The sequence below is a fragment of the Mya arenaria genome, chromosome 15 (assembly GCF_026914265.1).
Source record: "Mya arenaria isolate MELC-2E11 chromosome 15, ASM2691426v1".
In the NCBI taxonomy this organism is placed as follows: Eukaryota; Metazoa; Mollusca; class Bivalvia; order Myida; family Myidae; genus Mya; species Mya arenaria.
Window position 1 is genome coordinate 41,780,691 of NC_069136.1, and position 131,305 is coordinate 41,911,995.

Consider the following 131,305-nt stretch of genomic DNA (forward strand, 5'->3'; position numbering starts at 1 on the left):
TGTTCAGTTGTAATCATTAACAATATGGCTAAAGCAACAACATTAATAGTTTTTTTGGTGAAATTTTCTGCCTTACTGCCTTCTTCCGTAGTGAATACTTGTCCATTTTTCACCATATTTTATGTTTTCCAAATTTGATAAGTGGACATTTAATAACATTACTGAAATTTTTATTTGACAAGACTTACTATTTAACAAAATAATGTATGCATAAAAATCTTTAAAACATGTAGTATATCGGTGGTCCAAATTAGCACAAGCCCACAACCCTGCACTGGTGAAAATTATGTCATCCGGGCTTGCTCTAATTCTGAATTTAATATAGCAGGGCTTGATAAAAAAACATGCCAATCAATAGAGTAATAGTTCAGGCTTGTTCATCCCGAACTCTAATTTCGATGATATATTTTGCCATTAAAATCTAAATTAGATATTTAAGCCTGATTTTGTATTTTTCCCAATGTCAACTTTTTTTCCCAATTTGCATTGTACAGGTGGTAAAAATAATTCCATAAAAAACACTGACTAGTTATTTTCAATCCTCTACCTAACATAAGTAGAGTAAAGAATGATGAGTTTTTGAACTAGAATAAAATTACAAGTACGGTACCAGGTATTGTCAAAAAACATTTCTTCTATTAATAAACTGCAAGGTGAGTGGAACCGATTACCAACAGTCAAACAGGAACTGATTCCCAACACTTTAGTTCTTTAAGCATTCTGTGTAACTCTCCAAACGTTCCCCAGGGTCTGAAGTAAAAAAAATGACCTAATAAATATTCTGCTTTGTGGCATGTTATTAAATGCTTGATCAACACATATCCACTGAATATTATATATCTTAAAATGTCTGACCTCATCAAATGCAAAAAAATCAATTACTACAGTTCAAAAAAAATTATTAATTTTCTGTCACATAGCTTAGACTTTAAAATTCTATTCAGCTCTTAAAACATGATTTAACATGCGTCATATATGCACTTGCTACTAGACCATTACAAGTTAAAAGACCATAAATCACTGATTGTGTAAATCACTGATGGTGCAATCAATTGGAAACAAATAGAAATATTACTAGATTTTGATTGGATGCCTCCATTCAGAGTTTATTATAATGGTCAGGATTTTGATCCAATCAGATTGTTTGTTTTACCTAATCTGATGACAAAACAATTTGTAGGCGGAGCTAAATTAGTCTCACCCAATCAACAAAGGAACACTACTTTAAATTTGTGTCATTAAGAAACAAAATTATCTTCCATATTTCTGTATATTTTCTAAGCATTCCCGTTCATTTAGGATGTCAAGTTTCATCTTTGATCCCATTTCTAAATGTGAATAAAATCCCATATTGCTGTTAGCATTTCTTATTACATCATCATATTATTTTAAAATTTAAATAATTGCTTTGCTTATTTATTAGACGTGTTTAGTGAAACAGACAGTGTTTCTGTAATGAATATGGAATTCTTAATAATTGGAGATATTACTTAATCAGGCTATCATTGAAAAGATTGGAAATGATTATTAAAGGGGCTTGCTTTCAGAATAAAGGTAATGAAAAATAATAGATTTTACATAAAAAAGTTGTTAAAACTCAAATCTAAATCAAACTCTTTACATGAAAAAGTTTTTTTTTAATTATTTTTTTATTCTTGAAGTAGAGATATATAGGTCATATTTTCCTTTTTAGAATTTTTAAAGAAAGTTGAATAACTTGAGAAAAATAAATTTTAGAAAGACAATTTTCAGTCATATGATTAATTGAATGTATCAGTTAGTCAGATACCTAATGTTCTTGCTTTGCAAATGCTTTGTCTTTTTAATTGTAGTGCAATAAAAGTTGTATTTCTTTTGTGAATATATATGGTACACTTTTTTAAAAAGAAATTTTACTAAATCATACCCTCATTGAACAATTTGTCATAAAATGAGGGAATAGTTTTGGGAGGAAAAATAATTAAAATAATAGATTTTATAGTATCAAAAAGGCTATTGATTGAAATTAATAAATTGAATCTTTATCAAACTCTTCACTTTGATAATAATTTAAAAATTGAATGATTCTAAAAATATCGAGCTATATGTAATAATTTAAACAAATATGAAGAGTTTGAGAACCAGAAATCTTACAACTTTTAATATTTAGTGTAGCATATTTTCTGTACTAGGTAGTGTAAAGGTTTTTCATGCAGTCCTTCTGTGGGGACACTTAAGTGTCTGACAAGTGTTTGATATACACAGAATGTTGTCACTGTTTCCCACAAGGATCATAAAACAATGAAAAGCACTTTTTCAAAGAACGAAGTCATTCAATACATAGGAAAAGCAATAAATAAGGCCATTACATAGTAACATAAATTTAGACTTAGAAAAAGAAAACTTACAAGTATGGTGGTGCCTAGAATTATACTATTAATGACTTATTAGTATGTCGTAAATGCAGCTATATTTCACCAACTTTAAGGTTTAAATGACAGTATATTAATTATAAATTATTATTCACAAGTAGTTTTAAGGCCAATATGTTTTAAATTTTATTGTGGCTTTCCTTAGGGGCGGTGGGGGACAATATTGTGCGAGTGTTCTTCAGGGTTGGAGCTGTGGAGGATGGTTAATGATTAATGGCTTAAGCCTTACTAATAATATAATAAAATTTCATTAAACATTAATACATGTGTAGCATGTTAGTATTAATAGTTTAGCAATTAAAAAAGAACACAAGTCATGCATTCAGTGACATAAAACAATAAAATTGTATTGTTCAGAATTTAAGATATAAAGAAGAATATAGTAAAATAAATTTACATTTTTATTTATTTTTAATTCAATATACATAAATCACGGACTATAAACCATAGTTTATAGGTCCATGACATAAACATATCATTGAAGGCTACTGACCCTGGTCATATTTTGATAAGAAATTTTTCAGTAGCAACTCTCTCTCTGTTATCTTTGCCTTCATCTAAAAGCACCAAGTATTGTCATGGTAACTGTCTTTACTGTGTATAATTAAGATCTTAGTTGGTTATTTTCCTACTGATATTTATTAAATATAGTCAACAAAAGGGTGGTTATTGCCTGCTTATAGTTTAAATGATCTTATTGACAAAATAAATTGGAATGGTGGAAAAAAGCATATCATTAAAATTTGCTGTGGGAATATATTCTGTGGAATAAATAATAGAATTATATAGAGATATATAGTTAACTTAAATAGATATTGTTTTTTAACGAAATTACATAAAAAATTGAATTGAACTGTTGTTTTTTCACAGAAAATATATTTGTTCATTCCTGGATCTTTTGATGAAAAAAATATGTTTTAGATCACCTGCCTCATTGTCATAAAAACATAGGCCTATTCAAATCACTAAAACTCAAAACATGTTCAAGAAGTGAAAGCCCAAAATTGGCAAATACTGAGATAAATTAATTTGGTTTTGTTATATATCAGTGTGTGTATACCACATGATATGTGGGGTCATAAATGCTGCAACAGTAGGCAATATTCCTTTGAATGACTTAAAAGTTAAAACAGAAGACAACTTTTATTTTTCTTCACCATTTTGAATTAACTAAAGGACAGACTAAACAGCTGCAAAGAGCCCTGTATTTGTTTTCTTACCGGTGTTGATAAGGTGATTACTTTTCTAAACCACTTGAAAGCTGCACTCTCACAGATTTACCATTTTGACAAATCTTTTATTTTTTGTCTTTGAATGAGCCAATTTTTGCCAAAATATCTGCAAAGTAGTGATATAAGACTGCTGACATAAGATCTAAATAAACTAATTTTAATGGCATAGAGCTTTACTAACAGTTTAAGAAAAATGCACAAGTATCCATTTTTAAAATTCAAAATTAAAATCTGTGATCTGATTTTTTGTCAGCACTCTTATATCACTGGTTTCCATTTTCACATAAATTGGCTCATTCAAAGATATAACAATAAACTTTTGCTAAACGATCAATCTGTGAGAGTGCAGCTTTAATAGACCTGTAAAGACTTGTCATAGTGTGCCAAGAAACTAAACTCTCAATCAAACTTTGGTAAAAGATCAAATGCGGGGCTCTGTGTGCGACATAGGCTGTGCTAATTTATATTTAATATGATGAAGAGCTAGTTAAGTTATCTTTGTTAAAAGTCTTCATGTGAAGCAAAAAAATGTTTCAATACCCTGTATGAATTTTCTTGACCGGATATTGATTAAAAAAATAACTTGCCGTAGGGTGCGGAGCTACTTTTCGCTATATGTCTAAATGGAAATATCTTTTCCTCAGATCCTGCTGGCCTGTTTTCAAAATAATGTCACAGAAATGTTCCTATATTTCCTTATATTATTTTTTATGAAATATCATTGATAATATAATTATGTAGGATTTGAAAAAAACAACTGCATACTGTTATAAATAACATATATATATTTTACCAATATATTATCAATGTTGGCCTGAATTTGTAATTTTTTGAAAGTCCAATGTGCAAGGCACAAGCGGTGAAAATAATTTCAATAAAAGTCACTAATTATTATTGTTATTATTATTAATAAACTATTACTGTTTCAGGAGACCAACAGAAACACAGAGGTGCTGTACATTCTGATGGAAAAGACAACAAAAGCATCTCCCATCATTTTGGCGTGGCTCAGATCAAGAGGAGAAATTTAAAAAAGGTAATAACTGAGCAACTAAGAACATTCAAGTTGCACTGGTTAGAGTTTAGGACCCATCTTGCTTAATAAGAATTGATAATCATCAATGTATTAAATCAAGAAATTGAAATGTAAGTGTCTTGTCTTTTGCAGTGTTTTTGAAATAGAATATATAAAAAATAAATTTTTTAATATGATTGTGAATGTGTGGTGTTTTCTTCTGATCATTCTCTCTCAATACCAGATATACCAAACATATTTTAAGTTGTAGATTTTTTTGTTTTACTTGTGAATATAGTTCTGAGGTTGTATTTTAGGCAAAGCCTTTTTTATTCTGCTCAATACAAACTTATATTGTAAGAATTATGGCCCTTTGTAACTTTTAAGCAAATACATTTTTTTCATGTTTTTGTAAGCCCATTATAAAGGGACATTTAATATTTTCACCAGCTGCATTATAAAGTCAGAACAAAAATGTCCAGTAAGTGTTCAAACATAACTAATTTAGAATCCTTTCTCAAATCAGGTGGGCAATATATAGGTCCATCTGACAAAAAAAACAATAATCTATATTTGAGTTAAATTGACAAATATTGTTGTAAAATGTTTTGTGAAGACATACAATTATATTACTTTTGTGTTAATAGGATTAAGGTTTCTTGACATAAAAATATTTAGAATAGCAATTGGGTCAGTCGGTTCATGTTCAATATAACTGATAGTATCAGTGGAAGCAGTGACTTAAAATAAATTACAAACAGTTTATGGTCAATTGCTTTGAGTTAACATACAAGATATGAAACTTGGAATACTAGATCTTGGTGGCATAAATAAAAGACCTTGTTTGGTCACATTAACTTGTAATCAAGCACTAACTTCCTCTAAATTCTCTTCAGGTGATGGTTGGGCACACACAAGAAGACATAGATCACAGGCGTCTAGCCATATGAGTAGACAGGAGTCTCACACTCTGCCAGACTTACTTCATCAGACGAGCAGAAGGTTTCTCAAGATCCCGCACTGCACACTAAGACATAGTCTTTGACTACAAAAAGGGGATGAAAGTACAGAGAGGTCCAATTGAAATCAATTCTGTGCTGCGTCATTTTTTTTCATTCTGGAGGTTAATGTACATGATTTATGGCATCAAGTGTGCAGTTTGTCAACTAACTATCAACACAGCAGTCTTGTTCACCAGCTGTGTAACTTTAGCTTTGCGCTGTACTTTATTGCTTGAAGCCACTGCATAAGAGGAGGGAAGGTGCAGGCTCATCAAAAAATCTCAAAGTTAAAACTAGGAAAAGAAGTTTGTCAAGAGTGTGAATATTTGCTTTGAAAACAATTGTTACAACGATTTGGTTTCCTTTGAAACTTGATACATACTATGTGTATGTTGAATGGAATGAGATGCTTAAATAAAGAACTGCTATTCAAATATCAGGAAACTGTATTTTTCATACTAAAGGGTAAATGATGTCGCCATTTCCTGTATGTATTTAAATAAGATATGTTTCCACAATAAATATTTTGGGGGAGTATTTCTCAACCTAATGAATGAGATTAAATTTGTACAGCGTTATATGAGCTTAATATGTGTTTTCTGTTTCCTTAAAATTGATGAAAAAATTGTCAGAAGGTAATTAGACGAGTATCTATTACTGCTATCATACAATAAAAAATACAGGGACAAGCCCACTGCTCATATAATATGATTAAACCCTGTTTAGGGGCATGAGGCAAACAGAGTTACTTTTAAATGTTAAAGCTGCACTCTCACACTTTGGACGTTTTGACAATTTTTTTTTTCATTTTTAGCTCTACTGGCCAAAGGCCAGAAGAGCTTATGCGATGGTAATGTGTGTCTGTAAACCGTGCGTCTGTAAACAATCCTTGTTAACATGATACAACCTTCAGTTTTGATTGTATCTTGATGAAACTTTAACAGTATCTACAAATCCATTAGAGCTCGGTTCCTTTCGAAAACCAGCCAGATTAAGACCACTGTAAAATTTCAATGGTTTGCCTCAATCGTGCGCCGCTGGGACCGATCCCCCCCCCGAACCTGCAATTGAATTCATGCATTAATACCGTCTCCGTAGCCTATTGGTTAAGGCGTTTGCCTATATGGAAGTCGTAGTCGTGGGTTCATTCCATGGTACCTTTAGCTCGATCCCTTTTCCGCGTGATGCCTGCCTCTCAGTACTTTAAGGATGAAAGTGGCTTAGTGGTGTAGGTTTCTGCTTCTAACCCACGACAATGTGGGTTCGATCCCCACAAGGGGTACTATCTCATGGATGGCCTCTCAAAAATGACACAGTTACAGTTTCTAGCCAGGAAACGGACTCGAGAGTTATTTTATCACCTATTCACCTTTAGCAAAATCGAGCTTGTTTATTTCAGTTAGATTTAACCAATGAAAGTTGTACCCGTTCATCGGTGCTTTGAAAAATAATAAAAGGACCCTGTGCTTGCGCTTTCACGGGTAATCCTTGACTGAGTGGTCTAAAGGAATACATCCAGTGTTCTTTAACCTTTAAGTCGATTAAAAATTACCAGGAAGTATCTTTGCAAAATTAAGCAAACAGTTTGATTGTTTAGATTTATTAGTGAAATATGCAATTTGATAAAACAGTTTTCTGAAAAGGAATAATAAAACTACCTATCTGACGCAGTTGTATAAAATAAAACTGCTTTAGATTGCACACAAGTTGAAAATGCCGATGGTACAGTATACGCGATATGAGGTAACAACTAACATCTTGCATTGTTATTTTCTTGAATATTCTATCAATATTAAATTAATTAGCAATTATATGATGACATGTATATATCCCAACTTTATTTTTCACCAGCAGCTGTAATACTGTGGAAATCTCCAACTGGTGATTTCTCCAACTTCTGTGTTCTCCAACTTCTGTATTCTCCAATTGGTGAATTTTATCAATAGAAACTGACTGTGGAATTCTCCAATTGGAAATTTCCCCAATTGGAGAGCCGTTTTCACAAAATAATAATTTTTGATTTTTTTTTAGATTTTAATAAAGTTAATAACTCCCTTACTCAAAACATAAATAAAAATGTAATTTTCTGTTCCAAATTGTAATATTTTTTTTTTCAAATTGCTGATTTTTCCCCCGTTTCGGCTCATATGGAAAATTCTCCAATTGGAGTTTGCCAAAACCCCGCGGGAGACCTAAAATCCAATTGGTGGCCAACGGGAGAAATCAATTTTGGAATTAATTTTATCATATTTCTTAAAAAAAAAAATTAATTTTACTTAAAATGTTTCTTATTTAATGGGCAAACTTTCTATGTGTCCCTTTTCAAGTTGATATCTAAGATAATAAAAAAAACTAAGTTTGCAAGTAAACCGGATTTGCAAACTTATACCGGATGCTGTTCAGTCTTAAATTATTTGACAAAAGTTTATCATTTGAATCTGTATTATAACTTACTTACTGACAAGTATTATCTAGATGTAAATTCAATCTACGAATATTTACTACAGGTAACTTTTCAAACAGTTCAGGGAAATAATGTTGATTAAAAGTAAACGATGCCTGCCTCCTAGGTATAGGGTTTTGGGTTCTATTTGTAGGTACTGTATTCGTAATGTTTTGTAAGAATAGCCACCTAGTTCATAGAAATCGTGTAGAACATTGCCAAAAAGCTATTTTAGGACAACCAAAAATTAACGCAAAAACTTGAGAGTAGGATCATGGCATATTAAATGCCGTCTAAGAACTCATAAATGATTAATAATTCAGTTATATAAATTGTGTGAATAAAATCAACACTGAGCGACTAAAAAAATGTACTACAACCTCTGAAAAAAGAAATGTTTGGAAAACACGAAAAATCCTGAGCACTTATTTAAAATAAATAACAACATTTTAAACAATATCTGAAATATTAAGTTTTAGGAAACACTTCTAATTTTTAGCAGATATAAATGGTCGACATCAATCTATTTCATTATAAAATCGCAGTGTCTAATATTAAAAAAAAGTTGTCAATAGCTATTACAGTTATAAGTTTCCCTAGATATTGCCTGGACTGTTTTATTAAGTTAGCAAGTTAGTTATTAAGTTAGAATCCCGATATGCCTTCCATTCTAATTTATTTAAATAGTTGTACTTTTTAACAATATATGTTTGCTATCTCATATTATTGTGATGTAGTCCACGTTATTTACAACATCAGCATCACGTTACGTTACCTTGCATAGTGCCTTTCCATTAAGACCTTCAATTTACCTTATTGCATTAGGGATATTGGAAAACGTTTGAGACACATAGTACAATATAATATGTAGCATTATACCCATGCGCCTGTATTTCTGTTCTCAAAATCTGACATGGTCGCCTATACAGTTATGCAATACAAAATCTTAAACGGTTTAGATAGTACCCGAAAGGAAACCAATACCGCAGGTAAGTCACTGTTCCTATCCAAACCCTTTAATATGTCGCTATCCTTTTTACCATCTCCATAATTAACCGATTGTGTTTGTCAGATACAAATATTTGGTCAAATTAAATATATTTATGATCATAAGAAGCATATTAATGAGCGGAAAAATATAATGTGTCAAACTCTGTTAAATGTTTCAAGCAACACATTTCAATTCCGAAAGCTATTAACTATCGTTCATATCACGTGATATTATATAACGTCGAATACAAGCCAACAAAGAGTACTTCAATCAGGAAACTTATTCACTTCAAGTTATTTTGATAGTTGCTTTAGTGTATTCACTTATTGTATAAGACTGTTATTGGATTTTGCAATATACTATAAAGAGTTTCTGATAGGAACTTATTAGTTTGAATGTTCAAAAAGTAGACACTGTCAAACTGTAAAGTTAATTGTGAAATAACACTAAGCTACGCTTGTTAGGCTCTAGGTTTGAACTCTTTGGCGTGTTAGGTTTTAGGTAGCCATCATGAGTGAAAATAATAAGTAAGATACTGTGAGAGGACTTCAGTACACTTGTAAACGTAATCAACTTCAAGGATTTAGTAGAAAAAAATGCAAGTGATGCTGATAACAGGAACACGTATCTGACATGAACTTGGCAATGAACAATACATTTACTCTCCCTATAGACTTAGCAAAGAGGTAAATCAAAGAGGATTTCGTGAGTACGATTCTTAAATGTCATAACAGTCATGTTTATCAGAAATTATCACCCATGTCTAACTTGATATAATTCTAATGTCAGAACATTTCTGTTTCAGTTTTTATTCAAATACATACATTAAAAATGTGCCTAATTACGCAGTATTGATACGTGTGCATAGTTTCCTTTTATTAATTTCTGAAATCCAGCAACGTTAAATAAATGTTCATCTTAAATGCCTTGTTTATTAAAAGAGGTAATTAAGGAGAAACAAATACATGTCATCTACAAACCTACATACTACAAGTAAAAGTTGTCTTAATCCTAGACATCAGAAACTGAGTTGAATTAAGTTATGACAGTCAATTATTTTTAAATGGCAAATCCTTGACGTACGAACTGTTTTGTACCTAAATTGGGTAGTTTCTCCAATCCCGGGTTGAAACATATTGATAAGCGTCTATAAGATAGCATAAAAATAAGAAATATTTCCAGATTGTGTTATTTTATATAAGGTCCGTTAACACAAAAATAATCAATATCCAAATAATAATTATGAGTTTGATATGTTTTTTTTTTATTTTATACTGTCAAAACGATATATACATGAAGGGCACCTGCAAGACTGCGGTTCACAGTTTTACAACAGTGATTAACGTGTTTATATTTTGGGTCCTCCGGTACATAAATACTTTTGATCTAAATGACGAGACTTAAACACCGACATGTATATGTTTTGTTACACACTTATCTCGTCTTATTTAACCGAATAAGAAACGCCTTTAATTAAATATTCGGTTTGTCATATATTTTGGAAATTTCTTCGATTGTTTAGTAATAAACATTGATCAAACCCAGTCAAGAATACGAGATTTCACACCGTATTTTAATAATATAATTTGCAAATCAACACATAATTATCTTGATAGAATATTTGTTCTCTTCTTCATATTTGTCTTCTTCTATTTGCAGATAAACAGTCTTAGTTTAATTGTTTAGTGCTATGACAGCATTTGTAATGACTTATGTTTATATGCCGATGAAGTGGCTAGCGAATACGAAATTAAGAAACATTTTGAATATGTTCTTAAGTTAATACACCATGTCAACTATTTTAAGCGGTTGTTGCCCCTATTTTAAATTATATGCTTCCGAAATATGAGGTTGTGTTTTTAGCATTTCATATAAATATTGAATTGAAATAATTCAAGTACAAGTATGAAAATGTGTGTAAAGTTTTAGAAAAATACATGCACAGCATATGTTTATGGAGAGCTTGGAAGACTCCTTATGTTAATGTATCTATTATAATAGTATTATAATGTCAACAGTGTTAACATTATAATACGCACTGTAGGCATCACCTGAACGTATTAAATCATGCAAACCTTATGTCATACATCTTTCCTCTGCCACAACAACTGCATATTAGTTGTTTCCTTTAACAACTGCATATCAGCTGTTTGATCAGGATGAACGATGCAACATGATAGCCCCCATGTTAAGGTCACTCAATCTTTCTTGTCACTGCAAACTCGACAATAAATGTTGATTTGTTTTCTGTTTTCAGGTATACAGAAAAAAGATTGATACCGATATCGTAAGTGTTATTTTTGATCGTTAATTTAAACTTGGAATATATAGTAGCGTATTTTTGACCGGCTATTATAAAGGATCACAAACACGATGTTTAAACACCTGGATTCGCTTTGATCCTAATTGTTTAATTGCAAGTTTTGTTCACTTATTGAATTAGATAAAAAATGGTAAAATGTAGGCAAAGTATTATATGACATGTACAATATAAACAAATCCATATCATCCGTCGTTCGGTAAGATGATATGAAATAAGGCACTGCCTTAGACGGGCTCTAGGTATGTTATCAACTGCAGAAACTGCTAATGCAGTACATTTTTTCTTAGGTAAACAAGTGTCAAAGGCAAAATTCATTTTATATGACATACTATGACTTTGACTACACCAATTATATTATTAAGGTGCCAAACAAGTAAGGCTAAGGCAATGCAAAGCAAATTCAATATTTTGATGTTTGAACAAACCCATAATAACAAACACATGTACATTTGTATATTAATTTACCTAATACTGAATATCATACAAGCATTTACAGTACAAATTAATGATTCCTACTTTAAACATAAGTAGGTAAACGAAACAGATTGAATTTTGACTTAAAACTAATTATTACAGTTATCTGAAAATTAACCTGTACTAAACTATTTTAATATATAAAACATCGTTGTGTATATTTTATATTTTTAAGGGCTCTGCAAATAACCACGAAAAATGGTTTGACCACCTCAGCAGTTTGAAATGAATATAAATTCCCTGTAGTGGATGTTGTTAGCACCCTTCAATCATTGAATATAACAATGTATGCAATAAGTATGAAAATATTTAATTATTTAAAGTATGAGTCTTTAAACAAAGTTATACATCTATAACAGTTAAAAAAAACAAGAATAACACTCTGATCAAGTTCCTTGAACATATGTTCATAAATGTGGCCTCTAGAGTGTTAACATGCTTTTCCTATTACTTGACCTGGTGACCTAGTTTTCACTGCACCTGACCCAGATTCGGACTTGGCCTATAGCTAATCAATATAAACATTCTGACAAAGTATAATGGACATACAGTTATAAATTTGACTTCTAGAGAGGTAACAAGCTTTTTACTATGATTTGACCTAATGACCTAGTTTTTGACCGCACATGACCAAGATCGAACTTGGCCTAGAGCTAATCAATATTAACATTCTGACCAACTTTCAGGAAGATACAGTCGAAGATGAGACCTCAGGCCTCAATTTCTCGAAACTTCTTAAATTCCTTAAAACAGGTTTAAGCTAATCTCACTATTTTTGGTTTTCAATAATTTGGATAATATTTACTTCTTTAAGAGTTTTTATGCTTTAGATAGGAATTATCTATATGTTAGTTATATTAAACCATTTTTCATTTATCAAAATTCCATTCAAGTATGTATTTTGAGTAATTGAAATATTAAAAGCTACTTAAGCCTGTTAAGCTTAAGAAGTTTCGAGAAATTGGGGCTTAAAGTATTAACAAGCTTTTCCTTCAATTTGACCAGGTGACCTAGTTTTTAACCACACTATACCCAGATTCGAACTTGACCTAGAGATTATCAATATTAACATTCTGACAAAGTTTCGTGAAGATACAGTCATAAATGTGACTTCTATAGTGTTAACAAGCTTTTCCTTTAATTTGACCGGGTGACCTAGTTTTTAACCCAAGCTGACCCAATATCGAACTCGCCCAAGATTTTATTGAGAGTAACATTCTGACCATGTTTCATTAAGATAGTGCCCAAACTGTGACCACTAGAGTGTTAACAGTCAAATTGTTGACGACCGACGACTACGGACGACTACGACGAATGACGGACACAGGGCGATCACAATAGCTCAACTTGAGCACTTTGTGCTAAGGTGAGCTAAAAACGAGCACAAAGATTATTCAACAAAACATAAGTTATTGTTATTGATTCATATAACATTTATGTTGTAAACTTGTAATTTGTGCACAATAAAGCAATTTAACTGTTCACAACATTATCAGAACAAAAATGTACTAAAATTATGCTTACATTAGCTCATTCATAAGCTCATTCAGTTTAAAACTACAAAAAGTATATACTTTGCCAATACACTTAATTGTTCAGAACGTATTAGGCTTTTTTTAATCTTAACAATGTCACTGTATTTTAGACATAGTAAATTGCCCCCACCCACCCCCAGCAAGAGTTTAGCAGCCTACTGACAAGATGACTGTAATAAACTATGATGTATTGATCTATTGCTAGGGGAATACTCTCCAAGAAAATTGACACATTTGTCTGCATTTGATACATATGCAATTCTTGTCTCTTATTTCAATTGTTCATGATGATTACAGTACTGAAGTCATTGATCCAAGATACATAATGCACTCTGGTATAGGGTACTGAAGTGATCGTCCCATATACCAACTCTGGTGTCCTGTATAAAATGTTACTCGTGAATACAGTACTGAAGTGAACAAATCCTGATGCCACTCTGGTGTCCTGGATAAAACGTTACTGGTGAATCCAACTTACTGAAGAGATCAATCCCAGATGCCACTCTGGTATCCTGGATAAAACCTTACTGGTGAATACGGTACTATTGTGTTGAATTCCGATCTGAAACAGATAAACACCTATTTAAACTCAGAATATAATAAACAAGGGTCAATTTGTTTACATTAACGCAGATGAAGTGACTATCACACTAACAATTGAAGTCACCGTTGTTAAAAATATGTAAATATGGCCTAACATCACAGTTATTGTAACTATATGTTTCATATAGACACTAACCAAGCTTACAATGTATCTCTTCAAACAGTATTTTCATATAATATTTTTGCAATTTAAACAGACTTCAAAATCCTATAGTTCAATTTCAGGCTGTATGCAACACATACTGAAAGTTTGGCAATAATATATTTAACACTTTTAGAATGAGTATAAGCACCTGTGGTGTTTACATAAAAAGCAGAAATAGCCATTTCCATCAATCGGTAAGTGAACTTTTAAAGACCCATTATTTCCTCATGCATTTGATTAATTTGACCAAGTAAAGTTTATATATATATATATAACAGCACCATAAAAATGGCATGCCTACTCTATTCAAAGCAAAATAAGATTTTTTCCACTTTATCAGCTTAGCGTTTATTTATAAAATGACATAGAGCCAAACTGAAATGCTTCCAGGGACAAATAGCGCAGCAAAGGAAATGGCAAAAAAACACCAAAACTGAAAGATTCATGACAACTGCTAGTGTTGATGTAGAAAATGCAGTGATAGCATAATTATGCTAAAATTAAAAAAAAATGCTTAAAGTATCTGTTTTGAAGGCTAGATTTGCATTAAAATTAAGATTACAGCTCTTAACTTATGTCTATAAGTTGCTTATTTACACCTGATTAGTATAAATCTCACTCTTTGGAATCATTTACACACAAATAAGTACTACAAAGTTAACTTACATCTTCATTCTGAAATATATTAGATTCAGAGCTGCAACTCCTGGATCTAGATTGCAGGACCACTGCCATGGGCTAAAAGCCGCAGCAAACAGGGGCATATTGGCACATCAACTTCTGCAAGCAAGACCCAAAATCAATGTTTGACACAGAATAAGACTCTTCTTCTTCTGTAAAAGTATGAAAAATGCCTGTAAACACTCATTTGAGACATACATTTTATGTAGGAATTATGCTCTAGTCAGTTGTAAACACCACCCAAGCCCGGGAAATAGCGGGGACTTTGACTTTCAGTCCATCCAACCAAGGGTAAAATCCCCGCCCTGCAGGGAAAAAAAAGATGTTAAAATACCCACCGAATGCCCCCGCACTGCTATATTTTGCACCAAGACAAAACCACCGCATTCATCCGGCACTGCAGGGACACCCGATTAGTAAAAACACAGCCCTTTTCCTCGGCTATCCCCGGTTTACCACTGGACCTGGATGGTCCAAGTTTACAAGTGACTGGTGCATTAATGCGTTAAATGTGCAGAAAAGTTCATTAATTACAATACATTTATGACAAAATTTTTTGAATATATAGTCTTTTGGACGATTTGCAATATATTTTTTAACTACTCTAAGGTTAATCTTTACTAATCGAGTACCCAGATGCATTTTGAAAGCCTTCAAACCAGACTTTCTTAGAAATCTTTCTTACTTGCAGACAATATTCCTTTCTAAAAAATCCTTACCAAGAACGGGTATGGAATCATCACTAGACCATGTTTTGATCAGCATTGGCTCTTGTCTTTGAAAATACCCCTGTGGCTTCAGCAACCAGGATGGCTATATTATGTAAACAGTAAATTAGTGTTTTAATTTACTAAAGCTGCACTCTCACAGATTGAACGTTTTGATCAAATTTTATGAAACAATTGTACCGAGATTCGCTACAGAAAATAATATTTTTGGTGCCAATCTGGTGTACCCTTTAAGGCTTTTGAGTGTATTTAGGTTTTTCCTTTAATGCATATAGGGAAAAGATACTTATCTCGATCCTCCTGCTCTCTTTTTATTGCTTTTGCGATTAGAGATGATATTTTTTTCAATGTATTTACTTCAAGTCAAAGATTATATTCATGAATGATTGACAGTATGAATGAATGAAAAGTAGCAATATTTCTTTAGATAGGGATCTCATTGTGTTGCTGTGATTGTTTAAGTAAATGTTTGTCATGTTCATAAGCTTAAAATCATATGCACACTAAGTGAAACATAATTCTGCATCATGTGTAGTAAGTTGTGATACGTTTTTGCAATTAAAACAGCAAACAGAATGTGCGAATAGATGCACAATACAGTCCAAAGACCAATACATGTCAGCAGTTTTATTAGAAAATGATATTATCTCAAAGCCGCAACAAAAACAGCATGAAAGAAACTCAATTCGGAAAGAAATAGTTCATCAATGAGATATTGAAATAAACACTGATCTTGATGTCATAACAAGCGAATCTTAATAACAAAGAGCAAGAAACATACTGACAATTTATTTCAGGAAAACCTTGACAAAAGTCTGGTTTATATCCAAACTTCTTGCCTCCAGTAATACATAACATCGCAAAAAAGTCTGTAAATTGTGCTTATCTTACATATCCCATTTACAAGTGATTTACACTAAAATCTAAACTATAGTAACACAACTTCTTTATGACCAAACATATTGCTATTGAGCATTAGTACACTGTATGTACATGACTTTTTTATTTTGCATGTCATGTTTCTTTGCCCCAATTTATGGCAATATTCTATAACAGGTTCAAGCTTTTTAAGTACATTACGCTTAAGATTTATCGAGAAGCTGGGGTCTAATGCACCAGTCAATTGTTACCACGCCCCCCCTCCCCCAGGTCCGGGGGTATACAGGGGATAGACGGGGAAATTGGCCTGGTGTTTACCTTTCAGGTGGCCCCCAGTGCCGGGTGAATGCGGTGGTTTTGTCTTCGCTTTAAATATAGCGGGAAATGGGCCTGACCTAGGGTTCCTGGGGTGCAGGGGCATTTGACCGGTATCTTACCATCAGTTCATCCCCACAGGGCGGGGATTTTAGCCAGGGTTGGCTGGACCAAATGTCAAAGACCCACTATTCCCCGGACCTGGGTGGGGGTGGTGGTTACAATTGACTGGTGCATTATCGCATGCAGATTTGAGTGAATCGCAGAGAGTGTTTACAGTATTTACTGTCAACAACACAAACTTATTTAGGCATCTCATTTAGACTTTACTTATTAACAAGCAGAAATTATAACACAATGGCAATTTTATAACAAACCTGACCATGAAATTGAGTGTGAGCAAGCCAGTACAACTTGACTTACCATTTTAGTGAACAATTACTAAACGGCGATGTAAAATAAAAAACAAATGGAGTTGCACCTAATTGGTTAAGGTGCAGGTCTAAGAAAAGGCATGACGGTCTAAATATAGAGGTGCATTTGTATTTATGTAAGAGGTGCACCTCCATTTTAAAGTTTTAATATATATATAAAACAGAATGTATAAATAAAGAATTGCACAGCTTGATAATATACAGGTGCACCAGTAAAGTAAGTGCATTTTAGTAACATTGATGATTCTCTCACAAATCCATGTTGTTTCATTGTAAGGGTATGATGGCACAACTCACTCGGTCATGGGGGTTGTTTGGCAGGATGTTTTGCCTTCTCCACACCCTGGAGTGACTATTTAGTTACAATATTTCACACGATCTGTGGCCCACAGCAAAAAACCATCAACCCGCATTTGCCGATATGTCTTTCAATCACAATCTTGCACTCTTATGGTGTCAGCCTTCCTCTCAACATATTCAGTCACAATCTCTCATCATAGTGTTGCTTGAGGGGTCACTCGGCACTATTTATTTGCAATCTTTCACACAATCTGTGGATCAAAGCAAAACCATTCATCTTTACAGTCACAATAGCTCACAAAGCCATGGTGTTGGACCTCAACCGTCCATTTATCTTTTCAGTAATAATCTTGCGCTCCGCCATGTTTTTTTTGGCAGGAGGGGAAACCCTTCCGGCACCCTCCCCTTCCAAATTCTTATTTTAATGACATCTGTCACAAAAAAGTGGTGTTGCATTTCAGTTACCTGGTATTTGGACTGCAGTTGTGGCCAGTCGAGCTATCTGATTGGGGCGATTTGGTCCCTTGGATGATCTCTTGGTCTGAGAATTATAAAAAAAATGTGTTTGTCACTGTGTACTCTTTGATACATATAATAAACAAATAATCCACTTTTGGTCGAATATTTTTACATATTAAATATTTTAATATTACATACAATCTTTATCATTCACATGGTGTCCGTTGATCTTTTCAGTCATAATCTTGCGCTCCGCCATGGTTTCACTTGGCAGGAGGGTATACCCCTCCCGCACCCTCCCCGTCAAACTTCTTAATTTACACAATAGTTGTGTTGCATAGCACAAGAGTTCACCTGTCACACAATTCCTGTATATCTTTTTAGTTTCAATCTCTCAACCAGCGTGTTGGTAATTGAAAGGTTTTCCCATCTTTGATCACATTCAAAACATCTGACTCATCCATTGTTGAGGTTCACAGACGGTACACCCCATCCATCATTTCAGTGACAATATCTCGCTTAGCCATAGCGATTTTCTGAACTGGTCAACTGCATGTCATAAGATTATGAAATTGATATTTTCATTGTATGATTTATTGAAAAGTGTTTTTACAAAATAATCATACTGTACCTGGCTGACGCGACAAGCTCTGCTATGTTTACCGGTATAATCCATGGTCGTAATTTGATCGGTAATTCAACAGGAATTAATTCTTCGCAATGTCTATCCGATCAACAACTGTCAAACATCTAAATGGTATTGATATTGTAAAGCCTAAAATGACAACTACTAACTGTAAAGTGTGACCTTCGAATAGAATGGTAAACAATGCGTATGATTATCTTTAATGAACAAGTGAAAACAATCTATAGAAAAATGTTTTATTTGTCTGTTTGAGTTTACCAAAAGTATTCATAGTTATAGTTTATCAGCATATTTTGAATAATTTTAATAACTAGTGGAGCGCTATTTCGCCGCATCTCATAGTTTAAATTTCATGTGCCTGTTTTCTTCCGTGTCTTCACGCTCTGATGACGTTGGTGTCCGGCATGCACGCGCTCAATATAGTTTATGAACAGCAAAAATGCTGGTTCCATCACCTTTACGTCGTTTTTTTCAGGCTGATAGTATGTGCAACTTTTGAACGAAAGTAGTGCTATGTGTGACCGTAATATGGCTCTGCCGAGCTTCGCTCGGTTTAGAGCCCGTATTAACCACTTTATGTCATTGCCTTATCATCGTATGAGTTATGTCATTGCCTTATCATCGTATGAGTTAACGTTCCCTTAAATTTCAAAAGATTTAACAAAAAAAGTATTATTTTATTCCATGTTTTTTTAATTACAATTTGAATGAGAGCATTTATTTACACTTTTGTGCAGCTATAAAACATGTTAACATGTTTTGTTTAAGGTTTGAACATGCATTTTCAAACTAGAAAACAAATACTGTCCGATTAGTAGATCAGCACTTGCAACGGAAACTTGTTTGGTGAAAACGTACACTATCAAAATTTTAAACCCAGCCACATTAATCCATCTATGGACGATTGTCTTTTCCTGAATTACAAGCTGTGTACTTTAAAGTTAATAAATACAAATAGAAATGTCCGTTTTCTTAATTGTGTAATAACACTCCCTTCTATTCAAAGCAAATCTCTGAGAAAACATGTAATAATGTATAGGATTATCAAACAATGTTTGAAAAACCAAGAAGAGGTCCTGAGCACTTATTAAAGAAAGAACAACATTTTAAACACTATCTGATATATTACATTTTAGGCAACACTCATTGTTCAGTTTTGACGTCAATCTGTATAACGTTATAAAAGCTTAGTGTCTGGTAGTTAAAGAAACATTTGTCAATATATATAGCATTTATATTTTCATTTTTGAATATACATTAAATGATCGCAACAATGTTTTATACAGCTTTAATTGTATGCATGTTCACAAGGCAGCAGGCAAAAGAGTTGTCAAATGCTTGTAAAATAAGTAAATACATGTAGAAGGTCCGAAGTTTGATAAAAACACTTCTCGGGGTTCTGGTTTATTTCTTGTGGTTATTTAAATCTATTAACATAACATTTATTATAGAAAACTAAAGACATAATATATTTGAATAGAACACAAAACCAATGTTAAAAATACATAATACAAGTTACAATGAAAAGACCACGCCCGTTTAATAGAACATATTAGAAATACAAATGTGTTTAATAATTATTTAGATATCTACTAATCTATATCTGTGTAATAAAACAAAATAACTGACCAGGATATGATACGATATACTTATAATATAGAAGAATAAACAGTTTTGCGATAAACTGACTAATACTGTAGTAAAATGCCTTCAAACTTTACAGTTTGAAGTTCAGATCAGGAGTAGTTAGAGGAAAGGAGAAAGTTAGCGTGGTGCCGTGAAGATATAAATATCGTCCAATGAAATTTTGAATTAAATATATAAAACCCGTTTAAAACCCCATACAGGACATTGATGATGGCGGGCATTGTCGTCAGATTCGTCATGCTTCTGAGTAGCATTGACGAACTCGCGCATAGAAACACCTTGTCTGGCTGGATCTGCAAAGTTGACTTCAAGTTTTCTGAAAATAGAATCTATTGTGGCATAATTGCCAAGAGAAACAAGAAGACGTCTAGCAGTACCACGTCTGATGGACTGTAGGACCTGAGTCTCTGTCAAAGTAATATCTTTACGAAGACAACGGACTTCATGCTGCCACTCATAATAACTAATCTCGTTCTTTAGTATGGGTTCATCGCCAGAAAAGAATGGAATTTTCGGAGGTCTAGATCTACTAGCTGTACTAGGGTGGTATGTGAAATGAGATTGTGTGGAAGCACTAGCAGTATTCACAATGAAAGGTGTGATAGGTTTATGGTCGGCCTGTGATGTAGGTTTTTTTTAGGAATAGCATCTACTCTGGGGAAAAGGTGTATTTCTGAGATAACAACTGCAACATTGCCTCTTCTGACAGTTGTTGTTGTGATTTATCTTCACCAGAAGCCTGCAGACCTGGATCTGGGTCTTCTGGGTCAGACATGGTTGTAAAAAAAAATCAAAGAAACAAAAAAAATACAAGAAGAGACTTTCAAAGGGAATATTGTGTCAAACAGTGAACCCTAAATTATGTAGTGTGTATGAACACATCAATGAAAACCAAGAATTCATTGTAGTGTTGTGTGTAACACCACGTATGTATAAATGAATGTGTAAAATAATCAACGATAGTTAAGAACCGTATGCAATAAAGTACAATACTAAACTCTACTAGCTATGAATGAGAATTCAAGTTTCTTTAACTCATTCAACCTTAATGAAAAAAAATTGAATTCAATTGAACTGAATTATCTAAGATCAAAATATACACTGAAAAAAATTTAAATATAAAAAGGCTAATTGAATTAAATTAAATTAATTTTAAGTTATTTGTATGGAACTAATAAAGTGTTGTTGTTGTTTTTGTTGTTGTTGTATTATATAATGTTTTTTATGTGACCTTATATCAATAAAGGTTAAGATACGAGTTGAATAAATTATGTAAATACAACGTAAATGAATACCAGCATGAAAGAAAAATACTATTTTTTATTTTTTTTTGTAAAAAACTAAATAAATTTCAGAAGTGAAATAAGCTATGTAACTAAGTATAAATACCAAAATAATAGATTATTTTAAATAAGTTTAACTATTTAAGTAAAACTCGATTATATTATATTCAAAATTAATTGCAAGAAATACACTACTATAAAGAGTTGGTCAAATGATCCGAAATGTAAACAAACTAATGTGTCAACACACGATATTCAATAAAATTCCAACGTAGTAAACAGCTGATGAAGTGTCAACTAAGTAGGTCACTAACTGTAGTTTGTTTTGATCAATACACAATATTCTGAACCAATAAATTGTTAATGTACAAAATATACAATACACAAGATGACAGAGAATATGAATGATATGGAATATAATAGAATGTATTATTAGAAAACAGCTGAAATAGTATGTGTATGATTACATATACATGTATCTATAACATGTAAATACCTGTGCTGCTTCAAATCTGCAATGAACAAGATGTGGTTAATGTCAATCAAATTGAATGAGTACAATTACAATGTAAGGAATGTAACACTGCCTAGACAAAAATGTCAAGCAGAACGATACGAAATAAATCCAGATAAAAGTCTAAACACTGACCACAAATATATCGTTATGTATACACAGATATCTACATGTACAATTATGTGTTATCACTAATATCTTCTATTCAGTGATGGGTTCCTAAGACATGTACTTATAAAACTATGTGATTTGACAGATAAACATAGAAACATAAAATGAACACATAAACAGACACGTAAACGTATATATCTACCCAGATATTCTTTAAATCTCCTGATAAACTGTATTTGAAATGTAATGCAATATATTGAAATATGTGCAGAATTTAACATGCAAAGGGAATGTAGGGAAAAGAAAGGATACGATGGAATAAAATGTTATACTTCACAATATTTTGTCGAAACTATAGATACACGTATGAGTATGATCTTATCACTCATAAACGCTATACAACTAGCAAAATTCTCCAATAAGCACTATATCAGAAACTTAATTATCAAATAAAACCATCTGATATAGACGAAACTAACTAAATATCCAGCACTATGTAATGTCACAGAACAAAGCAAAATATTTTGAATGAATAATATTGTCAAAGGTTCAATAAATTGACATGAACAGTATTATTGAAAACAAATTCTGGTGATGCAATATTCAAAACAAATTAGGAGAATATAGGAGAAAAACAACAAATATACCTCTATGGAAAAGATTTAAACTGACAAAAAGAAAAAAATATATATATATATATATTTATATACATTCTACTGAAAAAAAAATCAACTCAAAACCGAAAGTGGAAAGTAGGTCATGATAATAAATGAATAAAGTGAAGAAATCGTCATTAACGTGAAAAAAGGACACAAAAAATTACATTAAATTAGCAAAGAACACTATGCAATTGAATGAATTCAACCACAAACCTTGTCTTAATGGGATTTTAACTCCAAACGATGATAAACGTGTGTAAAAAATAAATCTAAATACCGACAAGTTCTAGTTTTTAAACTGGCAGTGTACAAAACATAGTGCGCATATAAGACAGCAAATATCTATCAACTAAAATCTAAGAGATAAATGTACTTACAGTAGTCCAATCCAAGTATCCAATATTTATACAAATTACAATATAAACTAACACAAATAACATATTTTACACAAAATCCTTCCGCGAAGAATCCATCGGGAATCACACAAGAACAGCTGATTTCTGTTTCTGACACAGACTCAGTCAAAGTTTATAAATATTCACAGACCGAGCGACCCGAGTATTAAAAAATATTTTTATAAAATAGAGAAAAGGGAAAAGGGAATATGATTATGAAAATGGCAAAAAGGGGCTGGGCAGGGTGGGGGAATTGGATAAGGGGGGATATACCGCTCCAATAGTGGTGGAGTGCCGCGCGGAGTTGAATTGATGTCTGGCTGCTCGATATGGCCGACAGGGCCAACAACATTCCCACCTCACCGGGTCTTGGATGAACAATATCCTGGCCCACAGGAAACTCTTGTCGGGGGGCCAATTTGTAGAAGGTCCTAAGTTTGACTCCTCGGGGTGCCAAGAAAAGTTGCAAATGTTTAAATTATGTAAGTGAACAATGGCTAAGTATCCATTATCGCTGTAAGCAGCATATATTTTACGAGATAATCGTGCTGTTTAAGATTACTTAATTCCCATTAAGAAATTATTTAATTATGTTATCTTCTGTATTAATAGTAATTCATTTGAAAGTAGAGAAGCCTTGTATACAAAAAAATTAAACACATGACTTAATCGGTGTTTCTTATTATATTGTACATTTCCTTAGATATTCGTCCTTTCACACTGACCTCCAAACTACCGTGTTTACTTTGTTTATTTCATTATATTACTATTAAACGTTTTGCAATGATTTATATGTATTTAAATCAGAGTGTATATAGTTAAGTTGTTTTCTCTTTCTCAAAAATTGTTTAATCGTTGAAGAACAAAAGCGATCAATGAAATTCTTGGTACGAACAAGGTCATATCTTTTCATAAAAACGAATGAGAACAATATGTTTGTATCTGTCCCCATTTCTATTCTGATATCAAATCTGGGCAAATTATGCGCATGTTCATACCTTGTTATTCTTCGAAAGAGCTGTATGTTGGCTAACGGAGCGGGTTCTGTCTGAATCTCGAAATTCCTTCCAATCAAATATGTTTGAATATTCGCAGATTTTAGCAACAAATGTTTCATATATCATACTGTTGCATGATGTCCAGGTTACAAGCCATATCACCGTCACCTTTCGTCAGCATTTCTTGGAACACAGTTATTTTCCATCCGTGGGCAACAGAATACACATTGTGTCCCTAACTCTCAAGAGTCTTTGTTTACTTATCTTGTGTCACATGTGACATTTACAGCATTTTATGAGCATAGTGCAATATCATGCGTATACTTATACCCATGTGTGTTGTCCTGTTTGTACTCGTACGTTGTTCGTGACTCTGGCGTATATATGTTTTTTCTTGAAAGCTGACATGGTTCCCATTAAATGTATCGAATACAATAGCATGAAGGGTTTACTGTTGATATTTTGCATTAGGAAAACAATGCCGCCGGCAAATGTTCCTATCCGAATCAGTTAACACATATTTGCACATGCGTTAACCTGCTCACATAATTTATTCAGAAATGTCTCTATTCTTGGCAATGTCGACCGTCTCCAATATTCACCGATTGCGTTTGTCTAATATTGGTTCTACAGTGACCCTATGGAATGGTTTATCAAATATCTGCATATCGCCAGACGGTTCATGCCTTATTTGCTCCTTAAGATTGTCTCCATGACTCATATGCTACAGTCTTCAAACACATGTTTTATTATTTCCATAGCTTGTTTACTCAAGCGTTGGTGCTTCATCAACGTTCAAATATATCCAATATTGAAAAGTTATCTTTTTTTATTCAAACGTATACAAAAAACTATTCATACAGCTAAACATGGAGAACATTTGTAATGAACGTATACTATTTTTTCCTTACGAAATCCTTTTTTTTTGCTATTATTTTTTAACGAAACGAGGCGAAACAAATTATAAAACATGAGAAGGCCTGTACCAAAAAAATGAGAGAAAAACTAGCTTTCTCAAAATGTATCATATATCTGACATTTGTTATGGGAAAGTCAAATGCCAAGTCGAATATATAGGTATTTTTCAAAATTGCGGAAGTTAGGGATTGCTTTCTTTGTTTTTGAACAGAAAATGTAGTATTTTAGGTGTATAACTATAACGGTAATGCAACTATACTTTCTTTCAACGTTTATTTCACAGGTCTTGTATAATATAGCAATCAAAGAACAAGTAGTTTATTGTTTCTTTGAAACTGGAACAGAAGTTGCAAACACTAGAATTGGATAATTTGCATTAATATTGATATTTATTTGTTGGTATAATATTCAGGGGCGTTTCGTTGTATTATATCGAATTACTCGATGGGGGTAGGTGTGGGAAACTTTTGTGAACAGAAACAACAAGTATCAGTTTTGGTGGGTTTAAATGCAACACTTACACATCTTTTTTCAAGAAAGAAATACAAATAAAAAGATGGCCCAAACCTGAACACAATCAAACATTTTGTGAAAAGGAACAGAACATTCAATGTTCATACATAACTTAAACTCATACACGTCTTTCTTCAAGCTGTTTTACACTTAACATGCTGATCAAACCCTAAAAACCAATGCAAGTCTCCTCTCCTTTCGCCAAGCGAAAACGTCAACTACTCTTTCTGATCAATTTCATTTTTCCAATTCATATTAAGCATGCCAGGTCCGGATAGTTTGTATGTGGTCATCGTATTTCTGCGTTTTAACACGCGTTATTGTTGAAAAATGACCTTTCAGCTGTTGCTGTCGACACCAGCATCTCCAGTAGTATGGCCATGCAGCTCCTAACATTCGGATATAAATGCTCTGGAGGCCTTTTGATGGCTGCCTTGAGCGAGTTTGCGACCGCTTCCTGTGTCACGCGGGTCCATCGCGTTTTACACCGGTGCATTTCGCGGCTAAATTGATCAATGTGACCATCGACGTCATTCAAAACTCAGCGTGGATCAGTTGAACAGTTTCATCGTTTAGTTCAGCAACTTGGCTCGGGATATGTATTGTGCCCTGAACCGGCCATAGGGAATCAACAGACTGTCTGTGAAATGGTCCACAAACGGGAGGTTCATGTTTCTTTTCCAGAAGTCCGAATGTGTGACTGCAGGGACGTTTGGTTTGTGATGTTGCCTATTCGCATTGCGAGGTACGGCAGACTCCACTCCGACATAGTGTGCCAATCACACTGCTTTGTTGTGAATAGAATCTCATACTTCAACGTTGGCTCTGCCTGCTTCTTTTTGCGCTGTGAGGACTGTTGCCTCAAGCGAAGCTTGAACAAGGTCGCACGTTTCCTTTTGCAGCATATTAGACAACGGTACTACGCCACTCAAAATATGCTCAACGGCAACGAATTTAACAAAAAGCTCAAATGTCAAAATCCTATATCTGTATGTTGCGGCTAAAAGGCTCGTATACATATGTCGAGTGTTACTCTATATGACAGTGCATATACTTCCTCTCAATTATATGTTTTGTTTAAAGAGTTTTCCCATAATTTTATGTTTTATTTCAAAAGTATTATTCTGAATATGTTTGTTATACAGAAACTATATAATCTTTTTGGGGGACTTAATTTTATCCAACAACGAATTTTATTCAGCCGGAACTGATATATCTGATATGTTTGGTTCATTTTTTATGTATTGTGGTATATCATTGATAAGTCGTAAGGTACGATAAATAGTTACCATTGAGAATTTGGCATATAAGTTGCATACTATCAAGTGAATACAATTTCTTATTTCTTAAGTCGAAGGTATGTTCGAGGAGAAACAAAAACATGTCATCTGCGACCCTACATATTACAAGTAAAAGTTGTCTTAATCCTAGACATCAGAAACTGAGTTCAATTAAGTTATGAGAGTCAATTATTATATATAATAATTGTACGTTGACGGATTTTATTTGTGATTTTTTAAAGGCAAATCCTTGTTTTGTACCTAAATTGGGTAGTTCCTTCGATCGGGATTCCGGGTTGAAGCATATTGCGTCTATAAGATAGCATAAAAATAAGAAATATTTCCAGATTGTGTTATTTTATATTAGGTCCGTAAAAAAAATAATCATATTCCAAATAATTATAATGAGCTTGATATGTTTTTGTTTTTATTTTATACTGTCAAAACGTTATATACATGAAGGGCACCTGCAAGGCTGTGGTTCACAGTTTTACAATAGTGATTTACGTGTTTATATTTCGGGTCCTCCGGTACCTAAATACTTTTGATCTAAATGACGAGACTTAAACACAGACATGTATATGTTTTGTTACACATTTTATTTCTTGCGGTATAATGCGATATAAGGTACAGAACTGACTGATGTATTTTAAAATGCATTACTTTGTTCATGTGAAAAACTTATCTCGTATTATTACCCCGAAATAGAAACACCTTAAAGAAAATAATCGGTTTGTCACATATTTTCGAAATTTCCTCGATTGTTTAGTAATAAACATTGATCAAACCCAGTCACGAATATAAGATTTCACACCGTATTTTTATAGTTTAGTATGCAAATTAACACATATCTTGATATAATATTTGTTCTCTTCTTCATCTTTGTCTTCTTCTATTTGCAAATAAATAGTCTTAGTTTAATTGTTTAGTGCTATGACAGCATTTGTAATGACTAAAGTCTATATGCCGATGACGTGGCTAACGAAGACGAAATTAAGAAACATTTTGGTTATGTTCATAAGTAAATAAAACATGTCAACTATTTTCAGCGGTTGTTTCCCCCTGTTTTAAAATACATGCTTCCGAAATATGAGCTTTTTTAGCATTTCATATAAATATTGAATTAAAATAATTCAAATACAAGTATGAAAATGTGTGTAAAGTTTTAGAAAAATGTTCTATGTTTATAGAGAGCTTGGAAGACACCTTATGTTAATATATTTATTATAATTATGCAATTTTGGTTCAATGTTGTCAATAGTGTTAACATTATAATACGCACTGTAGGCATCATCTGAACGTATTAAATCATGTAAAACTTATGTCATACATCTTTCCTCTGCCACCAAAAACTGCATATCAGCTGTTTGATCAGGATGAACGATGCCACATGATAACCCACATGTTAAGGTCACTCAATCTTTCTTGTCACTGCAAACTCGACAATTAATGTTGATTTGTTTTCTCTTTTCAGGGATTCAGAAGAAGAAGCGATATCGATACCGTAAGTGTTATTTTTTATCGTTACTTTAAACTTGGAATATATCGTAGCGTATTTCTGACCGGCTATTATAAAGGACCACAAACACGATGTTAAAACACCTAGATTCGCCTTGATCCTAACTGTTTAAATGCATGCGAAGTTTTGTTCATTTATTGAATTAGAAAAATAATGGTAAAATTTAGGCATATTATAATATGCCATGAACAATATAAACAAATCCATATCATCCGCCTTTCAGTAAGATATTAACCATTTTATGTCATTGCCTTATCATCTTATGAGTAAACGTACCCTTAAATTTTAAAAGATATAACAAAAAAAGCATTATTTTAGTCCATGTATTTTAATTACATTTTGAATGAAAGCTTTATTTACACTTGTATGCAGCTATAAAACATGTTGACATGTTTTTGTTTAAGGTTTGAACATGCAATTTAAACCTAGAAAACAAATTATGTCCGATAAGTAAATCAGCACTTGTAACGAAAACTTGTTTGGTGTAAAAGTACACTATCAAAATATTTAAACCCAGCCACATTAAACCATCTATGTACGATTGTCTTTTCCTGAATTTAAACAACAAGCTGTGTACTTTAATGTTAATAAATACAAATATAAATATCCGTTTTCTTAATTGTGTAATAACACTCCCATTTAATCAAATTTAGCAAATCCCTGAGAAAACATCTAATAATATGAAGGATTATCAAACAATGTTTGAAAAACCAAGAACAGGTCCTGAGAACTTATTAAAGAAAGAATAACATTTTAAACACTAACTGATATATTACATTTTAGGCAACACTCGTTATTTCAGTTTTGACGTCAATCTATACAACGTTATAAAAGTGTCTGGTAGTTAAAGAAACATTTGTCAATATATATATAGCATTTATATTTTCATATTTGAATATACATTAAATGATCGCAACACTGTTTTATACAGCTTTAATTGTATGCATGTTCACATGGCAGCAGGCAAAAGAGTTGTCAAATGCATGTAAAATAAGTAAATACATATGAATTATATTATGCCAGTTCAAATTATTGTGTGATTGTGTGATTCTTAATACATAGTTACAAAAGTGTTACTTAATGCCATAAGTTTCTTTAGATATTGCATGAAATGTCATAACATCGAGTTCAGTTCCATTTTGAGTAACAATGTTTTGTACTTATAGACAACAAGTGAATGAAAAAAGGCAATGTACATTGAAAACGAATAACTTAGTATATGTATACACAATATTAGACCACAAACCTCAGATTTGCATGCAGTTTTAGGGTATGTAACAGCTATGGAGTTCCACAACAATGCAAATAAGGTTGGGCCAAATAACAACCATTTTAATGCTCAAATATCATTGTAGGGAGTATAAAGGTACCCGTCCAAAGTCAATTGCATGACTTGATTAAACATAGTGAAACTTTTACTATCAATAGGAGATACGCATATTTTGTATGTTCCTGTTTGATGATTTTTAACCACATAAATCGGTTTATATTTATTGCTGTTGATACTAAATAAATTGTGCCCGGGGTTTTCTAACTACCACTGGCACGATTTCAAAATACCTTCATGTAAGCTCATATTATATTTATATCCATCCGTGCGCATATGATTATTCCAACAACACCCTTATTTGCGTATGATATGTGTTAAAAGGCTCAATTGTTTACATAGTTTATTTCTTCGATACGGTTGCTGCTCTTTAACAGATTAGCATTTATAAAGCTGAAAATAGAATGTTCCTATTCAAGCTGATACTGTATCAATTACATTCATTTCATTAACACGTTATACTTTTTACCGTGCATGAATATTTCACTTTATATTCAAACAACAATCAATATATAAATATGAATATGTAATGTAATTTTAAGGCAGTTTAATAACAATTTGAATCCTATAACACTGACATTGACAGCAGAACAATGTGTATGACGTTTCAATGAACTGATTACATGTTTCAAACACCTATGCAATAACATGTTAGATAATGACTGCTTTGAATTAAAAACAAAACATGTTAACAAAAGAATGTCAGTAAGTGAAGATGTTCCATTATGGATGCGATACACTATGACATGTATGATGATGACAGGTTCGAATTAAATACTAAACATGTCGGAGATACTCTATTTAGAAAATTAGCGCTTTATAGCTTATGACAACGTTCAATTTTAGTAGCTCACAACAACAATAAATATTAAAAGCTTCTAAAAACGAACTTTTTGGTAGCTCAAAACAACGTACACACTTTGTAGCTCGCAACAACGTATTCAGTTGGTATTCAGCAACCTATACATTTGCTATTCAACAATATCGGCTCACATTCGGCTCACAACATCGCCCAACTTTGTTAGCTCACAAGAACATACACAAATAAAAACCGGTTCATATTCTGTTAATACATTGTTTCATATTATTAAAGTGGAGGTTAGCTTTATGTAGGCGACAAGACAGATGCTAGTTTCCTTTTGTCTATGCATCGAGACATTTACCAGTCCCCTTGTGCCCATAAGCATCGAGCCAATTACCAGTTCCCCTGTGTCTATTAGCATCGAGACAATTACCAGTATCCTTGTGTCTATAAGCATCGAGCCAATTACAAGTTCCTCTTTGTCCATAAGCTTCGAGACAAATACCAGCTACATTGTGTCCTTAAGCATCGAAACATTTACCAGTTCCCCTGTGTCCATAAGCATCGAGCCAAAGACCAGTTCCCCATGTGTCTATTAGCATCGAGACAATTACCAGTTCCCGTGTGTCCATGATCATTGAAACAGATGCCGGCTCCCGTGTGTCAATGAGCATCGAGACAATTACCGGTTCCATTATGCCAATGAGCATCGAAACAATTACCGGTTCCATTATATCCATGAGCATAAAGACAATTACCAGTTACCGTGTGTCAATGAGCATCGAGACAATTATCAGTTCCGTTACGTCCATGAGCATAGAGACAATTACCAGTTACATTGTGTCAATGAGCATAAAGACAATTACCAGCTACCGTGTGTCAATGAGCATTGAAACAGATGCCGGTTCCCGTTTGTCAATGGGCATAGAGATAATTACCAGTTCCCTTAAGCCAATGAACAGCAATACAATTACCGGGTCTCTTATGTCCATAAGCATAGAGGCAATTACTAGTTCCCTTATGTCCTTTAGCATAGAGACACTTATCAGTTCCCGTGTGTTCATGAGCATCGAGACAATAACCGGTTCCTGTGTGTGAATGAGCATCGAGACAATTACCGGTTCCATTATATTCATGAGCATAAAGACAATTACCAGTTACAGTGTGTCAATGAGCATCGAGACAATTATCAGTTCCATTATGTCCATGAGCATAGAGACAATTACCAGTTCCATTGTGTTTATGACCATAAAGATTATTACCAGTTACCGTGTGTCAATAAGCATTGAAACAGATGCCGGTTCCCGTTTGTCAATGGGCATAGAGATAATTGCCAGTTCCCTTATACCAATGAACATCGATACAATTACCGGGTCCCTTATGTCCATAAGCATAGAAACAATTACTAGTACCCTTATGTCCTTGAGCATTGAGACAATTATCAGTTCCCGTGTGTTCATGAGCATAGAGACAATTACTGGTTCCCGTGTTTCAATGAGCATCGAGACAATTACCGGTTCCATTATGTCCATGAGCATAAAGACAATTACCAGTTACCGGGTGTCAATGAGCATCGAGACAATTATCAGTTCCTTTATGTCCATGAGCATACAGACAATTACCAGTTCCATTGTGTCAATGAGCATAAAGACAATTACCAGTTACCGTGTGTTAATGAGCATCGATACAATTACCAGTTACCTTATGCCAAAGAGCATAGAGACAATTACCAGTTCCCTTATGTTCATGATCATAGAGACAATTACCAGTTCCCGTGTGTCAGCGAGCAAATAGAGAACTACCAGTTTCCGTGTGTATCAGTCATTATCATAGAATTATAACTGAATATAACATAAGTTTTGTTTGACCTTTGATTACACAAATAAACACATACTATTTTTTGAAGACAAGGCATATGTGTATTTTTTCAACTGACCCTAAAACTGGAATTGTTCATGCTTCAGAACGTGTTTTTTATTGTTCAATCATCATTGGTACCGCTCAAAATTGTGTGTCATTTCACGAACGATTGTTGAGTAATTATACGTAAACAATAAATTAATTATTCAACATATTTAAAGGCCACTGAAATCCACCGCCTCAGAAGTAAGCGACCAACAGGTGTTTCTAGATGACGAATTTGTTGAACGAAATCGAACAAAGATTGATGTTGCCCAGAGGTAGATATGTGTTATTCAATACTTAAATGAACTAGTTTCATTTGATGTTCTCTTTATGCATTACCACCCTATTATTTACTCTGTGCCTGGCATGCTGTGCGATCAGCTCAAAATGCAGTGGTATACTGATACGAGACTGTATATCCAAATTAAATACACGTCGTCTTAGCAATATACGAGCACATCACTTTTGCTTTGACCCTAACCACAACGTTTCTCCTAGGGACATGATTCTGAATTAAATCATGTACATATGCACTAATATTGGTAAGCCATATATATATTGATATTTAAAAAAAAAAAAAACTGTTCTTACCTTTTCTATTTTTTTTTTATTTTTCCCCACTTGCATTAATTTTTCAAAACTTTTTAAACGTAATTCACTTAATTTTCTTATTTCATCAAGCAATATTACTTACTTCAATATTTTTTTATAAAACAGAAAGTAGTTCATCTTTTTTTATCTCAAATATTTTTTTTCCTTTATAAGCCTCAAAATTCTTTAAAAGTTTAAACATTTTCGACGTATTTGGGTACGGGGTTCTTAATCATCATTGTTTAAAGTTTCCGCGCTTAAATAAGACACAAGTACTATAATAATGTTAGAACGAAATGACACCCAAATTGTCGTTCTTTCGAATGACCTTTTTCCTGAGGTGAAAACACGAATAATGATTACATCTTTCATATTTTCGTCTTTCCTTCCGAGTATGGCTATATCAGAGAAAATATGTTGTTGTTTTTTTGATGATCATATATTTTTACCATACTAATAAAACATTTGTATAATACATTTGTTTTATTAATGTTAGCAACGATTCAAATATTACTGTGTTTTATAATTTATCAGCAGCAATTTTTACTCAAAATTTATACGATCAGGTAAGTCCTTATACTTTGTCAAGATAGTGTTATTTTCTTCTATCTTATTATCATAGCTTCAATTTCAGTAACAAATGGATGAACCTGAAATTCTTATTAATATCATATCTAATATTTGCACGTCCTTTGATAATATTAAATTTAAACACAAGGATTGATATAATTTTCACACGAGTTCATGACATAAAATACAATTTTAGAATAATTCGTTTGATTTTACTTATTGGTCCACAAAACCTGTGTTGGGGCAGCGTCTTGGATAAAAATGCAAATTCATTAGTACACAAAATTGCTAATTAAAAGATTATTTCAGTCGACTTAAGAAGATACAAAAAATGGCGAAGAAAAACGAAAAACTTGTAACGACGATAGACGAACAAAAGACAGTGATAAACAAATCCCGGTAAAGTGTATGAGTTAATATATTTATTTTAGTTTTGCTATAAGCAACTGATTAAGATAAGCCTCAACACATCATTAAACAATGCATATTATAAAACCCCTTTGAAAATCTTACAATTGTATGTATATCTGTAAAAGTTCTGTGCCGATGTAACTTAAAATAAGGGTCTGCAATGTTATTATTTGCCCGGCCTTTACTGAGTAATTATTAACTAATAGCTCGCGTTTGCTAAGCCATGATTAATTTAATTAAGGAATTCAATGTAAAAAAAATGTTTCATACTCTTAGCTCTTTTTATTTCAGTGACAAAGAAAAATCTCTGTCAATAAAAATTGAAAACCTAGAGAAAGAATGTTCCGGTTTGAGGTAAGCCTTTTTTACATATAAAATAACGGCAGCTACTATAAACAAACAGTTTCGTATAACCCAGAACGATTGTGTGACACGTCAACATCTTCATACCAATTGTGTTTTGCATAATTAAAACAGCTTCAAAGATAATAATTAAGTAATACAATATAGTATCAGATATTTTTCGCGGAAGATATTCTTAATATTACTTAAATTTGAGGCGAAAATAAATATATCAATAGTTTCTTTTTACAGAACATGCAACCATAAGAGAAGTAATGCCTTAAGACAGAAACAAAAGGAATTAGACAAAAAAAGAAAGGAGCTTCAAACACTGCAGAATACAATAAAGTACGGTTTACGTTAATATCATATAAAACATTAATAGCTTGGACTTCGAAAAAATATTTCACTTTCCTGAATAACGAGACCTGTACCATTCAAAATACATAAAGGCATTTTCATTTAAGGATTGATTCTTTTTTGTGTGCGTGCATGCAGTATGAACGCTCGGCCGGGATTTTGCAAATCCATGAATCGCACTAGCGATTTATGGTAAATTTGCATAATCTCAGCCGAGCGTTCAAACTGCACGAACGCACAAACAATAAGAATCAATACTTCTTTTTACATTCTCCCTTTTTATTTGTTAATTTTTCAACCTTTAAAGTTCCGATAACAAACTTTTAATTACAATAAAACAAACAAAACGCAAGAGCAGATGTAAATGGTAAGAGCACTTGTCGCGATTGGTTTAAAATCTTGGCGTTCTTTTTATTTTCATCATCATAAAAAGTAGAAATAATTTGCAGAAGAACATAAATAATTTAAGATTATTTTTAATAATTTGGTATGTACTGTAATACAAATGGTGGTAATACTGATTTCCTTTGTAATATTCTTGTTTTTATCACGAAAAAATATCGATATATTTTTACTCCTGTTTTACATATGCATGACCAATATGAGTGGGCATAAAAATGCTGTCACGATGATTTTATTACGTTTAGTTTAAAAGGTAAAAAAGGTGTCAAAATTCCTTATTTTAGATGTCTTTTAATGTTTTCGATCAAATTGTAGTTTAATATTGTGCAAATCATCTCAAATTGACACTTTAAGACCATTGTTTCAGTCATTTCATTAAATGTTGTTTTATAATAAGTTATGATATTTCAAGATATTCTTCTTTAATATGAGGGATACCATTATATCATTATTATAATGAAAAATGCATTTCGACATTTTAAGTGTAAACATTTTCAAAACTTGACACATTTACAGTTTCATTTTATCAGTTGTTGTGTACAAGTACCGTGCTATATTTATCAAAAATTAGATCGTAGTGATTCACCAGCGCCCAATCAGAGCGTTGCTTTCTTGCAAAACTCCGCCAACATAGGTCACGTAGGGTCGAGCGATTCATGCAAAATGAACACATGTTTTATCGTTCAGAAAAAAATCAAGTACGAATGTAAATATTTGATATTGAATCAAATTAAGTGATTTGATTGCACTAATGCAATTAATAAAAATTGATAATACTGGATCTTTGAAAATACGAGTATTTTGTTACATTTCCAATTAAAGACGAAGCTTGAGATTACGTGTTTTGTGTTTTTCAAGCGAATGCCTAGTATATATCAAGTTATTATTTCAGATTAAAAGATGAATGCTTGAGAAAGTATTATGACACACTGAGGTAAGAACTAGGGATACAACGATTAGGCAAACAACACCAAAACATTTTCTGATCCCTAAAACATATTAAGGACCAATTTTATGTCAAGTACTTGCACACTCGAAAGCAATAAGGGCTAAGACATCATACTAGAATGATTTATTAAACTTAATGCAAAGAGCATGGTACGTTAGTACACAGATTAGAATGAGCAATGGCACGAACCTTAAAACTGTGAAAAAATAAAACAAATATAATGTTTATTGTACACGAGAATGTCACTTTTAGCATATCTACTATGTGTATTACATATTGCAGCTAATTACGAAAATCGACTCAATTCCAAATCCTGCTAAGAAATCAACTATCTGAATATATTGTTAAACTGGTTTATTGTGCTCGGTGGCATTTTTGGACATGATTTCCCCGAATGCATAATGGCATCTAACTGTAAATTCTAGTGGCTGAAGTGTTATTTTTTATCTCGGCTCAACCCAATCATTTTATATTCTTAAATTCTCTGTATAACCAATACTTATAATTCGCTTACTTATAGTAGCCAAGTAATATGGTAATATTTAACATAGTTTATTTAGTATTGAAACAAACATGTATTTTTATAAGAATAAACTTCAAATACAACATGTATTTATCAATATTTTTCTAACTATTGTAGCATAAACAAGAGATTGGTATCGGACATGGAACAAGAAAAGTCGTTAGTATTATTTTCTTTAAATTTAAAAAAAAAACAACAACATGTCTTTACGGCACTCCTTTGGACACAAACCTGTTTAGTGTAAACAAGTATATACGGCACTCTTTTGAATCTGAAGCGTATATCAGTATAAGTGTGTAAACGTCTGTTGCATGGAGCTCCATGGTTCGGATTTGAATATTCGTAGGTCTTCGAATCTTTATAGCAACTGTATGGTCGATAAATTGATATATGTAAAAAAACTGCATAGGTAACACAATGTATACCAGCAAGCATTCTAAGACTAACTATCATACTGCCAAACCCGATAAGACATCACACGATATATACCACAATGTATACTAGCAAGCAGTCTAAGACTAAATATCATACTGCCAAACCCGATAAGACATCACACGCTATATACCACAATGTATACCAGCAATCAATCTAAGACTAACTATCATACTGCCAAACCCGATAAGACATCACACGCTATATACCACAATGTATACCAGCAATCAATCTAAGACTAACTATCATACTGCCAAACCCGGAAAATATCACACGCCATATGCCACATTGCATACCAGCAATCACTCAAAGATTTACTGTCATACTGCCAAACCCGGTAAGCCACCATATGCTTAATGTCATAATGTATACCAGCAATCAATCTAAAACTAACTATCATTCTGCCAAACCCGATAAGCCATCACACGCAATATACCACAATTTATACCAGCAAGCAGTCTAAGACTAAATATCATACTGCCAAATCCGATAAGCCATCACACGCTATATACCACAATGTATACCAGCAATCAATCTAAGATTAACTATCATACTGCCAAACCCGATAAGCCACCACACGCTATATATCACAATGTATACCAGCAATCAATCTAAGACTAACTATCATACTGCCAAACCCGATAAGACACCACACGCTATATACCACAATGTAAACCAGCAATCAATCTAAGACTAACTATCATACTGCCAAACCCGATAAGACACCACACACTATATACCACAATGTATACCAGCAATCAATCTAAGACTAACTATCATGCTTCTAAACCCGATAGGACACAACACGCTATATACCACAATGTATACCTGCAATCAATCTAAGACTAACTATCATACTGCCAAACCCGATAAGACATCACACGCTATATACCACAATGTATACCAGCAATCAATCTAAGACTAACTATCATACTGCCAAACCCGATAAGACATCACACGCTATATACCACAATGTATACCAGCAATCAATCTAAGACTAACTATCATACTGCCAAACCCGTTAAGCCACCACACGCTATATACCACAACGTCTACCAGCAATCAATCTAAGACTAACTATCATACTGCCAAACCCGATAAGACATCACACGCTATATACCACAATGTATACCAGCAAGCAGTCTAAGACTAACTATCATACTGCCAAACCCGGTAAGACATCACACGCTATATACCACAATGTATACCAACAAGCAGTCTAAGACTAACTAGCATACTGCCAAACCTGGTAAGCCAAAACAAGCTATATACCACAATGTATACCAGCAATCAATCTAAGACTAACTATCATACTGCCAATGCCGATAAGACATCACACGCTATATACCAAAATTTATACCAGCAATTAATCTAAGACTAACTATCATACTGCCAAACCCTGTGCGCCATCACACGCTATATACCACAATGTATACCAGCAATCAATCTAAGAATAACTGTCATACTGCCAAACCCTGTAAGCCATAACACGCTATATACCACAATTTATACCAGCAAGCAGTCTAAGACTAACTTTCATACTGCCAAACCCGGTTAGCCACCACACGCTATATACCACAATGTATACCAGCAATCAGTCTCAGACTAACTATCATACTGCCAAACCCGTAAAAACACCACACGCTATATACCACAATTTATACCAGCAAGAAGTCTAAGACTAACTATCGTACTGCCAAACCCGATAAGACACCACACACTTTATACCACAATGTATACCAGCAATCAATCTAAGACTAACTATCATACTGCCAAACCCGATAAAACATCATACGCTATATACCACATTGTCTACAAGCAAGTAATATAAGACTAACTATCATACTGCCAAACCCGATCAGACATCACACGCTATATACCACAATGTATACCAGGAAGCAGTCTAAGACTAACTTTCATACTGCCAAACCCGATAAGCCATCACACGCTATATACCACAATGTATACCAGCAAGCAGTCTAAGACTAACTATCATACTGCCAAATCCGGTAAGACACCACACGATATATACCACAATGTAAACCAGTAATCAATCTAAGACTAACTATCATACTGCCAAACCCGACAAGAAATCACACGCTATATACCACAATGTATACCAGCAATCAATCTAAGACTAACTATCATACTGCCAAACCCGATAAGCCATCACACGCAATATACCACAATTAATACCAGCAAGCAGTCTAAGACTAAATATCATACTGCCAAATCCGATAAGCCATCACACGCTATATACCACAATGTATACCAGCAATCAATCTAAGATTAACTATCATACTGCCAAACCCGATAAGACACCACACGCTATATACCACAATGTATACCAGCAATCAATCTAAGACTAACTATCATACTGCCAAACCCGATAAGACACCACACGCTATATACCACAATGTATACCAGCAATCAATCTAAGACTAACTATCATACTGCCAAACCCGATAAGACATCACACGCTATATACCACAATGTATACCAGCAATCAATCTAAGACTAACTATCATGCTGCCAAACCCGATAGGACACAACACGCTATATACCACAATGTATACCTGCAATCAATCTAAGACTAACTATCATACTGCCAAACCCGATAAGACATCAGACGCTATATACCACAATGTATACCAGCAATCAATCTAAGACTAACTATCATACTGCCAAACCCGATAAGACTCCACACGCTATATACCACAATGTATACCAGCAATCAATCTAAGACTAACTATCATACTACCAAACCCGATAAGACACCACACGCTATATACCACAATGTATACCAGCAATCAATCTAAGACTAACTATCATGCTGCCAAACCCGATAGGACACAACACGCTATATACCACAATGTATACCTGCAATCAATCTAAGACTAACTATCATACTGCCAAACCCGATAAGACATCACACGCTATATACCACAATGTATACCAGCAAGCAGTCTAAGACTAACTATCATACTGCCAAACCCGGTAAGCCATCACACGCTATATACCACAATGTATACCAACAAGCAGTCTAAGACTAACTAGCATACTGCCAAACCCGGTAAGCCAAAACAAGCTATATACCACAATGTATACCAGCAATCAATCTAAGAATAACTATCATACTGCCAATGCCGATAAGACATCACACGCTATATACCAAAATTTATACCAGCAATTAATCTAAGACTAACTATCATACTGCCAAACCCTGTGAGCCATCACAAGCTATATATCACAATGTATACAAGCAATCAATCTAAGACTAACTATCATACTGCCAAACCCGGTAAGCCATCACACGCTATATACCACAATTTATACCAGCAAGCAGTCTAAGACTAACTTTCATACTGCCAAACCCGGTTAGCCACCACACGCTATAAACCACAATGTATACCAGCAAGCAGTCTCAGACTAACTATCATACTGCCAAACCCGTAAAAACACCACACGCTATATACCACAATTTATACCAGCAAGAAGTCTAAGACTAACTATCGTACTGCCAAACCCGATAAGACACCACACACTTTATACCACAATGTATACCATCAATCAATCTAAGACTAACTATCATACTGCCAAACCCGATAAAACATCATACGCTATATACCACATTGTCTACAAGCAAGTTATATAAGACTAACTATCATACTGCCAAACCCGATCAGACATCACACGCTATATACCACAATGTATACCAGGAAGCAGTCTAAGACTAACTTTCATACTGCCAAACCCGATAAGCCATCACACGCTATATACCACAATGTATACCAGCAAGCAGTCTAAGACTAACTATCATACTGCCAAATCCGGTAAGACATCACACGATATATACCACAATGTAAACCAGTAATCAATCTAAGACTAACTATCATACTGCCAAACCCGACAAGAAATCACACGCTATATACCACAATGTATACCAGCAATCAATCTAAGACTAACTATCATACTGCCAAACCCGATAAGCCATCACACGCAATATACCACAATTAATACCAGCAAGCAGTCTAAGACTAAATATCATACTGCCAAATCCGATAAGCCATCACACGCTATATACCACAATGTATACCAGCAATCAATCTAAGATTAACTATCATACTGCCAAACCCGATAAGCCACCACACGCTATATATCACAATGTATACCAGCAATCAATCTAAGACTAACTATCATACTGCCAAACCCGATAAGACACCACACGCTATATACCACAATGTATACCAGCAATCAATCTAAGACTAACTATCATACTGCCAAACCCGATAAGACACCAAACGCTATATACCACAATGTATACCAGCAATCAATCTAAGACTAACTATCATGCTGCCAAACCCGATAGGACACAACACGCTATATACCACAATGTATACCAGCAATCAATCTAAGACTAACTATCATACTGCCAAACCCGATAAGACATCACACGCTATATACCACAATGTATACCAGCAATCAATCTAAGACTAACTATCATACTGCCAAACCCGATAAGACACCACACGCTATATACCACAATGTATACCAGCAATCAATCTAAGACTAACTATCATACTGCCAAACCCGATAAGACACCACACGATATATACCACAATGTATACCAGCAATCAATCTAAGACTAACTATCATGCTGCCAAACCCGATAGGACAAGACACGCTATATACCACAATGTATACCTGCAATCAATCTAAGACTAACTATCATACTGCCAAACCCGATAAGACATCACACGCTATAAACCATAATGTCTACCAGCAATCAATCTAAGACTTACTATCATACTGCCAAACCCGTTCAGCCACCACACGCTATATACCACAATGTATACCAGCAATCAATCTAAGACTAACTATCATACTGCCAAACCCTGTGAGCCATCACAAGCTATATACCACAATGTATACCAGCAATCAATCTAAGACTAACTATCATACTGCCAAACCCGGTAAGACATCACACGCTATATACCACAATTTATACCAGCAAGCAGTCTAAGACTAACTATCATACTGCCAAACCCGATAAGACACCACACACTTTATACCACAATGTATACCAGCAATCAATCTAAGACTAACTATCATACTGCCAAACCCGATAAAACATCATACGCTATATACCACATTGTCTACCAGCAAGCAATCTAAGACTAACTATCATACTGCCAAACCCGATCAGACATCACACGCTATATACCACAATGTATACCAGGAAGCAGTCTAAGACTAACTATCATACTGCCAAACCCGATAAGCCATCACACGCTATATACCACAATGTATACCAGCAAGCATTCTAAGACTAACTATCATACTGCCAAATCCAGTAAGACATCACACGATATATACCACAATGTAAACCAGCAATCAATCTAAGACTAACTATCATACTGCCAAACCCGACAAGAAATCACACGCTATATACCACAATGTATACCAGCAAGCATTCTAAGACTAACTATCATACTGCCAAACCCGATAAGACATCACACGATATATACCACAATGTATACTAGCAAGCAGTCTAAGACTAAATATCATACTGCCAAACCCGATAAGACATCACACGCTATATACCACAATGTATACCAGCAATCAATCTAAGACTAACTATCATACTGCCAAACCCGATAAGACATCACACGCTATATACCACAATGTATACCAGCAAGCAGTCTAAGACTAACTATCATACTGCCAAACCCGATAAGACACCACACGCTATATACCACAATGTATACCAGCAATCAATCTAAGACTAACTATCATACTACCAAACCCGATAAGACACCACACGATATATACCACAATGTATACCAGCAATCAATCTAAGACTAACTATCATGCTGCCAAACCCGATAGGACACAACACGCTATATACCACAATGTATACCTGCAATCAATCTAAGACTAACTATCATACTGCCAAACCCGATAAGACATCACACGCTATAAACCATAATGTCTACCAGCAATCAATCTAAGACTTACTATCATACTGCCAAACCCGTTAAGCCACCACACGCTATATACCACAATTTATACCAGCAATCAATCTAAGACTAACTATCATACTGCCAAACCCTGTGAGCCATCACAAGCTATATACCACAATGTATACCAGCAATCAATCTAAGACTAACTGTCATACTGCCAAACCCGGTAAGCCATCACACGCTATATACCACAATTTATACCAGCAAGCAGTCTAAGACTAACTATCATACTGCCAAACCCGATAAGACACCACACACTTTATACCACAATGTATACCAGCAATCAATCTAAGACTAACTATCATACTGCCAAACCCGATAAAACATCATACGCTATATACCACAATTTCTACCAGCAAGCAATCTAAGACTAACTATCATACTGCCAAACCCGATCAGACATCACACGCTATATACCACAATGTATACCAGGAAGCAGTCTAAGACTAACTATCATACTGCCAAACCCGATAAGCCATCACACGCTATATACCACAATGTATACCAGCAAGCGTTCTAAGACTAACTATCATACTGCCAAATCCAGTAAGACATCACACGATATATACCACAATGTAAACCAGCAATCAATCTAAGACTAACTATCATACTGCCAAACCCGACAAGAAATCACACGCTATATAGCACAATGTATACCAGCAAGCATTCTAAGACTAACTATCATACTGCCAAACCCGATAAGACATCACACGATATATACCACAATGTATACTAGCAAGCAGTCTAAGACTAAATATCATACTGCCAAACCCGATAAGACATCACACGCTATATACCACAATGTATACCAGCAATCAATCTAAGACTAACTATCATACTGCCAAACCCGATAAGACATCACAAGCTATATACCACAATGTATACCAGCAAGCAGTCTAAGACTAACTATCATACTGCCAATCCTGGTAAGACATCAAACGCTATATACCACAATGTATACCAGCATCCAATCAAAAACTATGTATCATACTGCCAAACACGGTAGGACATCACACGCTATATACCACAATGTATACCAGCAACCAATCAAATACTAAGTATCATACTGCCAAACCCGGTAAGACATCACACGCTATATACCACAATGTATACCAGCAATCAATCTAAGACTAACTTTCATACTGCCAAACCCGGTTAGCCACCACACGCTATATACCACAATGTATACCAGGAAGCAGTCTAAGACTAACTATCATACTGCCAAACCCGTTAAAAAACCACACGCTATATACCACAATTTATACCAGCAAGCAGTCTAAGACTAACTATCATACTGCCAAACCCGATAACACACCACACACTATATACCACAATGTATACCAGCAATCGATCTAATACTAACTATCATACTGCCAAACCCGGTAAGCCATCACACGCTATATACCACAATGTATACAAGCAAGCAATCTAAGACTAACTATCATGCTGCCAAACCCAATAAGCCATCACACGCTATATACCACAATGTATACCAGCAAGCAGTCTAAGACTAACTATCATACTGCCAAACCCGATAAGCCATCACACGCTATATACCACAATGTATACCAGCAATCAATCTAAGACTAACTATCATACTGCCAAACCCGATAAGACACCACACGCTATATACCACAATGTATACCAGCAATCAATCTAAGACTAACTATCATGCTGCCAAACCCGATAGGACACAACACGCTATATACCACAATGTATACCTGCAATCAATCTAAGACTAACTATCATACTGCCAAACCCGATAAGACATCAGACGCTATATACCACAATGTATACCAGCAATCAATCTAAGACTAACTATCATACTGCCAAACCCGATAAGACACCACACGCTATATACCACAATGTATACCAGCAATCAATCTAAGACTAACTATCATACTACCAAACCCGATAAGACACCACACGATATATACCACAATGTATACCAGCAATCAATCTAAGACTAACTATCATGCTGCCAAACCCGATAGGACAAGACACGCTATATACCACAATGTATACCTGCAATCAATCTAAGACTAACTATCATACTGCCAAACCCGATAAGACATCACACGCTATAAACCATAATGTCTACCAGCAATCAATCTAAGACTTACTATCATACTGCCAAACCCGTTCAGCCACCACACGCTATATACCACAATTTATACCAGCAATCAATCTAAGACTAACTATCATACTGCCAAACCCGATAAGACACCACACGCTATATACCACAATGTATACCAGCAAGCAGTCTAAGACTAACTATCATACTACCAAACCCGATAAGCCATCACAAGCAATATACCACAATTTATACCAACAAGCAGTCTAAGACTAAATATCATACTGCCAAACCCGATAAGCCATCACACGCTATATACCACAATGTATACCAGCAATCAATCTAAGATTAACTATCATACTGCCAAACCCGATAAGACATCACACGCTATATTCCACAATGTATACCAGCACTCAATCTAAGACTAACTATCATACTGCCAAACCCGATAAGCCATCACACGCTATATACCACTATGTATACCAGCAAGCAGTCTAAGACTAACTATCATACTGCCAAACCTTTTTAGACATCACACGCTATATACCACAATGTATACCAGCAATCAATCTAAGACTAACTATCATACTGCCAAACCCGGTAAGACATCACACGCTATATACCACAATGTATACCAGCAATCAATCTAAGACTTCTTTCATACTGCCAAACCCGATAAGACATCACACGCTATATACCACAATGTATACCAGCAAGCAATCTAAGACTAACTATCATACTGCCAAACCCGATAAGCCATCATACCCTATATACCACTATGTATACCAGCAAGCAGTCTAAGACTAACAGTCATACTGCCAAACCCGGTAAGCCATCACACGATATATATATATCACAATGTATACCAGCAATCAATCTAAGACTAACTATCATACTGCCAATGCCGATAAGACATCACACGCTATATACCAAAATGTATACCAACAATCAATCTAAAACTAACTTTCATACTGCCAAACCTGATAAGACACCACATGCTATATACCACAATGTATACCAGCAATCATTCTAAGACTAACTATCATACTGCCAACCCCGTTTAGCCCCCACACGCTATATAACACAATGTCTACCAGCAGTCAATCTAAGACTAACTATCATACTGCCAAACCCGATAAGACATCACACGCTATATACCACAATGTATACCAGCAAGCAGTCTAAGACTAACTTTCATACTATAAAACCCGATAAGACATCACACGCTATATACCACAATGTATACCAGCAAGCAGTCTAAGACTAACTATCATACTGCCAAACCCGATAAGCCATCACACGCTATATACCACAATGTATACCAGCAATCAATCTAAGACTAACTATCATACTGCCAAACCCGGTAAGACATCACACGATATATACCACAATGTAAACCAGCAATCAATCTAAGACTAACTATCATACTGCCAAACCCGATAAGAAATCACACGCTATATACCACAATGTATACCAGCAACCATTCTAAGACTAACTATCATACTGCCAAACCCGATAAGACATCACAAGCTATATACCACAATGTATACCTGCAAGAAATCTAAGACTAACTATCTTACTGCCAAACCCGATAAGACATCTCACGCTATATACCACAATGTATACCAGCAAGCAGTCTAAGACTAACTGTCTTACTGCCAAACCCGATACTAGCATACTGCCAAACCCGATAAGACACCACACACTTTATACCACAATGTATACCAGCAATCAATCTAAGACTAACTATCATAGTGCCAAACCCGATAAGGCATCACACGCTATATACCACAATGTATACCAGGAAGCAGTCTAAGACTAACTATCATACTGCCAAACCCGATAAGACATCACACGCTATATACCACAATGTATACCAGCAAGCAGTCTAAGACTAACTATCATACTGCCAAACCCGATAAGCCATCACACGCTATATACCACAATGTATACCAGCAAGCAGTCTAAGACTAACTATCATACTATAAAACCCGATAAGACATCACACGCTATATACCACAATGTAAACCAGCAATCAATCTAACACTAACTATCATACTGACAAGCCCGATAAGACATCACACGCTATATACCACAATGTTTACCAGCAATCAATCTAAGACTAACTATCATACTGCCAAACCCGGAAAATATCACACGCCATATGCCACATTGCATACAAGCAATCACTCAAAGATTTACTGTCATACTGCCAAACCCGGTAAGCCACCATATGCTTAATGTCATAATGTATACCAGCAATCAATCTAAAACTAACAATCATACTGCCAAACCCGATAAGCCTTCACACGCAATATACCACAATTTATACCAGCAAGCAGTCTAAGACTAAATATCATACTGCAAAATCCGATAAGCCATTACACGCTATATACCACAATGTATACCAGCAATCAATCTAAGATTAACTATCATACTGCCAAACCCGATAAGCCACCACACGCTATATATCACAATGTATACCAGCAATCAATCTAAGACTAACTATCATACTGCCAAACCCGATAAGACACCACACGCTATATACCACAATGTATACCAGCAATCAATCTAAGACTAACTATCATACTACCAAACCCGATAAGACACCACACGCTATATACCACAATGTATACCAGCAATCAATCTAAGACTAACTATCATACTGCCAAACCCGATAAGACATCACACGCTATATACCACAATGTATACCAGCAATCAATCTAAGACTAACTATCATACTGCCAAACCCGTTAAGCCACTACACGCTATATACCACAATGTATACCAGCAATCAATCTACGACTAACTATCATACTGCCAAACCCGATAAGACATCACACGCTATATACCACAATGTATACCAGCAAGCTGTCTAAGACTATCTATCATACTGCCAAACCCGGTAAGACATCACACGCTCTATACCACAATGTATACCAACAAGCAGTCTAAGACTAACTAGCATACTGCCAAACCCGGTAAGCCAAAACAAGCTATATACCACAATGTATACCAGCAATCAATCTAAGACTAACTATCATACTGCCAATGCCGATAAGACATCACACGCTATATACCAAAATGTATACCAGCAATCAATCTAAGACTAAATATCATACTGCCAAACCCTGTGAGCCATCACAAGCTATATACCACAATGTATACCAGCAATCAATCTAAGAATAACTGTCATACTGCCAAACCCGGTAAGCCATCACACGCTATATACCACAATGTATACCAGCAATCAGTCTAAGACTAACTTATATACTGCCAAACGCGGTTAGCCACAACACGCTATAAACCACAATGTATACCAGCAAGCAGTCTCAGACTAACTATCATACTGCCAAACCCGTTAAAACACCACACGCTATATACCACAATTTATACCAGCAAGAAGTCTAAGACTAACTATCATACTGCCAAACCCGATAAGACACCACACACTTTATACCACAATGTATACCAGCAATCAATCTAAGACTAACTATCATTCTGCCAAACCCGATAAAACATCATACGCTATATACCACATTGTCTACCAGCAAGTAATATAAGACTAACTATAATACTGCCAAACCCGATCAGACATCACACGCTATATACCACAATGTATACCAGGAAGCAGTCTAAGACTAACTTTCATACTGCCAAACCCGATAAGCATACACACGCTATATACCACAATGTATACCAGCAAGCAGTCTAAGACTAACTATCATACTGCCAAATCCGGTAAGACATCACACGCTATATACCACAATGTAAACCAGCAATCAATCTAAGACTAACTATCATACTGCCAAACCCGACAAGAAATCACACGCTATATACCACAATGTATACCAGCAATCAATCTAAGACTAACTATCATACTGCCAAACCCGATAAGCCATCACACGCTATATACCACAATTTATACCAGCAAGCAGTCTAAGACTAAATATCATACTGCCAAACCCGATAAGCCATCACACGCTATATACCACAATGTATACCAGCAAGCAGTCTAAGACTAACTATCATACTATAAAACCCGATAAGACATCACACGCTATATACCACAATGTAAACCAGCAATCAATCTAAGACTAACTATCATACTGCCAAACCCGATAAGAAATCACGCGCTATATACCACAATGTATACCAGCAATCAATCTAAGACTAACTATCATACTGCCAAACCCGATTATACATCACACGCTATATACCACAATGTACACCAGCAAGCATTCTAAGACTAACTATCATACTGCCAAACCTGGTAAGACATCACAAGATATATACCACAATGTAAACCTGCAATCAATCTAAGATTAACTATCATACTGCCAAACCCGATAAGCCACCACACGCTATATATCACAATGTATACCAGCAATCAATCTAAGACTAACTATCATACTGCCAAACCCGATAAGACACCACACGCTATATACCACAATGTATACCAGCAATTAATCTAAGACTAACTATCATACTACCAAACCCGATAAGACACCACACGCTATATACCACAATGTATACCAGCAATCAATCTAAGACTAACTATCATGCTGCCAAACCCGATAGGACACAACACGCTATATACCACAATGTATACCTGCAATCAATCTAAGACTAACTATCATACTGCCAAACCCGGTAAGCAATCACACGCTATATACCACAATGTATACCAGCAATCAATCTAAGACTTACTATCATACTGCCAAACCCGATAAGACATCACAAGCTATATACCACAATGTATACCAGCAAGCAGTCTAAGACTAACTATCATACTGCCAATCCTGATAAGACATCACACGCTATATACCACAATGTATACCAGCAACCAATTAAAAACTATGTATCATACTGCCAAACACGGTAAGACATCACACGCTATATACCACAATGTATACCAGCAACCAATCAAATACTAAGTATCATACTGCCAAACCCGGTAAGACATCACACGCTATATACTACAATGTATACCAGCAATCAATCTAAGACTAACTTTCATACTGCCAAACCCGGTTAGCCACCACACGCTATATACCACAATGTAAACCAGGAAGCAGTCTAAGACTAACTATCATACTGCCAAACCCGTTAAAACACCACACGCTATATACCACAATTTATACCAGCAAGCAGTCTAAGACTAACTATCATACTGCCAAACCCGATAAGACACCACACGCTATATACCACAATGTATACCAGCAATCGATCTAATACTAACTATCATACTGCCAAACCCGGTAAGCCATCACACGCTATATACCACAATGTATACAAGCAAGCAATCTAAGACTAACTATCATGCTGCCAAACCCGATAAGCCATCACACGCAATATACCACAATTTATACCAGCAAGCAGTCTAAGACTAAATATCATACTGCCAAACCCGATAAGCCATCACACGCTATATACCACAATGTATACCAGCAATCAATCTAAGACTAACTATCATACTGCCAAACCCGATTAGACACCACACGCTATATACCACAATGTACACCAGCAAGCAGTCTATGACTAACTATCATACTGCCAAACCCGATAAGCCATCACACGCTATATACCACAATGTATACCAGCAATCAATCTAAGACTAACTATCATACTGCCAAACCCGATAAGACATCACACGCTATATACCACAATGTATACCAGCAATCAATCTAAGACTAACTATCATACTGCCAAACCCGATAAGCCATCACACGCTATATACCACTATGTATACCAGCAAGCAGTCTAAGACTAACAATCATACTGCCAAACCCTTTTAGACATCACACGCTATATACCACAATGTATACCAGCAATCAATCTAAGACTAACTATCATACTGCCAAACCCGGTAAGACATCAAACGCTATATACCACAATGTATACCAGAAATCAATCTAAGACTACTCTCATACTGCCAAACCCGATAAGACATCACACGCTATATACCACAATGTATACCAGCAAGCAATCTAAGACTAACTATCATACTGCCAAACCCGGTAAGCCATCACACGCTATATACCACTATGTATACCAGCAAGCAGTCTAAGACTAACAGTCATACTGCCAAACCCGGTAAGCCATCACACGCTATATATATATCACAATGTATACCAGCAATCAATCTAAGACTAACTATCATACTGCCAATGCCGATAAGACACCACACACTATATACCAAAATGTATACCAACAATCAATCTAAAACTAACTATCATACTGCCAAACCCGGTAAGCAATCACGCGCTATATACCAAAATGTATACCAGCAATCAATCTAAGACTAACTAGCATACTGCCAAACCCTGTGAGCCATCACAAGCTATATACCACAATGTATACCAGCAATCATTCTAAGACTAACTATCATACTGCCAAACCTGATAAGACACCACATGCTATATACCACAATGTATACCAGCAATCATTCTAAGACTAACTATCATACTGCCAAACCCAGTAAGCCACCACACGCTATATAACACAATGTCTACCAGCAGTCAATCTATGACTAACTATCATACTGCCAAACCCGATAAGACATCACACTCTATATACCACAATGTATACCAGCAATCAATCTAAGACTAACTATCATACTGCCAAACCCGATAAGACATCACACGCTATATACCACAATGTATACCACAAAGCAGTCTAAGACTAACTATCATACTGCCAAACCCGATAAGCCATCACACGCTATATATCATAATGTATACTAGCAATCAATCTAAGACTAACTATCATACTATAAAACCCGATAAGAAATCACGCGCTATATACCACAATGTATACCAGCAATCAATCTAAGACTAACTATCATACTGCCAAACCCGATTATACATCACACGCTATATACCACAATGTACACCAGCAAGCATTCTAAGACTAACTATCATACTGCCAAACCTGATAAGACATCACAAGCTATATACCACAATGTATACCAGCAAGCAGTCTAAGACTAACTATCATACTGCCAATCCCGGTAAGACATCACACGCTATATACCACAATGTATACCAGCAACCAATCTAAGACTAACTATCATACTGCCAAACCCGATAAGACATCACAAGCTATATACCACAATGTATACCAGCAAGCAATCTAAGACTAACTATCTTACTGCCAAACCCGATAAGACATCTCACGCTATATACCACAATGTATACCAGCAAGCAGTCTAAGACTAACTGTCTTACTGCCAAACCCGATACTAGCATACTGCCAAACCCGATAAGACATCACACACTATATACCATAATGTCTACCAGCAAGCAATCTAAGACTAACGATCATTGTGCCAAACCCGATAAGACATCACACGCTATATACCACAATGTATACCACAAAGCAGTCTAAGACAAACTATCATACTGCCAAACCCGATAAGCCATCACACGCTATATACCACAATGTATACCAGCAAGCAGTCTAAGACTAACTTTCATACTATAAAACCCGATAAGACATCACACGCTATATACCACAATGTATACCAGCAATCAATCTAAGACTAACTATCATACTGCCAAACCCGATAAGACATCACACGCTATATACCACAATGTATACCAGCAATCAATCTAAGACTAACTATCATACTGCCAAACCCGGAAAGATATCGCACGCCATATGCCACATTGCATACCAGCAATCACTCAAAGATTTACTGTCATACTGCCAAACCCGGTAAGCCACCATATGCTTAATGTCATAATGTATACTAGCAATCAATCTAAAACTAACTATCATACTGCCAATCCCGATAAGCCATCACACGCAATATACCACAATTTATACCAGCAAGCAGTCTAAGACTAAATATCATACTGCCAAATCCGATAAACCATCACACGCTATATACCACAATGTATACCAGCAATCAATCTAAGATTAACTATCATACTGCCAAACCCGATAAGCCACCACACGCTATATATCACAATGTATACCAGCAATCAATCTAAGACTAATTATCATACTGCCAAACCCGATAAGACACCACACGCTATATACCACAATGTATACCAGCAATCAATCTAAGATTAACTATCATACTGCCAAACCCGATAAGCCACCACACGCTATATACCACAATGTATACCAGCAATCAATCTAAGACTAACTATCATACTACCAAACCCTATAAGACACCACACGCTATATACCACAATGTATACCAGCAATCAATCTAAGATTAACTATCATACTGCCAAACCCGATAAGCCACCACACGCTATATACCACAATGTATACAAGCAATCAATCTAAGACTAACTATCATACTACCAAACCCTATAAGACACCACACGCTATATACCACAATTTATACCAGCAATCAATCTAAGACTAACTATCATACTGCCAAACCCGATAGGACAGAACACGCTATATACCAAAATGTATGCCTGCAATCAATCTAAGACTAACTGTCATACTGCCAAACCCGGTAAGCCATCACACGCTATATACCACAATTTATACCAGCAAGCAGTCTAAGACTAACTATCATACTGCCAAACCCGATAAGACATCAGACGCTATATACCACAATGTATACCAGCAATCAATCTAAGACTAACTATCATACTGCCAAACCCGATAAGACATCACACGCTATATACCACAATGTATACCAGCAATCAATCTAAGACTAACTATCATACTGTCAAACCCGTTAAGCCAACACACGCTATATACCACAATGTCTACCAGAAATCAATCTAAGACTAACTATCATACTGCCAAACCCGATAAGACATCACACGCTATATACCACAATGTATACCAGCAAGCAGTCTAAGACTATCTATCATACTGCCAAACCCGGTAAGCCATTACACGCTATATACCACAATGTATACCAACAAGCAGTCTAAGACTAACTAGCATACTGCCAAATCCGGTAAGCCAAAACAAGCTATATACCACAATGTATACCAGCAATCAATCTAAGACTAACTATCATACTGCCAATGCCGATAAGACATCACACGCTATATACCAAAATGTATACCAGCAATCAATCTAAGACTAACTATCATACTGCCAAACCCTGTGAGCCATTACAAGCTATATACCACAATGTATACCAGCAATCAATCTATGACTAACTATCATACTGCCAAACCCGATAAGACACCAAACGCTATATACCACAATGTATACCAGCAATCATTCTAAGACTAACTATCATACTGCCAAACCCGGTAAGCCACCACACGTTATATACCACAATGTCTATAAGCAGTCAATCTAAGACTAACTATCATACTGCCAAACCCGCTAAGACATCACACGCTATATACCACAATGTATACCAGCAAGCAGTCTAAGACTAACTATAATACTGCCAAACCCGATAAGCCATCACACGCTATATACCATAATGTATACCAGCAAGCAGTCTAAGACTTACTATCATACTGCCAAACCCGGTAAGACATCACACGATATATACCACAATGTAAACCAGCAATCAATCTAAGACTAACTATCATACTGCCAAACCCGGTAAGACATCACACGCTATATACCACAATGTAAACCAGCAATCAATCTAAGACTAACTATCATACTGCCAAACCCGGTAAGACATCACACGATTTATACCACAATGTATCCCAGCAATCAATCTAAGACTGACTATCATACTGCCAAATCCGATAAGACATCTCACGCTATATACCACAATGTATACCAGCAAGCAGTCTAAGACTAACTGTCTTACTGCCAAACCCGATACTAGCATACTGCCAAACCCGATAAGACATCACACGCTATATACCATAATGTATACCAGCAAGCAATCTAAGACTAACTATCATAGTGCCAAACCCGATAAGACATCACACGCTATATACCACAATGTATACCACAAAGCAGTCTAAGACTAACTATCTGACTGCCAAACCCGATAAGACATCACACGCTATATACCACAATGTATACCAGCAATCAATCTAAGACTAACTATCATACTGCCAAACCCGGAAAGATATCACACGCCATATGCCACATTGCATACCAGCAATCACTCAAAGATTTACTGTCATACTGCCAAACCGGTAAGCCACCATATGCTTAATGTCATAATGTATACTAGCAATCAATCTAAAACTAACTATCATACTGCCAATCCCGATAAGCCATCACACGCTATATACCACAATTTATACCAGCAAGCAGTCTAAGACTAAATATCATACTGCCAAACCCGATAAGCCACCACACGCTATATACCACAATTTATATCAGCAAGCAGTCTAAGACTAAATATCATACTGCCAAATCCGATAAGACACCACACGCTATATACCACAATGTATACCAGCAATCAATCTAAGACTAACTATCATGCTGCCAAACCCGATAGGACACAACACGCTATATACCAAAATGTATACCTGCAATCAATCTAAGACTAACTATCATACTGCCAAACCCGATAAGACATCAGACGCTATATACCACAATGTATACCAGCAATCAATCTAAGACTAACTATCATACTGCCAAACCCGATAAGACATCACACGCTATATACCACAATGTATACCAGCAATCAATCTAAGACTAACTATCATACTGCCAAACCCGTTAAGCCACCACACGCTATATACCACAATGTCTAACAGCAATCAATCTAAGACTAACTATCATACTGCCAAACCCGATAAGACATCACACGCTATATACCACAATGTATACCAGCAAGCAGTCTAAGATTATCTATCATACTGCCAAACCCGGTAAGCCATCACACGCTATATACCACAATGTATACCAACAAGCAGTCTAAGACTAACTAGCATACTGCCAAACCCGGTAAGCCAAAACAAGCTATATACCACAATGTATACCAGCAATCAATCTAAGACTAACTATCATACTGCCAATGCCGATAAGACATCACACGCTATATAAAACAATGTATACCAGCAATCAATCTAAGACTAACTATCATACTGCCAAACCCTGTGAGCCATCACAAGCTATATACCACAATGTATACCAGCAATCAATCTAAGACTAACTATCATACTGCCAAACCCGATAAGACATCACACGCTATATACCACAATGTATACCAGCAATCAATCTAAGACCAACAATCATACTGCCAAACCCAATAAGACATCACACGCTATATACCACAATGTATACCAGCAAGCAGTCTAAGACTTACTATCATACTGCCAAACCCGATAAGCCATCACACGCTATATACCATAATGTATACCAGCAAGCTGTCTAAGACTTACTATCATACTGCCAAACCCGGTAAGACATCACACGATATATACCACAATGTAAACCAGCAATCAATCTAAGACTAACTATCATACTGCCAAAACCGGTAAGACATCACACGATATATACCACAATGTATACCAGCAATCAATCTAAGACTAACTATCATACTGCCAAACCCGGTAAGACATCACACGATATATACCACAATGTAACCCAGCAATCAATATAAGACTAACTATCATACTGCCAAACCCGATTAGACATCACACGCTATATACCACAATGTACACCAGCTAGCATTCTAAGACTAACTATCATACTGCCAAACCTGATAAGACATCACACGCTATATACCACAATGCATACTAGCAATCAATCTAAGACTAACTATCATACTGCCAAACCCGATAAGACATCACACGCTTTAAACCACAATGTATACCGGCAACCAATCTAAGACTAACTATCATACTGCCAAACCCGATAAGACATCACAAGCTTTAAACCACAATGTATACCGGCAAGAAATCTAAGACTAACTATCTTACTGCCAAACCCGATAAGACATCTCACGCTATATACCACAATGTATACCAGCAAGCAGTCTAAGACTAACTGTCTTACTGCCAAACCCGATACTAGCATACTGCCAAACCCGATAAGACATCACACGCTATATACCACAATGTATACCACAAAGCAGTCTAAGACTAACTATCACACTGCCAAACCCGATAAGCCATCACACGCTATTTACCACAATGTATACCAGCAAGGAGTCTAAGACTAACTATCATACTACCAAACCCGGAAAGATATCACACGCCATATGCCACATTGCATACCAGCAATCACTCAAAGATTTACTGTCATACTGCCAAACCCGGTAAGCCACCATATGCTTAATGTCATAATGTATACCAGCAATCAATCTAAAACTATCATACTGCCAATCCCGATAAGCCATCACACGCAATATACCACAATTTATACCAGCAAGCAGTCTAAGACTAAATATCATACTGCCAAATCCGATAAGCCATCACACGCTATATACCACAATGTATACCAGCAATCAATCTAAGATTAACTATCATACTGCCAAACCCGATAAGACACCACACGCTATATATCACAATGTATACCAGCAATCAATCTAAGACTAACTATCATACTGCCAAACCCGATAAGACATCACACGCTATATACCACAATGTATACCAGCAATCAATCTAAGACTAACTATCATACTACCAAACCCTATAAGACACCACACGCTATATACCACAATGTATACCAGCAATCAATCTAAGACTAACTATCATGCTGCCAAACCCGATAGGACACAACACGCTAAATACCACAATGTATACCTGCAATCAATCTAAGACTAACTATCATACTGCCAAACCCGATAAGACAGCAGACGCTATATACCACAATGTATACCAGCAATCAATCTAAGACTAACTATCATACTGCCAAACCCGATAAGACATCACACGCTATATACCACAATGTCTACCAGCAATCAATCTAAGACTAACTATCATACTGCCAAACCCGTAAAGCCACTAAACGCTATATACCACAATGTCTACCAGCAATCAATCTAAGACTAACTATCATACTGCCAAACCCGATAAGACATCACACGCTATATACCACAATGTATACCAGCAAGCAGTCTAAGACTATCTATCATACTGCCAAACCCGATAAGCCATCACACGCTATATACCACAATGTATACCAACAAGCAGTCTAAGACTAACTAGCATACTACCAAACCCGGTAAGCCAAAACAAGCTATATACCACAATGTATACCAGCAATCAATCTAAGACTAACTATCATACTGCCGATGCCGATAAGACATCACACGCTATATACCACAATGTATACCAGCAATCAATCTAAAACTAACTTTCATACTGCCAAACCCGATAAGACATCACACGCAATATACCACAATGTCTACCAGCAATCAATCTAAGACTAACTATCATACTGCCAAACCCGATAAGCCATCACACGCTATATACCAAAATCTATACCAGCAATCAATCTAAGACTAACTATCATACTGCCAAACCCTGTGAGCCATCACAAGCTATATACCACAATGTATACCAGCAATCAATCTATGACTAACTATCATACTGCCAAACCCGATAAGACACCAAACGCTATATACCACAATGTATACCAGCAATCATTCTAAGACTAACTATCATACTGCCAAACCCGGTAAGCCACCACACGTTATATACCACAATGTCTACCAGCAGTCAATCTAAGACTAACTATCATACTGCCAAACCCGATAAGACATCACACGCTATATACCACAATGTATACCAGCAATCAATCTAAGACCAACAATCATACTGCCAAACCCAATAAGACATCACACGCTATATACCACAATGTATACCAGCAAGCAGTCTAAGACTAACTATCATACTGCCAAACCCGATAAGCCATCACACGCTATATACCATAATGTATACCAGCAAGCAGTCTAAGACTTACTATCATACTGCCAAACCCGGTAAGACATCACACGATATATACCACAATGTAAACCAGCAATCAATCTAAGACTAACTATCAAACTGCCAAACCCGGTAAGACATCACACGATATATACCACAATGTAAACCAGCAATCAATCTAAGTCTAACTATCATACTGCCAAATCCGATAAGAAATCACACGCTATATACCACAATGTATACCAGCAATCAATCTAAGACTAACTATCATACTGCCAAACCCGATTAGACATCACACGCTATATACCACAATGTATACCAGCAAGTAATCTTAGACTAACTATCATACTGCCAAACCCGATAAGACATCACACGCTATATACCACAATGTATACAAGAAAGCAGTCTAAGACTAACTCTCACACTGCCAAACCCGATAAGCCATCACACGCTATATACCACAATGTATACAAGAAAGCAGTCTAAGACTAACTCTCACACTGCCAAACCCGATAAGCCATCACACGCAATATACCACAATGTATACCAGCAAGCAGTCTAAGACTAACTATCATACTGCCAAACCCGATAAGACACCACAATGTATACCAGCAATCAATCTAAGACTAACTATCATACTGCCAAACCCGATAAGCCATCACACGCTATATACCACAATGTATACAAGAAAGCAGTCTAAGACTAACTCTCACACTGCCAAACCCGATAAGACATCACACGCTATATACCACAATGTATACAAGAAAGCAGTCTAAGACTAACTCTCACACTGCCAAACCCGATAAGACACCACACGCAATATACCACAATGTATACCAGCAAGCAGTCTAAGACTAACAATCATACTGCCAAACCCAGTAAGACATAACACGCTATATGCCACAATCTATACCAGCAATCAATCTAAGACTAACTATCATACTGCCAAACCCGGTAAGACATCACACGCTATATACAACAATGTATACCAGCAATCAATATAAGACTAACATTCATACTGCCAAACCCGATAAGACATCACACGCTATATACCACAATGTATACCAGCAAGCAATCTAAGACTAACTATCATACTGCCAAACCCGATAAGCCATGACATGCTATATATCACAATGTATACCAGCAAGCAGTCTAAGACTAACTATCATACTGCCAAACCCGATAAGACACCACACGCTATATACCACAATGTATACCAGCAAGCAGTCTAAGACTAACTATCATACTGCCAAACCCGATAAGACACCACACGCTATATACCACAATGTATACCAGCAATCAATCTAAGACTAACTATCATACTGCCAAACCCGATAAGCCATCACACGCTATATACCACAATGTATACCAGCAAGCAGTCTAAGACTAACTATCATACTGTCAAACACGATAAGACACCACACGCAATATACCACAATGTATACCAGCAAACAGTCTGAGACTAACAATCATACTGCCAAACCCGGTAAGCCATCACACGCTATATATATATATCACAATGTATACCAGCAATCAATCTAAAACTAACTATCATACTGCCAAACCCGATAAGACATCACACGCTATATACCAAAATGAATACCAGCAATCAATCTTAGACTAACTATCATACTGCCAAACCCGGTAAGACATCACACGCTATATACCACAATGTATACCAGCAATCAATCTAAGACTAACTATCATACTGCCAAACCCGATAAGCCATCACACGCTATATACCACAATGTATACAAGAAAGCAGTCCAAGACTAACTCTCACACTGCCAAACCCGATAAGACACCACACGCAATATACCACAATGTATACCAGCAAGCAGTCTAAGACTAACAATCATACTGCCAAACCCAGTAAGACATAACACGCTATATGCCACAATGTATACCAGCAATCAATCTAAGACTAACTATCATACTGCCAAACCCGGTAAGACATCACACGCTATATACAACAATGTATACCAGCAATCAATATAAGACTAACATTCATACTGCCAAACCCGATAAGACATCACACGCTATATACCACAATGTATACCAGCAAGCAATCTAAGACAAACTATCATACTGCCAAACCCGATAAGACATCACACGCTATATACCACAATGTATACCAGCAAGCAGTCTAAGACAAACTATCATACTGCCAAACCCCATAAGACACCACACGCTATATACAACAATTTATACCAGCAAGCATTCTAAGACTAACTATCATACTGCCAAACCCGATAAGACATCACACGCTATATACCACAATGTATACCAGCAATCAATCTAAGACTAACTATCATACTGCCAAACCCGATAAGCCATCACACGCTATATACCACAATGTATACCAGCAAGCAGTCTAAGGCTAACTATCATACTGTCAAACACGATAAGACACCACACGCAATATACCACAATGTATACCAGCAAACAGTCTGAGACTAACAATCATACTGCCAAACCCGGTAAGCCATCACACGCTATATATATATATCACAATGTATACCAGCAATCAATCTAAGACTAACTATCATACTGCCAAACCCGATAAGACATCACACGCTATATACCAAAATGAATACCAGCAATCAATCTTAGACTAACTATCATACTGCCAAACCCGGTAAGACATCACACGCTATATACCACAATGTACACAAGCAAGCAGTCTAAGACTAACTATCATACTGCCAAACCCGATAAGACATCACACGCTATATACCACAATGTACACAAGCAAGCAGTCTAAGACTAACTATCATACTGCCAAACCCGATAAGCCATCACACGCTATATACCACAATGTATACCAGCAATCAATCTAAGACTAACTATCATACTGCCAAACCCGATAAGACATCACACGCTATATACCACAATGTACACAAGCAAGCAGTCTAAGACTAACTATCATACTGCCAAACCCGATAGGCCATCACACGCTATATACCACAATGTATACCAGCAATCAATCTAAGACTAACTATCATACTGCCAAACCCGATAAGACACCACACGCTATATACCACAATGTACACCAGCAAGCAGTCTATGACTAACTATCATACTGCCAAACCCGATAAGCCATCACACGCTATATACCATAATGTATACCATCAAGCAGTCTAAGACTAACAATCATACTGCCAAACCCGATAAAACATCACACGCTATATACCACAATGTATACCAGCAAGCATTCTACGACTAACTATCATACTGCCAAACCCGATAAGACATCACACGCTATATACCACAATGTATACCATCAAGCAGTCTAAGACTAACAATCATACTGCCAAACCCGATAAAACATCACACGCTATATACCACAATGTATACCAGCAATCAATCTAAGACTAACTATCATTCTGCCAAACCCGATAAGACATCACACGCTACATACCACAATGTATACCAGCAAGCAGTCTAAGACTAACTGTCATACTGCCGAATCCGGTAAGACATCACACGCTATATACCACAATGTATACCAGCAATCAATCTAAGACTAACTATCATACTGCCAAACCCGATAAGACATCACACGCTATATACCACAATGTACAACAGCAAGCAATCTAAGACTACATATCATACTGCCAAACCCGATAAGACATCACACGCTATATAGCACAATGTATACCAGCAAGCAGACTAAGTCTAACTATCATACTGCCAAACCCGATAAGACATCACACGCTATATACCACAATGTATACCAGCAATCAATCTAAGACTAACTATCATACTGCCAAACCCGATAAGACATCACACGCTATATACCACAATGTATACCAGCAATCAGTCTAAGACTAACTATCATACTGCCAAACCTGGTGAGCCATCACACGCTATATACCACAATGTATACCAGCAATCAATCTAAGACTAACTATCATACTGCCAAACCCGATAAGCCACCACACGCTATATACCACAATGTATACCAGCAATCAATCTTAGTCTAACTATCATACTGCCAAACCCGATAAGACATCACACGCTATATACCACAATTTATACCAGCAATCAATCTAAGACTAACTATCATACTGCCAAACCCGATAAGACATCACACGCTATATACCACAATGTATACCAGCAATCAATCTAAGACTAACTATCATACTGCCAAACCCGATAAGACATCACAGTCTACATATCACAATGTATACCAGCAAGCAGTCTACGACTAACTGTCATACTGCCGAACCCGGTAAGACATCACACGCTATATACCACAATGTATACCAGCAATCAATCTAAGACTAACTATCATACTGCCAAGCTCGGTAAGACATCACACGCTATATACCACAATGCATACCAGCAATCACTCTAAGATTTACTCTCATACTGCCAACCCGGTAAGCCACCACTTGCTAAATATCATAATGTATACCAGCAATCAATCTAAGACTAACTATCATACTGCCAAACCCGATAAGCCATAACACGCTATATACCACAATGTATACCAGCAATCAATCTAAGACTAACTATCATACTGACAAACCCGGTGAGCTACCACACGCTATATACCACAATGTATACCAGCAATCAATCTAAGACTAACTATCATACTGCCAAACCCGGTAAGCCATCACACGCTATATACCACAATGTATACCAGCAATCAATCTAAGATTTACTGTCATACTGCCACACCCGATAAGCCATCAAAAGCTATATACCACAATGTATACCAGCAATCAATCTAAGACTAACTATCATACTGCCAAACCCGATAAGACATCACACGCTATATACCACAATGTATACCAGCAATCAATCTAAGACTAACTATCATACTGCCAAACCCGGTGAGCCATCACACGCTATATACCACAATGTATACCAGCAAGCAGTCTAAGACTAACTATCATACTGCCAAACCCGATAAGACATCACACGCTATATACCACAATGTATACCAGCAATCAATCTAAGACTAACTATCATACTGTCAAACCCGGTAAGCCACCACATGCTTAATATCATAATGTATACCAGCAATCAATCTAAAACTAACTGTCATACTGCCATAACCGGTAAGCCATCACATGCTTAATATCATAATATCTAGCAGCTCGAATTTACTGGCTTACTATTATAATGCCATATTTTGAAAACCATAACAGACAAGATATTTAAAATCACCAGGTTTAAAAATATACATTGAAAAGTCCATAGCCTCAGAAAAAATTGTAACCATGCCATTTTACCTGTTAACTCCAAAAATCAATTATAATATATTGGTGGCACTTTCAATATTTCAAGGATCATATAAAGCCCCGTTCTTTGAAATGCCACATGCTATCACAGACAACCAGTAAATATTTACTTTTTTACGTTCATAGCATCCCAGCGTTTGTTCTTAAGTATGCAGTCGCGTAAGCTTTTCTTGTAGTGTGGGTTACCCATTTAATCTCATACATGAATGCCGTTTGCCAATAGCTCTTATCCAATAACCTTAATTCTCTTCGTCTAAATTATGCTTAATATCAAAACACACACGTAATTTGAACAAATATTAGGTAGCACTGGATCTAGGTTAGACAAAATAGTAAAGAATTTTACGCGTATCTCAATGATATCTTCCTTTGCAGTGTTAAGATTATGTGGATATGATCAAAGACGGTATATTGCGGACAAATGCGTTTGTTGATTAACGGATTGTGTCTGGTAGAGGATTATGTAACCTTGATATATTCGCTAAGCATTAGGTTCTCCGAGTATTGCCCTAGAACGTTTGCATTTCTACTTTTACCGAGGCAGTTCTGACTCTGATTAACGATTTGTATATGTATTATTTGTTCCAAACAGAACATATGGTGCACTTTTAAGACCGGATGAGAACATAATTATCTGTTTGTAGTGACGGCATGTATTATTTGCTCCAACATTGTGCAGGGAGTTGTCAAAGTAACTAAATGAATCCAGTTTTATATGATATATTTTCGTGCTTTTAATTACAGAGTTAGAATAAATGGTGGCCGTTTAAGAACGGACGAAAACATATCTGTCTATAGTGACAGCATTAATTCATCACGTGACATAACATGCATCAGAAAATCTAAGATTGTACCGCAAATTTAAAACACCTGATATTGATCGAATGCAAACACTTAAGAAATTTTATCAAACGCAGATGAATAATTTTTTTATGTTTAAAACTTAATATTTCGTATGAAGAAATTGAATTATTGAAAAATACGTACATTATGTCTGACAAAAACTCGTTTAGAACATTTCGTTTGCAAATACGTTTTTTTGTCTATTTTCAGGCAATTGTATGAAGAACTGAAGCAGCAATTAAAAAGACATTACGAGTAAAAGTCTTTACTAATTAAGTCATAATTACGAAAAATTGTTTATATCCTTGTAGTGAAGTGTAAGAGCGCAAGAATACAATAAAAATAATTGTTTGGATGACGTACTTTTTTATTACGACTATTGAAAGGGTTAATCAACTAAAATAAAAAAATAAAAAATTAGAATGAAACAAAATAATGTGAATATCATATTTTTAGCCTCGGCCAAACTCCATTTCATATATATATATACCAGCCGTTTGTTCAGATTTTATAACGAACATATTTCTGTTTCAGAGAAAATTACAAGATTGCAACTTTGGAGATAGGGAAGGAAAAGTATGTTTTAATTTATTATAAATTACCTTCTGTTATGCAAGCGGTGAAAGTAATTTGTAATATTTAAGTATTTATTTGTTGATTTCAGTTGTTTTTCTTGATAATCTTGAACATTTCATGAATAATGGCTATAGGTTTTTTTGTATGTATCAACACCAATGACAACTACATAAAAGTTGAGATAAGATGACGACAACTACACCATTGCTATGATAACAACTTGCTTATTTATCGATTCCTTCACAACGGCAATGACAACACCACGATAATTACACCACGGCAATGCTAATACATCGATACATTTCAACGGCTACGACACTACCACGACAGTTTAACCACGGCTACAAAAATACCTCGAAAATTACACCACGGCTATAACAATACCTCGAAAACTAAACCAAGGATATGGCAATACCACGAAAGTTAAACTACGGCCGTGACAATACCTCGACAGCTACACAACGGCTATAACAATACCACGACAGTAACACCACGGCTATGGCAAAACCTCGACAACTACATCACGACTATGGCAATACATCGACACATACACAATGGCTATGATAATTCAACGACAGTTACACCACGGCTATGACAATTCCTCGACAACTACACAACGGCTATGAAAATACCACGACAACTATTACATGGCTATGACAATACCACGACAACTCACCATGGGTATGACAATACCTCGACATCTAAAACAAGGCCATGCCAAAACACGACAACTACACCACGGCTATGACAATACCTCAGAAACAACATAACGGCTATGACAATACATCGACAACTACAAAAAGGCTGTGACGATACCTCTACAACTACACCCGGCTTTGACAATACCATGCCATCTGCACCACAGCCATGACAATACCTCGACAACTACACCACGGCTATAACAATACATCAACTACACCGACAACTACACTACTGCCATGCCAATACCACGCCATCTGCACCACGGCTATGACAATACCTCGACAATTACTCAACGGCTATGATAATTCCGCGATAGGATACACAATGGATATGACAATACCTCGACAACTAAACCACGGCTGTGACAATACCTCGACAACTACATACGGTTATGCCGACATCACGACATCTACACCACGGCTATACCAATACTACGACATCTTCACCACGGCTATGACAATTCCTCGACAACTACACCATGGTTATGACAATAACTCGACATCTACACCACGGCTAGGCCAATACATCGACAACATTACAACGGTTAGGACAATATCTTGGCAACTACACCACGGCTATGACAATATCTCGACAACCACACCACGGATATCGCAATACCACAACAACAGCAAAAAGGCCATGCCAATTCCACGACATATACACAACGGCTATGACAATACCTCGACAAGTACACCACGGCCCTGCCTTTACCTCGACAACTTCAAACGGCTATGACAATACCTCGGCTACTACACAACGGCTATGACAATATCTCGACACGTACACAACGGCCATGAAAATAAAAGGACATCTGCACCACGGCCATGACAATACCTCGACAACTACACAATGGCTATGACAATACCTCGACAACTACACAACGGCTATGACAATACCTTTGCAACTACAACACGGCTATGTGAATGCCCCGTCAACTTCCCCAAGGCTATGACAAAACCACAAAAACTACACAAGGGCTATGATGATACCACCACAAAATACATAATGGCTATGACAATACCAGGACAACTACACCACGGCTATGACCATACCATGACAACTTCAAATCGCCCATGACAATACCACAGAAACTTCACTACGGCTATGACAATACCACGACAACTTCATATCGGCTGAGACAAAACCAATACAACTAAATCAAATGTATGACAATAACAAGACAACTACAAAACGGCTAAGACAATACCTCTTCAGCTTCACAACGGCCATGCCAAAACCATGACAACTACACCAAGCTTTGACAATACCACGACAACTACACCATGGCTTTGACAATATTATTACAACTATACCACAGCTAGTACAATATCACGACAACTACACAACGGCTATGACAATACCACGACACTTTCACAACGGCTATGACAATATCAAGACAACTACCACACGGCCAGGACAATACCATAAAAAATACACAACGGCCATGACAATACCACGACACCTACAGCACGGCTATGACAATACCACGACAACTAAACAACGGCTTTAAAACCACGACAACTACATAACGACTGTGTCAATAGCACGAAAACTACACCATGGCTTTGACAATACCACGACAACTTCAAAACGGCTATGACAAAAAAACAACAGAAACTTCACTACAGCTTTGACAATACCACGACAACCTCACAACGGCTAAGACAATACCACGACAACTACACCACGGCTATGACAATACCATGACAACTTCACAACGGCTATGACAATACATCGACAATTTCACAACAGCTATGGCAATACCACGACAACTACACCACGTCTATGACAATACCAAGACAACTTCCAAACGGCTATGCCATTACCTCTTCAGTTTTACAACGGTTATTCCAAAACTACGACAACTACACCACGGCTTTGACAATACCACGACAACTACACCACGTCTATGACAATACCAAGACAACTTTCAAACGGCTATGACATTACCTCTTCAGCTTCATAACGGCCATTCCAAAACTACGACAACTACACCACGGCTTTGACGATACCACGACAACTGCAACACGGCTTTGACGATGCAACTACAACTATACCACTGCTAGTACAATTATACGACAACTACACAACGTTCATGACAATACCACGACAAATACACGACGGTTATGACAAAAACGACACCTTTACAACGGCTTTGACAATATCAAGACAACTACACAACGTCTATGGCAATACCAGGACTACTACACCACGGCTTTGACAATATCACTACAGATAAACCACAGCTAGGGCAATAACATGACAACTACACAACGGCCATGACAATACCACGACAACTTCACCACTGCTATGACAATATCATGACAACTTCACAACGGCTATGACAATACATCGACAATTTCACAACAGCTATGGCAATACCACGAAAACTACACCACGGCTTTCACAAAACCACGACAACTACACCACGGCCAGGACAATAACTTGATACCTACGCAACGGCCAAGACAATACAACGACACCTACACCACAGCTATGACAATACCACGAAAACCTTACAACAGCTATGACAATACAACGACAACTTCACAACAGCTATGACAATACCACGGCAACTTCAAAACGGCTATGACAAAACAACAGAAACTTAACTACATCTTTGACAATACCACGACAACTTTACAACGGTTAAGACAATACCATGACAACTTCAAAACTGCTATGACAAAACCTCTTCAGCTTCACAACGGCAATTCCAAAACTACGACAACTACACCACGGCTATGACAATAAAACGACACCTTCACAACGGCTTTGATAATATCAAGACAACTACTGCACGGCTATGGCAATACCAGGACTACTTCACCACGGCTTTGACAATACCACTACAGATAAACCACGGCTAGGGCAATAACATGACAATTACACAACGGCCATGACAATACCACGACAACTACACCACGGCTATGACAATACCACGACAACTTCACAACGGCTATGACAATACACCGACAATTTCACAACAGCTATGGCAATACCACGAAAACTACACCACGGCTTTCACAATACCACGACAACTACACCACGGTCAGGACAATAACTTGATACCTACGCAACGGCCAAGACAATACAACGACACCTACACCACAGCTATGACAATACCACGAAAACCTTACAACAGCTATGACAATACAACGACAACTTCACAACAGCTATGATCATACCTCGGCAACTTCAAAACGACTATGACAAAACAACAAAAACTTAACTAGAGCTTTGACAATACCACGACAACTTCACAACGGCTAAGACATTACCACGACAACTACACCACGTCTGTGACAATACCAAGGCAACTTCCAAACGGCTATAAAAATACCTCTTCAGCTTCATAACGGCCATTCCAAAACTACGACAACTACACCACGGCTTTGAAAATAGCACGACAACTACAACACGGCTTTGACGATACCACTACAACTATACCACTACTAGTACAATTACACGACAACTACACAACCTCAATGGCAAAACCAGGACTACTACACCACGGCTTTGACAATACCACTACAAATAAACCACGGCTAGGACAATAACATGACAACTACACAACGGCCATGACAATACCACGACAACTTCACAACGGCTATGACAATACATCGACAATTTCACAACAGCTATGGCAATACCACGAAAACTACACCACGGCATTCACAATACCACGAAAACTACACCACAGCATTCACAATACCACGACAACTACACCACGGCCTGGAAAATATCTTGATACCTACACAACGGCCAAGACAATACCACGACACCTACACAACTGCTATGACAATACCACGAAAACCTTACAACAGCTATGACAATACCACGACAACTACACCAAGGCTATGACATTACCACGACAACATCACAACAGCGATGATAATACATCGACAACTACATCAGGGCTATGACAATACCACGACACCTAAACTACGGCTATTACAAAACCTCGACAGCTTCACAACGGCAATGCCAAAACCACGACAACTAAACAACGGCTATGGACATATCAAGACTTCTACACCACGGCTTTCAAAATAACACAACGGCGTTGACAATACCGCGACAACTATACCACGGCTAGGACAATACCCCGCCAACTACACCACGGCTATGACAATATCATGGCTACAACACCACGTCCAGGAAAATTCTACGAAAACTACACAATGGCCAAGACATTACCACGGCACGTACACCACGGCTATGACAATACCACGAAAACTACACAAGGGCTATTACAATACCAAGACAACTTCAACTTCACAACTTCTATGAAAATGCCACGACAACTTCACAACGGCTACGACAATACCTCGACAACTATTCAACGGCTATGACAATATCTCGATAGCTACAACACGGCTATAACAATACCTCCGCAACAATACAACGGCAATTATAATACAACGACGACTACACCACGGCTATGACAATACCATGAGAACTTTGCAACGGCCATGCCATTACCTCGACAACTACACAACAGCTATGTCATTACCTCGACAACTATACGACAGCTATGACAATACCTCTAAAACTTCTAAACGGCTATTACAATATCTCGACAACAACACCAAAAGTATGAAAATACTTCTACAACTACGACAACGCTATGCCAATACCAAAAACCTGCTGGTGTCCAGAATTGGCCTGTCAATATGACAGCCTTCCAAAATCATTTCGCAAACAAAACACACCAAAATCATACCTAAATGAAGCCTTCTAACTAAATGGCACTTAAGACAGTTGGTGATTCAGGCACTCGTGTGTTATTTTAAACAAAATTTCTGGGTGACGTACCTTCTGTAGTTTTAAATTTTGCTCCTAATACCAATGATATTTTATATGCGAATAGAAAAAAGTGATTGTTCGGTTGTCTCTTTATCATTTGTACCCCAAAATATATATTCTTAACAAAACAATTGTTAAGAAGCTGAGATGAGAACAATTTTAATAGTCCAGGTTGCCAGGAGCTTAGTTTTGCGTATAATTATCAATGTTATACTTGATATGTCCACCCTAATGTGTCAGTATTAACGATTGAGGTGATTTTTCTAATACATGAAGAGCGAAAAGAACGGTTAAAATATGTACGAACACGAGTATACATGAATTGAATAAACATTCAAATAATACGAATTTAACCTAGTTTTTATAATGTATGTGCGTTTCACGATACCAAGCCCTTTAATGCAAAATGAAGATTGAGAACAAACTAATACAATGTGTGTTAGGGTATTCCAACTGAATATTATTTACGAGCGATTTTACGCTAGTATATGAGCTCTGTCATGATGTCTGCGGGTGATTTAGCAGCTCTACTGTGAACATTTTTTTCTATACTATAATAATAATATACCTATTTAACTGAAAACAATTGTAAATGCAGCCCATCGGACTGCTAGAAATGTCGCCATTACAACATGAAACTCTTGCTATGGTTTATACTGTGAAAGGTTCTCAATAGAAACATGTAACATACCTGTAGCTATCACATGTTTAATTTCGTTTCTTTGTTGTTTCAGGCTGGAAAATTTGGTTAGACAGCAGGAGAACAAATCATGGTAATGGCTATAATAAATGATACATTATTTATGAATTGTTAAGTTTTTATATGATAATAAAAAAACCAAGTTAAATTATGTTTTAACGGCATTTGTGCAGTATTATATTGAGATACGAAATTGCAGACCAAGAGGTAGACACACACCATGCTCGTGTTGTTTTCAATGTTTCAATAAATTAAAAAATCTGAAAGGTGATACTAGCATAAACAGGCAATTGTCATATACGTTGTATGCAAGGTATACTTAATAGATAATTACAACTTGAGTTTATAATTCAAATAAGAGTTTCAATGACAGATTAAGAAACCAACTTTGACCTATAATCATGAGTATGTAGCGAAACAATATACCATGTAATTGCTTTTTTGTAAGGTGGAGAAAGCTCACTCGAAAACAACGCAGAACGGACGTTTCTACAACAAGGTTCGTGCAATATTGTTTTCCATCTTTTTAAGAAATCTAATCCAACTGTTCAAATTAACCTTATTTAAGATAGAAGCAGTGAATTGTTGGAATGAGATTTTATTTCATGAATATCGATGAAATAATGAAAAATATTGGTTAATTATAACTTGGTCATTTCACTCTGGCTCGAGTGAAACAATAATATTGCATTATTTCACTGCAGACAACTCGGGATTTCTTTTTCAATCTTTAAAAAGATTTGCTTCCCTTGAATTGAAAAAGTAAATGCATGTGACAAGAAGAAAATACATGTGTGCTGTCGTCTGTAGTGCAGTAATAGACACTATCAAATATATTTGTCAATATAAAAAATGCACTATTTTAAAACAAACAAACAATTTTGATTGACTATTACTATTACAAGCCTACCCTTTCATGTATGAACTATTTCATGGAACATACGGTTAACCCGCTTTGTAAGTATCATTTGAATATGTACTTGGCGAAATGTGCTCGTAACAGAGTTATAAGTCATGTCTAATTACAAACTCTTACCGCATTGAATTTGACTTATTTCCTTCCGCTGTTTACGTTTATCAGTTCATCAATTCAGTTTTCTTTTTAAAACTATTACAATGCCCAGAAGAGAAAAGCTGAACGATAAAGGAGTCTCGACGAATCAAATAACTGAGATCATCGGCCTTAAAAATTTGATACAATTATAGGCCAGATTAAAAAACAATAAGGCCATGGCGATTTCCGACATCTTGTCTAGAAAATGCCGATGTCCGCGCTCCATCCTTCTTAATAACATCTTCGGATACACTCTCGACATTTCCTCTGGGGTTTTCGTAAAACTTTACGGAAACGTTACATTCAACTTAAATAGTTAAAATTAATTCGCTATCTCAACATTTAAACACCCTTCGGCTGCACAGCATGAATTCGCCTCGAAAAAATACTATAAAATCTAGATTCTGAGAGCGACAGTGAATTACTTTTAATTAGATACTAGTTTTATGCTTCAGTAAAATAATGTTAAAAACCAAATGTTCCGTTGATGGTTGTGGGGTTTCACCTAAGATTAATTTCAATTGCAACAACTAATTCCATAAAGAAGGAAACTATTTTTAGTAGACGTACTGCTTCCTCTAACAGGAGTTACCTTAACAAAACATTAATGCCACAGGTTTTTCCCTTCTTAAGGCGGCAATCGAAAGGGACTGCCGTAAAACAAAATTTGCTCTAGAGGGAAAATATCAATTAAAAAAACACGACCAATGCATAAAGTAAAAATAAAATATGTTGAATGATGTGTTATTTACTTTTAAACGCAATAACAATTATTGTTCTTCGAAATTAACAATATTAAGAAGTTATTGTATTAAAAAAGAAATAAGAATTTGTAAGCTATCACTGATACAATTTAAAGTATTCATCGAATTTGCGTTTTTCATTGGTAATACGTTCAAATAATATACTTTCTAGAATTTAGTTGAGCGTATCGATTGCGTAGTCATTAAAATATACCTCTTAATTGCATCATCAATCTATGTTATTCCATGATAAACATTATGACAACCACCTCCCTAATTTCAGTGACACATCATCAGTGACAGACCATTGCTTTTCAACTAGCCAACAAGGGTTATCAACCAGCCAACAAGGACTATCAACTAGCCAACAAGGGTTATCAACCAGCCAACAAGGGTTATCAACCAGCCAACAAGGGTTATCAACTAGCCAACAAGGGTTATCAACCAGCCAACAAGGGTTAAAAACTAGCCAACAAGGGTTATTAACCAGCCAACAAGGGTTATCAACCAGCCAACAAGGACTATCAACTAGCCAATGGTTACTAACCAGCCAACAAGGGTTCTCAACCAGCCAACAAGGGTTATCAACTAGCAAACAAGGACTATCAACTAGTCAACAAGGGTTATCAACTAGCCTACAAGGGGTATCAATTAACCAACAAGGGTTATCAATTAACCAACAAGGGTTACTAACCAGCCAACAAGGGTTATCAACTAGACAACAAGGGTTATCAACTAGCCAACAAGGACTATCAACTAGCCAACAAGGGTTACTAGCCAACAAGGGTTATCAACTAGCCTACAAGGGTTATCAATTAACCAACAAGGGTTATCAATTAACCAACATTTGTTACTAACCAGCCAACAAGGGTTATCAACTAGCCAACAAGGGTTATCAACTAGCCAACAAGGATTATCAACTAGCCAACAAGGACTATCAACTAGCCAACAAGGGTTACCAACTAGCCAACAAGAGTTATCAACCAGCCAACAAGGATTATCAACTAGCCAACAAGGGTTACTTACCAGCCAACAAGGGTTTTTAACTATCCAACAAGGGTTATCAACTAGCCAACAAGGGTTATCAACCACCCAACCAGGGTTATCAACTAGCCAACAAGGACTATCAACTAGCCAACAAGGGTTAATAACCAGCCAACAAGGGCTATCGACCAGCCAACAAGGGTTATCAACTAGCCAACAAGGGTTATCAACCAGCCAACAAGGGTTATCAACTAGCCAACAAGGACTCTCAACTAGCCAACAAGGGTTACTAACCAGCCAAAAAGGGTTATCGACCAGCCAACAAGGGTTATCAACTAGCCAACAAGGACTATCAACTAGCCAACAAGGGTTATCAACCAGCCAACAAGGGTTATCAACTAGCCAACAAGGACTCTCAACTAGCCAACAAGGGTTATCAACCAGCCAACAAGGGATACTAACCAGCCAACAAGTGTTATCAACTAGCCAACAAGGGCTATCAACTAGCCAACAAGGGTTATCGACTAGCCAACAAGGACTATCAACTAGTCTACAAGGGTTATCAAGTAGCCAACAAGGGTTACCATGCAGTCAACAAGGGTTATCAACAAGCCGCCAAGGGTTATCAAGCTGTCAACAAGGATTATCAACTAGCCAACAAGGGTTATCAACCAGCCAACAAGGGTCATCTACTAGCCAACAAGGGTTACTAACCAGCCAACAAGGGTTATCAACTAGCAAACAAGGGTTATCAACTAGCCAACAAGGGTTATCAACTAGCCAACAAGGGATATCAACCAGTCAACAAGGGTTATCAACCAGCCAACAAGGGTTATCAACTAGCCAACAAGGGTTATCAATCAGCCAACAAGGGTTATCAACCAGCCAACAAGGGTTATCAACTAGCCAACAAGGGTTATCAACTAGCCAACAAGGGTTATCAACCAGCCAACAAGGGTTATCAACTAGCCAACAAGGGTTATCGACCAGCCAACAAGGGTTATCAACCAGCCAACAAGGGTTATCAACTAGCCAACAAGGGTTATCAAATAGCCAACAAGAGTTATCAACTAGCCAACAAAGGTTATCATATAGCCAACAAGGGTTATCAACTAGCCAACAAGGGTTACTAACCAGCCAACAAGGGTTATCAACTAGCCAACAAGGGTTACTTACCAGCCAACAAAGGTTAACAACTAGCCAACAAGGATTACTAACCAGACAACAAAGGTTATCAACTTGCCAACAAGGGATATCAACCAGCCAACAAGGGTTATCAACCAGCCAACAAGGGTTATCAGCTATCCTACAAGGGTTATCAACCAACCAACAAGGGTTATCAACTAGCCAACAAGGGCTATCAACCGGCCAACAAGGATTATCAACTAGCCAACAAGGGTTATCAACTAGCCAACAAGGGTTATCAAATAGCCAACAAGGGTTACTTAAAAGCCAACAAGGGTTATCAACTAGCCAACAAGGGTTATTAACCAGCCAACAAGGGTTATCAACTATCCAGCAAGGGTTATCGATTAGCCAACACAGACTATCAACTAGTGTACAAGGGTTATCGACCAGCCAACAAGGGTTATTAACTATCCAACAAGGGTTATCAACTAGCCAACAAGGGTTATCAACCACCCAACCAGGGTTATCAACCAGCCGCCAAGGGTTATCAAGCTGTCGACAAGGGTTATCAATCAGCCTCCAAGGGTTATCAGCCAGCCAAAAAGGATTTTCAACCAGCCAGCAGGAGTTATCAACTAGCCAACACGGATTATCAACCAGCCAAGTAGGGTCATCAGCCAGCCGACAACGGTTATCAACCAGCTACCAAGGGTTATCAGCCAGCCGAGAAGGGTTATCAGCCAGCCTACAAGAGTTATCGACCAGGCAACAAGGATTTTTAACTAGGCAACAAGGGTTATTAACCAGCCTACAAGGGTTATCAACAACCCAAGAAGGGTTATCAGTCATCCAAAAAGGGTTATCAACAAGCCAACATTGGTCATCAACCAGCCTACATGGGTTATCAGCCAGCCGAGAAGGGTTATCAGCCAGCCTACAAGAGTTATCGACCAGCCAACAAGGATTTTCAACCAGGCAACAAGGGTTATCAACCAGCCAACAAGACTTTTCAAAAAGTCAACAAGGGTTATCAACTGGCCAACAAGATTTATCAATTAGTCAACAAGAGTTATTAACCAGCCTAAAATGGTTATTAACCAGCCAACAAGGGTTACCAACCAGTCTAGAAGCTTTATCAAACAGCCAACCATGGTTATCAACTAGCCAACAGGGGTTATCAACAAGCCAACAAGGGTTAACAACCCGCCAACAAGGACTATCAACCACCCTACAAGAATTATCAACTGGCCAGCAAGAGTTATTAACCAGCCAACAGGAGTTATCAACAAGCCAACAAGGGTTATCAACCAGTCAACAAGGACTATCAACCAGCCTACAAGTGTTATCAACCAAGGTACAAGGGTCATCGACCAGCCGACAAGGGTTATCAGCCAGCGAACAAGCATTATCAACCAGCCAACAAGAGTTATCAACTAGCCAACCCAGATTATCTGCAAGCCAAGTAGGGTTATCAGCCAGCAGACAAGGGTTATCAAGCAGCCGACAGGGGTTATCAACCAGCCAAAGAGGGTTATCAGCCAGCCGAGAAGAGTTATCAGCCAGCCAACAAAAGTTATCAAGCAGTCAAAAAGGATTATCAACTAGCCAACAGGGGTTTTTAACCAGCCAACAAGGGTTATCAACAAACCGAGAAGGGTTATCAACCAGCCAACAAGTAGTATCAACCAGCCGAGAAGGGTTATCATCCAGCCAACAGGGCATATTAACTAGCCAACAAGGGTTATCAGCCAGCCAACAATGGTTGCAAACTAGCCAGCAAGGGATATCAACCTGCAAACAAGGGTTATCAATAAACCCACAATGGTTATCAACCAGACAACAAGTAGTATCAACAAGCCGAGAAGGGTTATCATCCAGCCAACAGGGGTTGCAAACTAGCCAGCAAGGGTTATCAATATACCCACAATGGTTATCACCCAGACAACAAGGGATATCAACCAGCCAACACGGGTTAATGACTAGCCAACAATTGTTATCTCTAAACCCCCAATTGTTATCATCAAACCAACAAGGGTTTTCAACAAGTCAACAATTGATATTAATAAACCCACAAGGGTTATCAACCAAGTTACAAGGGTTATCAACCGGCCGACCTAGTTTCTCAACCAGCCGTCAAGGGTTCTCAACCAGGCAACACGAGTTATCACCAACCCAGCAAGGATTACCATCCATAATAATAAATGAGTAAGAGAGTTTGGAAATTGCATTTCTCATTATTCCATTTAAGCGTATTGTTTTAGTTAAAAATGAAGAAATTGAATATAATCATTTTCATATCATATCTTAAAATTACAGTTTATATATATATGGAATATAAAAAGCGTTAATCATCAGCTTTAGTAAATGTATATAAAGACAATTTTGGGAAGTGGTTAGAATGTTTTGTCATAATAAATGTTGGTCTGACAAGTGTTTTGAACTGTGGTTATGTTATATTATGAATTTAAGCTAGACACCAGATGGTCCACAATCGGCAAATAAAGCTTTCCACAAAACAAGCCTAGATTTTCATTGCGAGCAAGTAGGAAGCCTAAAACATCACTTTCCATGGTTTATATAAAACAAACGCAACATTCATGTTTCTGTTTTATCGTATTTCCCCTAAAATAGCGCACACTGGTTTCTCAGTTTGAATCATATATCTTTAAGTGTACAGATCAATATACCGACGCTATTTTCAAACTCACTGCGATTGACGTGGTAGACAGCCCTAATACATTTCGAATTGGAAGTATCCAAAAAAATGCGTACGAAGCATGTGTCGAAAGCGAGATGATAAGTAAGACATAAGTCGTTGCACACAAGGATGTCAATTTTATGTAAGTTTTGTTTTCCTTTCTTTCTTGCACTTGTATCATCTGGTGTCTAATCCCCTTTAAAACTACACATACAAATATTTTCCGAAAGAAAACATGAGTTACACCAATTTATTGATTCAACCTTTCAGTCCACAGCGAAGACACACTAAAGGGGACAAGAATGAAAGTGCCACTGCAACACCATACTTTGAAATGGAAACATGTATGAATTTTATATAGAACATGGAATAACTAGCCTGTCAAAAGTGTTGACTATATCATTTTACAAACCTTTTATATTCAAGTGTTTGTTAGCACTGCATATTATGTCTTGACGTTCTTAAACTGAGAAAATGGAAACTAGAGCTGGATGTATTTTTATTGGAAGTCAAATCAAAATCATTTCTAATTTATTTATTTTTTAATTTGTAGTGATCTTCATCAAATTATATACAATCTTTTCGAAGGTCAAAGTTTTTGATTAATAAGTCGATAATAATCCCATATAACTGTTATGAAATAAAACCATTTAAATATTGTATGTTTCAAATGACACAATCTAATATGGTGGATTTCTCATTTCAATGTAAATGCTATTTTCTCAAGCATTAAAACCCAACGAAATGCTTTCGTCGAGTACTTTATTGAAAATTAAAAAAGACCCATAATGATTATGCTTTCTTCATGGTTATTTCTCATCAGCTACCTGATTTATTTTATTTCTTTCAGGACCTTGTTCTCTGTTGACATTTGTCAAAGCAATTATGCATAGGGAAATTAATCTTTAATAAATCTGTAGCAAAATACATTTGTAGCAAAATCTGTTAAATTTTAAACTGTTTCTCAACGACTGGTAAAAAATAGTAATTTGCTTTAAGATTCAAGACAACTGAAAATGTTGCCATCGAATATAATTAAAAATATTGATGACCGTCTTTAGTTTTATGTTATGTGGGTTAACAATAGCTTATTACTTCTTTATTGGCATGTGCTTCCTTTCCTAATTGATGACACTGTGACTATTTGCGTGATGATACTTACATGTTCTCCCCGTATCTCCGACCATCTCGGTTTTCCGTGACCTCTGAGAGAATTTTATCCAGCAGACTCATAAACACACCAACGGGTACAGAAGGTAGAAATTCAGTTCTCTAAATGACCATTAAATATTGCTCTCTCACTGAGCCAATTTTTCACCACTGTGTAAGAGTGTGAACAGTAGGCAGTGGCCTCAGAGAGAAATGTACAGAAGTCACGTCAGTTTCCAACTCTGAATGATCTCCACCAGAAAAATTAACCAATGGTGGTTACCTCAGCTTCCACTGAAAATACATCTGAGTAGAAATGTACAGAGGCCATTTTTGCAATTCTGGGAATATCTTCTCCATCAGGCACCTAAACCGAGGAAAGCTACCACTGAAAAGATAAACGGAGAGCAATGCAAACATACCACCTCGGTGTCCGGCTACTCGGAGGGGATGTTCTCCATCAGGCACCTTAATGGAGGGTAATGGTGTCAATTTCCAATGAAACGATATACAATGATCAATACATACAGACAATCTGAGTTTCTAGCAATTCCGAAAAAGGTGTTTTTTTCATTACCAGAAACTAGCAATTACTTAAAGATGTACTCTTACTCCCAGATTAGATTTACCCCAATTAATACTTTTGTTTTAATATTCCAAAAAGGATGAATAAATATCAAAAACAACAGTGCTTATGAAGAATACCGAGTTTAATTTGAAAGAAATGAGCATAAAACACCTTCTCTTAAAGCAGCTATACCTTTTTAAAGCAAAATTTCCCAATGGCATGCCTAAGAGTAAAATACACATATAAACAGTTTAAACAATCACAATTAGGATATAACTTACGACTAAAGAGGTTTTTTTATATGCTTACTGGTTGCAATTTATAGTCATGATATACACTGAGGTTAACAAACAACGTGGATATTACGTCGCATTAAAACAGTATACGGTTATACGAAGGCATATAAAAATAAATTGGTTTTACTTACGCTTATAAACAATGCAGGGAAATACATAGGCTTATAAACAATAAAGAGTTCTATGTAGGCTTTTATACTTGATAGGGTTTCATAATGGCTTAAAAAACAATACAAAATTAAACAAAGGCTATTACATATTCAATGTAAAACTAAGTGTAAGTTAATGAACCAAATAGAGCTTTACGTAGGCTTATAGACAACATGGAGGCTATCAGTAGGCAAATGAACGACATTGAGACTATACAAGGCCTGGTAATTGATATATAGGTTATACGTACATACGTTTGCATGTTCTTCCATTGTGATTATTGTGACCCTTGCACACGGTTTGTGTCCTATGTCTTTGTCTCATGAAACACTGATAATTCTTTTAAAGAACATTGACCTGTTCTCATTTTAGCTATATAACCTATTTCACAAAGTTTAGGGTCAGTCATTAGTGGATCGCATAACAATCAAGATGACAACAACGAATGCAGTTGTGGTTTTGGTAAGACAATTTGCATAATTTAACGAAAAATTGGGGGTATTTTTTTTCTATTATTTAAATCAAGGTTCGTTCGTAAACTTTCCCGTATTATTTATTTGCAAATTTTTAATATAAATAAAATAAAATAATTGTAGATTTGTATTACCGATGATCTTCAATTCATTTTAGAATTTAAGTTAAAAGTTTAAAGCTGTTATTATTTATATTTTGTATGCTTTTGTAATGGCAAATGCAATGTCTAAATATTTTTATTATTATACCCTAAAATTAAAAAAAAAAAACTTAGAAGACCTTTTATGAAGATGAAAATGAAATTTTGTTATTGAACTGGTTCTTTTTTTTTTATTTTTATGAATTAATGTGATGATTGGCTAATACTTTTATTAATAGGGAGGGGTTCAATGCTTCTAGCAAATGTTTATAACATTTTAATGGAAATCAATTGTTCATAACCGAATGCCTTTGTTCGAAGGTATGTGAAACACACAGTATTTAACAAATTTATTTTCATACATACTATGTTGTTTATATCGTAATGGCCAATCAGAAGCCAGGGCGAGTGTCACGTGATTTGTAAGACCGTTTTTGTATTTTTAAAGGAACTTATTCTTTCATTTAAAAAAAACAACATCATTTTTGAAACGGAATATATTAACTGCAAATCATCATTTGTAAAACTAAGTTAAAGAAAGCATACACTTTACAGTCACTGTTTAAAAGCAATCAACTCTTGTCGACTGTCCATTGCTTTAATAACTCAATTGGGGTTTATATAAGACCTCGCATTTGCAGTCCAGAATTACAGTCGATAATTTCACTTGACACTAATGCAAGTAAAATGCTTAATAAAGAGCAGGTTTCCCGATCAATTCTAACTTTGTGGTAGATTGGTAGACTTTGGTCAAGATAAATTGTGTTCCGTGTGAAGCTGGTTTAGAAACATTTAAACTGTTAACCTTTAGCGGTTAAATGATAAATATCATACTCAACCGACTGGATTAAATCTAAAGTTGATTTGACCGACAGTTGTCCACTGCGATTCAAACTTATTTGGGAATTGGAATTGAAGAAACGGAACGAAATATCAGAAAAACTATTTTTGTTCTTCACTTGTACTTTATTTTGTATTCGTCTTATAACACAATGATTATTATTATATATATATATATATATATATATGTTTTTGATCCGTATGTGTTCTTACGCATGCATTTAGAATTAAACCGTAGAGTGAACAGAAGCACCAACTGTTAAAAAGGGTTTTAAATAGAAAGATTAGTATTTGAAATATATTTTGAATGTCCCTAGGATTGAATGCATCCATCTCAATTGTTTGAGTACAGAATCAGGAAAATTATGTTCGATCTGGATTGTCAGTGCACTGTTTTAATACAAACTATTCGATTTTTTTATATAAATTATCATAATTAAACTTCATTGAGCATTTAACTCGAATGAGACGTTGCGGAAATGAAAATTAAATTGTCTTTTCTCAATTTTGATGTTCCAATACATTTCAGAGTGTTTTCAGTTATGACTTTATTTAAACTGGCCATTAACTTCTAATACTTGGTTCTAGCAGCAGCTGGCGGTCCTAAACAAAATATATCGGAACTCTGGTGTCAATATTGTTCCTATGTTAATGTTTGTATGCACCTTTATCGGACAAGTGCATGCTTTGTCTGAAATCAGAACCCAGTGAACTCAGTCAAGGGTGTCCCATATAGCACGTTCTTCTCCTCCTTATGTTAATGGGTACAGTATAGGTTTACACTTCATAGATGCATAAATAGTTGTATTGGGTTTGTTTTTAATGCGTTTTTATGTTTACTTCATTTTACTTAAATGATCAACCAAAAACACATGATTTGTCCTCATAAAATTAAAATGGCTTTTTTAATCAATTTATATTTACGTTGCACAAATTAAAAAGTTAGAAAGGAGCCAACATATCGACAATATTTTATATATGTACACAATTAATCTGCTTATTTTGCTTTGATGATTAACGTCAAATCAGTAAATCGTTACAATAAATTGAAATTGAAATTGTAGCCTTGAGTGTGCCCCTTTTGAATTGATACATCTTATTGCATATAAATCCTTTTTATAGAAACATGTATATATATTAAAACATACATTTTAAAGTCTTTAAGTGTATTCAATTCATTAGAGTTAGAACAGTCATCATCACAGTTGAATACTAGTTTATGATTTTTTAACGGGTTTTATATGCATAATGCATTATGAACATATTCATTCAGTAGCGGAATTGTAATTACACCGGTGCCTTCTGCATCCATTTACAATTTTTTAAAAGTAAATTAACTAGATTAGACATGTTGTTTTTTTTTTAAATAAATTTACAAATTTTACAGGGATTGCAAAACAAGTGATCTAAGATTATTATTCATGCTCGTTTATGGCATATACATCTCAGTTACAGCCTAAAACTTTGAAAATTTAAAACGTAACTTTTAAAATGCGATCAATAGGTTTGTTTGTTTGTTGTAGTTGTTTTGCTTCAGAAAACTTGCTATCATGCCATACTACTTTCAGCTTAACTACAAAAACAAATGCGACCTTAAGTATGTACTTATTATCTTTTTCACAAGCTTAGGAACATACTTTATTTTCGGTGTTCCCAGTTCTTACAGCTCTTTTTCGGCTATTGAACTGCATATGACAACTCAGAGGAGCGCAGGTGTACGAGTAACCGTACCTGAATTTCGACAAGCATTATGTCTTTACAAAACACACATCAGTGAACATCGGTACTTCTGTTGCACACACGGCCAATGGAACCCAGTTTAAAGGTAAAGTTTCGGGTAAAAAAATAATCTTCAAGTTAGATCAAAGCGATAAAACCTACAAAGTCGAATACCACTCAGATACGTTGCAATTAAATCAACTGAATACATTCTTATTTATAAACAGTTCTTTAAGCCAAATTTCGGAAAGCGTGATACCGCCCTTTGATAATTAAACCAAGTTTACAAAATGCAACATGCCCAGTTCATCAAATCAGGTTACACACCATTTTTTAGAAGAAGTACTAGCAATAAAATGTGGTCGTATCATTACCAGTAGGAGCAGCATATGTAGCCATAGCAGTAGAAAATAGAACTTTCCTTTATATAAAACGTGCATCAAATTTTAACGACGATGGAGAAAAGTCTTTGAATGTAAACTTGTTAGCACTCTGTTATTGAGTAGACCACCTTCTTTCGTGTTTTTTAAAAAATCATCGCATGTATATATGACACATTTAACGTCAATTGCACAAGCCTTGGATTCAAACCTGTTGATAACACAGGTCAAAAACTAATTATATGTCATTTATATGCATTTTTGTCCATAACAAGCTATCGAAATTCATTCAACTAGACCAATCTGAGCTGCGATTGTGACTACCGCAAGTAGAAATATGGAGGCGTTTCTGCTTCTTCCGGTGAACGCATTATCAACCGAACACTTCATTCCGTCGTACCACCCATTCAGAGAACGTTCCGATGCATATAGCTCCCAATTCTTAATTGTTGCAACCGAAGCTGACACGACATTTTCTATTGAATTTCCCTCTACATTTTCAGATTGAATTGCAAAAGTACGAAACGTATCTGTTTCAAACTCAAAACGACCCCACTGGAACACTTGTCACTAGTGATAAACCAGTATCAGTCGTAGCCTGTGATAATTATGGTAGAGTACCTAAAAACCGGCACTGACTATGGATATAGGGTTGAGCAAGTCCTACCAACCAGGTTTTATGACTTCAAGCTTATAGTTCCTACAATTAGCCCTCGCGACGACTACTACATCCGTATTTTCTCCGTTTATGACGATACGAACATGTACAATTCAACAACTCATGACTCACACTTCCTGAAAAGACTTGAGCTATTTGAGCACCGTTTCATGGTAGAGCCAACACTGCTGTTAGATGATAAGCCCATTTATGTGATGATTTACTCAACTATCATTTTTATGATGACTGCGCAAGCCATGTCACAGTTTCAGTCCGAGTATGAATCTACCCTCCAAAGCTTTACTAGTGCTTACATCATTGCTGTAACTATAAAGACAGCTGACATGAGTGAGATTTACCTTGACTGCAACAAAAATGGCATTAACAACACGAAAGCTATCCAAGTCGCATCCCCTCTGCAGGACTACAGTGTTCTCTATATCCCCATTACTGGGACAACAATTCACCGAATCCATCAATCTAGGCAACAAAAGTTCGGGGCTGTACTACTGAATCCGGCAATAGCTATGCTTACGGAAGGCCTCTACGGATGACACTCACTTGATATTGGTAAGTACAAGACAAAATGTTGTAAATGCCACTATGTTAAGTAGCAAAACTGTTTACCACTATGCAATTGTTCATAAAATTCAATAGTTATTCTACAGACCGAAGTTAATTAAGAAGATTTAAATTCGTTTTTTTTTGCGGTTTATGTTTCGGCTAGTCATGCCTGGTTACACCAAAACAAACAGTTATCCTCTAATTATTTGGTAAATTAAAGTGTTTATGTCGATATTATAACGAAAACGCGAGTGGTACCTAGTTACGTATTGTTTTCAGAATGTAAGAACAAAAAGGGAGCCCGCGAGTGTAAGGTAATATATGCACAAAGGTTTTAATTTCTATTTCTTCATTCAGGATGTTACCTGACCAATGCCACGAACAGTACAAGGGGTCTCAAATCAACTACCAAGCTTCAGGTATGAACATCTTGATTTTTAAAAAGGATATATTTAAATCGATATTGTCGAACAAAAGTGCGATTGTTCAAAACTGTTTCAAGGTTTACAACGTTGTGAACAGAATCGCTGTAATGCTTAAAAGAACAAATATGATAGCATACGCGTTTGTGATGTTATAACACATGACACATCACGAGTATCGCGACAGTATGACCACGTGTAAGTGAAATGAGGTCATGTAATGTGTTTTGCGTAAAATTGTGTCAACGAGAGAGTTTGACATACAGTTGGAATAACGTTTTTGACATTCGTTGTAAATGAGTTTAAACTCAACGAAAGATAAACATGAACCTAATAGCGTAAGTATCAGACACATTTTTCCTGATATTATCTCGCTTGTCCCGACAGGTTCGAGCCACGAAATATACAATTTAATCTTCAAGTATGCTACGTCCAGAGCTACTCTAAGAGTCTTAACACCGTTCGCTACAAGTCTGGCTGCACAAGTAAACTGGTAATTGTATTCATAAATACCCATTAGTAGTTACGTTAAGCAAAATCAACAATCTGTGAGGTCTTTTTTGAGATGTCAATGTTTTAAACGTTTTTTCGGGCAAAAGGTTGAGCTTTCACGTTACTGCATGTACAAAACATTAGAATAAAAACATTCGTCACAGTATTTATGCAATGTAGCAAGATCCCTTACGTTCGAGTTCCTGTTCTAGATTATTTTTATTTACATAGGCAACGCAGCGCAAAGCAAAATTAATGACAATGGTTTTAACAGTTTAATGATTGAATGCTATTGAAGTAATCTCGTTCAGTGCCTTGGGCCCTGCCTTGCGACTTATCACAGAGTTTATACTATATTTGACTACTAAGCCTGTAGCTGTAGTTTTCATTTAGGATGGAAACCACTGCAAATAATCATCGAAGCAATGTTGGTTAAGGCGGAAAATTGCAAAACCTCTCCCCCAGCACCCCCTTCCCCAAACACACACATGTTTAACATTTTGAATATGTTTTTAAACCAAATTGATGAATAATGGCCTTTATCGACTAGTTCCATCAGGATGCATTTTTTCTCCCTTGCAGAATTGCCGGAGTCATGGTTCATCCGGATGCTTTGAATGTTGCGATGGAAGTTAATGCAATTTTCACGGGTGTAGTGATAATGGTAAGTGTTCATTCCACATTTTCCACTTACGTTTATTTACCACAAGTCTTATTTCTGAATATGACGGTTCCGGCGAAAAGGTGATATTATTATTTTGCATAGTTGATTTTTAAGAAATTTAGATTTTTTGTATTTTATAAGTAATAATTTATGCCAAATGCACTACCTTCTTTGCTTTTCAATTGATGTTTTGTATTTGTGCAAATGTTCTCGTTCATCGTCTGAAGGGTATATCTTACACGTAATTTGACGATAACATTTGAAAATACGCATAAGACTGTCCCAGAGGTAGCAGGGAATGCTAAACAAGACTGTAGAGTTTTAACATGTTGCTAACAATATAAGAATAAAAAAGAAAAATCCTCCTCCTTTAAAACAGGTTTTGGAAAATAAACTTTCATAAGTTATGAACCATCTTCCAGTCCAACCCTATAATTTGATATTGTATATATGACCTTGCATACTTCTTTTTTTAAATAAAAAATAAATATGTTTAAACCAAAACAGGTGTGTTTGATCAATCTTGTTGGATCCACTATGACTGTCATTACCAGAGTAGATGGTGAGATCATGTCTGTCTCATGTTCACTGGAATAACATCTATACGTTATGTACGCTGATTTTTTGATTGATTACAGGTCTGGTTGGAATTTCTCAGAGAGGTCCTTTCTGTTTCGAATGTCGCCACATCGGGGCAGGCGACGTATGTGAAACTGTGCAGTTATGTTCCGTGAATGAGGTAATTTAACCCTTGCAAACTGCATTAAAACTCCTAATGGGAAACGATGGAGTCCTTGAATTATTAAGTAAGAAGCAAACATGATAACTATGTTGAAAGGCAATGTGTAGTATATAACTGAAAAATCGTTCAAATCTCGTGTTCGGTAATTTTATCAAATGGACATCCATACTCGATTGTCGATTATTAGGACGTAATTGAACGTGTATTTCAGTACCAAATAAACATAACTGTTATTCTAATCCCATGTTTATACAAAATTATTCTTCTCCTTTTCAAATTTTAAAGAACAAACTAAATGGTATAATGATAAATTTAAAAGATGAATACTTGTTATAAATTAATTATAATGTCATTTCCAAACAAATAATTGTAATCACATGCTTTTTATGGTTTCTGATTGAATTCATAATGTTCGATGAAAATCGGTTATTAGATGGTGATATTTGATTTTCGCCGATGTTCGGCATTTATCGATCATTGCGCAATCAATATTGTTAATAACCTTTTTATCTCCATTGTAAAAAAAAACAGAATAAAACTCACGTCTTATTTATTGTCTCTTACAGTATTTCTGTCCACTTTAAATGGCAATGAAAATGGTCGTCAATTATTCTGTTTATTGCAACGTTCAGGTTCGTGAAAGAAAAAAAAGTAATTATCTTTTCCAGGCATGCATGGTTGAAGAATACAAGTGGGGCGAAAATGACAGACACTACATCCAGGGATGTACTGACGCTCAGTTGTGTATAATGTCCCAAGGTCTTCCAGAATATAACATGTTAAATAAGTATACCTTACGTGACCTGCCCGTGTTAATTTCTCATATATCCATTAGGGGTAATTTTATACTTTCACACAGTGACAGTACGGATTTTACCATTTGGCATCATACTGTCATAGCATGCGCATCTAAAACTATGCATTTTTAGTTTCCCGCGTGTGAGGTGGAAAACACTTATTAAATATGTTGAGATTCTGTTACTTCAGATGTTTGCAACCTTTTCAAACGAAGAAATTACAGAATAAATTGATTAAACCAGAAAGTTGTGAATTTGTGAAAGGACTTACTTATGGTGTAATTGCGTTCGTTATCCTAAAATAAATATCGCATGGCATCCCGTGTGAAAGAACATATCGTAATGTCCACATCCGGGTGAATACTATATCTCACATGTTGACAACATGACCGTTCCAAGGAGGTACCTAACAATCCTTGATAAACATATCTAGTCTTTATATATAGTATGTATGCATTGTGCTGTTTGTGGAATTTTGTGTTGTTCTTCCATGTTTCTTGTTTGTGATTTTATGTTCTATGTCTTTGGCGTTTACCCAGTGTCATTAATATGTATGCAAAAAGCTACAGGAACAAGCTCAAAAACAAAAAGTTTAAACATAAAATCGGGTTTATGTTCAATACATTGCGACTGAGCTTGTTTCTGTAGCATTTCACATATACATATGTATAATATTTCACCACTCAACTTGTGTCTAAGTGTGAATTAAAACTAAGTTGTATTCATTCAAAACAGTGCAATAATATGCAGTTATTTAATTTTACAGCATTAATATCTACCTTTCCGTTGTCCGTGACACATTGTTTTTGTCTGATATGCAATTGATGTAATAACTTATGCAGAGAAAGGTTACCAGCTTAGATCAGACACATGTGAATAATATTGTTCAACTCTTTATATTTCTCGTTGTCTTTAATCAAGTCAGTCTTTATCTGTAAATACATTTTCATAAAAAAAACATTCGAATAGCTCGGATATAAAAAGATCCTTATGCTGTACTTGATATGAGAATTGTAAATGTTTATATGTGTATTTTGCATCCGCGTGTTGCTTAATGAACCTGTATTCAAAATAAAATATTCATCTATAAGTATATTCTTAGCTTACAATGTGCGGGCTCGGTCAGTTTCAACTTTGAATCATTGTTCGGGCAATGCAGTGACCCATTAAACGCGCAGCTAGGCAGATAATGTAGAGAAATGTGCCCGTCTGACCGTTCCGTTGTGCAACACATTTCTGCGACTCACGCCCTAATTTCTCGTAACTTTCTAATCTAAACAGGCTTTAGTAGCTTATTTCACTTACTAGCCAAAATACACAAATGTAATGTCGATGGTGAAAAAATGTTTATTGTGATTATCATAAACATCATTCCTATTTAAAGCCCTCTAAAAATGATAAAAGTTATAGGGAAACGTTAATAGTGAGATCAGCTTAATCCTGTTTTAAGGGACTTAAGACGTTTTGAGAAATTGGGGCCGAATAACATACTGTATTCCTAAGAATTTGGGCAGTAGTGATATATACCAGAAATAACAAAATGGATGAACCGTGCAAAAAAGAAAGGATTATGTCGGTATGCGATCACTTTTGTACTTTTCTGCACTTTAAACTGAATCAGACAGGGTCAGTATCATTCCCTTTGTTTTGTTCTAGCTCTGCAGTAGTACAAGAAAACGAGCAGTTGCTGAGCTAGACAGAGATTGGAGGAATGTGCCGGGCTGCTCTCATTGTTGTACAACAGATTTCTGCAACTCAAATTTCACAGCTTCCAGCATCAGCCCAGAAATAATTGGTAAGAATTGTTAATATCCATCAGACATTTCAGCAAAGTATTACCAACATATAACATGGACTATTGGATATATCAGTTCCTGTTGTTGCTATTACAGGTTATGACACTGCCAATATATCTAACAATGAATTATACAAAAAAATGAAGTGCACCATGGGAGTATTTGTTAATATCGAATCAAATCAAAACATTTGAGTAGCCTATCAATTACCAAAATATAACATGGAACAGGTTATGAAACTACCAATATATCTAACAATGAATTGTACAAAAATGAATGGCATCATGGGAGTATTTGTTAACACCGAATCAAATCAAAACATTAAAGTAAACTTTTATTGAAGTTTAAGTACAACAATTATCTTAAGAGTCATCAAATCATTATTTTAAAGATTCATTTAAATCTAACGATTTATGTTGCAGGTTGAAGGCTGTTCGACATCACAACAGATTTTGTGAGCTTAAACATGTTTATTAAACAGACTGAATATGTACGCATTCATTTTAATAAACAACACAATTAAGAACACCACATTTATCGCCTCAATAGATTCGTGATTCTAGCCACTGGCCCTCGATTGACCGATGATGTGTATGCTATACCACCGGCCGTTTTTGCGACGTGTATCGGCTGTATGCCGGTGCATCAGTATGCGTGGTTCGTAAAACCATAATGGCGACAATGTCTACCAATATGGTGTCTGACTGTGCTTTATGTCTAGGGTCGGACATGATGAAAATAACAAAGCAGCACAGAGCCAGTTATATTTTCAAACCGAAGAACTTCTCGATCTACTTACAGCATATATATTTGTTAAGAGGTTGTAAACCGTACATATACAACCGAGTTCGTTAGAATAAAAATGGCGAACTTGCTCCGATTGGATGACAATCATCGTTGACAATAGTTTGTGAAATTCGTACTATCTAGTGACGTTGTCTTTCGTTTAGTTTGATTGGCCGTAAGCATCGTGGCTTGAAACGGGCGCTAAGTTACCTCTTGGGCTAATTGACTTGTCCATGTAGTGTTATTTTTCAAATAACCTTCTCGTTAAAAAGTACGGATGTGAATCACAACCCGCCTAATCGGCAAGATAGGTCACCTACCAAAATTACATTAAGTATTAGAGTAACTATGAAGTACGTATTAGCTGGGAACAATGGCATCCCAGCCGGTAGATAGAATTGATCTCATAACGTGACCTTAGCATATAAGCTCACGAAAGAAATGCACAAAACGCCTTCCCGATTGCTCTCCAAATTGTCTTAACTTGAAATTTATTATGGCTAACTAACTTATTGCTAAGATAATATCTACTGACGGAATTCAGGACAGACGGACAGGGCGATAGCTTTATGCCTCGGTTCTGGGTAAATTTAAGGCACCCATGTCCCGAACACAGTGGTTCCAAAGTATTTCATTATAGGAGGAAATAATATATTGATAAATTGTGACCACGGGTATTTTTCTTAAATTTGTTACTAGTTGTAAACCTGACATTCACCATATCAATGCACTTCCATTCATAACGTCCAACAGTCTGTCAAGTTAAATCATTGCGACTGCAGGAATACAATGGCTCCGTTAAGCATACATCAACACTCGTCTGTTTTTTCAGGCGAAAAAGTGGTAGAATCATAAAATTGTTGTACGACAACGACGCCAAGCCTTTGACAAATATAAATCTTTCTTGGTAAACAAGAGCTGTCACAGAGACAGCGTGCTCGACTTTTTTACCGCCTTTGATCCGAAACCGAAGTCAAATAACAAAGAGCCCTTATTTGAAATACATGCTGGATAAACTGACTTAGTTAGGTAAGCAGTTTTTTATGATTTGAAGTTATTGAATAAAGTTTCAATGCAATTTATCAAGTACAAATGTAGTTGCTGATTTATTGAACTATACACCCAAAACTTGAACCTGAATTCCTAAGTCGAATAATAAACGTAAAGGGTAGCAATTTGCCTTATATGCAAAATAGAGTTTTGTTCCTGCAAAACGTTGGATAACGTTGATTAATAATCGTGTTCTTATTGAACTATCTGCCGTCCTCGCAAAACCACTTAGTGATTTTTCAATTATTCGATGTCTATTCCATCCTTTCCTGATTCCTGGAAGATTGCTAATGTTTGCCCTATCTTTAAGAAGGGTGAGTCTAATCTTGTCGCTAATTATCGACCTGTATCTCTACTTGACTCACTTGGCAAAGTCTTTGAACGTGCAGTCTATAAGCACTTGTTTAACCATATTGTAGACAACAATATATTGACGGATTTTCAGTCTGGCTTCCGACCATGTGATTCAACTGTGAATCAACTATCTTTTATATATAACAGCTTCTGTGAAGCACATGACAACGGTAAGGAGGTGCGTATCGTATTTTGTGATATAAGTAAAGCCTTCGACCGTGTCTGGCATAGAGGCCTTCGCTCGAAATTGCATGCTATTGGCGTCCGAGATCATTTGCTTCACTGGCTTGGTAGTTACCTACAACATCGCAAACAACGTGTTATACTTCAGTCTTCCCTTCGTTACATTAAAGCAGGTGTTCCTCAAGGTTCCATTTTAAGACCCTTGCTCTTTATCATTTATATTAATGACATTGTTCGCGACATCGAAGCTAACATCAGTCTTTTTGCTGACGACACTAGCCTATCTATGGTAGTCGATACCCCTAACAATACTGCTTCTGTTCTTAACTCGGACTTACAGAAGATAAGCCGTTGGGCCGATACTTGGTTAGTCTCCTTTAACCCCCAGAAAACCAACTCAATGATGATTTCCAGGAAACTCCACCGACCCCTACATCCCCCTTTGACTATGCTTAGCTATAACATTTCAGAGACTTCCTCCCATAAACACCTCGGTATGTTTCTTTCTAGTGACTGCTCCTGGTCTGCCCATATTGATTATATCAAAGACAAAGCATGGTCCCGTGTTAATATTCTACGTTCGCTCAAGTTTACTCTTGATCGTCTCACCCTTGAGACAATTTATATGACCTTTATCCGACCATTGCTTGAATACGGCGATATTATATTTGACAACTGCACTGCAGGGGAAAAGCAGGAACTTGACAAAATACAACACGAGGCTGCGAGAATCGTCACAGGTGCAACAAAGCTAGTTTCTATTGATAAACTTTACAGTGACCTGAACTGGCAGCCCCTTTCAGATCGCCGCACCAACCACAACCTTATTTTTATGTTTAAAATCAAATCCAATATTAGTCCTACATACCTTGTTAATCTCATTCCTTTACGCCCAGCCGATCCTAGGTACAATCTTCGAAACTCTTCGGATATTCCACTTATACATTGCAGATCCACACTATACTATAACTCTCTTGTTCCGTCTGCCATTCGTGCTTGGAATACTCCCGATTCAAGTTTCAAGTCCGCTGACTCAATACAAAGTTTTAAAAGGCTGATTAGTAATAATCCTAAGGCTCCTCATTATTTTAACACAGGACCTAGGCGTTTACAAGTCCATCACACTAGGCTTAGGCTAGGCTGTAGTCTACTTAATTATGATCTTTACCGGAAGAATATTGTTTCCTCACAAGCTTGTCTCTGTGGTGACTCTGAATCTGTCCGCCAGTTTATATTATTTTGTCCCCTTTATACCTCCTACAGAGAGGATATGTTCGAGTCAATAAATTTGCTCGTCCCTGGTACAGCTATCACGCTCGACTTATTGCTAAAGGGTAACGCTCGATTTACCGATCCCGTCAACTCGCAGCTTTTTTCTATTGTTTAATCATACATTGATTCTACCAAGAGGTTTCTTTGAGTACTAACTCTCTAAACAGCTTATGTGTGCGTTGAAATTCATCTAATCTGTTTACCTTGAGACACATCATTCCCATAATCTTCTACTGTTTCTAATGATTTTGTATTATGAGCGCTTAACACATTTTATCTATATGTTTGACTTACTAAAATATTTACATTTTACTATAGCAATATTCATTTGTAGTACCGCTCAACTTAAAACTTGCTCTATGTTTGATTTATTACAATACTTAAATTTCATAATAGCATTATTCTTCTACATTTATTTTAGACATATTCATCTTCTTGGTAAATATAATAAATGATATTTTGTGCGACAACCTTTTTCTGATTCGTAAAGTATACATGCATACAAAAATGATCTATATAAGCTATGCTTTCGATCAAATTCTTTGTTTTTCATTGATGTATATATGTTGTCTTGTGTTATTTTCCTCAATAAATACGTTTAAACTAAAACGTTGGATGAATTGAAACACTTATCTACAGATTCGATGCAATATGCGATGTGTTTGATCAGAATATTGACTTAGGGGATATTAAATGCAACACGTTAACCAAGATGAGATGCCAACGCGGACGCCATGATGAGCAAGAATAGATCTCATTTTTTTCAAATAAAAACACATGAGCTGACAAACTGACAATACCAGAGGGACAACGGACAAACTAGTATCATAACAAAATACTTTTGTCAGGGTAGAGCTTAAAATTGTACTGTATTTGAAATCAGTATAACAAACATACATCTTGAGTGATAAACCAGTAACTACTTACTTAATATTGCATTTATAAATGGAAATATCAATTACTGATACAAGATGGAAACCATGTACTTAATAGCTAAAACTGTACACATTTCAAATGATTGGTGGGTCCTAGAAGATAAAACGGCGATCAACAATCGTATTATAAGGTATATGTATCCAGTTGTATGCACCTTTCTTTCAAATTTAACATAGAAATAAAAAAAATCCATTGTTTTCGATATATTTTTGGTAAAACTCGTATTAATTGTGGTACTCCTTATTGGTGAATATGAGTGCATCGTTACATAATAAATAGTGTAGATGGTTCAACACAAATGTTATAGATAAAGTAATAACTGCTTACAGTTTTATTTTCAATACACATAAGGCATCATAAAATGAAATGTGTTAACTACAGTATTTCGAATTTCGCAAGGATAAACCATAACGATAACCATTCAACAACATGGAAAATTATGTCATCTTTCATAATGATTCAAGTTGAGAAAAAAATGACATTTACCACGATTAATAATATTGTTTTAATAAACCAAATAACGATGAATACATGTCAAAAACAATGATTGTTATGAAAGATGCTGAGTTAATTTGAAATAATGGTGCAGAAAACACAGTATTTCTACCTTATGATATGGTAGTAGATCACACTATATATATTTTAGCACTCAATAATCATTTAAAATTTTGGGGTATCAATCTATTTAATATACAGTTTCAATCTGGTCATCCGTAATAAATACTTATCATAAATGCATTTATAAGTAATAAGTTAAAGGTTCGTCACTCAAAATTTTGTTTGTTATACATGTGTATGTATTGATTTTGAATAAGAGTGTTACTTTAAGTATCTTGTCTTTTCGGCTAGAAATGGTCAATTATTTCAAATATTTTTGAAACTATTTTGAATACATTATTATAAGTTCATTTGTAATCCATAGTTTTGCACAATGCGGGGAAGGCTAGCCTAATTTTAGGCCTAAATTGCTAAATGCAAGTGTTTGTTCATGATAAGTGGTCAACGTTATATTTTGTCCAATTAGAAGGCTTATGTTTACCTGAACATTTAATTTAAAAAATCAGCTGTCAGCAGTTATTGATTTTAATCAGGTGATGCGGTAAATATAAATAGTGACTGACCCCATTTGAGGGAACATGTAGTTTACACAATATAAAATAGACCACTAAAAAAGAATGTTGGTTTGAAAATCATTACAAATTATCTAAAACAACTTAATACATGCATGGTCGAATTTCGAAACAGAAACACGTGCCAACATGAACCCTTTGTGTGAGACCGACCCTTCAACGGCAAGTACACTTTTACTGATTAAATATTTGGCAATTACAGTAATTTATCAAAACAGTTATTTTTCATATTGAATCAATCTTTGAAAAACCTCAATATTTATATGAAAAACTACAGAAACAATCATTGAAGTAGAAAGTTTCAACAGACACCCGTTTAATTGCACAGAAATGTTTGAGAATGATAAATCATAAATCTTTTCTCTTTACATTTGATTTTCTTACATAAAACATTTATTAAATGCAACTTTGATAGTTATACATCACTTTTAAACACATCATAATAACAAATATCAAAAATAATATATTAATATTGAATCAAACCTGAAAAGGTGGTCTATAAAGAAAAGGAATTTACAATAATAAGGTATGAAACCAATGTATAATTATTGAAAACAAAATATATACATGTATTTAAATGTATATGAACAACACAATGTAATTGCAACATGAACGTATATATCTTCTGTATAATATAAATACTTTAAAAAAGGAAATATTTGAATCCCTGACAAACACTCAAATACTAACATCAAAAATATTTATCAAAAATATTAATCAGAAAAATAGCTTCAATTGTTTAGCTAAGTTTCCTCATGCGCTTGTATAGTATTTAACTGAAATTTTGGATTTGAAATATCCCTAACACACTTACAAGGCCTGTAAAAAGGAGAAACACATCATCTCAAAAACACAACAGTTATTTAACACAATTTATGTGGTACTAAAATGAATGCTATTTGTGAAAAATAAAATTGACAATGGCAGTCACAGGATACTGTCAAATGACTCCGATTTTGTCTTGTCTGATGAGAACCAAATGGCTTATAATTGTAATCTTGACCTTTAGGGTGAGCGCTTGAATGATACGGGCAACAGTTACACACAAATGATGTGGGAAACACAGGTCCCCATGCTGATGTATATTAATCTGGAGTTTGATGTAATTCAAATAAGTAAAAATGTATGCTATAAAGTATTTCTGTACACAACATTCCATACATTTGTTAAAACTTCCTCTTACATCACTAGTTTATTCAAAAGTCATTTAAAACATCAAAAAGGTATTTTCATGTTATGTTTTTTTCCCATGCATTAGCATGCTTCAATTTACTTGACTGATATTTTAGTAAACAATTAATGCTGATGTGTCCAACCATCCTCCTTGTAGTCTGTCATCTAAACGGTAAAACCACTGGTATATTTCAGTGTTCGTGTGTTTCTGTTAATTACAGGCTAGGCGTTTGTGTAGTAGGCACACAGGATTAGAGTAAGATACACCAGGGGGACTCGGAATCCGTTATTTCCTGACATTTCTCCCCTTGTGAAGCCCGCTGGATTTCCTTAATAATCTGAAAATAAAGAATATATATCTATAATTAAGGTTAATAGTTATTACTTCAATTCAACTATTTTCTAGCATTTTTCCTATTGGGCAGCCCTCTGGATTTAATTTATTATCTGAAAGTAAAGACAAATGACTGATTATGGTTAATGCTCCTGACTTTGCATCAACTATTTCCTGGCATCTCTCCCCTTGGGCAGCCCTATGAATTTATTTTATTATCTGAAAATTAAGATCAAATGACTGATTATGGTTAATACCTCTGACTTTGCATCAACTATTTCCTGGCATTTCTCCCCTTGGGCAGCCCTCTGAATTTTTTTTATTATCAGAATATTAAGATCAAATGACTGATTATGGTTAATACCTCTGACTTTGCATCAACTATTTCCTGGCATTTCTCCCCTTGGGCAGCCCTATGAAATTATTTTATTATCTGAAAATTAAGATCAAATGACTGATTATGGTTAATACCTCTGACTTTGCATCAACTATTTCCTGGCATTTCTTCCCTTGGGCAGCCCTCTGAATTGCTTTTATTATCAGAAAATTAAGATCAAATGACTGATTATGGTTAATACTCCTGACTTTGAATCAACTATTTCCTGGCATGTCTCCCATTTTGCTGCTCTCTGGACTCCCCTTATTATCCAAAAATATAAAACACATATCACTTATTATGCTGTATACTCCTGACTTTGAATCTGTAATTTCCAGACATTTCCAAATATAGAAACCAACTTCAACTCAACCCTTTGGGATGCCTTCATGATCTAAAATTAAATAATACACTTCACTATTTGTGATTATTACCATTGACTTCCAATTATACACTATTTGGCAGGGGTTTGGGCCCTTGTGTTGTTGTTCTTAGTATCCTAAATAACAAGAAAATACATAACAGGTACCACTGAACACTGAAGTTGGTTTATACCCAGATGACTTTAATTTGATGGCATTTTCTATTGCTTGGCTATTTGTTGAATAACTATACAAACAGAGAGTATACATGTTATCCTGGCTTGTAAGCTCAGTAAATAGAGTGTTATTTGTATTACTAAATGCAAATTCCCAGTGTATTATTGCATAATTAAATTAAGATTCCTTGAAGTAAAGTTTTTAGGTTTAACTGCTAATTTGATATTAGTATGTGATCTACTTGCAGCGTTGTTAAATGTGAACATTTTTGACATTGTAAACCATCCATATGCATATTTGGTTGTTTTCGAAGGAAAATGCCTGAGGAGTTCTGTCAGCTGACTTGAAAGCTTTGAGTGTGTGGTCTGTTGATGGTGTTTATACATTCAGTTTATCTGAGCTTGTCCCTGAAGTTTTCATTGATGACTGAACATAACTATTTCTGTTTATTCTATATCTGTGAGATTTTATTATTATTATTATAATTATTTTTATTATTTATGAACTTTGGGGAACCCATATGTCTTTAGTTTTGAGAACACCAGCTGTCCATTAATTGAGACCTCAAATGACTCTGAAAACATAAACAAATCATTTTTTGAATTTCTCAAGTGTGTTTTGCAGCTAAAACATTAACTAAGTTGTTAATTACAAGATACAATTCAAAAATGGTTTTATTGAGTAACTATTTAAAAAATATATGCTAGTATGGTCCAATGAATGACATATTACATGAAACTGTTAAACAATGCTCAAAGACACTTACGGTTTCTCCCGACATCTCCAACCACCTCGGTTTCTGGCAACTCTGAGAGGATGTCCTCCATCAGACGCCTAAACCGAGGGAAGTGACCTCAGCTTCCACTGAAAAAACAAACAATACAGCCTTTAATATTTTAAGTGTTTCAGGCTTGTGCTTTTTAGACAACAAGCTTATCTAACATCTTACAAGCTTATCTTTCAATATTAAGTGTAAGTAAGAATGTATGCCTGAACCCTATACGCAATCAATACCATGTTGCTATAAAAGCTAGCTTAACAGCAAGACTGTTTAAACTGCAATATATATATATATATATATATATATATATATATATATATATATATATATATATATATATATATATATATCTACTTAGGGCATTAAGGAGACCGTATATTTTTTACGGCATTAAGGAGACAATTTGTATATTGTTTGTTTTATACTTTATTTTGCTTTTTTGTTAATAATTTAGTATTGAAATGATCATTTATTATGAGTACAAAATTTAGGCTTCTTAAATTAATTAACAAAAAATATACGTAATTTGCGGTCTCCTTAATAATTTGTAAGTATGTTGCAGGTTTTAAGGGGACAGGTATATATGTAGAAGGGTTTATGGAGACCAGTGTATATATAATATTATTTTTGAGGCATTAAGGGGACCATCCATATTTTAGGGCATTAGGGGGACAAATTATATATATCTTACTTTTGACAGTGAAGGCTCCCGTAACCTTAAGAGACAACTTGGTAATAGTATTTTTTATAATTGTGTATAATAAATCCACAAACAATGACCAGTCGAAACGGGAGGACTGCAAATGTCATAGGATATTCATCGGAAATCTTTTACAGACCATCTCATTCATTAAATGCAAGTCAGATTCAGTCACTTGGTCTCTGTACCGTTTGATAAACAAAATATATAATGACCAGGGTTGGATCCAGGAATTCTCGTTAGAAGGGGGCGTTACTTAGGGGCGTTTGCAGGAGGATTGAGGGTTACTCAATCAAGAATTTTTTAACACTTTGTAGTCGGAAATGATGCATTATGTGTATATTTTATTATTTTCTTCTCATATATTGACACAAAAAGTAAACTTGGACGATTTTAGAGGGAGCGCACGCCAACTGCACCCCCTCCCCAATCCGCTAGTGAATGGTGACTTAATATTTGATATATTATGGTAACTTTCAGTTGAATTATATAGAAACTGTAAATGCTAAATACAAGTTCTGTGCTTGTAAAAACAATACAAGTTTCGTATGCATACGAATGTGTCTGTTAACGCTTGAACAGTTAGCTCATGATTAAAGAACATTGTTCATTGGGTTCATTGTGACCCATGGAAGATTTTTTTTATTAAATTCCAACTTCCCCTTAAATTTTACTTGCCTAAAACTTTAACCTAAGTCAATCAGGGGCCATAACTTGTATTAAAGATATGGAGTATGTAACCTCATTGGCTGATGGTCCTGAACAATTGTGTGAAGTATTAAGTCAATTGAATGAAGGGTATATAACGTCTTAACCAATAGGCTACGGAGACGGTTTTAATGCATGTACTCAATTGCAGATTCAAGGGGGGTTGGGGGGGATCGGTCCCAGCGCGCGCCGTCCCCTACCCCTTTGAATCGTCCGTTTATAATATGTTCTCAGTCAATATCGGGAAAAATACAATATTAAGATAAAAATGCACTATTTCGGACTATAAATTAGGGGGTCTAACCCCCACCCCGGTCTAACATTATAAGCCATTCAATTTCTGTTCTGAGGGAGGGACGGATGTGGAACGATTAAGCCCATGAGTTTCACGTACCCCTTCTTAAGTCAATTCCTGGATCTGCCACTGATATCTGTAATCAGATTTGTTGTTTCATAATGATATAGTTCCTTTAAACAGTTTAAACCTTTTATGACATCAACATAAACAGACGCATGTTCAGTAAAAATACTCTGTATACAACGTTCTCGTACTCCAGAGCGATGATGCTATGCATTATATTTATCACCATCTGACTGACTGAGTAACTGCCAAAACTTTTCCGTTTAAAGAGACTCTCTCATGTTTTTACACCAAACATATTTTTCTCGTAATGCATCTGAAAACACTTACATGTATATTTATTTTACTCCTTGGTACTGAAATTGCAGAAATAATAGTAACCAGGTTGATTTTCTTTTATACTTCAATTGCATTTTTAAAAAACGATTGAAGTATTAAAAATGAATCTTGTTCAAGTTGGGAGCAAGCACATAGGGGTGCAGATAACACATAGAATAAAAAACGGATCGCTTATCCACTCGCCCACAGGGACTCATACTAAGGTGTTGAATATTTTAACCTTAATGGAAGTTATTGGTTTATCATGTGATTATGTCAATCAACTGATTGTGCAACAGCCTTTTGTTGAATCGGGTTAGTAACGCATTTCCAAATATTGGACTTCAAAGACTATATGTTAGCACATATCAACATTTATTGAAGGGTTTCAGCCATCAATAGCTTAGCTTTAACACTTCGTTTGATACGCCATACTTTATTTCGTAATAACAATCTATGAAATCCAAGTAAAAGATGCATTTTTAAAACCCTTAACGCTTCGCTTATATTCACTCAAAAACTCATATTCGAAAGATTTAAAAAAAGTATGTCATCATCATATCCTCTTTAGCGGCTGAGGAAGCCGGTCCAAACCATTCACATACTTTCCGAGTTTCTTAATACGAGGGTATAGCCAGAAGTTCGTGGAATTGCTTAATACAATCAACACATTTTAATATTTTTCAACGAACGTCAGCTCGCTATAAAATCTATTTCAGCTGTAAATGACATATAAAACTTCAAACTGATACATAAAATATAAAGGAAACTACAGCTTTTTCATTAACATGAGATCAGTATAGCCCGCGCAGTTCAAACGTCAGAATCTGACGTCAACGTCATAACTTATCAAAGTAAGAGCCGTTCGCCGCAATACAACGTCGATGTCTCGCTACCCACTGCGGTAAATGTCACTGAACCACTCTGACTTGTAAGAATACAGGCGTGTCTGAGCTTCACTATGTAGTGCCTGAAAGTCATTGAAGCGTTTACCTTTAGTTCACATTTAAGTTTCGGAAATAGGGCAAAATCGCATGGTGGTAGGTCTGGCGAATAAGGGGGGTGGGGAAGGATCTCCGCTTCAAGCTGGAGTGTCGCGGTAGTCTGTGCCTCCTCCGATCTATGCGCTGATGCATTTTCCTGGTGAAGAATCCACCCATCATTCAAAGCCTGTGGTCTCTTAAATGCCATCGCCCTCTACAAGTCACGCCTCAAAACCTTAAATGGAGAACATAACTGAGGCTTATAACATTTGTCGCGTATTGCGTACTTCATCAAATATTATAATTAAAACTAACACTTATTCAATCCCATATTTTTAATCATAAACTTTTTAAAACATTGTTTTATGCAGATTTTATCAAGTCCTAAATATTGATAAAATGAATTTTGTTTTATATCACTACCTTCGAGTAGGAAGCAACCGTCACAGATTGGCTCTGCGGAACTGCATGGAGTAGGATAACACCGTGCACATCAAAGAAGACAATGAACATATACTTTCCTATCGAGCAGGATGGTCGTGCCTTCTTCGGAGGCGGGGAACCGGTAGTCTTCCATTGACTGCTTTGCTGTTTTGTCTCAGGGTCGTAATAAAACAGTCAGGTTTCATCGCAAGTGACTATCTTCTCAAGAAAACGGTTTCCTTCCTTTTAGTACCGAGCTAAGAATCGGCGTGATTCCCGTACCCTTTTGCTCATCTCATCTTCTGTCAGCAGCCGTGGAACCCAACGCGCACTCACTCGACTCATTTTCAAACTGTCTTTCATTATCCTCCGTACCGACCCATAACTCATGTCCAACATCTTGCATATTTCAGAAAGAGTGACTCGACGATCAGCGTCAACGATGTTTTTCACGGCCTCGACGTCACACTCCGTAGTTTGTGAAACCGGTCGCCCAGACCTCACGTCGTCACAAATGCTTTCCCGCCCCTCACTGAACCGCTTGTGCCGCTTGTAAACGAGCATTCGCTTCACTTGAGTTTCACTCGATGCTTCATTCATCAGTTTAAGTGTTTGCGATGTAGTTTTCCCTAGGTTCACACAGAACTGTATCACTGCCCGTTTTATCAATCTGTCTTCTGGCGTCATTTTAAACAAAATTTAACTATACCGTTCAAGCTAAAATGTTTCCTTTGAAATAAACAAACAAACGCACTGACTTAAAACTTCACTTCATCACACGTTATTAACGTCACGTCAAATGTGCAAACCTTCGCGCCGTTTTATTGGTTTCAATGTGAGTGGTCAACAAAACAAGATATTGTCATGGGTTATTTTAGCAACTGCGGAGGAATGCGCGACCACCTGTTTCCATAGTGATCACTACGTTGTCGTTATAACATGCTTTACGATGAAACTCGCATTCTTAATTTCAAATTACCTGATTATTATTGTATGAAAGTTTAAAAGATATGCTGCATATTGTTTTCATTTTATCAAGCTTTTCCACGAACTTCTGGCTATGCCCTCGTATATAAATCTCTTATAAATTTGCCAAATAAAATTCAACATGGGTAAACAATTATAAAAATAACGTATTTTATGTATTGCAACATATTTATAAAAAATAGTCACTTGAATCAAATGAACATTTTCAATGTACTTTCTTTCTCGCGGAAAGTGGACATTTCATCTTACTCCAACAAGTGTGGGGTATGGTTGATTCTCTTCGTGACTGAAATCAACTTTTTTAAACACTTGGTGCATTTCAAATGTAGTCCATATAAACAATCCCTTCAGATACTTTGACGATTGCATTTCCATGGGAGATCACTGCGTAGGATAAACATACAAGTGTTGTTTAGCCACACTATGATTTCAATTATGTCAGGGGCGTAGCTACCCCTCTATTCATGTGGATTCATAAATGTGCTGGGGGGTTCGGGGCAAACTTGACAATTTTGGAAACCATGGTGCAATCTTGTGCTTTCTGGGCGTTCCGATGTGCATAATTTAGTACTGGAAAATAACCAGTTTTAGATTCATGTAGTCAAGTTCGCATACTGCAACTTTGGTTGATTTTTTTGTCAGAATCATGTGGATTCAGCCGCGTATTCACATATAGGCGGCTACACGCCTGTATTTTGTGCATATGCATGTATAATTTGGTTTAAATGATGCATCCTTAATATAACACATCCTTGCTGCTACACCAATAGAAACTTCATGGGATGTTAATAGTAAAAGAATTAGCACTGACGTTCCCATTTTTGTCTGGGTCATTTAAACAATAGAAAACAACTTACAAGATAAACAAATTTGTTTTGACTTCTTTAATGAATTACATAAAAACATTGTACAAAGATATCATGACACTTTTAAACAATAAGTATGGTTGTCAATTAAACAGTATGCTAGCTTTAAAGATTTAGGCAAAGATTGGAATTTTACAGCGGTTTTAAAAGGTGTATTTAAAGCTGCAATCTCACCGATTGATCGTTTACCGGTACTCTTTTATTGTTTGTCTATAAATGGACAATTTTTTTGCATAAATGTCTAGACCCAATTTTAAGTGATATAAGACTGCTGAAAAAAGATCAGATTGCAGTTTATCATATTTATGTTAAAAAAAAAATGTTTTATGGCTAAAAGCATTACGAACAATTTAATGTAAATGAAATTTTCGGCAGTTTTACCAAACATTTCTGATTGGTTCTATTGTGAATGATCTAATATGACTTAATTAAAGGAATGATAACCAAATCAGCAGATTTTGAGACAATTTTGTGTCTTAACTGACAATCTGTAAGAGTGCAGCTTTACGTGTTGATCTAAAGCTTCATATACACATTGTTATATTGTCAATAACTGTTTAAAAGGTCTCATGTACTAAATAAGATAATAATTTTCATACAATATCTAAAATTGATCAAAATAAATAAAGTACCATTATACCTATTTCTTAATAGTGCCGTTTCTCATCTGACAATACCATTCAAAGCCATCATTTCAACTATGAATTTATTTTTAACTTTCAAACTTTTCTATAGCATATGCAACAAAATATACCAAAAATACAAGCCATGAACAATATGATTGTTCAACTTGCATTATCTTTGACCTTTTGATATGACCATTTTCCAGTTTTGTCTATTTGTAAGTTATGCCCTAAGGAATAAAGTATGACTCTATCATACAGTATGAATCATAAAAAAGCAATAAAATCACTAAAAATATGCCCCAACCCCTGTAATTTCTAATACAGTAGTAAAATCAAGAAATTAAAAATTTAGAGCTGCACTCCCACAGATATACCGTTTTCACAACTTTTTTTTTTGTTTTGGAATGAGCAATTTTTTTGCGTAATTATCTGCAAACCAATGATAAAAGATTGCTGACAAAAGATCAGATCACAGATTTCATATTTCCGTTCGAAAATTAATGTTACTAACGGTTTAAGAAAAGTGCATAAAACATCAATGTTTTAACTTAAATAGAAAAATCTGCCATTTATTTTTTCGCAAAAATTGGATGGTTCCAATCCAAGACATAAAATGAGAAAAGTTGTCAAAACTTCCAAAATGTGAGAGTGCAGCTTTAACGTTTGAAAGTAACTCTGTTTGCCTCGTGCCCCTTAACAGGGTTTAATTATGTTATATGCCCAGTGGGTTTGTCCCTGTATATTTGATTGTATGATTGCAGTAATGGATACTGGTCTAATTATCTTCTGACAATTTTTCACCAATTTTAAAGAAACAGAAAACACATATTAAGCTCATATAACCCTGTACAATTTAATCTCATTCATTAGGTTGAGAAAAATTCCCTAAAAATATTAATTGTGGAAACATATCTTATTTCAATACATACAGGAAATGGCGACATCATTTACCCTTTAGTATGAAAAATGAAGTTTCCTGATATTTGAATAGCGGTTCTTTATTTAAGCATCTCAATTCATTCAACATACACATAGTATGTATCAAGTTTCAAAGAAAACCAAATCATTGTAACGATTGTTTTCAAAGCAAATAGATTCACACTCTTGACAAACTTCTTTTCCTAGTTTCAACTTTTGAGACTTTTTGATGAGCCTGCACCTTCCCCCTCTTATGCAGTGGCTTCAAGCAATAAAGCTACCAGCTCAAGTTGCACAACTGGTGAATAAGACTGCTGATGGTCGACAAACTGCACACTTGATGCCATGATAAATCATGTCCATCGACTTCCAGAATGAAGAAATGACACAGCACAGAATTGATTTCAATTGGACCTCTCTGTACTTTCATCCCCTTGTTGTCGTCAAAGACTATATCTAAGTGTGCAGTGCGGGATCTTGAGAAGCTTTCTGCTCCTCTGATGAAGTAAGTTGGGCAGAGTGTGAAACTCCAGTCTGTTCATATGCCTGGACACCTGTGATCTATGTCTTCTAGTGTGTGCCCAACTATCACCTGAATTTTTTTAAGAGGAAGTTAGTGCTTGATTACAGGTCAATGTGACAAAACAAGGTCTTTCATTTATGCCACCAAGAACTAGAATTCCAAGTTTCATAACTCGTATGATAACTCAAAGCAATTGAGCAGAAACTGTTTGGTAATTAATTTTAAGTCACTGCTTCCACTTATACTATCAGTAATATTGAACGTGAACCGACTGACCCAAATGCTATTCTAAATAATTTTTATGTGCAGAAACCTTAATCCTATTGACACAAAAGTAATCCAATTGTATGTCTTCACAAAACATTCTACAACAATTTTTGTCAATTTAACTCAAAGATTGATTATTGTTTTTTTGTCAGACAAACACAGAGATGGCCCTATATCGCTCACCTGATTTGAGAAAGGATTCTAACTTAGTTATTGTTTGGACACTAACTGGACACTTTTGGTCTGACTTTATAATGCAGCTGGTGAAAATATTAAAAGTCCCTAAATAATGGGCTTACAAAAACATGAAACATGTATTTGTTTAAAAATTACAAAGGGCCATATCTCTTACAATATTTAAGTTTGTATTGAGCAGAATAAAAGGCTTTGCCTAAATTACAAACTTAAAACTATATTTACAAGTAAAACAAAAACATCTACAAATATGTTTTTTGTATCTGGTTTTTGAGAGAGAATGATCAGAAGAAAACATCACACATTCACAATCATATTAAAAAATAATTTAGTTTTTTTTTAAATTATATTCTATTTCAAAAACACTGCAAAAGACAAGACACTTACGTTTCAATTTCTTGATTTAATACATTGATGATTATCAATTCAGATTATTCTTATGAAGCGAGATGGGTCTTACACTCTAACCAGTGCAACTTGCATGTTCTTAGTTGCTCAGTTATTACCTTTCTTAAAATTCTCCTCTTGATCTGAGCCACGCCAAAATGATGGGAGATGCTTTAATTGTCTTTTCCATCGGAATATATAGCACCTCTGTGTTTCTGTTTGTCTCCTGAAATAGTAAAAGTTTATTAATAATAATCACAATAATAATAATCAGTGATTTTTACTGAAATTATTTTCACCGATTGTGCCTTGCACATTGGGGAACAATATTGACTTCTGAGGAGAAGATTTTTCCATATAGACATATAGCAAAAAGTAGCTCCGCACCCTGGAGCAATATTTTTTATCAATTAATATCCAGTGAAGAACATTCATACAGGGTATTGAAACATTTTTTTGCTTCAAATGAAGACTTTTAAAAAAGATAACTTAACTAGCTCTTCATCATATTAAATAAAAATTAACACAGTCTATGCCGCACACGGAGCCCTGCATTTGATCTTTTACCAAAGTTTGATTGAGAGTTTAGTTTCACATTGACAAGTCTTTACAGGTCTATTAAAGCTGCACTCTCACAGATTGAACATTTTGAAAAAGGTTATATTTTTTATCTTGGAATGAACCAATGTATGCGAAAATGATGACAAAAAAATGTCTTTGAATTCCTGTCAAACATGTCCGAACCAAATTCAAACTATGGATAATCACTGTCATTCACGATGAAATTCAGCACTTCTTGCCCAGTATATATACCCTTACTTTAAGTAAAAGGCAAATTAAAACAAACACATTTGTCCGAAATTTAATCAAACTTTAAATGGCAGTAGGATTGTCATTTGTTCACGTAATTTTCAAGAATCAGGAAGTGGGGAACATTATAAAGCCATTTAACGATACAAACAAGACGATTTTCTATTGAATGTACAATAGTAGTACCAGGGTAATATGCAAATAGTTATTATCTCAAGAAAAGGACATCAAGACCAGTTCATTTACCAGTAGCATCTGACAGTCAATAATGGTTAATTTCTATTTTATTGTTAGTTTAATCATTATCTGGCAGTGGTTGAAAATGTTAAGTGAGACCAGTTTTTTACCTGTTATTGAACAAACTGTTATGTTGGCAGGACTGTCCTCCTCAGCAATACAAAAAACAGCAATGACTGGCTGGCACTCTGTAAAATGGCGATTAAAACATAATTTGTCCAATTAAAACTGTCCCATTCTAAACAATCCATCAGCAATATATATAAATGAGCTGCGCCATGTGGAAATGTATCTTGGGAAGTTTCCAGTCCATGTAATGATGTCTTAAAGATGAGCAGAAGACATTACTTACTATGCAGTAAAAGTTATTACTTTAACAGTAAAGATATCTTTTTTTGAGAAAATTTATCAAAGTGAGCTCTTTTATGTCATGTGTCTAAGTCTTGTACCGTGACATCTATGTTACATATATAAATAATAAACAGGAATAAAATGAGGAGTTGTGTACACACTTATTCCTCCTTATGTACTGTGTAACTCAAGAAAAACAATCCATAATTCTAGTAAATCTCTAGAATTCCCTTACTTTTCTCGCTGTACAAAAATGAATGAGGAGTTGCAAACAAGCAGGGCCATAAAACTTTTGCTATTTAAACTGTATCGCAACAGCAATTTAAAGACAGTGATACTTATTGATGGAATAGGCGCTTAGACAGCTACATTTTCTGAGAAATGGAGATCAGACTAAATTCTCCAGAGATAATTTATAGATTTATTTGAAATAAAGAACATGATATAGTGATTGTGTTAAACTTGTTACTTATCCCTGATTTAACACAATCATTACCTTCAAAATGGTGATAAAATAAAAACAAATATACCTTATTAAACACTCTTTACTATCACATCTGTACCCCTCCCCCCCTTCTTACATACTTAAGTGACTGTTACCAAAGTAAAGAATGAAAGGTCCACAAGGCCAATTAAAAACCATGAACCGTGAGAATCCTGTTTACTAATTTGATTTTAAATCACCCAAAAGGCTTTCTACACATAATGGTTCCTTAATTTAAATCTAGTCTCCAAAGGTGTCACAGTTGTGATTTCATTGGAAGACTTGTGATACGTTATTTAAAAAAATGACGAAAGGAAAGCTTAAACGCAGAAGTCTGGCCGGGTATATGAGCCTGGAAATAAATACGCAAAAGCGCACCATGCTGCTAAGGAGTCTTATATAATTCCCGGCCCCAGTTCAGCTGGAGATGTTGATTCCACACGGCTGGAAAACCGGCCCGGTGCACCCAAGCTTCACCATCGGCAGTATCTGCAAGAGGAGGGTGTAAATCTGGGAAAACGCATTTATAATCAATTTGCGAAAGTTCTTATCCGTCATAAGTAGTGAACATGTATGTGGCTTATAGAACATCTGAAATTAAGTTTAATGAAGGAGACAAAGTTCGGTCTGGGATCTAAACCTGGATTTTGATGCTGAAATTGTAAGGGCCGAATTCAGAACATCCACTCTCACTCACACTCCAACCACATTCCCGTAAGGGACACTCAAATGATCACTTGAGTGGAATATGGGGAGTGACACTCAAGTGATCTGTTCGTATTCACACGCCTCGCTAACACTCCACTTCATCAAGTGAGCAATACAGTATATAATTATACACGTATGTTTACATGATCATATTGGATTACCTGTTTGACTATGGTGATGTTTACATTATACATTGTAAACATATGTTTATTTGAGATTTGAGTACCTTATTGTTAGTTATGGCAACAAACAAATGATAATAAGTGTTATTCTGAAACTGAAATTTACATTTTAAAACAATTGGTTAATAAAAATAAACGTTTTGGGTTTTAAATAACTGTTGCAAAATATGTTTAAATGCATGTGTGTTGTTGTCGTTGTTGTTGCTGTTTTAAATATGTAGCCGTTTTCCATTGTATCACGTAATTTAAATATCTATTCATATATAATCTTGCTTTTGTATTCTACATAAAGCAGTCTTGGGCGTTTGAAAATAATATAATATTATGGAAGTTGAAAAAATGGAAATTGAAAAAATAGCAGATGGATAGAATTAGCGAATGAATCTACTTCTTATGGGGAAATAACACCTCGGAGTGAAAAACAACTCAAGAAATGTAGGGGAAAATGGATGAAGATGACGATAATAATAATAATAATAATAATAATGATGATGCTGATGATGATATGGTGGTGTTGGTGTTGGTGGTGCTGCTGCTGGTGGTGGTGGTGGTGGTGCTGCTGCTGCTGATGATGAAAATGATAATAATAATAATAATAATAATAATAATAATAATAATAATAGTAATAGTAATCCAGCTGAATGTAGGCTGGAAAATACATATCAATTCCCTTACCACGCTATGAAATGGCCTAGCGGCATCAAGTTAGCGGTCTGGCGGCTTTCCGAGTTTCTTAATACGAGGGTATAGCCAGAAGTTCGTGGAATTGCTTAATACAATCAACACATTTTAATATTTTTCAACGAACGTCACCTCGCTATAAAATCTATTTCAGCTGTAAATGACATATAAAACTTCAAACTGATACATAAAATATAAAGGAAACTACAGCTTTTTCATTAACATGAGATCAGTATAGCCCGCGCAGTTCAAACGTCAGAATCTGACGTCAACGTCATAACTTATCAAAGTAAGAGTCGTTCGCCGCAATACAACGTCGATGTCTCGCTACCCACTGCGGTAAATGTCACTGAACCACTCTGACTTGTAAGAATACAGGCGTGTCTGAGCTTCACTATGTAGTGCCTGAAAGTCATTGAAGCGTTTACCTTTAGTTCACATTTAAGTTTCGGAAATAGGGCAAAATCGCATGGTGGTAGGTCTGGCGAATAAGGGGGGTGGGGAAGGATCTCCGCTTCAAGCTGGAGTGTCGCGGTAGTCTGTGCCTCCTCCGATCTATGCGCTGATGCATTTTCCTGGTGAAGAATCCACCCATCATTCAAAGCCTGTGGTCTCTTAAATGCCATCGCCCTCTACAAGTCACGCCTCAAAACCTTAAATGGAGAACATAACTGAGGCTTATAACATTTGTCGCGTATTGCGTACTTCATCAAATATTATAATTAAAACTAACACTTATTCAATCCCATATTTTTAATCATAAACTTTTTAAAACATTGTTTTATGCAGATTTTATCAAGTCCTAAATATTGATAAAAATGAATTTTGTTTTATATCACTACCTTCGAGTAGGAAGCAACCGTCACAGATTGGCTCTGCGGAACTGCATGGAGTAGGATAACACCGTGCACATCAAAGAAGACAATGAACATATACTTTCCTATCGAGCAGGATGGTCGTGCCTTCTTCGGAGGCGGGGAACCGGTAGTCTTCCATTGACTGCTTTGCTGTTTTGTCTCAGGGTCGTAATAAAACAGTCAGGTTTCATCGCAAGTGACTATCTTCTCAAGAAAACGGTTTCCTTCCTTTTAGTACCGAGCTAAGAATCGGCGTGATTCCCGTACCCTTTTGCTCATCTCATCTTCTGTCAGCAGCCGTGGAACCCAACGCGCACTCACTCGACTCATTTTCAAACTGTCTTTCATTATCCTCCGTACCGACCCATAACTCATGTCCAACATCTTGCATATTTCAGAAAGAGTGACTCGACGATCAGCGTCAACGATGTTTTTCACGGCCTCGACGTCACACTCCGTAGTTTGTGAAACCGGTCGCCCAGACCTCACGTCGTCACAAATGCTTTCCCGCCCCTCACTGAACCGCTTGTGCCGCTTGTAAACGAGCATTCGCTTCACTTGAGTTTCACTCGATGCTTCATTCATCAGTTTAAGTGTTTGCGATGTAGTTATCCCTAGGTTCACACAGAACTGTATCACTGCCCGTTTTATCCATCTGTCTTCTGGCGTCATTTTAAACAAAATTTAACTATACCGTTCAAGCTAAAATGTTTCCTTTGAAATAAACAAACAAACGCACTGACTTAAAACTTCACTTCATCACACGTTATTAACGTCACGTCAAATGTGCAAACCTTCGCGCCGTTTTATTGGTTTCAATGTGAGTGGTCAACAAAACAAGATATTGTCATGGGTTATTTTAGCAACTGCGGAGGAATGCGCGACCACCTGTTTCTTTAGTGATCACTACGTTGTCGTTATAACATGCTTTACGATGAAACTCGCATTCTTAATTTCAAATTACCTGATTATTATTGTATGAAAGTTTAAAAGATATGCTGCATATTGTTTTCATTTTATCAAGCTTTTCCACGAACTTCTGGCTATGCCCTCGTATATAAATCTCTTATAAATTTGCCAAATAAAATTCAACATGGGTAAACAATTATAAAAATAACGTATTTTATGTATTGCAACATATTTATAAAAAATAGTCACTTGAATCAAATGAACATGTTCAATGTACTTTCTTTCTCGCGGAAAGTGGACATTTCATCTTACTCCAACAAGTGTGGGGTATGGTTGATTTTCTTCGTGACTGAAATCAACTTTTTTAAACACTTGGTGCATTTCAAATGTAGTCCATTTAAACATCCCCTTCAGATACTTTGACGATTGCATTTCCATGGGAGATCACTGCGTAGGATAAACATACAAGTGTTGTTAAGCCACACTATGGTTTCAATTATGTCAGGGGCGTAGCTACCCCTCTATTCATGTGGATTCATAAATGTGATGGGGGGTTCGGGGCAAACTTGACAATTTTGGAAACCATGGTGCAATCTTGTGCCTTCTGGGCGTTCCGATGTGCATAATTTAGTACTGGAAAATAACCAGTTTTAGATTCATGTAGTCAAGTTCGCATACTGCAACTTTGGTTGATTTTTTTGTCAGAATCATGTGGATTCAGCCGCGTATTCACATATAGGCGGCTACACGCCTGTATTTTGTGCATATGCATGTATAATTTGGTTTAAATGATGCATCCTTAATATAACACTTCCTTGCTGCTACACCAATAGAAACTTCATGGGATGTTAATAGTAAAAGAATTAGCACTGACGTTCCCATTTTTGTCTGGGTCATTTAAATAATAGAAAACAACTTACAAGATAAACAAATTTGTTTTGACTTGTTTAATGAATTACATAAAAACATTGTACAAAGATATCATGACACTTTTAAACAATAAGTATGGTTGTCAATTAAACAGTATGCTAGCTTTAAAGATTTAGGCAAAGATTGGAATTTTACAGCGGTTTTAAAAGGTATATTTAAAGCTGCAATCTCACCGATTGATCGTTTACCGGTACTCTTTTACTGTTTGTCTATAAATGGACAATTTTTTTGCATAAATGTCTAGACCCAATTTTAAATGATATAAGACTGCTGAAAAAAGATCAGATTGCAGTTTATCATATTTATGTTAAAAAAAAAATGTTTTATGGCTAAAAGCATTACGAACAATTTAATGTAAATGAAATTTTCGGCAGTTTTACCAAACATTTCTGATTGGTTTTATTGTGAATGATCTAATATGACTTAATTAAAGGAATGATAACCAAATCAGCAGATTTTGAGACAATTTTGTGTCTTAACTGACAATCTGTAAGAGTGCAGCTTTACGTGTTGATCTAAAGCTTCATATACACATTGTTATATTGTCAATAACTGTTTAAAAGGTCTCATGTACTAAATAAGATAATAATTTTCATACAATATCTAAAATTGATCAAAATAAATAAAGTACCATTATACCTATTTCTTAATAGTGCCGTTTCTCATCTGACAATACCATTCAAAGCCATCATTTCAACTATGAATTTATTTTTAACTTTCAAACTTTTCTATAGCATATGCAACAAAATATACCAAAAATACAAGCCATAAACAATATGATTGTTCAACTTGCATTATCTTTGACCTTTTGATATGACCATTTTCCAGTTTTGTCTATTTGTAAGTTATGCCCTAAGGAATAAAGTATGACTGTATCATACAGTATGAATCATAAAAAAGCAATAAAATCACTAAAAATATGCCCCAACCCCTGTAATTTCTAATACAGTAGTAAAATCAAGAAATTAAAAATTTAGAGCTGCACTCCCACAGATATACCGTTTTCACAACTTTTTTTTTGTTTTGGAATGAGCAATTTTTTTGCGTTATTATCTGCAAACCAATGATAAAAGATTGCTGACAAAAGATCAGATCACAGATTTCATATTTCCGTTCGAAAATTAATGTTACTAACGGTTTAAGAAAAGTGCATAAAACATCAATGTTTTAACTTAAATAGAAAAATCTGCCATTTATTTTTTCGCAAAAATTGGATGGTTCCAATCCAAGACATAAAATGAGAAAAGTTGTCAAAACTTCCAAAATGTGAGAGTGCAGCTTTAACGTTTGAAAGTAACTCTGTTTGCCTCGTGCCCCTTAACAGGGTTTAATTATGTTATATGCCCAGTGGGTTTGTCCCTGTATATTTGATTGTATGATTGCAGTAATGGATACTGGTCTAATTATCTTCTGACAATTTTTCACCAATTTTAAAGAAACAGAAAACACATATAAAGCTCATATAACCCTGTACAATTTAATCTCATTCATTAGGTTGAGAAAAATTCCCTAAAAATATTAATTGTGGAAACATATCTTATTTAAATACATACAGGAAATGGCGACATCATTTACCCTTTAGTATGAAAAATGAAGTTTCCTGATATTTGAATAGCGGTTCTTTATTTAAGCATCTCAATTCATTCAACATACACATAGTATGTATCAAGTTTCAAAGGAAACCAAATCATTGTAACGATTGTTTTCAAAGCAAATAGATTCACACTCTTGACAAACTTCTTTTCCTAGTTTCAACTTTTGAGACTTTTTGATGAGCCTGCACCTTCCCCCTCTTATGCAGTGGCTTCAAGCAATAAAGCTACCAGCTCAAGTTGCACAACTGGTGAATAAGACTGCTGATGGTCGACAAACTGCACACTTGATGCCATGATAAATCATGTCCATCGACTTCCAGAATGAAGAAATGACACAGCACAGAATTGATTTCAATTGGACCTCTCTGTACTTTCATCCCCTTGTTGTCGTCAAAGACTATATCTAAGTGTGCAGTGCGGGATCTTGAGAAGCTTTCTGCTCCTCTGATGAAGTAAGTTGGGCAGAGTGTGAAACTCCAGTCTGTTCATATGCCTGGACACCTGTGATCTATGTCTTCTAGTGTGTGCCCAACTATCACCTGAATTTTTTTAAGAGGAAGTTAGTGCTTGATTACAGGTCAATGTGACAAAACAAGGTCTTTCATTTATGCCACCAAGAACTAGAATTCCAAGTTTCATAACTCGTATGATAACTCAAAGCAATTGAGCAGAAACTGTTTGGTAATTAATTTTAAGTCACTGCTTCCACTTATACTATCAGTAATATTGAACGTGAACCGACTGACCCAAATGCTATTCTAAATAATTTTTATGTGCAGATACCTTAATCCTATTGACACAAAAGCAATCCAATTGTATGTCTTCACAAAACATTCTACAACAATATTTGTCAATTTAACTCAAAGATTGATTATTGTTTTTTTGTCAGACAAACACAGAGATGGCCCTATATCGCTCACCTGATTTGAGAAAGGATTCTAACTTAGTTATTGTTTGGACACTAACTGGACACTTTTGGTCTGACTTTATAATGCAGCTGGTGAAAATATTAAAAGTCCCTAAATAATGGGCTTACAAAAACATGAAAAAAATGTATTTGTTTAAAAATTACAAAGGGCCATATCTCTTACAATATTTAAGTTTGTATTGAGCAGAATAAAAGGCTTTGCCTAAATTACAAACTTAAAACTATATTTACAAGTAAAACAAAAACATCTACAAATATGTTTTTTGTATCTGGTTTTTGAGAGAGAATGATCAGAAGAAAACATCACACATTCACAATCATATTAAAAAATACTTTAGTTTTTTTTTAAATTATATTCTATTTCAAAAACACTGCAAAAGACAAGACACTTACGTTTCAATTTCTTGATTTAATACATTGATGATTATCAATTCAGATTATTCTTATGAAGCGAGATGGGTCTTACACTCTAACCAGTGCAACTTGCATGTTCTTAGTTGCTCAGTTATTACCTTTCTTAAAATTCTCCTCTTGATCTGAGCCACGCCAAAATGATGGGAGATGCTTTAATTGTCTTTTCCATCGGAATATATAGCACCTCTGTGTTTCTGTTTGTCTCCTGAAATAGTAAAAGTTTATTAATAATAATCACAATAATAATAATCAGTGATTTTTACTGAAATTATTTTCACCGATTGTGCCTTGCACATTGGGGAACAATATTGACTTCTGAGGAGAAGATTTTTCCATATAGACATATAGCAAAAAGTAGCTCCGCACCCTGGAGCAATGTTTTTTATCAATTAATATCCAGTGAAGAACATTCATACAGGGTATTGAAACATTTTTTTGCTTCAAATGAAGACTTTTAAAAAAGATAACTTAACTAGCTCTTCATCATATTAAATAAAAATTAACACAGTCTATGCCGCACACGGAGCCCTGCATTTGATCTTTTACCAAAGTTTGATTGAGAGTTTAGTTTCACATTGACAAGTCTTTACAGGTCTATTAAAGCTGCACTCTCACAGATTGAACATTTTGAAAAAGGTTATATTTTTTATCTTGGAATGAACCAATGTATGCGAAAATGATGACAAAAAAATGTCTTTGAATTCCTGTCAAACATGTCCGAACCAAATTCAAACTATGGATAATCACTGTCATTCACGATGAAATTCAGCACTTCTTGCCCAGTATATATACCCTTACTTTAAGTAAAAGGCAAATTAAAACAAACACATTTGTCCGAAATTTAATCAAACTTTAAATGGCAGTAGGATTGTCATTTGTTCACGTAATTTTCAAGAATCAGGAAGTGGGGAACATTATAAAGCCATTTAACGATACAAACAAGACGATTTTCTATTGAATGTACAATAGTAGTACCAGGGTAATATGCAAATAGTTATTATCTCAAGAAAAGGACATCAAGACCAGTTCATTTACCAGTAGCATCTGACAGTCAATAATGGTTAATTTCTATTTTATTGTTAGTTTAATCATTATCTGGCAGTGGTTGAAAATGTTAAGTGAGACCAGTTTTTTACCTGTTATTGAACAAACTGTTATGTTGGCAGGACTGTCCTCCTCAGCAATACAAAAAACAGCAATGACTGGCTGGCACTCTGTAAAATGGCGATTAAAACATAATTTGTCCAATTAAAACTGTCCCATTCTAAACAATCCATCAGCAATATATATAAATGAGCTGCGCCATGTGGAAATGTATCTTGGGAAGTTTCCAGTCCATGTAATGATGTCTTAAAGATGAGCAGAAGACATTACTTACTATGCAGTAAAAGTTATTACTTTAACAGTAAAGATATCTTTTTTTGAGAAAATTTATCAAAGTGAGCTCTTTTATGTCATGTGTCTAAGTCTTGTACCGTGACATCTATGTTACATATATAAATAATAAACAGGAATAAAATGAGGAGTTGTGTACACACTTATTCCTCCTTATGTACTGTGTAACTCAAGAAAAACAATCCATAATTCTAGTAAATCTCTAGAATTCCCTTACTTTTCTCGCTGTACAAAAATGAATGAGGAGTTGCAAACAAGCAGGGCCATAAAACTTTTGCTATTTAAACTGTATCGCAACAGCAATTTAAAGACAGTGATACTTATTGATGGAATAGGCGCTTAGACAGCTACATTTTCTGAGAAATGGAGATCAGACTAAATTCTCCAGAGATAATTTATAGATTTATTTGAAATAAAGAACATGATACAGTGATTGTGTTAAACTTGTTACTTATCCCTGATTTAACACAATCATTACCTTCAAAATGGTGATAAAATAAAAACAAATATACCTTATTAAACACTCTTTACTATCACATCTGTACCCCTCCCCCCCTTCTTACATACTTAAGTGACTGTTACCAAAGTAAAGAATGAAAGGTCCACAAGGCCAATTAAAAACCATGAACCGTGAGAATCCTGTTTACTAATTTGATTTTAAATCACCCAAAAGGCTTTCTACACATAATGGTTCCTTAATTTAAATCTAGTCTCCAAAGGTGTCACAGTTGTGATTTCATTGGAAGACTTGTGATACGTTATTTAAAAAAATGACGAAAGGAAAGCTTAAACGCAGAAGTCTGGCCGGGTATATGAGCCTGGAAATAAATACGCAAAAGCGCACCATGCTGCTAAGGAGTCTTATATAATTCCCGGCCCCAGTTCAGCTGGAGATGTTGATTCCACACGGCTGGAAAACCGGCCCGGTGCACCCAAGCTTCACCATCGGCAGTATCTGCAAGAGGAGGGTGTAAATCTGGGAAAACGCATTTATAATCAATTTGCGAAAGTTCTTATCCGTCATAAGTAGTGAACATGTATGTGGCTTATAGAACATCTGAAATTAAGTTTAATGAAGGAGACAAAGTTCGGTCTGGGATCTAAACCTGGATTTTGATGCTGAAATTGTAAGGGCCGAATTCAGAACATCCACTCTCACTCACACTCCAACCACATTCCCGTAAGGGACACTCAAATGATCACTTGAGTGGAATATGGGGAGTGACACTCAAGTGATCTGTTCGTATTCACACGCCTCGCTAACACTCCACTTCATCAAGTGAGCAATACAGTATATAATTATACACGTATGTTTACATGATCATATTGGATTACCTGTTTGACTATGGTGATGTTTACATTATACATTGTAAACATATGTTTATTTGAGATTTGAGTACCTTATTGTTAGTTATGGCAACAAACAAATGATAATAAGTGTTATTCTGAAACTGAAATTTACATTTTAAAACAATTGGTTAATAAAAATAAACGTTTTGGGTTTTAAATAACTGTTGCAAAATATGTTTAAATGCATGTGTGTTGTTGTCGTTGTTGTTGCTGTTTTAAATATGTAGCCGTTTTCCATTGTATCACGTAATTTAAATATCTATTCATATATAATCTTGCTTTTGTATTCTACATAAAGCAGTCTTGGGCGTTTGAAAATAATATAATATTATGGAAGTTGAAAAAATGGAAGTTGAAAAAATAGCAGATGGATAGAATTAGCGAATGAATCTACTTCTTATGGGGAAATAACACCTCGGAGTGAAAAACAACTCAAGAAATGTAGGGGAAAATGGATGAAGATGACGATAATAATAATAATAATAATAATAATGATGATGTTGATGATGATATGGTGGTGTTGGTGTTGGTGGTGCTGCTGCTGGTGGTGGTGGTGGTGGTGCTGCTGCTGCTGATGATGAAAATGATAATAATAATAATAATAATAATAATAATAATAATAATAATAATAATAATAATAGTAATAGTAATCCAGCTGAATGTAGGCTGGAAAATACATATCAATTCCCTTACCACGCTATGAAATGGCCTAGCGGCATCAAGTTAGCGGTCTGGCGGCCTAGCCACTTCATGTGTGACTAGCGGCCTAAAATTGTTTCCTATTCCAAAGCATTTTATATGCGTTCTTTTCTAAAACAATGATAAATTAAATGTCCTTTTCATAAATCAACATCCTTTAGCGAATATCAGCATTTTCCCCCTTTTCCTGGGCTGCTGGATTGAGTTTTGGGGATTTTAAGGCCGCTAGGCCACCAGGCCACCAAGTTCACGCCGCAAGACCGCTCAAGCGTGATGTATTTTGCATAGGAAAACAATTATTTTAGCATTGTTTTAGAAGAAAACTCATATAAAAATGCTCTGAAGTAGAAAACAATTTAAGGCCGCTAATGTACGACTAAAAACATTAATTTATCATATTTCCCATTTAAATCATTGAACCTTGAAATAGATAACAAATTTAGGCCGTTATTCCGCCAACCTCACGCCGCTAGGCCGCTAACTTCACGTACCTTTAGCTGCCTGTCTTTGCAGCCATTGATGAATTGCAAACATCAACATTGCTGGGGGTTCAAGATCATTGCGAAACAAAACAAATATATGATAGGCGCATCCTTTTGAATTTGTTTTGTTTATAGATGGCCACGTTATTGAATGAACATGTACTTCAATGGATTATCCCGGTCTCTTAAATATTGTCTGGGAACGAGCATGTCCCTTATTTGTTCCAAATATTTGATATATTTCATCTTTTCTACTTGCCATGTACTTTTTTCACATACACTCATTCAATTCCTATTCACAACCAATCCTCGAGGGCGGTTCAAGTGGCCTAGCCGAGCACTCACAAATGTCCCACTCACGCAAAACACTTGAGTCTCACTCACACCTGTGAATACGGATATATCTTTCACTCGAAAATATCTCAACCGTTATGTGATTACAGAGGATTAACTCATTGAGTGTGAGTGAGAGTGATTGTTCTGAATTCGGCCCTATGTTTTGTTCAAATGAAGTATAAACTTACAGTGAGTACAGAGATATCTTGAAGTCCAGATTTATCGCTTACCTGAAGTTCGTAGGGCTACAATTGAGAGCTTTTCTGTAAATTGCAGGAACTGTCCCCATGAGCCTATTGTCTATAAGGGAATGGTGGCTTAGGTGATTGGTGGTACCACTCTGCATTTCTTATCCACACAAAACACAGTGTATCTGAAAATGACAGAGAATGGCCATGCACTTATGAAAGCTATGCTAGAAATACGCCATTATGAGTGAATCAGATGACATTTCCACAAAGAAATTGTGAGGCCTCCAATACAGAAGTACTGACATCAATGACGAAAACATATATATCTGTCATGGAGCTATGCTGGTTCTGTGGCGTCAAAACTACTTCAACTGGGCAATTCACTAGAAACATCTTTTCAGAAAAAAGAAACAACCAATACTGGGTAGCCTTTGTCACCCAGTGAACACCCAGAGCATCTAGTTACTTTGAGCATCTATTTACTTAGAAGTAGCCACATTAAGATCTCAAATTAACAAAAAAGTGTATCTGTAAGCTTTCAAAGACTGAACGAAGTGCAACTTTGAGGGGGGGGGGGGGCTGCGAGCAAATATTGTCAAGGGCAGAAATCTCGCAAAAGTTTGAAAAAGATTATGCAAAGCTCTAGCTTGATGATTTTGGCCCAATTTCAAATTGTTACTCAGTAACACGGCAGCGTAAATTTAATCTAACATCAATATAGTTACACAGGAAAATAAGAAATAGCTTTAAACTCTCTAACATTTATGGCAGAGTGTCTGATGACGGTCCAGTATGCCAACCAGGTCGGAGAATATGTGAAGCATGCACATACACACCTTTACAGCCCAACATTTGGTTATGGTTTCACAGTTATTCATTTACACAAACTCACAATCAATCAATCAATCAATCAATGCACACCCACCTGGAAAGGTACGACATCCTTTGGAAGAGATGAATCTTGCAGTCTGGTAGACGGTTGCTGACTTAACTTTATTGTCCCAAGAAGCAACTGCAATTAGATAAACATGTTGATGTTCGCACTAAAACAAAGCTTAGTATTGAGTAAAATTAAACATGCAGCCTGTTGGCTGGGGTAACATATCTAAATCCCCAAATGGATGATCTGATCCCAGCCAACAGATCAGCGAAACACGAATTGTATTGCGTGTCCAGGGGGGGTGGGTCCCAAGGATATCTTGACGCAACTTACCAAAGCCGCCTTGAGTTTTTGTTCACAAAGCCGGCACACACAGTTCATTCTCAGTTTGCATGTTGTTTACTGAAAAGTTTCAGCTTTCCATGACACTCGCAATAAACCTATCCATGAATTAAAACAAATTAACAAATAACTACCAGGTAATTATGGAAATATAAATGTCATTTTTTACTTGATTGATAAATACAACTTACATTGCAGTCAAACTGTATTGCAGTCAAACTGGATAAAATATCAGAAAAATGTGTCCTGTTCCAAAAAGTGTGTTTTGAAGTTGCAGACAATAGTCCAAAGACCAAGAATTTAAGTGTTTAGACAGGGGCAGGCAAATCTTAAAAAAATGTCAAAATTTTAAAATTTAAATAAAACTAAAATTGTACAAACCTTATATAAATCATGTGTACACTTGAAAATACATACAAGGATACAATGTACACATAATCAAACGCTACCTGAGAGAATCATTTTTTTTCAAGAACTACTTGAAGGGGTACTGTGACCCGCAAGCATTTCGTTGTGGGCGGACACCTTTAAACCTCTTTGCCGCACATTAATTAAACACATCTTATGTTTTGTCAGTGCCGGTTTTGATGACCAGTATAAATCTAAAAGCAGTTTTTCTGCCAATATTTACCCAAATGATTTGGATGAATGCTTAACAAGAAAGTGCAGTGTACACAATCAAATAAAGTATTTAGTGTTCCAGAAATAATGAGCAATCTGAAATCTGACCCCTTACATTCCTTAAATATTCACAAAGAGTTAAGTTCAAATTTAAGCAACAAAAATCACATTCAAGCAGAATAATTTCAAGCAAAAATGAGCAAGAAAATAGAAACCAACTGAATTGTATTTTCAAATGTTCCATCCGTGTTTGTTTGTTATCTTTTTATGATTCAAATGGTAAAAAAATGGTGCAAATGTGAGAAGCTCTGAAGAAGAAAAATGATATTTTAATAGAAATAGTGATGAAATCACTGAGATTATGTTTACTTAGCATCTAAAGCAACAGACCAACCAGACCTACCAGTATGCTAATCTATATTTAACTGCTAAATTTTAAAAACCCTAAACATACAGATAAGATCTGTGGCGCAGTTGTTTACATTGTGTGATTAAAATGCATATATTTTTGTTGGTGATTAGTTTAAATCCAAGATTTGTTTTCAGAAGATCAGCAATAATGTTTTTTCTTTGTCTCAATGAAAAATGTAATGTTCAAGTTCATAAGCGCTGTTTTATCTGAGAATTTCCCTTGGTGCGAACTGCTTACTGTGTCCAAGTTATCCAAGCTGGATCTAAGACATTACTACAATATGGGCAATTTGCTCTGCCATTTTTATAGATAATTGTGTATTCCAAAGGTATTATTTTGGTACATTGAACTCACAACAATATTTGAACTCCAGGCCCCAATTTCTCGAAACTTCTTAAGTCCCTTATAACAGGATTAAGCTAATCTCACTATTTTTGTTGTTCTATAAAATGTGTTATATTTACTTCTTCAATTTTTTTTAGAAACTATGTAGGATTAATCTGTATGTTTTCAGAATAAACCATTTTTCATTTATCAAAATCCAGTTTCAGTATGTATTTTGGCTAATTGAAATAAGCGACTTAAGCCTATTAAGCTTAAGAAGTTTCGAGAAATTGGGGGCTGACGATCAGCACCGCTGTCAGATTATCTAATCCAACCACTATGCCATTGCATGCTCTTTACTGAACGAAAGATAAATGAATACTCACAATTTTGAACAGTATTTTTTTGGTCACAGATAGCAACCTTTTAACACCACTTAAACCTGTCTTCCCTATTTGGCAAACAGAGAATTTTAAGAAAATTTGTTATCTGATGATCCTGTAAATTTTGTGTGGATAGACTAAATACTGTTCGAATTTAGCAAATCAAAACTAACATTTTGGGTTTATTCAGTGTAGACCCTAAAATATCAATTTTGATTTATAAGTATGTAAGTTTGTTCAAAAGCTCAGTACAGTTTACTTTACTTGTTATCCAATTTCTGTAAAAAAAGTTTACTAAACTTGACTATAAAATACTGTAGGGGGGTGTGTCGTAAAGTTAAGAAAAAATCCAAATAATGCAACAGTCAATTGCAGCATGGGCCCCCAAGGTCCTGCTAATAGCGGGGACTTTGACTTTCGGCCAGCCAATCCAAGGTAAAATTCCCGCTCTGCACAGACAAACAGCTGGTAAAAGCCCTGTCAGATGAATTATGGTCATTTCGTAACCGCTCATTGTTGGTCATTTCGTAACCATTGTGTTAGTCAATTCATAACCGTTAAGAAATCGAATGGTCATATCTTAACCGTTGACTCCTATAATTATGAGGAATTAATTTAATACCATTTGAATTTACAAAATAAGTTTACTGTAAGTATAAAACATAAAAAAACAACATAAACAAAGTTAAATCTAGTAGTTGTATTCCTTCTTTATTCCTAATAGTGTAGTGCGATTTGCCAATAAACTCTGAAACTATGACAAATAGAAACATTCAGACTAGCTATTTTTTATGTTGCAAAGGAAATATTATAAGTAGGCTGAATATTAAATGTAATAATTTTTTAATACATAGATGTTCTACCATTGAGAGGAATTGTGACCTTAAGCCAATATTTTTTAAATATATAGACCATATAACTTTAGAATTTCATTTTTTTTTAAATTACATAGAAGTATTGTAAAATGTAGTGAGTTTGCCGAATGAGAGTATGCGCTTTTTATATGCTTATTGTATTAAAAATGTGCCGATATGTTTAATTTTGTATCTTGTTATTGGAAATTAATACATTGGAAACTCACTAATCCGGACAAGGTCTGGACTGGGCAAAATTTCCGGTTTAGTGAGGATTCCGGTTTAGTGGGGATTCGATGTACGGAGTAAGTTTACTCAATATATTAACTGAGTTAACCTTTAAAGGCTTTTGTCCTCTAGGGACAGTTCAATTCTCTAGGGACGTTTAGACGGAGGTTGAGACATGATTAAAGCACTTGCAAAAGTGATAAGCATAATTAAACATTTCTGCGTTTTTATAACCATCTTTTTTCCAAGTCTTGAAATAAAACAACTCTCGTAATTTAATGCTTGTTTAGTATGTTTGATAGTTTAATTAAAGCACCGCTCTAATTTGATTCAATCATAGAAGTCTTTAGATAAAACAACCCTTCAAAATGATCACTAAAAAGCCGTTTCTATTTCTTTATTTTCTGCAACAAACGAATAAATGTTTTAATCAATTTTCTTTTCACAAGTTTGATTTTCGTTTGATTATCGCGCGACAGTCAATCCACAGCGCAATCATCATTATCAATTATCGTGTTAACACAACATCACAGGTGTAATATTTAACGACGTACCGGCTGTCAAAACAAAGTGACACGTGATTCGCGAATTCCTAATACACAGAATTATTTTGACATGTTTGAACAAAACGTCCGGTTTTGTGAGGTAAAATTACGTTGACAACTAACAAATTTTCTCGATTTTTTGTCCGGTATCCGGAATTCCGGGGTTCCGGTTTTGTAGGGATTTTTTTACATTGAAAATAGAAGGGGAAAACAGGGACTCTGATAAAATTCCAGTATCCCGAGGATTCCGGTTTTGTGGAGATCCGGTTTAGTGAGTTTCCACTGTACCATAACTAATAATTTTAGGCTGTTTTTTTGTCGAATTCGGATATAAAGTATGCAGAATAGGGATCAATTGAGAAAAGAACAGAACAAAATTTTGTTCGTTTTAAACAATTCAAACAAATATAGTCAATGAAATAGGTCAGGAATGATCATTTTATGTAAACGTAATTTTACTCAAAAATACATCGCGATCAGTCTTAAATTATTGTTTATAAGTAAGCAAAATGTAAGAAAATAATTAAAATATTTTGGCAGTATAACAAATCATTTTTAATTTAGCATGATATATATATCTAATAACTATTGAGTAACATAAATTATTGGCTTGTTACTAGAGAGAATTTGAGTAATGTCTCCCAATTGGTGTCTTGGTTGCTGTGCCATATACATCCAGGTTCGAACAATACACTTAACGAGGTGCTAAGTGTACTATTTATCACCTTGTTAAATGGTGGTTACCATATGAGCAATTGATGTCTAGACGGTTACGAATTGACTAACAAAATGGTTACGAAATAACCAAGATTCAGCAGTTACAAAATGGTAAGGTTACGAAATGACCAGATCCCCGTCAAATGCCCCTGGGGACATCCTAGGTTAGGCCCATTCCCAGTTTTCAGCGCAAAAACAATAACACCGCATTCACTCAGCACTGCCGGTCCACCTGGAACGTAAAAACATTGCCCATTTCCCCTGCTATCGCTGGTATAAACAAGACCTGCCTGGGGGCCATGGTTACAATTGACTGGTGCATAACTGATGCAGAATAAGGGAAATATTTTATTGTTGCATTTATTATCAAATATGAGAATTTAAGACACATGCAAAAAGCCACAATACGAAATGGTGATAGTGTTCGTTCTGTTCTGCTATTCAAAGGTGATGAGAATGACTAATGACATGACATTGACAAACAAAATGTAAGGCATTTGTATCATTTCGTCTTTTATTTATTAAAATCTGAGATGTTAAGGGAGCAAATCCCTTTTTAGATTGGAACATACCAAATAATAATAAGCGACGATGTAGTGGTAAACCAAGTTTGCTAGAAATCAATCGAGTTTCTCCAAAATACAAGCAAAAATTACATCGGATGTTGATACTAGTGATTTAGTTACCAAGTTACCATTCTCTTTCCGTAAGAGATGAACGCCATACTGCATAATTGCACGGAGATGGTACCACGGACATACCCGAAAATTTCCGTTATATTCCGGAAAGTTAAATTTCTGTATACTTGAAAATTTGGATGTTGATGGTACACGAAATATCGAATTTCCTTATTTCTGTTTTTTATGGAATGAAACTTCGGGATAATATACAATAGGCTTTAAATAAAGTAAAACAAATAAAAAATGCTTAGTATATAGCTATTTTTGACCAAAATTATGATTTTTTCCCTGGTCGCCTTAATAGCTATTTTTATGGATACACAAATATACACACACAAATGTTTAAGAATATTTTTTTTTAATATTAAAAGATAGTAAGATTTAAAACAATGAAATGATCTCGTAAATAAACATTCAAGCTTATAAACTTACTGTCAATGGATATTTTTATTGACATTTGATACATCAAATCTGGACTGAAAATATTAAGGAGACCAATTTTTGTCGCCTTAATCCAGCGGTCCCCGTAATGCCTAGATTAATATATATATGGTCACCTAAATATCTGTAGTAGATATATATATATATATATATATATATATATATATATATATATATATATATATATATATATATATATACAAAGACCTTTGTACTACATATATATATATATATATATATATATATATATATATATATATATATATATATATATATATATATATATATATATATATATATATATATCAATTGGACACATACTGAAATATCGAAAGCAAGTTTTGAAACTAAATTATATTGTTTTGCATACGCTTGAAGTTTGGTCCAAAAAGGAATATTCCATTACTTTGTGTATATCATCCTTTGACACAAAAAGGCAGGCACATGACTGTATATGTGGCTGTAGAAATGAATGCTTGCGAAATATAAGCGCGATCGCGATGTTTCGGTAGTGTTTATCTGCAAAGGTCAGAGTTAGATAATGTTAGTGATCGATACGGACTAACTTTCGACTGAGAAAATATGAAGAATGTGAACGTTATAACCACACTGAGAGCATGATCTCTGTTAGACCGTATAAAGCCTATACCGCACGAAGCTTACGGGTGAGTTGGATGCTTGACCTGTGAGCATTATGCTTGTGACAAGGTAAGCTTTGTGCGAAGAAAATGTATTAAAAAACTATTCAATCCACACTTAAATGATGATATTCTCCATAATATTTTCTTTACTGTGGTTTATAGAGATTAAGCAGTGGAATAAAATTGATATTTCACTGTTTCAAACATTAAAAATATCAATTTGATATGTGGCACATTTTCAACAACGCCATATCCAAAATAACGTTACGTGCGCTTGTTAATTGGAACGTGTAAATAATTCCAATCTAAGGCACATTATAAAATCAAATCAAATCAATATTTAATTTGTTTCTGTGAAAGATAGCAATATGTTTATGGCTACACCACTCGTGAAATACAAATTTTGGTGCTCGCTCGGTAAAATATATTATGATCTTACACTGAAACAAATAATTATCCTATATATATATATTGCTCAGTTGAAAGGTAAATATTCAAAACTTATTCAGGAAACCAACCCCTTTAAAATGATACAATTATTGTGTGGGACCATCATTATTATCATCATCATCGTCGTCTTTGACGTCATCATCATTATCATCATCATCATCATCATCATCATCATCATCATCATCATCATCAACAACAACAACAACAAGAACAACAACAACAATAACAACAACAACAACAGTATTTGCATAATTTTTACCCATTGTTGCTGTTTTGTTTTATTTTGCAAATGACTTGTACTAAAATGAATATAATCACTCAAATTCAGTGTTGTTTTATTTTCGAAGGTTACAGTCACCTTTCTTTCAAAAGAATAATAGAGTAAGATATGTAAGCAGTTTTATGATTATGTACAAACACTACTTACTGAACACCTTAAGATTTGTCACTTTCATAACTGGACTCTCACAGACTTCAAACTCACGACATCTGTGGCCTTTGATAAAACATCTTTCAAATATTGTAGCATCATACATTCATTTTATAGAAACGTTCTTACATTAGTTTTAGAGATGTCAAACAGCTACTTGCATATACTCCTTATAACAAAATGCTGTTGTTTTAAGATTAAACCCATTTGATTTTTGAAAGCGTTCGAAACGCTTTCGGCAAAGCTGAGCATTTGAGGCGCATGTTTTAATAATTTTTACTAACAGAGCTCTTGTTTGAACTTGTGATGATTTTTGTGTTTATTGTAAAGAGCATTTGATCAATGTTTGACCCTCCGGAACGTGATTGGGCACCTTTATCTTATATCAGTCCTTCAAATAGAAGTATTTCAATATTGAACCCTTTAAATGTGCAAAATGATAGATTAACTTAATATGGTTAAGGCGAAAAGCAATTCCAGTGTTATATTGAAGGGCTATTCTACCTGAAATTAACCTGGAGAAGAGCAGTTACAGTGATATATGTTGCGCTTTTCTTCCGAAAATGAACCTGTCGAAGAGCAGTTACAATGTAATATGTTGCGCTATTCTACCAAAAATGAACCTGCCGAAGAGCAGTTACAATGTAATATTTTGCGCTATTCTATCTGAAATGAACCTGTCGAAGATTAGTTACAATGTAATATGTTGCAATATTTTACCTGAAAGTTCACAGATTTACATACTACTATTTGTATTATACATTTTTTGATACTAATAAGACTGCTTTAATATGAAGAAAAAAAAGGCTATAATGCATCTCAACTGAACTCAACAGTTATTGCCATAATAAGCTTGAGCAGCAACTATCGCACTATACGCCCCTCCTCTTTTTGACACCAAGTTAAGTGACAGAGAGAACCCTCTTTATGCAGTTTTTGCCAATTCACGGGAGGCCATTTCTCTGGAGTGACAGACGCAACAAGGCTGGTTATCAAACCTGAGCGAATAATACACACTATGACCGAATTTGGTGACGATTAGACAAAGTTTTCTAAGGTTATTGATAGGACAAAAACGATTTCGAGCTTTTTTTGTAAGTAAAGGGTCATAACTCTCGAGTGATAAAACGATTTGGCTGGTTATTGAATTTGCCCGAGATATAACGCCAAATCACATTCTGACCAAACGTGGTTATGATTGGACAGAGGATTCTAAATTATATGATCAGACAAGACCGAATTTCTTTAATTAAAGGGTGATACCTCTTGAGATACCCAATCATTATGGCTGTTTTCCTCATTGTCCAGGATGTGATCTGCATACACACTCTGATCAAATTTGGTAATGATAAGACAAATGCTTCTGAAGTTATTGATCGGAAAAGACCGATTTTAGGCGATATCTATAATTAAAGGGCGATATATAACAGTTGTGGGACTAATGCGATATGACTGGTTATCGAACTTGTCCGATATATTATGCAGATTTGGTGATGATTGGACAAAGGCTTCTAAATGTATTGATCGAAAAAGACCGATTTTATGCAGTTCCTATAATTTATGGGCGACATAGAACTGTCGAGTGACTAAAGCAATACGGATAGTTATCGAATTTGTCCGAGATATTATGCCGATTCTGACCAACTTTGGTAATAATTAGACAAAGGCTTCTTAACAAATTGATCGAACAAAACACTGGACGCCGACCGCCGGCAGTTACGCGCGTACAGCGCATTTGAAGCAATAATGCGTCCCTTTTAATGAACTGGTGAATACAAACGAATTTTCTTCTAACATTTGCCGTTGGTTTTATGACTCAGCATGGCTTATATTTCGCCCTGTTTTTAAATCCATAATAATTAATAAACGTTTTGGTTCCATTTCCCTATTATTACTTTATTTAAATAAACCATAATGTACACGGGACATATTATGCCCAGCGAATATTTGCTTTGCAGCAGAATAAGTCACTAACTTAGTCATATATTTGTATTGGTGGAAAATCAACCTTCAAACTACGACAAAACATCGATTTAGGCTTGTAACTCGGAAACGTAGAGTATGGCAAATATTTAGAGCATGAATACAGTCGACTCTGTTATACAGAGACGTATTCATACAAATGGGCAAAACATTTAACTCGATCATACCATAACAAATCTAGGAAACAAAACGGTCAGCGCGGTCACAAATCGCTCACCAGAGTTTCATAGAATCGGACCAACGTAACAAAGATTCAGTTAATATCTAAGTCGATCATAATCGTTTACTGAAATGATATCATCTTTATTTTGCAACAAATCTCTTAGTGTTGAACTATAGCCAGTATTTAAAGAGAATAGCCGAGGAAATGAAA

The 131,305-nt window shown here is 35.4% G+C and overlaps 3 protein-coding genes and 1 long non-coding RNA gene across 4 annotated transcripts; 1 reads left to right on the plus strand and 3 right to left on the minus strand.

Annotated features, from left to right (window-relative positions):
• Positions 1-32,697: 32,697 nt before the first annotated feature.
• LOC128219388 (M protein, serotype 2.1-like) lies at positions 32,698-75,323 on the plus strand. The gene is made up of 11 exons (XM_052927197.1): positions 32,698-32,761; positions 33,957-34,046; positions 34,350-34,412; positions 34,653-34,748; positions 36,055-36,096; positions 65,253-65,297; positions 65,577-65,618; positions 71,864-71,902; positions 72,278-72,328; positions 73,910-74,433; positions 75,097-75,323. The coding sequence occupies exons 2-11, from the start codon at positions 33,979-33,981 to the stop codon at positions 75,321-75,323; spliced, it is 1,197 nt and encodes a 398-aa protein (XP_052783157.1). The 5' UTR covers positions 32,698-32,761; positions 33,957-33,978.
• A 26,856-nt stretch (positions 75,324-102,179) lies between these two features.
• LOC128219389 (protein GVQW3-like) lies at positions 102,180-103,380 on the minus strand. The gene is made up of 2 exons (XM_052927198.1): positions 102,976-103,380; positions 102,180-102,257 (listed from the first exon to the last, which is right to left on the minus strand). The coding sequence occupies exons 1-2, from the start codon at positions 103,378-103,380 to the stop codon at positions 102,180-102,182; spliced, it is 483 nt and encodes a 160-aa protein (XP_052783158.1).
• A 7,862-nt stretch (positions 103,381-111,242) lies between these two features.
• LOC128219390 (protein GVQW3-like) lies at positions 111,243-112,444 on the minus strand. Its single transcript, XM_052927200.1, has 2 exons — positions 112,040-112,444; positions 111,243-111,320 (listed from the first exon to the last, which is right to left on the minus strand). The coding sequence occupies exons 1-2, from the start codon at positions 112,442-112,444 to the stop codon at positions 111,243-111,245; spliced, it is 483 nt and encodes a 160-aa protein (XP_052783160.1).
• Positions 112,445-117,684: 5,240 nt separating this feature from the next.
• LOC128218755 (uncharacterized) lies at positions 117,685-121,109 on the minus strand. Its single transcript, XR_008258444.1, has 3 exons — positions 121,041-121,109; positions 118,788-118,898; positions 117,685-117,762 (listed from the first exon to the last, which is right to left on the minus strand). It is a non-coding gene; the product is annotated as an uncharacterized LOC128218755 (long non-coding RNA).
• Between the last annotated feature and the right edge of the window lie 10,196 nt (positions 121,110-131,305).

Coding starts and splice junctions, on each gene's coding strand:
- LOC128219390 (XM_052927200.1), bottom strand. CDS start 112,444: ATGACGCCAGAAGACAGATGGATAAAACGGGCAGTGATACAGTTCTGT. Junction 111,321..112,039: donor AAGATGAGATGAGCAAAAGG/GTACGGGAATCA, acceptor AATGACTTTCAG/GCACTACATAGTGAAGCTCA.
- LOC128219389 (XM_052927198.1), bottom strand. CDS start 103,380: ATGACGCCAGAAGACAGATTGATAAAACGGGCAGTGATACAGTTCTGT. Junction 102,258..102,975: donor AAGATGAGATGAGCAAAAGG/GTACGGGAATCA, acceptor AATGACTTTCAG/GCACTACATAGTGAAGCTCA.
- LOC128219388 (XM_052927197.1), top strand. CDS start 33,979: ATGGCGAAGAAAAACGAAAAACTTGTAACGACGATAGACGAACAAAAG. Junction 36,097..65,252: donor AAGTATTATGACACACTGAG/GTAAGAACTAGG, acceptor GTCTATTTTCAG/GCAATTGTATGAAGAACTGA. Junction 65,619..71,863: donor TTGGAGATAGGGAAGGAAAA/GTATGTTTTAAT, acceptor TTGTTGTTTCAG/GCTGGAAAATTTGGTTAGAC.